Source organism: Boleophthalmus pectinirostris, unplaced genomic scaffold, assembly GCF_026225935.1.
Source record: "Boleophthalmus pectinirostris isolate CB_2022bp ecotype Guang Dong unplaced genomic scaffold, ASM2622593v1 HiC_scaffold_18, whole genome shotgun sequence".
NCBI lineage: Eukaryota > Metazoa > Chordata > Actinopteri > Gobiiformes > Gobiidae > Boleophthalmus > Boleophthalmus pectinirostris.
This window is the reverse complement of record NW_026571133.1, coordinates 440,705-584,883: the sequence shown is the minus strand read 5'-3', so window position 1 is coordinate 584,883 and position 144,179 is coordinate 440,705. Positions and strand designations below refer to the sequence as shown.

The following is a 144,179-nucleotide window of genomic DNA, read 5'->3' as shown; positions in this document are numbered from 1 at the left end:
GTCACAGCAGTTTAATTCATATGTTTAAAATGTAACTTTTTTTTGTCCAGAGATAAAGATGGCAACGCAAACCAGTGTGGAGATGTCTGAGCTTTCGATGCCACTTCAACGTCAAATCGACATCACCATCGAACAAATGCAGAACTGCAGACAGAAACTCCAGGTGGTTCTGTTCCTTCCACGATGGAAACATGTCATATTTATATTTCTTTGCCTGATAGTGATTTCTGAGTTGATCTTCACATTTTATGTGACCACTGCCGGGATACTCATCCTGATAGTGCTGATCCTGATCTCTGTTTGTGTTGTGGTCGCTCGGTGTAAACTACCCAGCCCTGCTAAAGCTGTAAAGGAGCTGGACAGACTGGCGATTAAGCTGAGGGACAGAGTGAACACCCTGAAGCAGACGCTGGAGGCTGAAAGAAATACTGAGTGGTTGTCCTCCTGGAAAAGCAGGTGGAAGAGTCTGGACGAGCTGGACGTGTTGACAAAGGATGTGATGGACCTGGTGACCCAGCTCCAATCAGAGACTCACTTAAAGCTGATCTCCCAACTGAAAGAGAAACTGAAGAAGTGTCAGGAGCTGGTGAAGAAAATCTAAGGCTCATGTGTTGGACTTGTTCAGACCTGGGCATTGTCCAGCTTCTGGCCCTTTGATTCTGACCGGCCTGTTGAAGCTCATTTGGAATTACAAAATAAACATATTTTATCATTTTACCCAGTGGTGTAAAGGGAATTTTTCGCTCTGCGCTGGTTCTTTCTTTTGAGGTCACCCGATGGTCCACACGGGCGCACCTCCAGGCCCGTCCAGACACTCAGTCCTGGTTTATACTTGTTTTTCTTTTTCTTTTTTTTTTGAGCAAGGTAAAACAAAATCAACAACACTAACAAACAAAACAAAACAAGGATATGTACATGTAAATATTTTGGGACCTGGGGTAGGATGAAGTTTAAAAAAAAACCTTATAATGTTCTACCCTAATTGTTTTACATAAATTGTTTTATGGTCCTACAAACCAACAATATATTATAATAAAAAAGGCACCAAGTTTATCGTTCATGATCGTACAAAATAAACACCAATGAGAATGTAAAATTTGGGGATTTTTGTGTTCGTTATGATCGTACAAACTAATAGTGATGAAAAGGGCACTAAAGTTTTTCGTTTATGAACATACAAAGTAAACAGTTTAATCCTGTTTTAGTCATTTAAGTTGTAGCTATTTTATATTTGTTATTTTTTTTTTATATCTCACGTCGGGGAAGTGGGTGGACGGTGTAAACCTGCGTACAGTACCACGCCCACTACACCCCTGATTTTACTTCATGCACTAAAGCTGCTTTGCTTTTATTTTAGAAGTGTTTTTATGACATTTTTTGTAAGGCAGCTTCACTTTTTAATTGCTTACTATACCAGCTCGTCAAAATAATGTTATAACCAGTGTTGGGAAGGTGACTTTTAAAATGTAATCCCCTACAGATTACAGATTACACACACCAGAATGTAGTTTGTAACGGAATCCATTAAATTACTTTAGGTGAGTAATGTAATCTGAATACTTTGGATTAATTGATTTTCTGTAGAGAAGCAAAGACGAGGAAATCTTCACATAACAGGTTTTATCTGCTAAAAAAAAAAAAAAAAGCCCAGACTTTATTAAAAATATTATTGATAGAAGATGAGGAGACACGGTCCACACGGCATGATTTAGTCCTGTTAAATCCTGTTTGAGACCTGGTTTAGATCTAGTTTAGATCTAGTTTAGATCTAGTTTAGACCTGGTTTAGTCCTGGTTTAGATCTAGTTTAGACCTGGTTTAGATCTAGTTTAGACCTGGTTTTAGTCCTGGTTTAATCCTGGTTTAGATCTAGTTTAGACCTGGTTTAGATCTAGTTTAGATCTAGTTTAGTCCTGGTTTAGTCCTGGTTTAGATCTAGTTTAGACCTGGTTTAGATCTAGTTTAGATCTAGTTTAGTCCTGGTTTAGTCCTGGTTTAGACCTGGTTTAGATCTAGTTTAGTCCTGGTTTAGTCCTGGTTTAGATCTAGTTTAGATCTAGTTTAGACCTGGTTTAGATCTAGTTTAGATCTAGTTTAGACCTGGTTTAGTCCTGGTTTAGATCTAGTTTAGACCTGGTTTAGCTCTTGTTTAGATCTAGTTTAGTCCTGGTTTAGTCCTGGTTTAGATCTAGTTTAGACCTGGTTTAGATCTAGTTTAGACCTGGTTTTAGTCCTGGTTTAATCCTGGTTTAGATCTAGTTTAGACCTGGTTTATTTTCCAGCAATGAGTGAAATTACCAAAAAAAAAAAAAAAAAACAAAACTCTAATCCATTTATTTCAACAAAGTAACTGTAATCTAATTACCACTCACTGAAACAGTAACTGTAACTGAGTACAGTTACTCATCATTTGTACTCTGATTACATAACTCTGGTACATGTAATCTGTTACTCCCCAACACTGTGTATATACTGCTTTTATAAAGAAACACAATTAATATTATGCAGAATTGTGTTAAATGTTTTTGCCTCTACAATATTTTCTGTTTCTCGTGTGGCCCCATGGAAAAAATAATTGCCCAATCCTGGAATAGTTGCAGATATTTCATGTAAACTTTTACTGTTTTAGGGGCAGGTGCTTCTTAAAGTGCCTATGATCTTTATATTTAAGATTTTGCTAAAAGTTTTCCCAAGTTTTGTGTTTCAAATTTCACTTTCTGGTTGAAAATCATGACATGATGTTAGAGACGGTTACCTAGCAACCACATTGTACACTAGACACAGCTTCTGTAATGTACACAGAGATTATTATACGGCAAATATCACCTGTATTTTGTTCAAATAAACTTATCAGAAAAAAAAAAAAATGTGTTTCTTGTGTAAACTGTGCTGAACTTTTGGATAAAATTCTCCCAGTGTGATGCATGAAAGTGGAAATGCCTTTAATTTATTTTATTTTTTTTTACTTTTCTTCACAAATTGTTTCTTGATTGGTGTAAAACTATAATTCATATTTTAAAGCTACTTTCAATTATTGATTCAAACAACTTAAATGAAAAGTCCTAATTATACACTATTTGTTTTGTTTTTTATTCTGTTTTCTTTTTTCTGTTTGTTTTCTTTTATAAATTGTCAACGTGTGTATGTAATTTAATTTAATTTAATTTAATTTAGTTTAATTTAATCATATTATATTATATTATATTATATCATGTACGTACACTTTCTCTGTTGACCACCAGAGGGCGCCACACTCTTATTAATGAGGAACCTAAAGGCTGCGTCCAAACGAAACCAGGACTAGAACCGGGCCAAACCTGTCTACATCTGGTGCATTTACACGGCCAGTAAAAGTTAGATAACCAGATAACTTGATAACTGAATCTGACCTTGGTTTGTGTTTACAGAACAAGAGAAATCTGATCAAAAACACCTGGTGACACGCGACAGTGAATCAGTGGAGTTTTTTTATTTGGAAGTATTTGGAAGTACAGTCAATTTTAAAATAACATTTGTTTTCTTTCCAAACCCTGCACAGGTCTGACCACCACATGGAACTGTTCACATGACATTTGAATAATCAGATTACTCCAGGAATCAGATAATGATCAGATCTTTGGTGCATGCGAACAAATAACAAATAAAAAAATCTAACCCCTCTATTACTGTTTTTCTCCGTTGGTTTGGCTCATTTTTTTAAACAGAAATGACATTCTTAAAGCTCATTTGGCCGAACAGTCTGATAGTTCTGCACAACATTACAGCTCACCAGCAAAAACTCAAATCTCTCCCAAAACTGTTCACACATGCTTCAAAACTAGATTCTTTCCCATATAAAGAGTCAGGACCATCAATCAGTGCCACTCACACTGCCAACGAAACTCTAACCATTTTATTCACTCACATAAAATCACTTCCACACATCAGAGTAAATACAAAGAAAATGTATACAGTATTCTGTACATGTACCGAATATAAACAAACAAAAAAATTATATCTAACCTGCAGTGCTGTAAATAAAGCAAATAAAGTTTCTACAGTAACATTTTCAGTGGTGGCAGTCGTCTCCCTCCCTCTGACGACTGGAAGAAACGGCACAAATGTCTCGACCATCCGCTCCCCCGTGATGTCGTCACACGCAGCGTCCACTCCATGGAGCAGGGACCTCTGATTCTGGAGCGCGATGTTCATACACTCTCCCCCTCCAAGTGAAGGAAAGAACAAAAACTCCTCAGCTGAATTGAGGAAAGGAGAGTATGATGGTAGTGGCTCCATGACCATCTTTAGATCAGTGGTGCTCAATACGTCGATCGCGATCTACCAGTCGATCGCCAAGGTCGTGTGGGTAGATCGCCGTGTCTCGTCTCGGACTCGATCGCGTTTGGACTCGGTCTTGTCTCTCACTCGAGGTCTGACACTCAACAAGTGTGATCATATTTCATTCCGGCCGCTGCTGTTGGTAATAAACTTGTAGCGGGTGCAGGAGCGTGTGGGGCGTCTCAGTGCAGCCTGTGCGCTCATTTGAAACCCGCGGAGACTCTACGGCGCATCACAAACACACACGCTCCCTATGCACGGCTCGTCTGCGACAGCGTGTGCCCTCGTGTACCAGCGTGCATCACAGGGCAGGTTCAACTTCCTAAACATCCTACCTGTCCATCTGCCTCACGTCAGCACGCCGCCCCTCGCCTTTTCACGCTCTCGCTCCTTCCTGCGTACAGCCAACACAAGCCCCTCCCACAGTGCGGCTGATTAGAAGAGCAAGACCAAACGTGAAGCAAAAACCAGTCTAAATTTGTGTTCCAGTGTTGGCACAAAGCAGGTCTACAGCATAGAGCGGATCTACAGAACAGACCTACTGCCACATTTGGCTGAAGTTTGTCTAACAAAAGTGACAAATGCATCTGTGTTTGTCACGATGTGCGTTTGGTTTGGTAAACGTGCAGAGGCTGGTAAATATCACTGCAAAACCAGAAAAGAATGAAACTCCAGTTTGGAACTTTAAAAAACAGGTTTAAAAATCTTCCTTCACTTTTTTCACAGTTTTGTGTAAAGTGCCAGAGGAAGTTCTCTTAAAGAAGAGGTTCTCAAACTGTGGGGGAGGGTCCAAAAAAGGGGCACAGAGTGTTTCAGTGCAGTTTGTTTGGCTTTGTATTAGGTCGATCTTTATGACTTGGTCATTTTGTAAGTAGCTCACATGATGAAAAAGTGTGAGCACCTCTGATCTAGATGGAAGTGAACCAGGCCCTGATGAACCACGGGGGAAATTCACACTGTCCCACACGATCATCAGTGTTGGGGAGTAACAGATTACATGTACTGGAGTTACGTAATCAGAGTACAAATTATGAGGAACTGTATTCAGTTACAGTTACTGTTTCAGTGAGTGGTAATTGGATTACAGTTACTTTGTTGAAATGAATGGATTACATGGCAGGATTTTCCTGTTTTCACATTTTGCGCTATATCCCCCCCATTAAAAAAAAAAAATTCTTGGTAACTCCACTCATTGCCGGAAACTAAACCAGGTCTAAACCAGATCTAAAACCAACTTTAAACTAGATCTAAACTAGATCTAAATTAGATCTAAACCAGGTCTAAACCAGATCTAAAACAGGACTAAAACCAGGACTAAAACAGGATTTAACAGGTTTAAATCCTGCTGTGTGGACGTGTCTCTTCATCTTCTATCAATAATTTTTTTAATACGGTTCAGTAAAGTCTGGACTTTTCATTGTCTTTTAGCAGATAAAACATCTTATGCTACGATATCCTGGTCTTTGTTTCTCTACAGCAAATCAAGTAATCCAAAGTATTCAGATTACGTTACTCACTTTAAGTAATTTAATGGATTACGTTACAAACTACATTTTGGGGTGTGTAATCTGTAATCTGTAGGGGAATATGTTTTAAAAGTCACCTTCCCAACACTGACGATCACATAGTGTGATAGGAAATTCTAATTTCACCTGACTGACAATTACTCTCATGAATTTATCAAATGTTCCAAAAAAATGCTTATATGATGTTCATGGTGTCATATTTTTGACTAATGTTGACAGTTGAACAGACAGTTGTGCAGATGATGACTCAGACGGTGAAATCAGTCTGACATGTTTTGGACAGAACAATCATCAGACTGAGAATCAACTCATCAGTTTAAATCAGCAAGATTTATTTATTTGTAAAATGTGATAAACTTGGGCTCATTGTGCAAACTGTAGATGTGTTGTACAGAACCATGTGCAAAGATTCACTGAGACACTTGCCATTTGATGAAATAAATGAGAAACGTCATTCTATTGTGAACGACTGCGAGGTGGTTTGGAGATTCGTCCATGTTGTTTTGAAAATGTCATTTCTGTTTCAAGAAATGAGCCAAACCAACGGAGAAAAACTGTCTCACAGGTGTTTGGAGAGGCCAGTGAGCAGAACATTACAGTATCTAACCTACTGGAGACAAACACACAGATAAGTCTCTACAAAGTCTGATTTAAACGTTAAAACTTAGATTTTTGCTGATTCATGTGGCTGTTAAAGTTCAAGTCTGAGTTCATTATTACCCAGAGGTTTCTTGTCTGATTTGAAGGTTTTAGAGAGAGACTGGAGCTGACACTGTCTCTTTGTTTCTGTGGACTTGTGTCTTGTCTGAGTTTAGCTGGAGACAGTTGTTGTTGTGTCCAAACACTGATCTGTTGGATGCAGAGGCAGAGTGAGTCCGTGTGTCATTCGTTCATTTGTTTTTCAAAATAAAATAAAAAATAAGAAAATGAAAAAAACAACTGTTTTCTTCATTATTTGTCTCCAAAACCAAAATGAAAAAACAGATAATGATTTGTTTTTTCAGTTTGTGATTTTGTGTTTCAATGAAAAATGGGGAAAATAAAAAAATAAAAAAAAGATAAAGGCCATTTCCGATTTCTGTGACTTAAACTGTGATGCCGGACTAAACCAGGACTAAACCAGGACTAAACCAGGACTAAACTGGTCTCAGTCCTGGTCTCAGTTCCGGTCTGATCCCAGTCTCAATTCCCATCTCAGTCCTGGTCTCAGTCCTGGTTTGGTCCTGGTTTAGTCCTGGTTTATTTCTGGTTTAGACCTGGTTTAGTCCAGGTTTAGTCCTGGTTTAGACCTGGTTTAGTCCTGGTTCAGTCCTGGTTTAGACCTGGTTTAGTCCTGGTTTAGTCCTGGTTCAGTCCTGGTTTAGACCTGGTTTAGTCCTGGTTTAGTCCTGGTTTAGTTCTGGCTTAGACCTGGTTTAGTCCTGGTTTAGTCCTGGTTTAGACCTGGTTTAGACCTGGTTTAGTCCTGGTTTAGACCTGGTTTAGACCTGGTTTAGACTTGGTTTAGACCTGGTTTAGACCTGGTTCAGTCCTGGTTCAGTCCTGGTTTACACCTGGTTTGCTTGTTTTTCATTTTTCATTTAAACACAAAATCAAAAACTGAAAAAAATAATCATTATCAGTTTTTTTTTTTCATTTTGGTTTTGGAGACAAATAATGAAGAAAATTATTGTTGTTTTTTTCGTTTTCTTATTTTTGATTTTATTTTGAAAAACGAATGAACCAATGACACACGGATTCTATCGAGTCCACAGGTCCATGGTCCCCTAATTTTTAAAATAAATTCTAAAATGTAAACTTCTTTTATTTTTTCCAGTTAAATTATTTTATTTTTTCCAGTACCTCTTGATTTTATTGCTGATTTTGTCTCGTAACTTGTGATTCATAAAAATGGCATTCGCACTCTACGTTCCCGTCAGCCCCTGAAAGCAGCACTGATGAGTTCACGGTCTCTTTCTCTGACTCCGCCTCCTTTTTTTTTTTTTTTTTTTTTTTTTTTCTCGCAGCGCAGTGAAAAGCGCAGGCATGTGGCACCTTTGCGTCAGAGCGGCTCGGTTCACGCACGGCACGGCTCGGCACGGGACTCAGCGCGTCTGGACTTTACCTGGAGTTTACGGGATTTCGCCGCGACTTGAAGGTAACTTTTGTTTGACTTTGCGGGATTTGACTCTTAAAACGAGGAGAGAAGAGAAGAGAGAAAAGAGACCGCGTGTTTCAAAACTCTGCCCAGACAGATGGATGGAGAGAGAGAAACAGAGAGAGAGAAATAGTTAAATAACGCTAGAGAGATAGATAGATAGATAGATAGATAGATAGATAGATAGATAGATAGATAGATAGATAGATAGATAGATAGATAGATAGATAGATAGAGATACAGAGAGAAAGTAGAGAGAAAGAGTTCAGACAGAGAGAGTTAAATAACTAGATAGATGGACAGAGAGAGTAGAGAGAGAGAGATATAACTCTAGAGAGAGACAGGGATGAATAGAGAGAGAGAGTTAAATAAAGCTCTGTTATGTGCTTTTACTCTGGCGGATGGATAGAGAGATAGAAAGAGAGACAGAGAGAGAGATAGTTCAATAACACTAGATAGATAGATGATAGACAGACAGCAGAGAGAGAGAAAGAGTTCAATAATACTATAGATATAGAGAGAGACAGAGAGAGAGTTAAATAACTCAATAGATAGAGAGATAACTCTAGAGAGAGACAGAGATGAATAGAGAGAGAGTTAAATAAAGCTCTGTTATGTGCTTTTGCCCTGGCGGATGGATAGAGAGAGAGACAGAAAGAGAGACAGAGAAAGAGATAGTTCAATAACACTAGATAGATAGATAGATAGATAGATAGATGGATAGACAGCAGAGAGAGAGAAAGAGTTCAATAATACTATAGATATAGAGAGAGACAGAGAGAGAGAGAGTTAAATAACTCAATAGATAGAGAGATAACTCTAGAGAGAGAGAGAGTTAAATAAAGCTCTGTTATGTGCTTTTGCTCTGACGGATGGATGGATAGAGAGATAGAAAAGACAGGAGAGAGACAGAGAGAGCGATAGTTCAATAACGCTAGATAGATAGATAGATAGATAGATAGATAGATAGATAACTCTAGAGAGAGAGACGGAGATGACTAGAAAGAGAGGTAAATAACACTAGATAGATAGATAATGCTAGAGAGAGACAGAGATGAATAGAGAGAGAGGTAAATAAAGCTCTGTTCTGTGCTTTTGCTCTGGCGGATGGATGGATAGAGAGATAGAAAGAGAGACAGAGAGAGAGATAGTTCAATACGCTAGATAGATAGATGGGGAGAGAGAGAAAAAGAGAGAGGGAGAGAAAGAATTCAATAACACTATAGATAGAGCGAGACAGAGAGAGTTAAATAACGATAGATAGATAGATAAATAGATAGATAGATAGATAGATAGATAGATAGATAGATAGAGAGAGAGAGAGACAGTAGAGAGAGAGAGTTCAATAACTGGATAGAGAGAGAGAGAATGCAAGAGAGAGACAGATAAATAGAGAGAGAGGTAAATAAAGCTCTGTTATGTGCTTTTGCTCTGGTGGATGGATGGATAGAGAGAGAGACAGAGAGAGAGAAAAAGAGAGAAGGAGAGAAAGAATTCAATAACACTATAGATAGAGAGAGAGAGAGAGAGAGAGAGAGAGAGATAATGCTCGAGATGGAGAGAGAGAGAAATAGAGTTAAATAAAGCTTTGTTATGTGCTTTTGCTCTGGCGGACGGATGGATAGAGAGACAGGAGAGAGAGTTAAATAACGATAGATAGAGAGATAGAGCGATAGAGAGAAAGTAGAGAGAAAGAGTTCAGACAGACAGAGAGAGAGAGAGAGTTACATAACTAGATAGATGGGCAGACAGAGAGTAGAGAGAGAGAGAGAGAGATAACTCTAGAGAGAGACAGATGAATAGAGAGAGAGTTAAATAAAGCTCTGTTATGTGCTTTTACTCTGATAGAGAGAGAGAGAGAGAGTTAAATAACACTAGAGAGATAAATAGAAAAATAGAGAAAGACAGAGAACGCCAGAGAGAGATGGATATAAATAGATAGATGGATAGATAGATAACGCCAGAGAGAAAGAGAGAGAGAGAGAGAGAGAGATAACAGTAGAGAGAGAGATATAAGATAGATGATAAAGAAAGATAGATAGAGAAAGGCAGAGAGAGAGATAAATAACACTAGATAGATAGATAACGCTAGAAAGAGACAGAGATAAATAGAGAGAGTTAAATAACATAGACAGATAGATAGAGAGAGAGATGGAGAAAGTAGAGAGATAGATAGATAGATAGATAACTCTAGAGAGAGAGTTAAATAAAGCTCTATTATGCGCTTTTGCTCTGATAGACAGATAGCACTGGAGAGAGAGAGAGAGAGAGACAGAGTTAAATAACACTAGAGAGATGGATAGAAAAATAGAGAAAGACAGAGAACGCCAGAGAGAGATGGATATAAATAGGTGGATTGATAACTTTAGAGAGAAAGAGAGAGAGAGAGAGAAAGATGATGGCTAGAGAGAGAGAGAGAGAGAGATAGATGATAAAAAATAGATAGACAGATAGATAGAGAAAGGCAGAGAGAGAGAGAATTAAATAACACTATAGAGAGACAGATAAACAGAGAGTTAAATAACACTAGATGGATAGATAGATAGATAGATAGATAGATAGATGGATAGAGAAAGAGTTCAATAATACTAGAGTAATAGAGAGAGACAAACAGAGAGAGAGAGTTAAATAACTTGATAGATAGAGAGAGAGAGAGAGAGAAAGTAGAGAGAGAGTTAAATAAAGCTCTGTTATGTGCTTTTGCTCTGGTGCATGGATGGATGGATAGAGAGATAGAGAGAGAGAGATAACGCTAGAGTGAGACAGAGAGATAAATATAAATAGGTAGAGAGATAGATAACGCTGGAGAGAAAGAGAGAGAAAGAGATGAAAGCGAGAGAGAGAGAGAGAGAGAAAACGCTAGAGCGAGAGAGAGAGATGGGTAGTTGACAGACGGATAGAGATAGATAGATAAATAGATAACGCCAGAGAGAAAGAGAGATGATGGTTAGAGAGAGAGAGAGAGAGAGATAACAGTGGAAAGAGAGAGAGTAGATGATTAAAAAATAGATAGAGTTAAATAACACTATAGATGGATAAATATATAACGCGAGAGAGAGACAGAGATAAACAGAGAGAGACTTAAATAACACTAGATAAATAGATTGATCAATAGATATATAAAGGCAGAGAGAGAGAGTTAAATAACGCTATAGAGCACAGGTGTCAAACATGCGGCCCGGGGGCCAGATGCGGCCCTCCAAGACCTTTAATGTGGCCCCCAGCTGATTTTCTACTAAAATATTTTTATTATATTTTCTATTAAAATATTGTTAAATTTTCTGTGGTGTTTATCATATCAGCGTCTCCAGCGTCTCTGTACGTGGCCCCTCCCACCAGAGCAGCACAAATGAAGACTTGTCTCTTTCCAAACGCTCTTAAAGGACGATCGTTTTGACTGTTGACCGTGACACCCTCATCAGCAAAATGTCCAACATGAGAAAAGTGGAGCCGAGTGCAGGATTTTACAACAAAAATTGACTTATTCCTATTTACATACAAGTTCATGTGAAAACATGTGTTGAAATTAAATTTTTCTTAAAGTTTCAGGTTGTTCATAATTTTATAATATTTTGTAAAAGAAAGAGTTCATCAATTAAAAAATATTTCTGTAATAGATTTGTGTTTCTCTGCACAAATATTTAAACTTATTGTTATTTTTGGGGTTTATATGACATGAGTTTTCTGATCTGGCCCCTTGGGATTAAAGTAGGTTGGATACGGCCCCCGGACCAAAATGAGTTTGACACTCCTGCTATAGAGAGACAGATAGATAACGCTAGAGAGAGAGAGAGAGAGAGAGAGAGAGATAGGTAGATGATAGAGAGACAAAGATAGCGAGAGATAGTTCACACATAGAGATAGATAGATAACGCCAGAGAAAAAGAGAGAAAGGGAGAGATGAAGCTAGAGGGAGGTAGATATAGAAAGATGATAAAGAGATAGATAGATATAGATAGCGAGAGAGTTAGTTGGATAAATAACATGAGAGAGAGAGTTATAGTTAGGGATGGGCATTCGATAAAATTTTCTTAATCGATCGTCGGAAGAATTAACGATCGATTATCGATTAATCATGAACGTTTTTATATTAAAATGATCATCATTATTATTACTATCTGCACTACTAATCTGCATAAATAAATTCAACTTTACGACATATAAACCGTAACGACTCTAGAGCCACATCAGCCCGTTTGACATTATAATGTGTTTAATTCAGTTTTGTTCAAACTCTCACAGAAACTAATCTTAAAACTGCATCGCTAATTTGCATAAACTAAGCGAAGATAAAACTACAGCTCTTGTGTCGCTGATGTGGTTCAACTTCTGTCGGATTAAAAGACATGACTCAGGTGAATACAGGTTAGTGTGACCAGATTTGTGTTTGTCAAAACCAGGACAGCGTACGGGGGGAGGGGGCGGGGCCTCGTCATCCACTTTGAGCGACTCTCACCTGGTAAAACTTTTTCCCACTGGACACAGAAACATATGTGCTGCTTTATACACTGTGCACATGGACTCACACTTGTCCCGACTGGAACAGAAAGTGTGGAATTTCTTGTACAAATCATCGTTAAATACACATTTGTGCTTCGGTTCGTTACAGACTGACCCACTGTTTGTGTCTCGCTCCTTCTGATGCAGAGACACATGTACACACCTGTTTGGTCACGATACACACAGCAACCTACATTCGGTTTGTCGATTAAAATGAATGTAATCGATGAAATTCTTAATGATCAATTATCGATTAATCGACTAATCATGCCCATCTCTAGTTATAGTATTTTAGTATTCACTGATTCAACTTTTTTCTTTCCTACATAATTCCATATCTATCTATAGCTTGCCTCTATAGATAGAGAGATAAATAAATAGATAGAAAAAAGAAAGAAAGAAAAAATAATGCTAGAGAGAAACTCAGATGATATAAAAATAAACAGACAGAGATAACTTTATTGTTTTTATTTATTTTTAAGTCTATCATTAATAATAATAGCTTTCCTTAGCCTTATTGTTGCTTTGCTTGGAATGTTCCACAGTATGACATTAAACAGCTCTACTTTATATGAATTCAATATTGTCATATTTTAGTTTTGGGATTCGTACATCGTAATTGTGTGGTTGTTGGACGTCTTAACAGAGGAAAATGGCTCGAGAAACGGGCTTCGGAAGTTTGCGAAAGTTTGGGAATCAGATGTGTGTGACTGCAAACCTCCGTTCAAACTGTTTCTCTTCACAACGGAATTGAAAAATAGTGAAAGGTGAAGGTGATGGGCAGAATTGATCCACAGGAAGAACCAAAAAGGAAAACTTTGACTGCCTAAGAACTCATCCCGAGTTTGGAGAGAACATTTTATACGTGGAGCGACAACAAAACAAAATCCTGATCCTTTGCTCAGTCTTGGTTATGAATTTAAAAAGTCAACTCCAAAGCGAAAGGCTCCAGCTGTTCACCAAGAAACACCTTCCACTGCAAAGAGACCAAGACGTGATGTTGCTGTAAAACCACAAGAACAAGAAAGTGCAGCTCAGTCTGTTTGTCTTCTGCTCCTCTCCATTAACAAACAGGATTTAGCTTTGTTGTCGCTCCACATACAAAATGTTCACTGCAAACTCGGGATGATTTCTTAGTCAGTCAAATGTTTCCTTTTTGGTTCTTCCTGTGGATCAATCCTGCCCATCACCTTCACCTTTCACTATTTTTCAGTTCCGTTGGGAAGAGAAACAGTTTGAACGGAGGTTTGCAGTCACACACATCTGATTCCTTTTTGCAGTTCTGAAGTTCGCAAACAAATTTCTCGAGCCGTTTTCCTCTGTTAGGATCCAACAACCACACAATTACGACGTCCGAATCCCAAAACTAAAACATGACAATATCAGAACCACAAACAAAAGCGATATGGTTCAAAAGACTTGAAAAAGAAGAAGAAAAACAGACAAAAAGACAACGCTCCTTCAAAAAAAGTTCACGACAAGTGCGATTACAGTTACATACACATTGATCAAATAAAAAAACGTTAAATTTAGATTATTTTGTCAGTCTTAATGATGTGTAATGTTGAGATGATTTGAAAACCTCCTCTTCGCTGTAGCTGGAGGCGTATTTGGTCTTTGTAGTTTTTTTCTTTTGGGCTGCGTCCAAGTCTTTAATCTGAGTGTGGGTGGAGATAGACCAGATGAGTGAGCTCTCCTCGCTTTATAATTTCACCACAATGACAAATAATTATGGACTTTTCCACTGACGGAGCTGCGCAGATGTTGAGCGGAGGCTGCACACAACACTGGGAACAGAAGTGTGACCGTTGTAAAAGTGTCTGAAAGGTCCAATCTTACGCAAAACTGACTCTGGTGAGCTTTTAAATCGTGTTATAATGTTGTTAAACTCGGATTAAACGGAGCTGGAGTTGTGTTTTGTTTCATTCACACATGTTTGACTAATCCTTTATTGTCGGTCCAAAGCTCTAAACGCTCTGTTCCGCCTTGTGATGTCATGAAGAGGTAGTTTTTATGGTTAAACTAACAGCTCTTTTAACTTAAAGGTTGTATGGAGGATTTTTTTTATTTGTTTCAAATTGTCAGTGAAAGTTTAAAATACCATTAGATAGATGCAGCAGCCTTGTAATTATGATGACCAAAAAAAAGAATGAAAATCCATCAACTGTGGACGTGTTGAGGCCAGATAAACATCAGCCACTAGAAAACAAGGCTACCTCATTTTCTATTGGCTGTTAGGTTGTTAATCAAACTCCCTACGTTTCTAGCGTCACTGACTCGCCGGCGCGCGGGGATTCAGAGGTTTACGTTCGCCTCTCACGCACTGATGACATTCACTCGACCAATACAGCGGTTCTTGGGGTCTTTTTCGAAGTGTAGCTTCCTCTCAGTTTGCACAAAGTTTGTTGTAACGGCGGACAAGAATTCACGACCAGTTCATCGAGAATGTAAGTCCGTTTTTGACGTCGCGGAAACAAGAGGAGAAGTGGAAAAGCAGCAAAGCACAACATTTGAAAAAGGACAAACAGTCGCTGCATTTCTCTTTCCTTGGAAAATCTTCTATACAACCTTTAAGTTCAGTAGAGGTTGGTAATAGACGCATCAAGAATCTTGGCCTTCCGGATTTTCCAAAAAAGTGAGCATCAAACCTCCGTGTTTGTTTTCCCAGTGGGATACGTTTAATGTCAAAGTCGATCTTTTCAAGTCTTTTGAACCATATCACTTTTGTTTCTGGTTCTGATATTGTCATATTTTAGTTTTGGGATTCGGACATCGTTAATTGTGTGGTTGTTGGATCCTAACAGCGGAAAACGGCTCGAGAAATTTGTTTGCGAACTCCATAAATGCAAAAGTTAATCAGATGTGTGTGACTGCAAACCTCCGAATTGAAAAATAGTGAAAGGTGAAGGCGATGGGCAGGATTGATCCACAGGAAGAACCAAAAAGGAAACATTTGGCTGCCTCAGAAATCATCCTGAGTTTGCAGAGAACATTTTGTATGTGGAGCGCCCATTTTATATTTATGTTCTAATGTAGTTTCCTCATCACAAACAGACCTGGAGTTGTGTTTTGTTTCTTTCACATATTTAACACATAAACCCTGCACGTTTAGGCTGAGTTCTTCTCCCAGACAGAAAACATCCGGTTCCACCTTGTGATTAAAGTGTGTATGGCAGGTTTTAATGATTCTCAAATTTCTACTTACCGTATTTTCCAGACTATAAGTTGCTCCGGAGTATAAGTCGCACCAGCCAAAAAATGCGCAACGAAGAAGAAAAAAACATATATAAGTTGCACTTTTGGGGGAATTGTAATTTATAAAATCAGAGACCAGAAACCGACATTTCCTGTTGAAAGTCAAGTTCTAGTAAAAACAATAGAAGAGAAAACAACAGACTGTTAACATCACATATGAACAGTTCTTCAGATAAACTATAACATAAACAACAGAACAGAACAAGTTTACCAAACTCTCCATCTCACTCCAAATCACTAAATCCATTCAATTCTTCATCCTCCGTGTCACTTCTGCGCGACCTCCGGAGATAATCCATAGATCCATGAGGTAAACAGAGCGCCTGTTTCCTCTTCTGTGTCGCTGTCGTCAGACTCAGCATCAGTTCCAGTTAGAATTATTCCGGCCTTTCTGAATCCCGACAGGATGGTTTCGGTGTCACTGAAGTCCAGGCTTTGTCCATCCATCCAGTGACTTCAGGAAAGTTTCATGGTGCATCCTCCCGGTTCCCGTGAAGCTGTGTTCTCCATCCTTGCCTTTCACAAGTCCCTCACAAGTTTCTCGCTCACTCCAAACTTTCTTTCTGCTGCTCGATTACAGTTTTCGGCTGAATATTTCAGGACTTTCAGCAGGACAGAGGCTCTTTCTGCAGGAGACATGCGCAGTAGAGCCAAGTGACAGTGGTACAGGAGGAACAGGAGCAGCAGACACTCACACACAAGACTAGAACCTCTCTGAAAATTTTAATATATAAGTCTCATCGGAGTAGAAGTCACAGGAAACACCCAAACCATGAAACAAAGTGTGACTTATAGTCTGAAAAATACGGTAATTTGCTGGGACAATACCTTTTGTACACATAAATTATAGTTTTACACCAATCAAGAAACAAATTGAGAAGAAAAGTTGAAAAATATGTTTAAAATTACCTGAAGTAGAAACATCACAGTCGGAGAATTTTATCCAAAAGTGTGGCACAGTTTACTATATCTATTATTTTCTGATCGTTAAAACGTCAAAATAACAAAATAAAAGTGTTTTCTTCTATTTTTATTTGTCAAAGAATAATTTCTGTTTTGGCCTATAGTGCACGGTTGCTAGGTAACAGTTTTAAACCTAAAAAATGTCCAAACTGGGGAAGAAAATGTCAAGTTTGTATTAAAATCTTAAATATATTGATCTTAAGTGTGTTTTAGTCAAATACACAGGAAGAGCTCCACTGTGTTTTCAAACTCTACACACATTCACTAGAATCTCACCGGAATAGGACCTTTTAAATTGTTTATCGCTATGGCAACGGTCCAGATTTGTCATCCTTCTGTGACGCGTGGCCTGGTGTGAAACGTGATGATTGACAGTGTGTTCCTCTTCTTCTCTCGTTTTCACAGATCCGTCTAAAGATGCCAAACTGGGGCGGAGGAAACAAGTGCGCCTCCTGCAGGGGGACGGTGTATCACGCCGAGGAGGTCCAGTGTGACGGGCTCAGCTTCCACAAGTGCTGCTTCCTCTGCAGTGAGTAGTAGTAGTAGTAGTAGTAGTAGTAGTAGTAGTAGTAGTAGTAGTAGTAGGTAGGATTGGGCGGTATCCAAATTTTGATACCGTGATACCGTCTCAGGAGGTATACTGTATTACCATATAACCAAACACGCGCAGCACTGACTCTGTGTTTGTCAATGGGAAAGACGATCAAACTTGACTGAGGCGTTTAGTCGCTTGTTTCAGGTCCACAGTGAAACTAACAGCTGAACACACTTGTATTTACCTTCTGTACAGACTCACCACAGCAAACACCAGGATTTCAAAAGTACATTTTAAAGCACTAATTAACAGTCGTTCTGGACCTGGGTCTTACACACGACACAGAACTGCTCCAGGAGCACGATGTACTGTTGGTAAACGCACAAATACAGCCAAAGATTCATGCTGTCTGTGTATTTTGACAGGGACATGCAGCTATGCACATAGGATGGATCCTATGTTCTGAAATCTACGCGCGCAGGACGTGCTGCTCCACACACGCGCCGCCCTCATTCACTTTCCATGCATTCTAAAAGTTACGTGTCCCAAAGTTGTAGTTTTTACGCTCGTGTGGGGCGAAATACACACATGCAGTGGAGCCCGGTCCATAATCTCGGAAAAGTTAAAACACGAACTGTTTCCAACGCAACACGCACAGAACAGACTCACTGTCAGCTGCAACATCCTCTGTCACAGAAAAAAACGTACATACAACATTCCACTGAGTCGTGTCCTTCAGTCCAAAAAAAGTTGAACCGCATCAGCAGCACAAGAAGCAGCTGTTTTTATCAGCGCTTACAGTTCATGCAAATTAGCCACGCGGTTTTAAGTTTCGTTCCTGTAAAACATAAAGACATGTGCGCCTGAAGCCAAAACGCTGCCAAATTGCAGAAGTACAAGTATTTATGGGGGAGGACCAACTCTCTTGCAGCCGGACTTGCGTCTTGTCTTTGTCTCCCTTAAGAGCCTCGCGTGAACGTCGTCTCGTCAAACATATAAACACTATTAGTTTTAAATTGTGTTTAAAGCATTAAATTGAAAATACAACCACATATTTTTTTGTGCTGAGCAAACAAATTTAGATATCAGTAAATTATAACATTATATTAGGATCCTTATGAGCTGCAGTTTTTTTTTTTAATGACCGTAATGAAACTAATACTGTTGCTACTTTTTAATACTGTGGGATACCGTAATACTGTATTACAGCCTAACCCTAGTAGTAGGTGATAATAGTAGTAGTACGCTGGATATACAGAAAAATTATAGTAGTAATACAGTGAATATAAACACAAACAGTAGTAGTAGTAGTAGTAGTAGTAGTAGTAGTCACAATGGAATCCAAAGTGTAATTTGAAATGATCCAATTAGTAGTGCAATTAGTAGTGCAATTATATAATAACTGTAATACTACATGTCCTGTGTTATTCTGCTGAAAGCTGCTCAGCCTGTACATCTGGACAAACACGTCTGAAATGTGATTCTTGTGTTAGTTTATCAGCTCAGATTTCAGGTGCACTGTGTAACTTTTTGGCTAAGGGGGGGTTGCTCGGCCTGGAATGTTCCACAGTGTGACTGTAAACAGCTCTTCTTTACTTTTACTCAATTACAGAGGATTTTAAAGCTCAAAAATACTTTAAAAACAGGAATTCTGAATGAGAGCGGGGTCGCCTCTCCGCAGATCTGACCTGTAACTTGGTCTGGTTTGGTTTCTGTGATGATAAAAATGTTAATTTTCATTCATTCATTCATTTTTGTTTGAGCCAGGTACAACAAAACTCAAAAACAATAACAAAAATAGTGATATGTACATGAACATATTTGGGACCTGGTGCTCAAAAGGAGTAGGATGAATAAAAAATCACGTGGTTCACACTTTTTTTTTTTTAATAACACCTTTAAATAACATACATACATATATATACGCATTATAGATATACAGTACATAGACTCAATATAAATGTTTATACACATATGTATAACACACATACACACATGCAGAATCATATTTTCGTTTATGGTCGTACAAACTAATAATAATAATGAAGAAGGCACAAAAGTTTATCGTTTATGATCGTACAAAATAAACAGTAATGAGAAAGAAAATGTAAGTTTTTTGTTTTCGTTTTTGATCGTACAAACTAAGCAGTAATGCGAAAGAAAATGTAAAAGTTTTTTGTTTTCGTTTATGGTCGTACAAAATAAGCAGTAATGAGAAAGAAAATTTAAAAGTTTTTTGTTTTCGTTTATGATCGTACAAAATAAACAGTAATGAGAAAGAAAATTTAAAAGTTTTTTGTTTTCGTTTATGATCGTACAAAATAAGCAGTAATGAGAAAGAAAATTTAAAAGTTTTTTGTTTTCATTTATGGTCGTACAAAATAAACAGTAATGAAAAAGAAAATTTAAAAGTTTTTTGTTTTCGTTTATGATCGTACAAAATAAACAGTAATGAGAAAGAAAATTTAAAAGTTTTTTGTTTTCGTTTATGATCGTACAAAATAAACAGTAATGAAAAAGAAAATTTAAAAGTTTTTTTGTTTTCGTTTATGATCGTACAAAATAAACAGTAATGAGAAAGAAAATTTAAAAGTTTTTTGTTTTCATTTATGGTCGTACAAAATAAACAGTAATGAGAAAGAAAATTTAAAAGTTTTTTGTTTTCGTTTATGATCGTACAAAATAAACAGTAATGAGAAAGAAAATTTAAAAGTTTTTTGTTTTCGTTTATAATCGTACAAAATAAACAGTAATGAGAAAGAAAATTTTAGTTTTTTGTTTTCGTTTATGATCGTACAAAATAAACAGTAATGAGAAAGAAAATTTAAGAGGTATTTGTTTTCGTTTATGATCGTACAAAATAAACAGTAATGAGAAAGAAAATTTAAAAGTTTTTTGTTTTCGTTTATGATCGTACAAAATAAACAGTAATGAGAAAGAAAATTTAAAAGTTTTTTGTTTTCGTTTATGATCGTACAAAATAAACAGTAATGAGAAAGAAAATTTAAAAGTTTTTTGTTTTCGTTTATAATCGTACAAAATAAACAGTAATGAGAAAGAAAATTTTAGTTTTTTGTTTTCGTTTATGATCGTACAAAATAAACAGTAATGAGAAAGAAAATTTAAGAGGTATTTGTTTTCGTTTATGATCGTACAAAATAAACAGTAATGAGAAAGAAAATTTAAAAGTTTTTTGTTTTCGTTTATGATCGTACAAAATAAACAGTAATGAGAAAGAAAATTTAAAAGTTTTTTGTTTTCATTTATGGTCGTACAAAATAAACAGTAATGAGAAAGAAAATTTAAGAGGTTTTTGTTTTTGTTTATGGTCCTACAAACTAATAATATTAATGAAGAAGGCACAAAAGTTTAATGCCACACTGTGAAACATTCCAGCCAAAGCCGTAACATCTCCACGGAGACTTCAAAATGTGCGCTGAATTTCGCATTTTAAGAATATTAAACCGTAAATTCCAAATCTAATGGCGATTTTTACGAATATTTTTCTCAACTCGTTCAACCCGAGAGCCCTCCCTTTCCCGCGTTATTCTCCGTCGAAGTGCCGTAATCCTTGGTCACACATGAACTCCTTCTCACACTCTTCTGTTATGTTTACGTTTGCTCCGGCCTGTGCGCTGAGCCTTGGACGCCCGGCTGCCAAATCCAGGACAAATAAAGTGAACTCAGGTTGACCCCTTCTCAAACGCTTCTCAAACAACGCGAGAAAATGAGAGAAATTAGGAAAAAAAAAGTGTGGTATGTTGGGTTTGCATTATTAGACCAGAATGAAATGCACACAATAATACAGGATTCCCTCTAAAAACTCAAACAAAAGTCACTGTTTCTAGAAGGTTCAGGCTCCGTCATCTGCTTTTTTTTTCTACAGATGTGTCATTTCTCTGCTTGGAATGTTCCACAGTGTGACTTTAAACAGCTCTACTTAACTTTTATTCAATTACAGGTAGTTTTAAAGCGCAAAAATACCTAGAAAAACTGAATTCTGGCTGTGCGCAGCGTCGCCTCTCCACAGATCTGACCTGTAACTTGGTCTGGTTTAGTCGCCGTAAAGACAGAAAGGTTTAACACCAGAAAAGTTACACAATGCACCTGTAAAGGGCCCATGTTAAGGGTGAAGTGTGGTTCTGCATTGACTCGACGCTCACTGTTTCCTTGTCATTTTTGATTTATGGATCATCGAGAAGTACCGTATTTTCTGGACTATTAGTCGCTCTGGATTATAACACAGTCATTAAATGGTCTATTTTTGAACTTTTTTCACACAAAAAACGCACCGGACTTTAAAGGAAACACAACAGTGTGATGGGTGAGTGGTTTTGTTTGTTTGTGGCGTTCACGGTGACTCTGGGCTTTGTTCAGTTGTGGCGTGTAGGGAGGTGCTGTCTGGGACCAACGGATTGTCGGCGTGTTCGCAGTGACTCAGTTGTTCAGTCGTGTCTAGAAGCGGCACATTGCGCTCGCTTTTTCGGTTCGTTCCTCCGTTCCGTTCCTCGTCGGCGTGGAGTGATGAGTGTGTCTGTGTGTTTGTGTGTTCTGCGGGTCGTGTGGCTTTGTAGTTTACTGAAGTCGTGCTGGGACACCTGAGTGGATTCGTGTATGGGGCGCTCTGGATTGTGGGGCGCAGTCGTTTTTTGATTGGGTTAGAGGCTTAAGAGCGCGCCCAAATAGCCCGGAAAATACAGTAATTCGCCGCCACATCTCTAAGAGGCTAGAATATATGTCCATTCATTTAAACGTGTGTCTATGTGTATGACGTGCAGACTTATAATCTCTGAAAAGTTTAACATGAGTCATCTCCAACACAGAACAGACTCACCATCAGCAGAACATCCATCTATCACAGAAAGAACACTTGTATTCCACTGAGTCGTGTTCTTTAGTTCGATTGAAGTTGAACCGCATCAGTGCACAAGGAGCGAGCTGTTTTTTTGAGCTCAGTTTATGCAAATAAGCCATGTGGTTTTAAGTTTCTTTTCTGTAGAGAATGAGAGCTCAGGTGATCTCTCATTCTGTTTGCCTGACGAAGGCCTAGTGCCGGAACATTGCACAGTTTGTCCTAATAAATCTCTTCTTACAAGTAAGACGGTGTGCAGGATTTTTCTCTATGTTCTTGGGCTGCTCCAACGCACCCGTCTCAAGTAACTGATGTGCGAAGTTCTAATTTTTTCAAGTTTCTTTTCTGTAAAACATTAATAAATGTACACAAAGCTGCTTTAAACACATTATTGCTCAATGTATATTGAAAGAAAGGAAAGCAGTGTGCAGGAAATTCGCTGCTATTTGGTCGTGACGTATGTAATGCTTCAAATCCCGTAGGAAGAAGGACAATAACGTCTTTCCCCTTGATAAAATTCACCAAACATTCTCTTTGTTTCGGCTTTAAATCCTCGATCTCGGGAATCGTTGCCAACACAGAATGTCTGTCTTCGTCTACATCCATTTGTTTACTGTTGTGCTGTTCCACAAAAGGGACACAGACAGACGCGACGAGTTTGACGTCACGGTTTCACAGCTCTTCTCTGATTGGTCGGTGCGCGATCTACAACTTTCGCGGTTCTTGCAAACCATCTAGTGTATTCCGATTCCTGACCTAGTCGCTGAAGAGAAATGAAATTGAGCGAACTTTACACAAGAAGTGGTTTAACAAAGACTTTTAGTATCACAGCCACGATTTAGACTTTATTTTTTACTGAAATGAATCGATTTGAAATATATCGTATTGAACCGAAAGTGCACTGTATCGAGGTATGTATCGTATCGGCAACTTCTTAACGATTTCACCAACATTGCTTTGTAAAAATCGCGCCGATCCAGGTCTGAACCAGTATTAAACAAGGATTAGACTAGTCCCAACTGGATCTGAACCAGGACTAATAAGGCTGGGACAAGACGAGATTTTGACATAATTTATAATTTAAAAAAAATTACATTATAACACGGATCAGAAAACGGCATGACCTGAGCGCTTTAAAAAAAACACTAAACCAGGACTAAACTAGTACTAAACCCGAAGACGTGGACGGTGCGCTGTGGGCCGGAGGAGACTGTTTTGAGGCCCAGATCTGGTCCACGGGCCACAAGTTGAATAAGCCTGACATGAACTCATTATATCGCTTTCCAAACATATCCGTCCGGTTTGCAAATGAGAGGCTTTGAGTTCGGCACTGATAGGAAAATTACGCTCCTCTCTCCTCAAACACGCCGCGTTTAGTAAAGATTAAATGATGCTGCGAGCGGCGTAATTTTAGGGCGGGTCTATTGATCTCATTTGTAAGTAATTAAACCCCTAAAGATTAGACGAGCCTCCAAAATCGCTCTTTATTTAGACAACAGAATGTGGTTTTCAACATTTAATCATAGTCATTTTTTTTATTCCCATGTGGTTTTATAGCTGTGTCCAAGTCTAAACCAGGTCTAAACCAGGTCTAAACCAGGTCTAAACCAGGTCTAAACCAGGTCTACACCAGGTCTAAACCAGGTCTAAACCAGGTCTAAACCAGGTCTAAACCAGGTCTAAACCAGGTCTAAACCAAGTCTAAACCAGGTCTAAACCAAGTCTAAACCAGGTCTAACCAGGTCTACACCAGGTCTAAACCAGGTCTAAACCAGGTCTACACCAGGTCTAAACCAGGTCTAAACCAGGTCTACACCAGGTCTAAACCAGGTCTAAACCAGGTCTAAACCAGGTCTAACCAGGTCTAAACCAAGTCTAAACCAGGTCTAAACCAGGTCTAAACCAGGTCTAAACCAGGTCTAAACCAAGTCTAAACCAGGTCTAAACCAAGTCTAAACCAGGTCTAAACCAGGTCTAAACCAGGTCTAAAACCAGGTCTAAACCAGGTCTACACCAGGTCTAAACCAAGTCTAAACCAGGTCTAAACCAAGTCTAAACCAGGTCTAAACCAGGTCTAAAACCAGGTCTAAACCAGTCTAAACCAGTCTAAACCAAGTCTAAACCAGGTCTAAACCAGGTCTAAACAAGGTCTAAACCAGGTCTAAACCAGGTCTAAACCAGGTCTACACCAGGTCTAAACCAAGTCTAAACCAGGTCTAAACCAAGTCTAAACCAGGTCTAAACCAGGTCTACTAGGTCTAAACCAGGTCTAAACCAGGTCTACACCAGGTCTAAACCAAGTCTACACCAGGTCTAAACCAGGTCTAAACCAAGTCTAAACCAGGTCTACACCAGGTCTAAACCAGGTCTAAACCAGGTCTACACCAGGTCTACACCAGGTCTAAACCAGGTCTAAACCAGGTCTACACCAGGTCTACACCAGGTCTAAACCAGGTCTACACCAGGTCTACACCAGGTCTAAACCAGGTCTACCAGGTCTACACCAGGTCTAAACCAGGTCTAAACCAGGTCTACACCAGGTCTAAACCAGGTCTACACCAGGTCTACACCAGGTCTAAACCAGGTCTACACCAGGTCTACACCAGGTCTAAACCAGGTCTACACCAGGTCTAAACCAGGTCTACACCAGGTCTACACCAGGTCTAAACCAGGTCTACACCAGGTCTAAACCAGGTCTACACCAGGTCTACAAACCAGGTCTACACCAGGTCTAAACCAGGTCTACACCAGGTCTACACCAGGTCTACACCAGGTCTAAACCAGGTCTACACCAGGTCTACACCAGGTCCATGGGTGTATCTTCTACTTGTTCTGACTCCGCTCAGGATCTTTCTAAAAACATTCAGGAAAGGTTCATTTCTGTCCTGTGAATGTGACTTTTTCAGTATCAATACCTGCAAAAAATGAGGATCTAGTTTTGATCCTGATGTTTGATCATTTTAACCCCACTGTCCTATATTTGCATTTTAAGGTTTTGGCAACTCAGATTGTGTTGGGTTTGTAGTTCCTTTAAAGCTCTCAAGAGTCAGTTTTAGTACTGGTTTAGTCCTGGTTTAATCTTGGTTTAGACCTGGTTTAATCTCGGTTTAGACCTGGTTTATTCTTGGTTTAGACCTGGTTCAGCCCTGGTTTAGTCCTGGTTTAGCCCTGGTTCAGTCCTGGTTCAGTCCTGGTTCAGTCCTGGTTCAGTCCTGGTTCAGTCCTGGTTTAGACCTGGTTTGTTTCTGGTTTAGACCTGTATTAGACCTGGTTTCGTCCTTGTTTGGTCCTGTTTTTGCTCTGGTTTAATCTTTATCTTTTGTTTTTCAAAGTGGTTTGCAGAAAAGTCCTTGACAGTGCCTCACCTTATCTTTTTATCACAAGAGTCAGTTTTAGTCCTGGTTCAGTCCTGGTTTTGACCTGGTTTAGTCCCGGTATGTTTCTGGTTTAGACCTGTTTTAGTGCTGGTTTAGACCTGGTTTAGACCTTGTTTCTACCTGGTTTTGACCAGGTTTAGACCAGGTTTAGTCCTTGTTTGGTCCTGTTTTTGCTCTATTTTAATCCTTATCTTTTTGTTTTTTTAAAGTGGTTTGCAGAAAAAAACCTTGACAGTGCCTCACCTTATCTTTTTGTTACAAAAGTCTGTTTTAGTCCTGGTTCAGTCCTGGTTCAGTCCTGGTTTAGTCCTGGTTTGTTCGTGATTTAGACCTGGTTTAGACCTGGTTTGTTTCTGGTTTAGACCTGTATTAGTCCTGGTTTAGACCTGGTTTAGTCCTGGTTTAGACCTGGTTTCGTCCTTGTTTGGTCCTGTTTTTACCCTTTAGTCTTTTTGTTTTTTAAATTGGTTTGCAGAAAGAAAAAAAAGAAAAAACTCGACAGTACCTCACCTTTTATTATTTGTCACAAGAGTCAGTTTTAGTCCTGGTTCAGTCCTGGTTCAGTCCTGGTTTAGTCCTGGTTTAGTCCTGGTTCAGTCCTGGTTTAGTCCTGTTTGAACTCTTTTTTAGTCCTTTTCTTCTTGTTTTTCACAGTGGTCTGCAGGAAAGGTCTGGACAGCACCACGTTGGCGATTCACGACCAGGAAATCTACTGCAAGTCCTGCTACGGCAAGAAGTACGGTCCGAAAGGCTACGGCTACGGTCAGGGCGCCGGGACGCTCAACATGGACCGAGGAGAGAGACTGGGCATCAGACAGCCTCAGTGAGTCCACACACGAGTCCAACCAATCTTTACCGTGGTTTTAAAGAGGGCGGGTTTATGTTAGATTGACTTTCTGGAGTTTTTTGTCGGTCAGGTTAAAACTTCTCAAAAACGTGTCTGAAGTGAGTTTAAATGTCGTCCATGCGTGTTTGAGTAATTTAGCGATCTCTCTCTGGTCCTTTTTGAACTCTCCTGACAGTTTAGACCTGGATTAGTCCTGGTTTAGTCATAGTTTAATCCTGGTTTAGTCCTGGTTTAGTTCTGGTTTAGTTCTGAATTAATCCTGGTTTAGTCCTGGTTTAGTTCTGGATTAATCCTGGTTTAGTCCTGGTTTAGTTCTGGATTAATCCTGGTTTAGTCCTGGTTTAGTTCTGGTTTAGTTCTGAATTAATCCTGGTTTAGCTCTGGTTTAGACCTGGTTTAGTCTTGGTGTATTCCTGGGTTTGCCTTTGTTTAGTCCTGGTTTAGTCCTGGTTTAGTTCTGGTTTAGTCCTCCACCAGAAAAGTTACACAATGCATCTTTAAAGCTCATAAGAGGCGGTTTTGTGCAATATAGAACCTTTAATCAAGACTTAACCAAGTTCAAACCAGGACTAAACCAGGACTAAACCAGGATTAAACCAGGACTAAACCAGGACTAAACCAGGACTAAACCAGGTCTAAACCAGGACTAAACCAGGACTGAACCAGGACTAAACCAGGACTAAACCAGGTCTAAACCAGGACTAAACCAGGTTCAAACCAGGTTCAAACCAGGTCTAAAGCAGGTCTATCCCAGGCTCTATTTTGATTCTGTGTGTTTGGGGCCGCCCGGATGGTCCCGGGGCCCGGGGCCCGGTCTGTGTATGTGAGGCTCTTGAATGAGTCTCTTTGTAGCCGGAGCTCGGGCCCCTGCAGTTACATAAGAGCCTCTTTCATAACAATCACCACCTGACAAACATCCAGCCTGCAGTGTGACGGAGCAACCAGGCCTCACTCACTCCACACCAGGCCCCTCTGAGACCTGGTTTAGTCCTGGTTTAGTCCTGGTTTAACCCTGGTTCAGTCCTGGTTCAGTCCTGGTTCAGTCCTGGTTTAACCCTGGTTTAGACCTGGTTTAACCCTGGTTCAGTCCTGGTTCAGTCCTGGTTTAGTCCTGGTTTAGACCTGGTTTAACCCTGGTTCAGTCCTGGTTCAGTCCTGGTTTAACCCTGGTTTAACCCTGGTTTATCCTTGGTTCAATCCTGATTTGGTCATAGTTCAGTCCTGGGTTAAGAATCGTTTAGTCCTGGTTTAACCCTGGATTGGTCATGGTTTAGTCATGGTTTGAACTTAGTTTAGTTCTGGTTGAGTCCTGGTTTAGACCTGGTTTAGCCCTGGATTAGCCCAGTTTTAGTCCAGTTTTAGTCCTGGTTTAGTCCTGGTTCAACCTTGGTTCAGCCCTGGTTTAGTCCTGGTCTAGACCTGGTTTAGTCCTCTTTAAGACCTGGTTTAGTCCTTAGTTCAGCCCTCGTTTAGACCTGGTTTAGTCCTGGTTTAGACCTGGTTTAGTCCTCTTTAAGACCTGGTTTAGTCCTTAGTTCAGCCCTCGTTTAGACCTGGTTTAGTCCTGGTCTAGACCTGGTTTAGTCCTGGTTTAGTCCTGGTCTAGACCTGGTTTAGTCCTCTTTAAGACCTGGTTTAGTCCTTAGTTCAGCCCTCGTTTAGACCTGGTTTAGTCCTGGTTTAGTCCTGGTTTAGTCCTGGTCTAGACCTGGTTTAGTCCTCTTTTAGACCCGGTTTAGTCCTTAGTTCAGCCCTGGTTTAGACCTGGTTTAGTCCTGGTTTAGACCTGGTTTAGTCCAGTTTTATTCCTGATTTAGCCCTGGTTTAACCCCAGTATAGACCTTGTTTAGCTCTGGTTTAGTCCTGGTTTAGACCTGGTTTAGTCCTGGTTTAGACCTGGTTTAGACCTAGTCTATGCCTGGTTTAATTCTGGTTCAGCCCCGGTTTAGCCCTGGTTTAGTCCAGTTTTAGCCCAGTTTTAGTCCTGGCTTAGACTTGGTTTAGTCCTGGCTTAGGCCTGGTTTAGTCCTGGTTTAATCCTGGTTTAGACCTGGTTTAGACCTGGTTTTGTCCTTGGTTTAGACCTGCTTTAGTCCTGGTTCAGCCTTGGTTCAGCCCTGGTTTAGTCCTGGTTTAGTCCTGGTTTAGTTCTGGTCTAGACCTGGTTTAGTCCTGGTCTAGACCTGGTTTAGTCCTCTTTTAGACCTGGCTTAGTTCTTAGTTCAGCCCTGGTTTAGACCTGGTTTAATCCTGATTTAGCCCTGGTTTAGCCCCAGTATAGTCCTTGTTTAGCACTGATTTAGCCCTGCTTTAGTCCTGCTTTAGTCCTGGTTCAGCCTTGGTTCAGCCCTGGTTTAGTCCTTGTTTAGCACTAGTTTAGTCCTGGTTTAGTCCAGTTTTAGCCCAGTTTTAGACCAGGTTTAGTTCTGTTTTTATGGCAGAATCTCTCTGAATAACCCACATTTACTTTAACATAATTCAACTGTAAAATAATTAGACAGTTTTTTTTTCTAACCTCTTCTAAACATATTTTCTCTGTAATTCTCGTTGTACAAATCTTCAAGAAACACGACCGTAAAACTCTGAGGCAACTTTCTCATGATCTCATTCCTGCCCACACAAGCTCTTTATCAAATTTACAGTTTCAACACAAAGATTAATTTCAAAACGGCCTTTTCACATCAGTGCATTTCACATTTTTATAGACTTTTTTTTTTTTTTTTCTGAGTACACGTCAGTCGACTAAATCTGTTCACCACTCGATTCCAAAAATGAATCTAACCACATTTTATTTTCAGTGGACAATTTATAGGAATTTATAGCTTTGGTAAAATGAGAAATAATTGGGAAACATAACTGCTGCTCAGAATTAAATTAGTTTTATTCCAAATTAAAACTCTCATGTAAACGTGGCAGTTTTGGTCTTAAAATGTTTGTATTTTTAAACTGCTCTACATGATTCTGCTTTTTTTTATTTCACGATTTTGTCCATAAGTCAAGATATAAAGATTAATATTCTTTCTCCGGATTGGCTCTTTGTCATGATACTTTTGGTAATAATAAATAAATAATAATAAACAGATACATAACATAACTATTTTACGTTGCTAATCACAAATATAATCTCAAAAAACAAATCTGTCAATCCGAAAAGGAGTCAGGTGAAGCAAACTCTCAGCGGGAATTCCAAATATAGAACTCGGCTCCGAATTAGCCGCTGTAACTGCGAGCCTCGATGAGCTTCATTTGACTCAGCTCCCTCAGTTCACTTTTTTATGTGTCTATTACTTAGGGCAGAAGTGTCAAACTCAAATTCACAGAGGCCAAAATTAAAAACTGGGACTAAGTCGTGGGCCAAACTATATATTTATTGAAAATTTTCTACATCTGCGTGTTTTTTCTTCTTTCGTGATATGTAATGTTAAACCTTTTCTTATTCAAATAAATGTTTATAATAGTTTTGCTTAAACATTGAATCCAGAACAAGCAAAATATAAAATAATAACAAAAATGTTAAATAAATAATGTCTCTATAGTCGATCTGTAGCCAGCGGGCAGCTCTAATACAGATTTAATATGATCTCAGGGGCCAAATATAATTATATCGTGGGCCAAATTTCGCCCCCAGGCCTGAGTTTGACATGTCTGACCTAGGGTGACCGCACGTCCCTGTTTACCGGGACAGTCCCAGTTTTGAGTCCTGTGTCCCCTGTCCGAGTGGATTTGTCCAAAACCACTGATTTGTCCCAGTTTTATACTCAAGTCATTTGTTTATAGAGAAAAGCTGCTTAAAAATGACCAAAAAGAGAGAAAAAGAAAATATGACTTTGCTGTCTCACATTAGTGCTGAGTTTGTGACAGTTTTCCTTATTTACGCACTTGTTTCACAGTTTTACCAACCACCACAAACCAGAGATGTCCTAGTTTTTTATTTTGAAACTCTGGTCACCCTCGTATTACTTAAAGACACATTATGAACTTTTCTGGTGGGGTTGCTCATCTCCATGGTTATTGCTTTGCCTGGAACGTGCCAAAGTTATACGCATGGATCTGTGGTTATAACCATGACAGAACGTGTACGAGGGAGGTAAAAAATAAATAAAATAAAAATCTACTTTGTTTGATACAAGGAATCCAATTCTGATATATTCTTTTTATTTTTGGTCCATTTTTATGTTAAATCTATTATCATAGTCATATTTAACTAATAAAAAACAGGGCTAAACCAGGAGGAAACCAAAACTAGACCAGGACTAAACCAAAACTAAACCAGGACTAAACCAAAACTAAACCAAAAATAAAACGGGACTTAACCAAAACTAAACTAGGACTAAACCAGAACTAAACAGGGATAAACCAGGACTAAACCAGGATAAACCAGGATAAACCAGGACTAAACTAGGACTAAACCAGGACTAAACCAGGATAAACCAGGACTAAACAAAGACTAAACCAGGAGTAAACCAGGGCTAAACCAAGGCTAAATGAAAACTAAACTAGGACTAAACCAGGACTAAACTAGGACTAAACCAGGACTAAACCGGGATTAAACCAGAACTAAACCAGAGCTAAACCAGGACTAAACTAGGACTAAACCAGGACTAAACCAAAACTAAACCAGGACTAAACTAGAACAAAACCAGGACTAAACCAGAGCTAAACTAGGACTAAACCAGGACTAAACTAGGACTAAACCAGGACTAAACCAGGACTAAACTAGGACTAAACCAGGACTAAACCAGGACTAAACCAGAGCTAAACTAGGACTAAACCAGGACTAAACCAGGACTAAACCAAGAATGTTAACAGAAAGGTTTAACACCACACTGTGACACATTCCAGACGCAGTAATAACGTCTCCACGGAGAAAAGCATTTGACGGACCCTTCACCAGAAAAGTGACACAGTTCAGCTTTAATTAAAACTCTGGAGATTAATTGTGTTGTTTTCCTGCAGGACTCAGACTCACAGACCGACCACGAACCCAAACCCGTCTAAATTCGCCCAGAAGTTCGGAGGATCAGAAAAATGCTCTCGATGTGGCGACTCTGTGTACGCAGCAGAGAGGATCATGGGAGCGGGGAAGGTGGGTACAACTCAAAACACAAAAATACAAACTTTTTATAAAAACTTAAATGAGCTTGAACAGAGACTTAACAATGACACATTTTACTAAAACACTGTTAACATCATTATTTTTACAGTTTTTTTTTTACACTTTACACTTTTTATCCCAGTCTGGCCATTTTTTTATTTTTTTTTTTTACATAGAACTATAATAAAATCTGAAGGTGAACCCAAAATGACGTCGTATTGTTTTCAACGCCCTGTGCTCATTGGCTCATGGGCCCAAATAAAATATTCTCCTCCCGCTCGTGTGACGGCGCGGAGCGTTCGGACTAGGCATGATTAGTCGATTAATCGATAATTGATCATTAAGAATTTCATCGATTACGTTCATTTTAATCGACAAACCGAATGTAGGTTGTTGTGTGTAACGTGACCAAACCAATAACTGTAACTGAATACAGTTACTGTAATTGGATTACAGTTACTTTGTAGAAATAAATGGATTACACGGTTTTCACATTTTGGGCTGAACCAGGACTAAAATCGGGACTAAAACCAGGACTAAAACCAGGACTAAACCAGGACTAAACCCAGGACTAAACCAGGACTAAACCAGGACTAAACCAGGTCTAAACCAGGTCTAAACCCAGGACTGAAACGAGGACTAAACCAGGACTAAACCAGGTCTAAACCAGGACTAAACCCAGGTCTAAACCAGGACTAAAATTAGGACTAAACCAGGTCTAAACCAGGACTAAAGCCAGGACTAAACCAGGACTAAAACCAGGACTAAACCCAGGACTAAAAACCAGGAACCCAGGGCTAAACCAGGACTAAACTAGGACTAAACCAGGACTAAACCAGGACTAAACCAGGACTAAACCAGGACTAAACCAGGTCTAAACCAGGTCTAAACCCAGGACTGAAACGAGGACTAAACCAGGACTAAACCAGGACTAAACCAGGACTAAACCAGGTCTAAACCCAGGACTAAACCCAGACTAAACCAGGTCTAAACCAGGTCTAAACCCAGGACTGAAACGAGGACTAAACCAGGACTAAACCAGGTCTAAACCAGGACTAAAACCAGGACTAAAATTAGGACTAAACCAGGTCTAAACCAGGACTAAAACCAGGACTAAACCAGGACTAAACCAGGACTAAACCAGGGCTAAAGACTAGGACTAAAACCAGGACTACAATTAGGACTAAACCAGGTCAAAAACCAGGTCTAAACCAGGACTAAACCAGGACTAAAACAGGACTAAAACAGGACTAAACCAGGGCTAAACCAGGACTAAAACCAGGACTAAAACCAGGGACTAAACCAGGGACTAAAACCAGGACTAAAAACCAGGACTAAACCAGGACTAAACCAGGTCTAAACCAGGACTAAACCAGGACTAAAACCAGGACTAAACCAGGACTAAACCAGGACTAAAGCCAGGACTAAAGACTAGGACTAAAACCAGGACTACAATTAGGACTAAACCAGGTCTAAACCAGGACTAAACCAGGTCTAAACCAGGTCTAAACCAGGACTAAACCAGGACTAAACCAGGACTAAAATTAGGACTAAACCAGGTCTAAACAGTACGACACTAACAGTAGGTGGACATAATTTAAAGCAGCAGTGTCTCATATAAAAAACATTTCTCTGTCAATAATATTAATATTGTTAAGGAAATACTGGGCTTTTTGTGTCTTTTAGCAGATAAAACATCTTCATCTTTTCTTCTCTACAGTAAAACAAAAGTCTGTTCATGGAGATTTGGGCTCAACAGACAATTTGAAGAGAACAAACATGAATTTTCAGGATGTAGTTTTAAAAAGCACGACAATATCAACTAATCCAAAGTATTCAGATTACATTACTCACTTTAAGTAATTTAATAGATTACGTTACAAGATACATTTTGACGTATGTAATCTGTAATCTGTAGGGGATTACATTTTAAAAGTCACCTTCCCAACACTGTCCATACATCATCGCTTCAAATAAAAACTAAACTATTAAACTACTAAAAAGGAACAAAATGCCACAGTTTTCGGTGTCGGCCAAAAGGCAGAAGGCAGACGGTGAATGTGTTTGGACCTTTGGCCGAGTCGGAGGCTTTTGTCTGAGATGAAAAGATGAAATTTGACCCAGGACAGATTTTTTCCTGCTGCGCTCTGCCCCTCTGCTTTTGTGAATCACCTGCTCACACACACACAGTATAAAGCACAGCGGCACAGAAGTCAACTCTTTTAAAATATTGTGAAAAAACATCTTGCTTAAAGGTTGTATGGAGGATTTTTTTTTTGTTTCAAATTGTCAATGAAAGTTTAAAATACCATTACAGAGACGCAGCAGCCTTGTAATTACGATGACCAAAAAAAAAAAGAATGAAAATTTATCAACTGTGGACGTGTTGAGGCCAGATAAACATCAGCCAATAGAAAACGAGGCTGCCTCTTTACCTATTGGCTGTCAGGTCATCAATCAAACTCCCTACGTTTCTAGTGTAATTGACTCGTCGGGATGCAGGGATCACGTGGTTTATGCAGCGGTTCTTAGAGGCTTTTTCAAACTGTCACTTCCTCACAAAGTTTGTTGCGATGGCGGACGAAAATCCACGACCAGTTCGCCGCAAAAGAAAGTCGGTTCTTGAGGTCGCTGAAAGAAGAAGAGAAGGGGAAAAGGAGCGAAGACAAACTGAGGTGATTCTTGGAGATTCCTTCCAGCGATGGCGCGACTGAAGCGGACGAAGGGTCTAAAAACTCGCATGCACAACATTTGTAAAAGAACTGTCGCTGTATTTCTCTTCCCTTAAAAAAATCCTCTATAGAACCTTTAATCCCATATGAAATGGTAAAGCATAAAAGTTCTGTTTTCTGTGATTTGACATAGAGTGAAGAACTTTGGTCATAGCAGCTGTTTTCCTCTAAACACAAAGGTCATCTTGGACTTAAAGGTTGTATAGAGGATTTTTTAAGGGAAGAGAAATACAGCCACAGTCCTTTTTCAAATGTTGTGCATGTGTGACACCACCTTCCTCAGTAGAAACATCTCCTCCCGCCTCCTGACTCTAGAAATCACGCTTGTTTACAGCCGTGCGTGTTCAGAATTACTGTTGAAGTGACCTGTAGAAAGTTTAGAAAGAATTTAGCGACTTTCAGCGACCTCAAAAACGACTTTCTTTTGCGACAAAACGTGGATTCTTTAACAAACTTTGTGCGAATTGCGTAAAAGCTACAGCCTCTAAGAACCGCTGAATAAACCATGTAATCCCAGCGCGCCGATGAGTCAGTTACACTAGAAACATAGGGAGTTCGATTGACAGCCTAACAGCCAATAGAAAATGAGGGAGCCTCGTTTTCTATTGGCTGATGTTTATCTGGCTTCACTACGTCCACAATTTTTTTTTTTTTTGGTCATTATAATTACAAAGCTGCTGTGTCTCTGTAATGGTATTTTAAACTTTCATTGACAGTTTGTTTAAATTTAGATTTTTCATGTACATTTCAGCTTTTTGATGACAATTTGTCAGGCAGATTTTTTTGTCTTTTGGTGTATGTTGAGGATGATATTTGACAGTAGAAATGCAGCGAGCTCCAGAATATTTTTTCTGCTAGTTTCCCCCATGTGTCAGGATACACCATGTAAAATTTTAGACTTATTTGACCATTTATGCAGCTGCAGCACCTTAATATTTCACCAGCAGCTTTTCCTAAATAAGGTGTTTTTTGGTAGACTGATTCATCAGACGGTTTCACTTTGTAGAAACCGTCTGACCTCGCAGCATTAGGATTCATTCACTCAACAGTAGGCGGGATACTTTTTTAATTTAACCAATCACTGCTATTTGGTCGTGACGTTTGTAATGCACTAAATCCCGTAGGAAGAAGGACAATAACGTCTTTCCCCTTGATAAAATTGACCAAACATTCTCTTTGTTCCGGCTTTAAATCCTCAATTTCGGGAATCGTTGCCAACACAGAATGTATGAGTCTTCGTTGATTGGCTGGTGCCCGAACTCGCACTTCCAGGGTTTTTGCGAACCAAAAATGGTACAGAAAAAAAGGTCAACAGTTTCATAAACTAGAGTACATATGTATCTGGTCAATACATTTTTATATCAGATGCATTAACTTGAATTTTTGGCCTTGATGTTTACTTCTGCTTGACCCGGGCCCTTTTTCTACCTTTTATTTTCTTACACTTTTTCTCACAAATTTCCACTTAAAGGTTGTATGGAGGATTTTTTGTTGTTGTTTGTTTCAAATTGTCAGTGAAAGTTTAAAATACCATTACAGAGACGCAGCAGCCTTGTAATTATGATGAGCAAAAAAAAAAATAAATGAATGAAAATCTATCAACTGTGGACATAGTGAAGCCAGATAAACATCAGTCAATAGATAATGAGACCACCTCTTTATCTATTGGCTGTTAGGTTGTCAATCAAACTCCCTACGTTTCTAGCGTAACTGACTCACCGGCGTGTGGGGATTACGTGGTTTATGCAGCGGTTCTTAGAGGCTTTTTCAAACTGTCGCTTCCTCACATTTCGCACAAAGTTTGTCGCGACGGCGGACGAGAATCCCCGACCAGTTCGTGGCAAAAGAAAGTCCTTTTTTGAGGTCGCTGAAAGAAGAAGAGAAGGGGAAAAGGAGCGAAGACAAACCGAGGTGATTCTTGGAGATTCCTTCCAGCGATGGCGCGACTGAAGCCGACGAAGGGTCTAAAAAAATGAAATAAAATATTTCTAGACAGGTCACTTCAACAGTAATTCTGTAAAAAAAGCATGATTTCTAGAGTAAAGAGGCGAGAGGAGGTGTTTCTACTGAAGGAGCTGTGGAGGAGGAAGGTGGTGTTACACATGCACAATATCTAAAAAAGGACTGTCGCTGTATTTCACTTTCATTAAAAAATCCTCTATACAACCTTTAAGTGACGTAAAACTAAATATTTACTACAGGTACTACCAAACAAAAAGTTACACAGTGCACCTTTTAACAAAATAAAAACTAAAACCTAACATTACGTGTTTGACCGGCCCATAAGCGGAGTGGAGCAGTGCGCAGGTCGGCGTTTACATCCGTCCGTTTGGTGATAGGAAAAGTGGAGGGTCAGATAACGAGGTGATGAAGCCGACGTCTGTTCCATGTGGAGCTCATTTGCCTTTGTTTCACTTTATGGTCTATAAAGTTTCAGCTTCCTGTTGCAAAACCGTGATGTAACGCAGCTGGAAATGTGTTTAGAAAATGTACATGTTTCATTAGATACAGGTTTTTTCCCGATGAAGGCCGAGCGCCAAAAAGTTGTTTATGTCCTAATATGTTTCACAATCTGCGAGTAAGACAGAAGTAAGACAGAAGTAAGACAGAAGTAAGACAGAAGTAAGACAGAAGTAAGACGGCGTGTGGGTTTTTCTCTGTGTTCTTTGGCTGCTCCCTCGTCTCCAACACACCCGTTTTAAGAAATGTATGTGCCAAGTTTTATATTAGATACAATAAAAAATAATGCCATGAATTTGTATCTCCATCTGACCTTCTTCTCTTCATCCTCTCCTCCTCTGACCTCCTCTGTTCCTCTAACGCTCTCCTGTTCCTCTGACCTTCTCTTCTGCTCCTCTGCTCCTCTAACCCTCTCCTCTTCATCCTCTGCTCCTCTGACGTTCTCCTCTGCTCCTCTGACATTCTCCTCCTCATCCTCTTCATCGTCTCCTCTGCTCCATCTGACCCTCTCCTCTTCATCCTTTGTTCCTCTAACCCTCTCCCCTTCCTCTGACCTTCTCCTCTGCTCCATCTGACCCTCTCCTCTTCATCCTCTGCTCCTCTCACCCTCACCTCCTCTGACCTTCATCCTCTGCTCCTCTGCTCCTCTCCCCTCTCCTCCTCTGACCCTCTCCTCTTCCTCCTCTGACCTCCTCTGTTCCTCTAACTCTCTCCCCTTCCTCTTGACCTTCTCTTCTGCTCCTCTGCTCCTCTAACCCTCTCCTCTTCATCCTCTCTCCTCTGACCTCCTCTGCTCCTCTGACATTCTCCTCCTCATCCTCTTCATCGTCTCCTCTGCTCCATCTAACCCTCTTCATCCTTTGTTCCTCTAACCCTCTCCCCTTCCTCTGACCTTCTCCTCTGCTCCATCTGACCCTCTCCTCTTCATCCTCTGCTCCTCTCACCCTCACCTCCTCTGACCTTCATCCTCTGCTCCTCTGCTCCTCTCACCCTCTCCTCCTCTGACCCTCTCCTCTCCTCCTCTGACCTCCTCTGTTCCTCTAACTCTCTCCTGTTCCTCTGACCTTCTCCTCTACTCCTTTGCTCCTCTAACGCTTTCCACTGCTCCATCTGACCCTCTCCTCTTCATCCTCTGCTCCTCTGACCTTCTCTTCTGCTCCTCTGACATTCTCCTCCTCATCCTCTTCATCGTCTCCTCGGCTCCTTTGGTCTCCTCTGCTCCATCTAACGCTCTCTTCATCCTCTGCTCCTCTGACCCTCTCCTCTCCTCCTCTGACCTCCTTTGTTCCTCTAACTCTCTCCTGTTCCTCTGACCTTCTCCTCTACTCTTTGCTCCTCTAACCTTTCCTCTGCTCCATCTGACCTCTCCTCTGTTCCTCTAACCTTCTCCTCTGCTCTTCTGACCTTCTCCTCTCCTCCTCTGACTCCTCTGTTCCTCTCTAACTCCTCCTGTTCCTCTGACCTTCTCCTCTGCTCTTCTGACCTTCTCCGCTGCTTCTCTGTTCCTCTAACCCTCTCCCCTTCCTCTTACATTCTCCTCTGCTCCTCTGACCCTCTCCTCCTCATCCTCTTCATCGTCTCCTCTGACCTCCTCTGCTCCATCTAACGCTCTCCTCTTCATCCTCTGCCCTTCATCCTCTGACCTCCTCTGTTCCTCTAACGCTCTCCTGTTCTCTGACCTTCTCCTCTACTCTGCTCCTCTGCTCCTCTCACCCTCTCCTCTTCATCCTCTGCTCCTCTGACCTTCTCCTCTTCATCCTCTGCTCCTCTGACCTTCTCCTCTTCATCCTCTTCTCCTCTCACCCTCTCCTCTGCTCTCTCAAACCTTTTCGAACCAGTTTTATTATTGCGATACCTCGAGCGTAAATGTGCATTTCTTTACTTTTTAAACTACATCGTTTTTGTCTTAAACCTAAATTCTAACTTAACCTAATTTTCTTTTTTCTCTCCAGCCCTGGCATAAAAACTGCTTCCGTTGCGCTAAATGTGGGAAGAGCCTGGAGTCCACCACGCAGACGGAGAAGGATGGAGAGATCTACTGCAAAGGTACAGTCCAGCTCAGGAGTGACCAGACACGGCGTCAAAACAGAGACGAGACGAGAGATGTAACAATAAATGAACGTGTTTCTTGTTGTTTTCCATTTAAAGGTTGTATGGAGGATTTTTTTTTGTTTCAAGTTGTCAATGATAGATTATAGATGCAGTAGCCTTGTAATTATGATGACCAAAAAAAAGAGAATAAAAATTCATCAACTCTGGACGTGGTGGGGCTAAACATTTGCCAATAGATAACGACACTGCCTCGTTATCTGTGAGCTGACAGGCTGTCAATCAAACTCCCTACGTTTCTAGTGTAACTGACTTGCCTGCGCCGCCGGTACGTGGTTTACGTACGACTGTCACGCAGTCCACAGACGCAAGACGCACAGACGCTGTTTACTCCACCAACGCAACAGTTCTTAGCGGCTTTTTTTTGACCTATATATCTTCCTCGCAGTTCAGCACAAAGTTTGTTGCAATGGCGACAAGAATCCAGGAGCAGTTCGCTGCAAAAGAAAGTCCTGTTTTTGAGGTCGCTGAAAGAAGAAGACAAGGGGAAAAGCAGCGAAGCCAAACTAAGGTGATTCTTGTAGATTCATTCCAGCGATGGCGCGACTGAAGCAGACGCAGGGTCTAAAGACTGACGCACTGGTCCACAAATTACTCCTGGACAGGAAACTTCTGCTTATTATGAAAACGTACTTTATTTCCAAGAGTTAGACAAACGTTTTTCAGGACACGAAAGCGATATCCTATGTCTGAAAACGTAATTTTCAAGGCAAAGAAAGAGTCCGCTTGCTGCTGCGTGTTGTAGCTAGTTCATTCGCACTGAATCTCCGCGCACTCTTCTCTGCTCCCCTTTCCTGCTCCTTCTCCCGCTGCCCGATCCGCTCTTCCCCTGCTCCTCACTTCTCCGGGCACGGAATCTCCGTGCACCCGCTCCCCTCTCCTCTCCTCTCTCTCCTCTCCTCTCCTCTCCCTGCTCCTCACTTCTTGTCCGCGCACGAAATGTCCGCGCACCCCCTCCCCCCGCTCCTCACTTCTCCGTCTTGCCTAACCAACACTGTAGTTAGTTGTTTACAAGTCATGTGCAGCACCGGCTGTAAACAAACCTGTTTCTGGCGTAAGGAGGAGGCGGGAGGAGGCGTTTCTACGTAGGAGCTGTAGGGGAGGGGGGGGTGGTTTCACACATGCGCAACATTTGAAAAAGGACAAACAGTCGCTGGATTTCTCGTTCCTTGGAAAATCCTCTATACAACCTTTAAACCTCAATTTGGAATTATTATCTCCATGTAAACTCACCAAATTTACCTCGTTTGTACAAAAATGGCAAAAAAAAAACGTGTAAATCGACTTTAAATTCGCATATTCGCTTTCACTCAAACACGTGGAGCGATGTGACCCACGTTTGACCCACATCCGAGCAGACAGAAGTTAACATCTGGAGGTCTGAAAGCTTCGCCGATGAGACACAGTTTGAAGCATCTGTGTTCAATAAAAGACAAACTCGGAGTGAGCTACGGCCCGGACGGCTCGCGGACGCTCCCACTCCACAACTCACAACAGATTACTCAGCATCCACCACAAATTACTCCAGAAAATCTCGGTTTTACAAAGAACCAAGACTGAACCTGGTCTAAAACAGGACTTCATTACTTATTTATATTTTATCACATTGTTATTATCAGTAACAGATGTAATAGTAGTACGATAATTATGATAATTATGATAATAGTTGTAGTAATTATTCTTAGACTTAAACTTTATTGATCCACAAGGGAAATTATTTGGACACAGTAGCTCACACGTCACAATAAATATAATAACAAAAAGTAAAAAAAAATATAAATGATAATAATAAATTCTATATAAGTAGCTAAAATATATAAATGTATATGAACAAGTCAAAATAAAAGAGAAATATAAGTAATAAAATAAAATAATGAAATATAATTATAAAGTGATGGCGACAGTAATGATATTGTTGTTATTGTGATATTGTTTCTGTTTTTGTGCATTTTATTAATAGTTTTTACATATTTTCATTTGATTGGATTTTATTTTAATATTTTTTCTTTCTTTTTTTAATAATATTTTTTATTTATTGTTTTCCAGAAAAGATGAACTGGAACTATGTTTTCTAAATTGTAAATCGTAAATCGTATATAAACCCTTAAAAATTATGCTCAGGAACGATTTTCTTATATGATTTTTCTCCAAAAACCAAAATGAAAAAACAGATAACAATTTTTTTTTTTTTTTTTAGTTTTCGATTTTGTGTTTCGATTTTCTGCAATGCCGGACTGAACCAGGACTGAACCAGGACTAAAACAGGACTAAGCCGGTCTCAGCTCCAGTCTCAGTCCTGGTTCAGTCCCGATCACCCGACACACATGCACCTCCGGGCCCGTCACGACACTCCTGGTTCAGTCCTGGTTTAGTCCTGGTTCAGTCCTGGTTTAGTCCTGGTTCAGTCCTGGTTAGTCCTGGTTTAGTCCTGGTTTAGTCCTGGTTCAGTCCTGGTTCAGTCTGGTTTAGTCCTGGTTCAGTCCTGGTTTCCGGTTCAGTCCTGGTTTAGTCCCGGTTTAGTCCTGGTTTAGTCCCGGTTTAATCCTGGTTCAGTCCTGGTTTAGTCCTGGTTCAGTCCCGTTTAGTCCTGGTTCAGTCCCGGTTTAGTCCTGGTTCAGTCCGGTTTAGTCCCGGTTCAGTCCTCCCGGTCAGTCCCGGTTTAATCCCGGTTCAGTCCGGTTTAGTCCCGGTTCAGTCCCGGTTTAATCCGGTTCAGTCCTTTAGTCCCCGGTTCAGTCCTGGTTTAATCCTGGTTCAGTCCTGGTTTAGTCCTGGTTCAGTCCTGGTTTAGTCCTGGTTCAGTCCTGGTTTAGTCCCTGGTTCAGTCCTGGTTTAGTCCTGGTTCAGTCCTGGTTTAATCCTGGTTCAGTCCTGGTTCAGTCCTGGTTTAGTCCTGGTTCAGTTCTGGTTTAGGACTGAGACCGAGACCAGGAACAAGACCGCTACTGAGACTGGGACCAGACCAGGACCAGACCAGGATCAGGACCGAGACCGGTATTGACACCGTGATTGAGACCGGGACTTAGACTGGTTTCAGTCCTGATTTAGTCCTGATTTAGTCCTGATTTAGTCCTGGCTTTGCAGTTTAAGTCACTGAAATGGGAAACAGTCATTATCAGTTTTTTTCCATTATTCCATTTTTCATTTAATCTCAAAATAGAAAACCGAAAAAACAAATCATTATCTGTTTTTCCATTTTAATTTTGGAGACAAATAATGAAGAAAATCGTTGTTGTTGTTTTTTTTTTCCATTTTCTTATTTTTGATTTTATTTTGAAAAACGAATGAGCGAACGACACACAGATTAATAAATTACAGGCAAAATAAAATAATCTGAGAAAGAAAACTATATATTTATGGATCTGTGGCAGCACCTTGACACTTTACCACCAAAAAAAAAAAAAAAAAAAAAAAAACAACAATGTACAATAAACTATAATTCTATTTTTTTTTTTTTTCCAAGTATTTTTTATTAATTTTCAGACAATAAAAATTCCATCTGAACAACTGACCACGTTAACACAGGTCAACATATAACCCAAAAAAAAATAAAATAAAAAAATAAAATAAATAAATAATAATAATAATAATAATAATAATAAAATGAATAAATAAAATACAATTAAGATAATGATGATAATAATAACAAATAACTAATTCCACACTCTCACACACTCATACACATTCACACATTTATAATTCTATTTTAGCGCTCTGTTAAAAGTGTCTCGCGTTCCATAGACAGAATATTTTGTTAATTTCTATGGCGACCGTGTCAATTTTTTGTGATTCTGAAACTAATGATGTTACCTCTGGTCTTTTCCACAGCCTGCTACGCCAAGAACTTCGGCCCCAAAGGATTCGGGTACGGCCAAGGCGCCGGGGCTCTGGTCCACGCTCAGTGATCCGCCTCCGCCTCCGTCACGCGCCGCAGAAATAAATCTATATATATTTTATTTACATTTCAATCAAACCTGTTTTGTTAAAAGTTCTATATTTCTGATTTAAAAAACGTACCTGGAGTTGTTTTGTAGTGGAAGAAGTGTTCGTTTTGTTGCTTAAAGGTGCACGGTGTAACTTTTCTGGCGGTTTTAGAGCTCGAAAATACGTAGAAAAACAGGCAAACTGAGAATTTTTCTGATGTGGTCGAGGTTTTAAAACGTGTATCGGGTTATTTGTCTTGTTTTCAGATTTATTTATAACTTGTCGATAAAATGATCTGGCTGCACGGACAGAGAATTTCACAAATTTTAAGTCATTTTCTGATAGATTTAAATGTTTAGATCTTAATTTTTTTGATTCAGGTTTAGAGCTGATTTAGTCCTGGTTTAGTCCTGATTTAGTCCTGGTTTAGTCCTGATTTAGTCCTGTTTTAGTCCTGGTTTAGATCTGGTTTAGTCCTGTTTTAGTCCTGGTTTGGAACTGATTTAGTCCTGGTTTAGAACTGATCTAGTCCTGTTTTAGTCCTGGTTTAGATCTGGTTTAGTCCTGGTTTAGTCCTGTTTTAGTCCTGGTTTAGATCTGGTTTAGTCCTGGTTTAGTCCTGGTTTAGTCCTGATTTAGTCCTGGTTTAGTCCTGATTTAGTCCTGGTTTGGAACTGATTTAGTCCTGGTTTAGAACTGATCTAGTCCTGTTTTAGTCCTGGTTTAGTCCTGGTTTAGTCCCGGTTTAGTCCTCGTTTAGTCCCGGTTTAGTCCTGGTTTAGTCCCGGTTTAATCCTGATTTAGACCTGATTTAGTCCTGGTTTAATCCTGATTTAGTCCTGGTTTAGTCCTGATTTAGTCCTGGTTTAGAACTGATCTAGTCCTGTTTTAGTCCTGGTTTAGTCCCGGTTTAGTCCTGATTTAGACCTGATTTAGTCCTGGTTTAGATCTCATTTAGTCCTGATTTAGTCCTGGTTTAGATCTCATTTAGTCCTGGTTTAGTCCTGGTTTAGTCCCGGTTTAGTCCTCGTTTAGTCCCGGTTTAGTCCTGGTTTAGTCCCGGTTTAATCCTGATTTAGACCTGATTTAGTCCTGGTTTAATCCTGATTTAGTCCTGGTTTTTAGATTTTAGTCCTGATTTAGACCTGATTTAGTCCTGGTTTAGATCTCATTTAGTCCTGGTTTAGTCCTGGTTTAGTCCCGGTTTAGTCCTTGTTTAGTCCCGGTTTAGTCCTGGTTTAGTCCCGGTTTAATCCTGATTTAGACCTGATTTAGTCCTGGTTTAATCCTGATTTAGTCCTGGTTTAGTCCTGGTTTAGATTTAAGCATTTCTATCTTAAATTGTGGCCAAGCTTTTGTTGCTGTGTATTCTGACTGTGAGCGGGCTCTCCTCTCCACAGACCTGACCTGTAACTTGCCTTAATTTTGTGTAATAATTTTAATTTTTTAGTTTGTGATGGACTTGTGTAAAACTGAAAACTGTGATCAGAATAAACGAGTCCAGACGTTTCACATTTGACTTTGTTTTTATTAAGAAAGACGTTCAAATGAGCCGTGCTCGTACGTGGACGTCTGAAGCCGAGTGCAGTGACCTGAGGCGGCGGACGACCTGGAAACGGATGATGTGTTTTATTTTGAAAGGTTTATATGATCTCGTGTTTCCGTGGAGTGGGCGGGGCCTTCTCTGGAGCGGAAAAGGACCGACGACGATCGGAAGAACGAGTCACCGCTCGAACCCGACGATGTGAAATTTACAGCCGTGTTCGAGCGAGTTGGCGAGAGGTTCTCACGGTCATGGAAATCCTGGAAAAGTCATGGAATTTGAGTGTCTTTTTCACAAAACTGCAGCTGATTTAGTCCTGGTTTAGTCCTGGTTTAGAACTGATTTAGTCCTGGTTTAGTCCTAGTTTAGTCCTGGTTTAGTCCTAGTTTAGAACTGATTTAGTCCTGGTTTAGTCCTGATTTAGTCCTGGTTTAGTCCTGATTTAGTCCTAGTTAAGTCCTGGTTCAGTCCTGGTTCAGTCCTGGTTTAGTCCTGGTTTAGTCCTGGTTCAGTCCTGGTTCAGTCCTGGTTTAGTCCTGGTTTAATGCTGATTTAGTCCTGGTTTAGTCCTGGTTTAGTCCTAGTTTAGTCCTGGTTTAGTCCTGGTTTAGTCCTAGTTTAGAACTGATTTAGTCCTGGTTTAGTCCTGATTTAGTCCTGGTTTAGTCCTGATTTAGTCCTAGTTTAGAACTGATTTAGTCCTGGTTTAGTCCTGATTTAGTCCTGATTTAGTCCTAGTTTAGTCCTGGTTCAGTCCTGGTTCAGTCCTGGTTTAGTCCTGGTTTAGTCCTAGTTTAGTCCTGGTTTAGTCCTAGTTTAGAACTGATTTAGTCCTGGTTTAGTCCTGATTTAGTCCTGGTTAAGTCCTGATTTAGTCCTAGTTTAGTCCTGGTTTAGTCCTAGTTTAGAACTGATTTAGTCCTGGTTTAGTCCTGGTTTAGTCCTGGTTCAGTCCTGGTTCAGTCCTGGTTTAGTCCTGGTTTAGTCCTAGTCCTAGTTTAGTCCTGGTTTAGTCCTAGTTTAGAAGTCCTGATTTAGTCCTGGTTAAGTCCTGATTTAGTCCTGGTTAAGTCCTGATTTAGTCCTAGTTTAGTCCTGGTTTAGTCCTAGTTTAGAACTGATTTAGTCCTGGTTTAGTCCTGGTTTAAAGCCGATTTAGTCCTGGTTTAGTCCTGGTTTAAAGCCGATTTAGTCCTGGTTTAGTCCTGGTTTAAAGAAAGGTTTAATGCCACACTGTGAAACATTCCAGACAAAGCAACGTCAAACGTCTCTACGAAGAAAAGCGTTTGACAGAAACTCCACCTGAAAAGTTACACAAGTTTCAGACTTTTAACTTTACGACGGAGAATCAGGGTCAGATAAAAAAAAATAAAAAATAAATGCTGGCGCTTCGAGAACAAAGTTGTAACATTTTAACATTAAAGTCGTAATATTATGAGAATAAAGTTATAATAAAATCAAAGTCAAAGTGAAAAATGAGCCAGAAGAACCTTGTTTTTCAATATAAAACCAAAAATAAGAAAATGAACAACAATTTTCTTCATTATTTGTGCCTCTGGACTAAACCAGGACTAAACCAGGACTAAACCAAGACTAAACCAGGACTGAACCAGGACTAAACCAGGACTAAACCAGGACTAAACCAGGACTAAACCAGGACTAAACCAGGACTGAACCAGGACTGAACCAGGACTAAACCAAGACTAAACCAAGACTAAACCAGAATTAAACCAAACCAGGACTGAACCAGGACTAAACCAGGACTAAAACCAGGACTGAACCAGGACTGAACCAGGACTAAACCAGGACTGAACCAGGACTAAACCAGGACTAAACCAGGACTAAACCAGGACTAAAACCAGGACTGAACCAGGACTGAACCAGGACTAAACCAGGACTGAACCAGGACTAAACCAGGACTGAACCAGGACTAAACCAGGACTAAACCAGGACTGAACCAGGACTGAACCAGGACTAAACCAGGACTAAACCAGGACTGAACCAGGACTAAACCAGGACTAAACCAGGACTAAACGAGGTCCGAGACCAGACCGGGACTGAGACCAGGACTTAGACAAGGACTGAGTCAGGGACCAAGACTGAGACCGGGATCAGACAATAACTGAGACCAGGATTGAGACCGGGAACAGGACCAGGACTGAGACTGGGACTGAAACCGGGACCAGACCAGGACTGAAAACGGTTTAGTCCTGGTTTAGTCCCGATTCAGTCCCGATTCAGTCCTGGTTCAGTCCTGGTTCAGTCCCGGTTCAGTCCTGGTTTAGTGTTGGTTCAGTCCTGGTTCAGTCCTGGTTCAGTCCTGGTTCAGTCCTGGTTTAGTCTTGGTTCAGTCCGTATGCGGCGCATTAGTCCAGCATCGCATTTTAAAGTCACAGAAACGCCATTTAGCATTTCCGTGACTTAAACCAGGACTAAACCAGGACTAAACCGTTTTCAGTCCTGGTCTGGCCCCGGCCTCAGTCCTGGTCTGGTCCCGGTCTCAATCCTGGTCTTTCTGGTTTGGTTCTGGACCTGATTCAGTCCTGATTCAGTTCTTGTTCAGTCGAATGAACGAATGATCCACGGATTCTTCTCCTTTACAAAATGCTCCAAATTCTCCATTCTCCACTCGTTCAGACTTTCCGAGCGGCCGATATTCTCATAATATTACGACTTTATTTTGACTACGACTTTATTCTCGTAGCGACAGCATCTTTTTATTTGACCCTTATACTCTGTCGTACAACATAATTTTTTGTAAGTCTATGGGAAAAAATAATGGAAAATTATTTGCTTCCAGAACCAGGAGTCACTGTTGAGCTCCGTATTTTAATAAACAAACCCCCGCGCCTCCTTAAAACTATCGCACGATCACGTTTCAGCTTTAGAAAAACAAAAACGACGTCCGCCTCGAGTCTTTACACTTTGTACATCCGGTGGTAGAACAAACCCGGCGACTCACGAGAAGAAAAAAGAAAGGAACATTTAAAGGGACACGGGATTATTTTTGACACTGTGCGTCTGTGAAATACACGGAATAAGCCACATTTTCCATCATTTTTTAAATCATTGTCAACACTGTCTGGGTTTGAAGGAGCAGACACAAAAAAAGCAGAAAAAATGGCAAATTTCTAACCACAAATTTGTGTTTTTTTGCTTGTTTTAGTTTTTTTTTGTTACAATTTCAAAGGCGTTTTTTACCCCAGATATACTGTATGAGCAGCTCTTAAAGGTGCATTGTGTAACTTTTTAATTCGGGGTCCGTCACCTGCTCGTTTCTACGGATACGTAATTTCTCTGCCCACAATGTTCCGCAGTGTGACATTAAACAGCTCTACTTTACGTTTATTAAATTATACGTGGTTTTATAGCTCAAAAATACCTCGAAAAACAGACATTCTGACTGTGAGCGGGGTCGCCTCTCCACAGATCTGACCTGTAGCTTGGTCTGGTTTGGTCTCCATGGAGATAGAAAGGTTTAATGCCAGACTGTGGAACATTCCACACAAAGCGATAACAGAAAAACATTTGACGGAGCCTCCAGCACAAAGGTTTTTTCTTAAGATTTTGCTAAATATTGTATAATTCTTTTCCCACTTTGGCTGTTTTTTGGGGTTAGAAATTTGACTTAAATCTCCCCTACGTACAAAGAAATTATTATTTAACACATAAAAGTAGAAGAAAACTTGTTTATTTTGTTGAAAGTATCAGGAAAATGTGGTTCTTGCGTGGAAATTGTGTTGAACTTTTGGATATAATTCTCCCAGTGTCATGTCAACAACGCTCAATTTCATTTCTCTCCAGCGACTAGATCAGGAATCAGAATCCACTCGACCAGGGGTGTCAAACTTTTTTCATCAAGGGCCACATTTCTACACACAGACGAAGCAGAGGGCCGTAGACTGGTGCTCAGTACAGTGAATAATTGAAATCTGTGCATGTTTAACACGTTAGAATGATCCATCAGACTTTATTCACTCTAAAATCCTCAAAACCACACATTAAATCTTCAATATTGGCTTCATCAAAGTAGATTTTCAAAAAACTTGCAGCAAAAAGTTCGTTTTTAATTGATGGAAGGTCATTTGGGCCAAATCCGCTGTGAGCTGTGAAGTCATGACGTCAAACTCGTCGCGTCTGTCTGTGTCCCTTTTGTGGAACAGCACAACAGTAAACAAAGCGTCGAGATGGATGTAGACGAAGACAGACATTCTGTGTTGGCAACGATTCCCGAGATCGAGGATTTAAAGCCGGAACAAAGAGAATGTTTGGTGAATTTTATCAAGAGGAAAAGACGTTATTGTCCTTCTTCCTACAGGATTCGGTGCATTACAAACGTCACGACCAAATAACAGCGACTGGTTAAATAAAAAAAGTTTAAAGCGCCTATGACAGGTTTTCTAAAACATTTTCATTTTACTAAAAACACATGTAAGATTGTGTTCAGACTGCAGCCTGAAGTGACCCAAATCCGATTTTTTGTCTCTATGTTCCTGTATCTGATCTTTTAATGTCAGTCTGAACGACACAGATCAGATTTTTTCAAATGTGACCCAGGACACTTGGATATGTGCTCCTGAAACTGATACATATCTGATCTTTTGACATGTGACTTCAGTCTGAACGGCCAAAGTGCATTCATCCACCTACACGTCATCAACAAGACACAAACGTCACTATTCTGCGCTGAAGTAGGCGAAAATTGTTAATGAACTCTGTGTGACTGAAGTGAAGCACATCACCACTCACCACTCTTGGCTCCGTCTCCACATCCACACGTTCCTTTCAACGGACGTCGCTGCCGCTGCCCCACAAAACACCACGACCAAAAACCTCGTCCTTCTCCTTCTCAATCTCCTCCTTAAAACAAGTAAGTTGTTCATGTTCTGGCTCCGGTACGAGAGGAACTTTAAAATCTCCAGGTGCTCGATGCTGCGTCCATGTTTGGACAACTTCAGTAAACACAGAGACGCTCGCTGCGGTTGACGTCGTCGTGTCTCCAGTGTCACATGTGGGACACTTTTGGGCCGTTTAATGTTCACACTGGAGTCACATACAAGTCACATTTAATTGGAAATGTGAACGACCTCGGAAAAACATCGGATTTCACAAAAAAATCTGAATTGAGCGTTAAGCCCTGCAGTCTGAACGTAGACTAAGACTTACTGATACAATGTTTTGCAAAATCTTTCCCCACTTTGGCCATTTTTTGGGTTAGAAATTTTACTGAAATCAGTGGTCTAAATTAATCAGGCGGGCGCCACCTAGTGCTTCTGCTCAGTTTCATTTCTCTCCAGCGACTAGGTCAGAAATCAGAATACACTAGACTGTTTTGCAAAAAGTTCGGGCATCAGCCAATCAGCGAAGAGCCATACATTCTGTGTTGGCAACAATTCCCGAGATCGAGGATTTAAAGCCGGAATAAAGAGAATGTTTGGTGAATTTTATCAAAGGAGAAGACGTTATTGTAGTTCTTCCTACGGGATTTGGCGCATTACATACGTCACAATCAAACAGCAATGATTGGTTAAATAAAAAAGTACCTGCCTACCATCAAGCAAACAAATCCTAATGCAGCGAGGTCAGACAGTTTCCACGATATGAAACTGTCTGATGAATCAGGCTAACTTTAAAGTGCCTGAAGCATTTTCATTTTACTAAAACACACGTAAGACTTACTTATACAATGTTTTGCAAAATCTTTTCCCATTTTGGGGTTAGAAATGTTATTTTAGTGCCTCCGCTCAATTTAATTTCTCTCCAGCGACTAGGTCAGAAATCAAAATACACTCGACGGTTCACAAGAACCCTGAAAGTGTGAGTTCAGCCACCAGCCAATCAGCGAAGAGTCATACATTCTGTGTTGGCAACGATTCCCGAGATCAAGGATTTAAAGCCGGAACAAAGAGAATGAATTTTATCAAAGGTAAAGACGTTATTGTTCTTTTTCCTACGGGATTTGGCGCATTACAAACATCACGAACAAACAGCAGTGATTGGTTAAATAAAAAAAGTACCCGCCTACAGTTGAGCGAACGAATCCTAATGCTGCGAGGTCAGATGGTTTCTACGAAGTGAAACCGTCTGAAGAATCAAACTAGTCAACAATATGACGATCTCTAAACTAGAACCCTCTACTTGTTGTAATTTTCAACACATTTTTCAACTTTTCTTCGCAAATTGCTTCTGGATTTGTACGACGGAGAATAAGGGTCAGATAAAAAATTTTAAAAAAAAACTTGCTGGCGCTACGAGAATAAAGTCATAACATTTCAACATTAAAGTCGTAATATTATGAGAATAAAATTATAATATTACAAGAATGACTTTAATTTTATTATGACTTCAAAGTGAAAAATGCAGCAGAAGAAGAACCTTGTTTTTCAATATAAAACCAAAAATAAGAAAACGAACAACAATTTTCTTCATTATTTGCACCTCCGGACTGAAACCAGGACTGACTAAACCAGGACTGAACCAGGACTGAACCAGGACTAAAACCAGGACTGAAACCAGGACTGAACCAGGACTAAACCAGGACTGAACCAGGACTGAACCAGGACTGAAACCAGGACTAAACCAGGACTAAACCAGGACTGAACCAGGACTGAACCAGGACTGAACCAGGACTAAACCAGGACTGAACCAGGACTGAACCAGGACTGAACCAGGACTGAACCAGGACTCAGGACTAAACCAGGACTGAACCAGGACTAAACCAGGACTAACCAGGACTAAACCAGGACTAAACCAGGACTGAACCAGGACTAAACCAGGACTGAACCAGGACTGAACCAGGACTAAACCAGGACTAAACCAGGACTAAACGAGGTCCGAGACCAGACCAGGATTGAGACCAGGACTTAGACAAGGACTGAGTCAGGGACCAAGACTGAGACCGGGACCAGACCAGGACTGAAAACGGTTCAATCCGGATTCAGTTCAGTCCTGAGTTCAGTCCTGGTTCAGTCCTGGTTCAGTCCGTATGCGGCGCATTAGTCCCGCATCGCATTTTAAAGTTACGCCAAACGCTATTTCCCATTTCCGTGACTTAAACCAGGACTAAACCAGAACTAAACCGTTTTCAGTCCTGGTCTGGCCCCGGCCTCAATCCTGGTCTTTCTGGTTTGGTTCTGGACCTGATTTAGTCCTGATTCAGTCAAATGAACGAATGATACACGGATTCTTCTCCTTTACAAAATGCTCCAAATTCTCCATTCTCCACTCAGTCAGACTTTCCGAGCGGCCGATATTCTCATAAAATTACGACTTTATTTTGACTACGACTTTATTCTCATAAAATTACGACTTTATTTTGACTACGACTTTATTCTCATAAAATTACGACTTTATTTTGACTACGACTTTATTCTCGTAAAATTATGACTTTTTCTGGCTTCGACTTTATTCTCATAATATTACAACTTTAATGTCGAAATGTTACGACTTTATTCTTGTAGCGCCAGCATCTTTTATTTTTGTTTATCTGACCCTTATACTCTGTCGTAGGATTTGTGTAAAACTTGTGTATAATTTACATTTGCAGATTGGATTTACACGCCAGATTAAATCCAAATTAGAAAATCATTACATTTAAACCTTCCGGGAATCAGGAAGGGCACGTTAGCATGATAGTTGTTGTTGTTTTTATATCACAGTGCCCATGTGACCTTTTTTTTCCCGCAAATCTCAAAGGAGGCAGTTTTTGGAGCACCGTAATTTCCTCCACAAAACCGCAAATCTCCACAAAAGCTGCTCGCCTTGTAGTTCGGATCTGCACAAACACGTCCCGAAATGTGACTTTTAGTTTTCGTTTGTCAGTTCGGATTTTGAGTCTTTTGTCGATTCTTCTGGACGCGTTGGAGATGTGAACTTTGAGCAGAATCCCGTCATTAAAACCTGACTCACAGATCTTATTTAATCTCGACTAAAACGGCTCTCGGTGAGTTAAAGAGAGAAAACTGTCACAACATGATTTAAGTCTTTTTTTTTTTTTTTATAATATGTCCCGTTTAATCTTTCAGCGGACAGATCCATGCAGAAATGTCAATCTAATCCCCGGAAAAGAAACTGCTGCTTCTGTCTGCTGCTTCAAACGAGGAAAAAAAATAAAAAAAATAAAAAAATAAAACTGTATTAAGGATTAAACGACTAATTTATCTGACAAAACTTTACAAAAACGAGTGGATCTGGAGCAGGTTTGTTCCGATACCGATACCGCACATTTTTTAGGTATCGTATCGGCGAGCAGTGTTGGGACTTTGAAAATGTAATCCCCTACAGATTACAGATTACATACACCAGAATGTAGTTTGTAACAGAATCCGTTAATTTACTTAAAGTGAGTAATGTAATCTGATTACTTTGGATTAGTTGATTTGCTGTAGAGAAACAAAGACGAGGAAACTTAACCGTATTAAAAATATTATTGATAGAAGTCGAGGAGACACGTCCACACAGCAGGATTTAGTCCTGTTAAATCCTGTTTCTGGTTAGTTTAGACCTGGTTTTAGTCCTGGTTTAGTCCTGTTAATCCTGTTTTAGACCTGGTTTAGATCTAGTTTAGAGTTTAGACCTTTTAGTCCTGGTTTAGTCCTGTTTAGATTTTAGTTTTATCCTGGTTTAGACCTGGTTTAGACCTGTTTAGACCTGTTTTAGACCTGGTTTAGTCTAGTTTAGACCTGGTTTAGTCTAGTTTAGACCTGGTTTTAGTCCTGGTTTAGATCTGTTTTAGACCTGGTTTAGACCTGGTTTAGACCTGGTTTTAGATCTAGTTTAGACCTGGTTTTAGTCCTGGTTTAGACCTGGTTTAGATCTAGTTTAGACCTGGTTTTTAGTTTCCTGGTTTAGTCCTGGTTTTAGTCCTGGTTTAGACCTGGTTTAGACCTGGTTTAGATCTAGTTTAGACCTGGTTTTAGTCCTGGTTTAGATTCTAGTTTAGACCTGGTTTTAGTCCTGGTTTAGTCCTGGTTTAGACCTGGTTTTAGACCTGGTTTAGACCTGTTTTAGTCCTGGTTTAGACCTGGTTTAGATCTAGTTTAGACCTGGTTTAGTCCTGGTTTAGACCTGGTTTAGATCTAGTTTACCCCAAAATGTAAAAACAGGAAAATCCCTCTGTGTAATCCATTTATTTCAACAAAGTAACTGTAATCCAATTACCACTCACTGAAACAGTAACTGTAACTGAATACAGTTACTCATCATTTGTACTCTGATTACTCTGGTACATGTAATCTGTTACTCCCAACACTGTCGGCGAGTCCTCAGACCAACTCTCTGATCCGTTACAGCTCTAAGTTTTCCTGAATTCCTAATGTCCAAAGCAAGAAAAATGATCTGACAAAGGCTTTTTTTAACGAAACATTTAAAAACAAAAAAATCTTTGGACAACGGTCATCTGTGTTTGCTTTTTTATTATTTTTTTCACTTTTATATTGATGTTTCTTTTTGACATTTGCACGTCTACGAGAACTTCAGTGTGTGTTTTCTGTTTCATTCAACACTCAGAGGAAGAACAGTGACGAGATTTTAAAAAACTCTAAACTGGGACACACCCGGGTTGGTATAAATAACCAGTGTTGAAGAGTAACAGATTACATGTACCAGAGTAATGTAATCAGAGTACAAATGATGAGTAACTGTATTCAGTTACAGTTACTGTTTCAGTGAGTGGTAATTGGATTACAGTTACTTTGTTGAAATAAATGGATTACACAGAGGGATTTTACTGTTTTCACATTTTGGGCTAAACTAAGTCTAAACCAGGACTAAACCAGGACTAAACCAGGACTAAACCAGGTAGGACTAAACCAGGACTAAACCAGGTCTAAACCAGGACTAAAACCAGGTCTAAACAGGACTAAACCAGGTCTAAACCAGGAGGTCTAAACCAGGACTAAACCAGGACTAAACCAGGTCTAAACCAGGACTAAACCAGGTCTAAACCAGGACTAAACCAGGACTAAACCAGGACTAAACCAGGTTTAAACCAGGATTAAACCAGGTCTAAACGAGGACTAAAACCAGGACTAAACCAGGTCTAAACTAAGTCTAAACCAGGACTAAACCAGGACTAAACCAGGACTAAACCAGGTCTAAACCAGGTCTAAACCAGGACTAAACCAGGACTAAACCAGGACTAAACCAGGACTAAACCAGGTCTAAACCAGGACTAAACAAGTCTAAACCAGGTCTAAACCAGGACTAAACCAGGTCTAAACCAGGTCTAAACCAGGACTAAACCAGGACTAAAACCAGGACTAAACCAGGTCTAAACCAGGTCTAAACTAAGTCTAAACCAGGTCTAAACCAGGTCTAAACCAGGGCCAATTTGAAGAGAACAAACATGAATTTTCAGGATGTGTTTGTTACGTTCATGTAGTTTTAAAAAGCACGACAATATCAAGTAATCCAAAGTATTCAGATTACATTACTCACTTTAAATAATTTAATGGATTCTGTTACAAACTACATTTTGGAGTATGTAATCTGTAATCTGTAGGGGATTACATTTGAAAAGTCACCTTCCCGACACTGTAAATAACAAGCACAAATTCTCACCACAAATTTAAGTTTTTTTGTTTTTTTAGTTACAATTTCAAAGGCGTTTTTTACCCCAGATATACTGTATGAGCAGCTCTTAAAGGTGCATTGTGTAACTTTTTAATTTGGGGTCCGTCACCTGCTCGTTTCTACGGATACGTCATTTCTCTTCTCGAAATGTTCCACAGTGTGACATTAAACATCTCTACTTGACATTTGTTGAATTACATGTGGTTTTATAGCTCAAAAAATACCTAGAAAAACAGACATTCTGACTGTGAGCGGGGTCGCCTCTCCACAGATCTGACCTGTAGCTTGGTCTGGTTTGGGCTCCATGAAGACAGAAAGGTTTAATGCCAGACTGTGGAACATTCCAGACAAAGCAATAACAGAAAAGCATTTGACGGAGTCTCCAGCACAAAAGTTTTTTCTTAAGACTTACTTATATTTAAGATTTTCCCACTTTGGATGTTTTTGGGGGTTAGAAATTTGACTTAAATCTCCCCTACGTACAAAGAAATTATTATTTAACAAATAAAAGTAGAAGAAAACTTGTTTATTTGTGTATGTAATGCGCCAGAACGCGCGGTGGTGTCCAAGTAATCGCCGACACAACAGCAAACAAAGCAGAGAGTGAACATGTCTGTCGACGATCATTGTCATTTCTGTGAGGTGAAACTGCGAATTAAAGGTGCAATAAAAAATGTGAAGTTTGCATTTGACAAAAAAAAGTCCAAAGGAGGAGAGCGTCTGCAGGTTGATATCACAGCTCGGGTTGGTTCAGCTCTTCACTGATTGGTCGGTGCGCCGTCTACAACATCCAGGGTTCTTGCAAAACGTCTAGTGCCGACAAATTTGGCCCTCGAGATCCTAACAAACATGTATCAGAGCTGCCGGTTTCACAAAGACCAGAGGTGTCAAACTTTTTTCATCAAGGGCCACACATCTAAACACAGATGAAGCAGAGGACTGTAGACTGGTGCTCAGTACAGAGAATAATTGCAATTTGTGCAGGATTAAAACATTACAATGATCCATCATTTATTCATGCTTTGATCCTCACACTAAATATTCAATATTCACGTTATCAAAGTCAATTTTCAAAAAACTTGCAGTAAAAAGTAAATTTTTAATTGATATAAGGTAATTTGGGCCAATTCGCCTGGAAGCCTGAGGGCCAAGACAAATTTGTCCGAGGGCCGCATTTGGCCCATGGGCCATAGTTTGGACATGCCTGAGATAGACTATAGAAACTATTTATTTAAAATGTTATTTTATATTTTGCTTGTTCTCAGTTCAGTGTTTAAGCAAAACTATTATTAAACATTTATTTGAATAAGAAAAGGTTTAATATTACAGATCTCAGAAGAAGAGGAAACATGCAGATGCTGTTGAAATTTTTCAATAAATATTTAGTTTGGCCCACGACTTAGTCCCAGTTTTTAATTTTGGCCTCTGTGAGTTTGAGTTCGACATGTCTGGTTTAGTTTATTCTGATTCCTGACTTAGTCGCTGGAGAGAAATGAAACTGAGCAAAGGGACTTTGTGGCTTCTGTTGCTGCATTTTTTTTGCTTTAAGTTCATTTGCAAACATGATTTTGTGTATTTTGGCAAAACAAATGTCCGTTTATGCTCCTCTTTACTGTTGACGAGGATCAGATTAGTCCTGGTTTAGATCAAACTGGTCAAAAACAGAGACACCTGGGACTTTTCTTCAATAAAACTGGGACAAATCAGTGGTTTTGTATAAATCTGTTGGGACAAGGACACAGGCTCAACACTGGGACGTGTGGTCGTCCTTCTAAAGCTACAGTGTTGGGGAGTAACAGATTACATGTACCGGAGTAATCAGAGTACAAATTATGAGTAACTGTATTCAGTTACAGTTACTGTTTCAGTGAGTGGTAATTGGATTACAGTTACTTTGTTGAAATAAATGGATTACACAGAGGGATTTTCCTGTTTTTCGATAATTCCACTCATTGCCGGAAACTAAACCAGGTCTAAACCAGGTCTAAACCAGGTCTAAACCAGGACTAAACCAGATCTAAACCAGGACTAAAACCAGGACTAAAAACAGGTCTAAACTATATCTAAACTAGACCTAAATTAGACCTAAACCAGGACAAAAACCAGGTCTAAACCAGGACTAAACCAGGATTTAACAGGACTAAAAAACATCTTATGTTATGATTTCCTCGTCTTTGCTTCTCTACAGCAATATGAAGTAATCCAAAGTATTGAGATTACATTACTCACCTTAAGTAATTTAACTGATTCCATTACAAACTACATTTTGGGGTATGTAATCTGTAATCTGTAGGGGATTACATTTTAAAAGTCACCTTCCCAACACTGATGACAGAGTCCAGCGCACCCAGAACCATGTCAAATCTGACTTTGTTTACTCTCTACACAAAGTCTGAGTCGTCTTTTTCCCGTCCTCACTGTTGGTTTTGTCCACTGCAGCAGAGAAAGTAGAAATACAGAAAGTGCTGAAATCCTTAAACATGACTCATAATTCTTGTAGATTTTCTCAAAAAAATCGGCTTTTAATAGTTATTATCTTTTGCTTTTGTGTTGATTTGCCTTCGTTTACTTATATCGGCGAAGAAACTAAGGCCAAGTATCAGTATCGGATCGGATCCCCTCCTCAAAACGGCATCGGAACAACACTAACCTGGAGCTGTATCCTGCATCTCCCCGATTTCAGAGGGCGTGACTGACGGGCGGATTGACCAATCAGAGAGAAGCACGCTCCGTTTAAAACCAAAACAAACACGGCTGCTCGGAAGTCGAAACAAAACTCGAAAAAACAAACTCTTACTGATCTCGGGTAAAAGTAGTTTTATATTTTGTTCTTGAATGATGTGAGAATTCCCAAGAGGAGACGATTTCCGCCTTTGAGAGAAACACAAACATACGAAACAAATGCAAAAATCCCGAGTGAGGACAGAGGTTTTCCCGCGCTCTACGGTCCGATTCCGGCTCCTTCTGGATTCGAACAGAACGCAGAAGCGCGAAAACGGTCAGGCAACAATTCCCCCGTATCCGATAGACCCACGTTTTCCAAAATATGGTTCTATCCCTTTAAAAAGATGAACACAGAGCCCACAAATATGAAGAACATTGAAATATATTACACACAGACTGAAGCAGCAGCCCTCAAAACTCACAAGGACCACAGAAAGTTACACGCGCGATTGGAAATGAACTCGAAGGCGCGATGTGTAACTTTTATCATTCGGGCTCCGTCGTCGTCTGGAATGTTCCGCAGTGTGACATTAAACCGCTCTACTTTATATTTATTCAGTCACAAGTGGTTTTATGTGGAGTAAGAAAGCGTTTCAGAAATATTCCTGCGCGTAGGAGAGAAATCGGTGCGTATTTGTCTGTAGTTGAGAGTTAAATGAATATTCGTAAACTCTCGGATGAGTCCAGTCGTACGTAAAATGTGTTATTGTGTTTTTTATCCGTCAGAATAAGAATTGGAAAGTTACGACGTCGAGAATTATAATCGCGAAATGAAAAATTTATGATTACGGTTTCTTCAGTACAAAAATTAATTCACAAACGTGACTCGACTGTCAAAAACACGTCTGGTTTAGTCCTGCTGGTTCAGTTTTGGTTTAGTCCTGGTTTAGTCCTGGTTTCAGTTTTGGTTTAGACCTGGTTTAGTCCTGGTTCAGTCCTGGTTCAGTTTTGGTTCAGTCCTGGTTCAGTTTTGGTTTAGACCTGGTTTAGACCTGCTTTAGACCTGCTTTAGACCTGCTTTAGTCCTGCTTTAGTCCTGGTTTCATCCTGGTTCAGTCCTGGTTCAGTTTTGGTTTAGACCTGGTTTAGTCCTGGTTCAGTTTTGGTTTAGTCCTGGTTCAGTTTTGGTTTAGACCTGGTTCAGTCCTGGTTCAGTCCTGGTTCAGTCCTGGTTCAGTCCTGGTTCAGTCCTGGTTCTGGTTTAGTCCTGGTTTAGTCCTGGTTCAGTTTTGGTTTAGTCCTGGTTTAGATCTGGTTTAGTCCTGGTTTAGTCCTGGTTTCAGTCCTGGTTCAGTCCCTGGTTCAGTTCCTTGGTTCCTAGACCTGGTTCAGACCTGGTTTAGACCTGGTTTAGACCTGGTTCAGACCTGGTTTAGACCTGGTTTAGACCTGGTTCAGTCCTGGTTCAGTTTTGGTTTAGTCCTGGTTCAGTCCTGGTTCAGTTTTGGTTTAGTCCTGGTTCAGTCCTGGTTGGTTTAAACCTGGTTCAGTTTTGATTTAATCGTGTTATAGTCCTGTTTTAGACCCGTTTTAGACCTGGTTCTGTCCTGGTTTAGTCCTAGTTCAGTCCTGGTTCAGTTTTGGTGTAGTCCTGGTTTAAACCTGTTTTAGTCCTGGTTCAGTCCTGGTTTCTTCTGCTCAATAAATAATTCCCGTGAAGTGATGACGTATTTTTGACAGTCGAGTCGCGTTTGAATTCATGTTCGTACTGAAGAAAGTTGATCGTAAATTTCATAAATCGTAAATTTTCATTTCGCGATTATAATTCTCGACGTCGTAACTTTCCCATTCTTATTCTGACAGATAAAATACACAAAAACACATTTTATGTACGACTGAACTCAATCGAGAGTCTACGAACATTTATTTTACGCTCAACTATAGACAAATATACATCGATTTCTCTCCTGCGCGTATGAATATTTCTGAACACTTTCTTACTCCATAGTTTTATATAGTAGCTCAAAAATACCTCGAAAAACGGACATTCTGACTGCGAGTCGGTCGGATTTGTAGAACTGTGAAACATTCCAGACGAAGCAGTAACATCTCGGCGGAGGAAAGCATCTGACGGACGCTCCGCCGCAAAAGTTACACAACGCAACTTTGAAAAAAAAACCAAACAAACAAACAAAAACAAAAAAACAAAACAAACACACAATGCAAAAACGTAAATGGCAAATACTCGGGAGAAAACATTCAGTATTTACAGTGGCTTTGCTGGGCTGCTACCAAAGGGTTTTGAGTTTCGAAAGCCCAGCTACCCCAAGCATCTCACATGCAGTGGCTCTATTAACAGCAGTGTGGACATCACTAAAACCTATTGTACAGTCATACACTCCGAGTAAAGTCCGGTACCGCGGGCCGGGACGCACGTACACGCACACACACACTTGGCTTTCAGTTTCAAAAAGCAAGGACGCACCGATCTCGTACGCTCTCTCGCTTTTGAATTTGACGACGATTATTTATGTTTTGATTGGCAGTGTTGGGAAGGTGACTTTTAAAATGGATTCCCCTACAGATTACAGATTACATCCCCCAACGTGTAGTTTGTAACGGAATCCATTAAATGACTTAAAGTGAGTAATGTAATCTGAATACTTTGGATTACTTGATTTGTTGTAGAGAAGCAAAGACAAAGAAACTTAACCGTATTAAAAATATTATTGATAGAAGAGGAGGAGACACGGTCCACGCTGCATGGTTTAGTCCTGTTAAATCCTGGTTTAGTCCTGGTTTAGTCCTGGTTTAGTCCTGGTTTAGTCCTGGTTTAGTCCTGGTTTAGTCCTGGTTTAGTCCTGGTTTTAGTCCTGGTTTAAATCTGGTTTTAGTCCTGGTTTAGATCTAGATTAGATCTAGTTTAGGCCTGGTTTAGTCTTGGTTTAGTCCTGCTTTAGTCCTGCTTTAGTCCTGTTTAGTCCTGGTTTAGTCCTGGTTTAGTCCTGGTTTAGTCCTGCTTTAGTTCTGGTTTTAGTTCTGGTTTTAGTCCTGGTTTTAGTCCTGGTTTAGATCTAGATTAGATCTAGTTTAGGCCTGGTTTAGTCCTGCTTTAGTCCTGGTTTAGATCTGGTTTTAGTCCTGGTTTAGATCTGGTTTTAGTCCTGGTTTAGTCCTGGTTTATTTATGGTTTAGTCCTGGTTTTAGTCCTGTTTTAGATCTAGTTTAGAAATGGTTTTATTCTTGGTTTAGATCTGGCTTTTAGTCCTGGTTTAGTCCTGGTTTTAGATCTGGTTTTATGGTTTAGTCTGGTTTAGTCCTGTTTAGATCTGGTTTTAGTCCTGGTTTAGTCCTGGTTTAGTCCTGGTTTATTTATGGTTTAGTCCTGGTTTAGATCTGGTTTAGATCTGGCTTTAGTCCTGGTTTAGACCTGGTTTAATTTCCAGCAATGAGTGGAATTTTCGAAAACAAAAAAAAAAACAGTAAATAAAAATAATGGGAAAACAGAAAAATCCCGCCGTGTAATCCACTTATTGCAACAAAGTAACTGTAATCCAATTACCACTCACTGAAACAGTAACTGTAACTGAATACAGTTACTCATAATTTGTACTCTGATTACATTACTCCAGTACATGTAATCTGTTACTCCCCAACACTGTTGATTGGTTTGTGTTGTGATTTTAACGTATTTCTTCTCCTGTAAAGCACTTTGAATGACGTTGTGTCGTACAAATAAACTCGCCTTGCCTCAGATATGTAATAGGAGTGTGCAAAAATATCAAAAAACACATTGTTACCCTTAAAAAAAATTTTAAAAAATGTAAAAGTGGGTAAGGTGCAAACTCGACGCTCGAAAAGTGTTGGCGTCCTTCAAGAACGTTTTATATATTCGGTCGGAGTGGGTTTGTACCTTATGCACTTTTACGTTTTTCAGTAAGGAAAACTTGCGCTCTACCGTTTTTGACTCTTGTGAGCTTTAACCCTCGTTATAATTTTGTTCTCTCATCAAAAACACACCTGGAGTTTTGTTTCGTTCGCACGTCTGATTATCTCCCTCTAGAACTCTCAAAATGCTCTGTTCTTCGGAATAAATTTTGAGTCAGATCGTTGAAACAATGCTTTTAAAACGTCAAGCAAAAAGATCTAACAAAAAAAGTAAAATAAAAGAAAATATTTTTTTCAATTTTTTTATAAAATTTTACATTTTTAAAGTTTTTGTTCCGTGTGTTTCTCAGTTTTGTTCGGTGCCTTTTTCGTTGGTTCTTATTCTGCTTCTGTTTGATTTTTTTGGTGCAGTTTTATTCCAGACGTGAAGGTGGGTGGGATTTCCAAAGTGCATTCCCATTGGCCAATTTATGTTTGGAAGCTCTGAAAGCTGTTGTGACGTTTCCTGTTGAGGTTTTAACGGTTTGGCGTTTGTCCTGAACTTCCACTGTACAGAATAATGTTGTTCCAGAAGAACATTAGAACATTAACATTAGAAAAGCTCTGAGCACCAAAACCTCAACAGGAAACGTCCACAACAGCTTCTGGAGCTCAGCTGTCCGTCAAACATAAATGAGCCAATGGGAACGCGCCCATGGAAATCCCACCCACCTCTAACATTTGTGTCAAACCAGCACCAAAAATGACCCTGTGTTTTATTATCTTCTGACTCCCACTTGGACTTAATCAAACGCTTGAGAGACTCGAACGCAGGGACAGAACCAAAGAAAATGGCATCAAACTAAACTAAGACGCGGAACAAAAGCAAAATGTTTCTAAAAAGCCGAAGACAGATATTTTACACTAAGGGTGTCAAACATACGGCCCGGGGGCCGGATCCAGCCCTGCAAGACCTTTAATCTAGCGCTCGGCTGATTTTGATTGATTTAATGATATTTTCTATTAAAATATTGATAATTTTCTGTGGTGTTTATCACAGCAGCGTCTCCAGCGTCTCTGTACGTGGCCCCTCCCACCAGAGCAGCACAAATGAAGACTTGTCTCTTTCCAAACGCTCTTAAAGGACGATCGTTTTGACTGTTGACCGTGACAACCTCATCAGAAAAATGTCAAAAATTAGAAAACGTGGACGTGAGTGCAGGATTTTACAAGAAAAATGTACTTATTCCTATTTACATACAAGTTCCTGTTAAAACATTGTGTTAAAAATTGCATTTTTCTTAAAGTTTCAGGTTGTTCATAATAATATTTTGTAAAAGAAAGAGTTCATCAATTAAAAAAAGATTTCTGCATTTCTCTGTACAAATATTTGAACTTATTGTTATTTTTGGGGTTTATATGACATGAGTTTTCTGATCCGGACACTTTGGGATCAAAGTCGGTTGGACACGGCCCCTGGACCAAAATGAGTTTGACACCCCTGTTTTACACGATTACACAAATAATTTGATTGATTACTTTTTTTGTTTGATTATTTTTACGTTTATACTTTTTTGCTTCATGTTTTAAAATCATTCTTTGTACTATTTGACTCAAAATTTATTCCACACTGTTCCACCTTGTGATGTCATGAAGCGGTAGTTTAAGTTAACAGCTACTTTTTACTTTAGGTTTAGTCGAGATTGTCAATTCTGGGGCTGAAATTATCCAAATGATTTCGATTTGATGAGGAAACAACATTAGAACGTAGATCAGAAACTCGTCTAATATGAGCGTCATGAATACTGGAACACTGAACACTTAAACAGTCACGTAGCGAGCGTTTACACAAACTTTTTGATTACGAGCTTGCGATTTCAGCGACTAACGTGACTCTAATGCCAAGTCTGCTCTTGTACATGAATCCAGGCCCCGGTTGAAAAGATATCTCCTAATTTTGACAATAAATTAGGCACAGCTCGACTAACAGCGACCAACAAACAAACCCAGGAAACAGAAGAGTCACTTAGATATTATTTCTAAATTGTCCTATGTACAAATCCACATTCAGTAAAGTCTCTCTCGTCCGTCGCGTCTGCAACTGGGTCCGAGCGGTCGGCCCCTCCACGTCGGCCGCTTCCCGTTTTTGTCCGTCGAAGCAGCTCGCCGGCCCTTCTTCGCTTAAGTAACAGGCAAGAAAAAAAAAAAAAAAAACGCCTTAAAAAAAAAACGAATTCAGTGCAAGAAGAATCAAAGAAATGTGGAATGAACCGCTCATGTAAACCTTTTTCAAATCTGATAATAAATACCAGTTTCTATCAGCGTTCTGGAGGACCAAGTTCCTTAAAAAATTGTCTAAAATGTTGTAAAAAAAAAAAGAAAAAAAGCATGTTCTATCTATTTTATACCTGTATAAATAGTTAAAATAAATACGTTATATATTGTCACATTGTTTGAATGATATTTTCAGTCAAATCTACGGATGAAAACGTTAATACTGCATAAAATGGATCACGTTTTACCATTAGAATGCAAAAAAATAAAAAATAAAAAAGCAAGACGGTGGGCTTGTCCTATAGCTGACACTGTATCTGATAAGTACATAAATTGGCATTAAGATTACCAGTCTAACTTCTAATTGTTCATCACGGTGCAAAAGAAAACCTTGAAACATTCCCTTATTTAAAAACATTTCCGCCGATAACAACTTCGCCATCATTTCCGTACACATTACGAGGGACGCCATAAATAATATTATATAAGGGTTTTTAAACGTCAATATATCCATTACTTTCTGTACAGTTTTCGTCGTAAAATTGTATCCGCTCGTCTCCGTTCTCCTCCAAAAAAACATGGCAGCGAGCACCGTCCAATCGTATCCGGAGATTCGAGACGAGGACCAATCGCGGTGGAGGTGATGTCGTTCGAACGGTGGGGGGCAGGGGGAGGAAAGGGGGCGGAGTTAATGTAGCGCCCCCCCCGTTCCTTGGAAAAGCATGCGATCCCCGGCTTCTTTATCCTCGCCGGGTGTGACGGACGCGGTGGTCCAAATCAAAAAGTCGGTTCTCTCGTCTGGAGCGGCGGCGTTTGTGAAGGAGGGGGGGGGAGCGACTGCGCCGGCGGAGAGTCTGCTCCCGTGGTTTTTGGAAAAGGCTGTTTGTTTACGGAGAGAGAGAGAGAGAGGAGGAGGGAGGGAGGGAAGGAGGGAGCGGCGGCTACACCAGCTGGTAGCCCGAGCCCGAGGTTTGGTCGTACTCTATTGTGTACTGAGACGTCCAGTCCACGGAGACCGGCCGCAGGAGACCGCAGCAGCGCAGCTCGAAGAAGTCGATCAGGTTTCTCATGCAGCCGTGACTGAGGAGAGAAGACAGAAGGAGGAAAATAAACAAACTGTGGAACTTTATTATTATTATTATTGTTATTATTTCTATTATTATTATTAGGGATGTGGACCCGGTCAAACAGAAATAAACATCAAGGCCAAAAATTCAAGTTAATGCATCTGATATAAAAATGTATTGAACAGATACATATGTACTCTAGTTTATCAAACTGTTGACCTTTTTTCTGTACCATTTTTGGTTCTAAAGTTCCATATGTTTTAAACAGACCATGTATGAAACATGGAACAAAAATTATTTCCCAAATTTCAAAGACCTGAAAATCATGTAAATAAATGGATGTATTTCATCATATCTTGTGTTATTCCATCTTTGAACTGTTGATGAAGGTACAGGATTTAAAAAAAAAATATATATATTATTTAAAATCATAAAAATTTGCCTGGAAGGACTGACATATTTTATAGAAATAGTTTCCTTTCATTTTGAAGTAATATTAAAGTATTCAGAAGAAAAAAGTTGACAAATGATGTAAAATCCTGCACCTTCTACTTGTTTGCACAATTTTCCCTCCGTTACTTTTCCCTCCGTTACCATGACCTTTCTTAATAAAAAATCTCATGAGTCAAAAAGTAAGAGGTTTTTCAACCTAATCTTGTCCCATATGGTAGAAAACTATATGAAGCAAATATTCAAACCAGTTTGTTAAGGATATGTAAGTGAGAACCAAGAGTTATCACTGTTTGGATTTATTGCCCAAAAAGTGTTGCATATTTCATTCCCTCCGTTACTGACATGAGTTTTTAAATTTTTTGTCAACAACTTGAAAGAATATCACAGGTTTAACTTGACCCTGTTGGAGTGTAACTCTTTCCTACATTCTGATACTTTACTTATTTCAATAGTTCCTCTAGTTTCTGAATAAGAGACATTTGAATGTCAAAAATCTGCCCTCGTTTCCCTCCGTTACCACTTGACCGAACCCATGTGCAAAAATATCTAAATATCGATATATCGTATCAGTTACTGCGATGATACAGCATCAATATTGTGGGCTGTATCAATATAGCGCAAAGAGTATTTTTTGTCATATTTTACTAAATTATTTTCTTACAGCTACATTTTTGTTGCTTGTTTAGAGGAAGGAAACTCCTTCATGAAACACATTTGACATTTTCACTGTTTTGAGGATTAAAACAGGCGTCTTTCATACGAACTTTGCACAAGAAGTGGTTTAAAAATGACGTTTAGTATCACAAAAACATATCATATTTAGGGCTGTAACGATATCCAAGTCTCACGATACGATATTATGACTGTATGAACCTTGCGGTACGATATTTATTGCGTTATCGTGGGAAAGCTCACGATTAGGGATGTAACAATATCCAAATCTCTCAGTACGATATTTTCACGATAAACATCTCACGAGACAACAAAAACTGTTAATAATCTCCAAAATATCGTCTCGAGAGATTTGGAAATTGTTACATCCCTAATCATGATCCTCCCCATCATATCGTGAGCTTTCCTACGATATCACAATAAATTCGTACAATATATATCGTATCGTAAGACTTGGATATCGTTACACTCCTAGTATTAACTGCAATATTTTGAAAACTCTGAATCATGACGTTATAATCCAAAAAACTAAGTGCTTCTTAACAATTATTTCTTGGTGGTGTCTGCACTGAAACGGGGCAAACATGGTCTGTGTAGTTTCGTGATTCAATAAATTCTGACTAAAACCTTCAGCACTTTTCATTTCTTTACTCACTTGAACGGACTTTCAATTGACGTGGCTGTGACTTTAAAGTGCTTGTATCTTCGAGCGTTCATTCTCTCGTTGGTCGTGATTCCCAGAGCTGCGATCTGAAATGGGAAAAGAAAGTTTGAATATAAAGGGTTATTTTATACGGGTTGAGTCCTAAACCGAGTCTTACCTGGTACAGCTGGCACATGATGAGAACGGCCACCCACATGAAGTGAAAGATGCTGTTGAGGAACATCCAGAACATCCAGGGGGAGCAGGAGGCGATCTGCGTCAGGTACAACCAGAAGCCGTCTTTGGAGTAAGTGGTGCCACAGTGGACCCTCCAGTCTGAGAGAAGGAGGGGGCACAGGGTTTAGGTTCAAGTGCACAGGACAGGGTTTCATGGTTCATTATCACTTGGTTTAGTGGAGAAGTGGTAAATACAGACTGGTCAATTTTTTTTTTTTAATGGACAATGCCGATACAGAGAGTTTCGAAGCTAAAGAACACAATGGTCGATAAGATCTGCCGATATTTTTGGGCTGATTTGATCACTTTCCACACATTCTACCCACAGCCCCTTTTAAACCACAAACAGACAAGAGCTTTCATCACGTTTTACACAGTTGTCTCTTTCTAGTAAGTGTTAAAATAAAGGTTTACATGTATTTTTAGGATGTGTCCACGAGATATTTTTTATTTGTTTCGTTTCGGGTGGGCGAAAACTGTGTTTGTTGAAAACGGGTTCTAAAATGGAGAAATCTGAGAACGGCAGCGTTGCCAAACCACAGCTTTTGGAAAACGATTCTTGTGTTTGTTGCAGAAGAGGAAGGACTTTGAGCACACGCTTCTCTGTAGTATCGTGTGTCCAGTGGCTGTGGCTGTATCCTCTTTACAGCGCCACATACAGGTGTGGCAGATGTATTACCTCGTTTTCACTCAGTGCTCCGTTGTCATGTGGATGTGAATATTTATTGTTCCAACATGTGTGGATGCAAATCTTTTTCAACCCGCAAAATAAAAAAATCCAGGATCGTTGTCATGTGGACATAGCAGCATAACTAATACACTATATTTCATCATTTTAGATCAGTTCAGTGGCACTTTGAGGAAAATAAGTTGAAAAGAAAAGTATAAAAATACAATAAAGAAAATATTTCATGCATTATTCATTCACTCCACACTCTGTGGCAGTAAGAATGTATTGTAGCTGCCCTGGGACAGACTGATTGAAGTAAGGCTGCAAATCTTCACCATCAGCCTCTCCGACCTCAACCAACACTCACACACACTCCACACTCATCTAGGCAATGTGGCTGAAGTGTCTTGCCTAAGGACACAACCACAGTTTTGCCCCTGGAATTCCCCGCGGTCTCCCATCCAGGTCCTAAACACAGACACGGCTTCACTCCAGAGACCAGACGAGCTCAGGCTTTGACCGGGAGCTTTGGCCGCACACTTAAAACGACGGTAAAATCTTAACTCGTGTGGAGCGGGTTTTGGACTCACAGGAGATGCAGCCGTAGATCATCCAGCAGATCATACAGAGCAGGAAAAACAGATACCCCATGAAGTAGCGATGGTTCCCGCTGCCTGTAGGGGGCGAGAGCGGGAAAATGTATTCAGCATTTACATTAAAGCAACACTGGGTAACTTTTCTGGACGATTGATCAATCAGTAACACTTCATTTAAGCAATAAATTACAATAATAACAGAAAGCAAAAACAAAGAGTCAGATCCAGTGTTGGTGCAGTTTGAGGAGAGTAACAACCCTCAGGACAAAGTGCCACGGAAATAGAAAGCGAAAACCGTACTCCGGAATATTCTGCGTGGAAATAAATACAGTATGTTTTATGTTTTATGCCACACTGTGTGATTTTATAGCCAAAGGAACAACATTTCCGTGGAATCAAACAGGAAACTGCCCTGTTCCAGGCCAAACAAAAGCCAGGTTTGTGGAGCTGCAAGCCTCGTTTTTCAGTACAATAAAAACATCCAAAAAAATGAAAAAAGCACAAAAAAAAAAGTAAAGTAGTATATTTTTTGTCCTTTGTACCTGGGGTCTAAGGTACCAGAAAAATGTAAAAATGACTATGGTACATTACATTTCACATTTGATTAAATTAAACAATTTTATGAAAAAAACCACCAGAATTTACTGACCGACACAGTTGCCGACCCAGGGACAGTGGTGGTCGAACTTTGCGATGCAGCGATTGCAAACTGCACAGTGTTTGGACCTGATGGGCTTCCGTATCTGAAGAAAGAAACACACAATCGATTAGTTAAGATAAATTAAAAACTGACTTGGCCGGAGACTATAACATGATAATCCTGAATCACAACGTAAAAGCTGGTTTCTAGTATCAAATGTAGACTGCCAATCAAAAGTCTGGACTCAACCAAGAAACCGAGAAAGTGCCTAAAATCAGAATGTAAAAAAATTCATGCTCATTAACAGGGAATTTAACTCACAACCACCTCCCATGAGTAAAGTTGAGTCCAGAGCGGCCACGTTTATTCCTCTCATTCAGCGTTTTCTTTTGTCTTACCACTTTCTACATTTTAGATAAAAATACATGGAATTATTCAGTCAAGAAAAAAAGTAAAATGACTCTCCTAAATATTTTTTAAAAGTACACTGCGCAACTTTTGTGGAGGAGGGTTCGTGATGGAAGATAATTTGAATCAGAATCTAATTTGTTCCATTAGATTCTGATTCTGATTCCATTAGATTTTAAATGGCATTAAATTTCTCCCTTTGAATTTTTTAAATTCTTAAAAAAAAAAAAAAATTTATTTTAAAAAAGAATTATTTTATTCTGAATGGTCAGTGATGAAATTTTAAGTGTATATTTTCAAAGAAAAAAAAATCACCTTTTAAATATTCAGCACAAATATTTTCAAGCCCTCAAATTTAACAGTCAAAATTCAGAGTGAAAAATTCGCAGAAAAAAAAAAAAAAAAGAAAAAAAATCGCAGCAAAGAGACTAATTTGGAGATTTGGTTATAATTTTGTTTTTTAATTTAGTAGAGTTATTTAGCCTTTTTTTCGTTACTGTATAATTCAGTAACTCTTACTTCATACAGTAAATTTCATGTCTTCCATATGTATATTAAATATAAAAAGCAGTAATGCACAATAACACATATAGAAAATGAGGGTGAGTACAAACTTTTGACTTTTAGCGTAAATTTTTACACATTTTTTTCTAGCATGTAATGACAAGTTGACATGAGAAGTTTGTGTCTTACCAAACAGGTGCTGCAAAATATACTCAGGTCCAGACTGCCTGTTTCTGCCAATTCTACAATGGTCTGAAACAGAGAAAAATACATCCATGGTTAAAAAAAAAGAAGAAGAAGAATGATAACACTTATATAGAGCTTTTCAGATGCATTTGAAACAAGGACAAACAGAAGAAATAAAAAGACCGCTTTGTTTTTCCCTGAGTCTAATGCTTCTTCTAATGTGTAAATATTCTGACTGATTTCGGTGTAATCCTCAGTCGTCCAGGTGTGATCCACAGCAAACTCATCTCTACATCTCCATCTCAAAGCCGATAAACGCTCCTCTGAGGACAGCGAGGTACAGATCTTAGCAAAAGAAAAGAATTGGTTGAGAGGAGAGTTAAAGAGGGTTTTGCCGTTTGGAAAGACGATCCATGTTTGAGCAGAAATGGAGGACTCGGACATTATCTTTCTCCGATTTACAACCCCATCCTTAGACCGAAAACAAAACAAAGAAAACAATAGTGATAACCTCAGATGAAGAAAAAGAGATAGAGCGCTTGAGGTGTGAAATCGCACATCAGGGGCCTGAGTGATTACGCTAATATGACTCAGGCTTCTGTTCGCTTAGTGCAGTTCAAGTGTTGGGGCAGTTTGAGGAGAGTAACGGCCCTCAGGACAAAATTCCTTGGAAATAGACGGTTAAAACCACACTCAGAATGTTCTCAGTGGAGATACAGTCTTACCCACGCCACAAAACACCCGAAACAAATCTACTGTTACACCAGACTGTCCATGTGAAGGTCTGTGTCGATAGAATCATTTTAGAAGTAAAACCAGCCTTGCATTTGAAGGATTTATGTCTGAGCAGCAGCAGTGCTTGACTGGACCCATTTATTCAATTACAGGTGGTTTTATAGCTCAAAAATACCTCAAAAAACAGATATTCTGACTGTGAGCGGGTCGTCTCTCCACAGATCTGACCTGTAACTTGGTCTGGTTTGTTCTCCATGAAGACAGAAAGGTTTAAAGCCACACTGTGGAACATTCTAAACAAAGCAATAACATCTCCACGGAGAAAATGGAGTATTTCACTGACCCTCCACCAGAAAAGTTACACAATTCACTTTTAACTTCAGCCTTTTCAGCCTTTTTTCTCGCCAAACCTATTTTTTTCTTGCCAAACACATTTCTGTAAACAAAGCGCAGCTGTATCTTTGAACCGAACAAAAGGTGGAAGAGGAAGGGGCCCCGCGGTGAGGACCCCTTTAGGGACCTCCAGGCCGAACAATACAGCGGGGTAAATATAGCTCTCCATGAGACCGAGCGAACAGACAGGACAGTGTGGCTCTCCATCCGACTGTGATAATGAAGCTGGATGTGGGACAAACATCCGACTGTGATAATGAAGCTGGATGTGGGACAAAGACAAAGATGCACCAAAACAGAAAACAGCAGAGGGTTTAAAGAGCCCGTGTTACTCTACTCCCTCTTCTAATGCTGTTTCCTCGTCACAAACAGACCTGGAGTTTTGTTTACACATGTTTAACACACAAACCCTGCAGATTTAGGCTGAGTTCTTCTCTCAAACTGAAGTCACTTTAAGCCTGTAACGATAATCAACAGGGATGTAACAATAACCAAAATATCGTGATATCGTATTGTCAGAGTTCTCACAATATTATCAAATTACAAGTCTCTTTGCTTAAATGAAGAGTTATGGTGCAGCAACAGCTAAAAAAAGACAGAGGGAACTACATAGACCATGATCCTTTGCTCCATTTCAGTGCAGACGACAAGAAGAAATAACAATTCTAACAGTTTTAAGTCTTAGTTCTTTGTCTTGTTTTGTTTTGGCAGCCTTCACAGAATATCGTAATAAATATCGTACCGTGAGATGTATATCGTGAGAATATTGTACTGAGAGATTTAGATATTGTTACATCCCCAATCGTGAGCCTCCCCTCCATATCAAGATATCACAATAAATATCGTACCATCAGGTTCATACCATGATGATATCGTCACGTGAGACTTGGCTATTGTTACACCCCTAATAATCAATACATCAATTAATTGTACGATAACTTTTAAAAAGCCCGATAACTTTTATGGCCGTGATAATTTGTATTTGCATGCTTGTTTGTTTCCCTCCTCGTCTCGCTCGCTCTCAACGAAAGAGACTGAATGTCAAAAGGCTTCTATCGCTCTGTACTGACGCCTCGTTTCCTTATCGTAATGACGCTTGAACGAACGTGTCAGCGTAGACGGTTTATCAGCACAGCGGATGAAGCTCCAACTCTAGCGCCACTGTCAGAACCAAAACAGTTCAGCGCTGTGTGACAAAACAAGTCAAGTTGCCAAATCAACACGAGTGAGTGAGAAATGTGTCAACGGCCACATGCATCAAATGCACTGAGCTCGCAAACGACAAGAGGAAATGGCTCATACGCCCATACCCAACCTAAACAACTACCCTAGCCCCCGGGAGAACCCGAAATCCACTGAAATCCCACAAGACACAGACACAACACCAGACAGGACAGCGGCTTTCATAGAGAAACAAGATCCTGTGTCGCAGGTTCATACGAACACTTCAAGACCAAAATGTCGAGGCCACAGCAGCAGCCACAGAGAGACGAGACACATTATTCCAACGTGAGTCAACGACTAAAATCACTTTTAAGGACAAGTTTGTTAGAGACTTAATAATTCATTTATTTATTGTTTTGATTGTGTTTGGTTCAACAATGGTTTATTCAAGGGGCATGTTTACCAAGTCCTTGCTGTGAACCCAGACACATTAGACTTGTTAACATAAGAATGGCCCATTTTATTCAGGCCTGTTGTTTTTTGTTGTCTTGAGTTCCTGTGTTAAATGTTATTTAGAAAGTAAAGTTTATTGATCTTTGAAAGGGTGTATTTGCATTTTTATTCCATTGTCATTACATTAGTTGTAATTATGCAGACGACACTCAGATCTACGTCTCTCTGGCAGCAGGAGACTATGGACCAGTGGACTCACTTGGTCATTGCATCCAACAGATCAGTGTGTGGAGGCAAAACAACTTTCTCCAGCTAAACTCTGACAAGACTGAAGTCATAGTGTTTGGTCCACAAAAACAAAGGGACAGTGTCAGCATCACCTCCAGTCTCTCTCTGTCTAAAACCTTCAAATCAGGCAAGAAATCTAGGGGTAATAATGAACTCAGACTTGAACTTTAACAGCCACATCAAGTCAATAACATCTGCAGCCTTTTACCATCTAAAAAACTGAGTAAAAATCAAAGGTTTACTGTCTAAATCAGACTTGGAGAAACGTATCCATGCGTAGGTTAGATACTGTAATGTTCTGCTCACTGGTCTCTCCAAACGAGCTGTGAGACGCTGCAGAACATCCAGAACATCCAGAACATCCAGAACACTGCAGCTCAGGTCCTGACTCGAACTAGGAAGTACGAGCACATAAGTCCTGGTCTCAGGTCTCTGCTCTGGCTCCTGTGGCTCAGAGACTTTAAAGCAGCTCTGTTTGTACAAGTGTCTCCATGGCCGAGCACCAAAGTCCATCTGTGACATGTTAGTGTCATATGAACATCTCACACTCTGAGGAGCTCAGGGACCAACTCCTGCTGGTGCCCAGAGTCACGACTAAACAAGGGGAGTCAGAGTTTCAGGTTCATGCAGCTAAAACCTGGAACAGTCTGAACATGTGAGACAGACTCTTCTGTGACGCTGTTTAAATCCAGACTCAAAACATTTCTGTTTAACTGTGCAAATAACTGAAAGGTTTTCATTCCGCACTCTTCTCTCCAATTTATGTCTCTCTTTTTTTATTTTAATCTTCATGATTATTTATGTTCTGATTTGTTTTTATTATGATTTTAATGTATTTCTTATTCTGTAAAGCACTTTGAATGACTTTGTGTACGAATTGTGCTGTACAAATAAACTTGCCTTGCCTTGCCTTAGTTGAAAATGGTCTCAAAATGTCAATATTACTGTTTATCGCAGTAATTTCTTGGTCAAATAATCGTCCAGCAAAATCTGTTATCGTTACAGGCCGAGTTCCACCTTGTGATGTCATGTGATCACACAGGAAGTGCTCCAATGATTTTTTTAAACTTCATACACCTTCACTGGAATCATTTGGATCTTTTCTTTCTCTCTTTTCTTTCTTTCTTTCTTTCTTTCTCATGGTATTATATATATAAAGCTCTTCACCCGTCAGCTTCATATTTTCTTTTAATCAGACGTGTAAGTGAGTTGTATTTACTCTGACAGTTGTGAAGACGGTTCACAGCTCAAGGCCCAAACATGTCGAGGTAAATTCACGTCAATTACACGTCTGATTAAGAGAAAATAAGAAGCCAACTATTATACTTAAAGATGAGATTACAAGAAATTGCTCTATCAGTGCTCGTAAAATCCTGCAAAACAATAAAAAGAAGTTAAAACCAACACATAAATAAAAGATAAAAAAGGTTAAAAGGTCCTACATTACACAACGGGGTCATTCCACGTCAAATCTCCGAATGCCCTGATCGACCATCTCACATTGGACTGAAAGAAATTCTACGAGCTTGACACACTTTCCAATAGGAAATGTCCCAAATTTTAGTTATAGTTTTTCATTAAAACATTTTGTCAACTCCCGCTGACCTGTTTTGAGCAGAGTTTTCCACGGAGTCACTTTCAGATTGCTGTTTCTAAAGAACTTCAAATTTTCAAGGTTTAAAATTTGGTAAATGTACTTTCAATCCAATCCAACTTTATTTGTATAGCACATTTTATAAACAAGACCGTTTCCAAAGTGCTTTACAAAGCAATGTAAAAAAATAAAATAAAATAAAAAATCAGCTGAATTATGGTCCAAGGATGAGGAAACAAATAGAAATAATTAATAAAATAATAATAATAAAATCAATGAACAAATATAATAAAATCAATACATAAAAGCTGTACTGAAAAATAAAATAGATAAAAACAATACATAAATAAATAAATAAAAGACACAGAGGACCACACAACTCACACGGTGTTAAAAACCAGAGAAAAATTGGGTCTTTCTAAAATCTGGACTTTTACACATGAGCTTTTGGTTTATCACAGATTTCTGGAGGCTTGAATTTGCTTGAAATTTCCTCTTCAAATCTGAGGGCGTCTTTGAAGGACTGTGGAAAGTGCAGTTTCAAAGACAGAGGTTTGATATTGAACATAAACCTTCCCACAAACACTGTGGACTTTGTATTTTAAAACTGACCCTCTGTGATGAACGAACTACAAGATATTAAGTGTTAAAAATTTTAAAAAAAAAAAAAAAAAAAAAATGTATTTGGTGCTATCTTTACCATGTTATACCAAAAAAATGGCATCGCCCACCAACATAAAATGGACTGTTTAAAAATACTAGATGTCTGTTTTTAACATATCCAACATTTGTCATGGTGTTCTGCCTTATTTTCGCAAAATGAGTTTTTGAAAATGTGGTGTTCGCATTAAAGGTTGTATGGAGGATTTTTTTGTTTTGTTTCAAATTGTCAATGAAAGTTTAAAATACCATGACAGAGGCGCAGCAGCTTTGTAATTATGATGACCAAAAAAAAAAAAAAGAATGAAAATCTATCAACTGTGGACGTAGTGAGGCCAGATAAACATCAGCCAATAGAAAACGAGGCTCCCTCATTTACTATTGGCTGTTAGATTTTCAATCAAACTCCCTACGTTTCTAGTGTAAGTGACTCGTCGGCGCGCGGGATTTCGTGGTTTATGCAGCGGTTCTTAGAGGGTTTTTCAAACTGCAGCTTCCTCGCAGTTTGCACAAAGTTTGTTGCGACGGCGGACGAGAATCGATGAGCAGTTCGCCGCAAAAGAAAGTCGGTTTTTGAGGTCGCTGAAAGAAGAAGAGAAGCGGAAAAGGAGCGAAGCCAAACTGAGGTGATACTTGGAGATTCCTTCCAGCGATGGCTTGAATGAAGCAGACGAAGGGTCTAAAAACTGACGGGTCGGTCGATAAATTATTTCTAGACAGGAAACTTCAACAGTAATTCTGAACACGCACTGGATGTAAAGCGTGATTTCTAGAGTAAAGAGGCGGGAGGAGGAGATGTTTCTACTGAGGAGCTGTGGAGGAGGAAGGTGGTGTCACGCATGAACAACATTTGAAAAAGGACGGTCGCTGTATTTCTCTTCCCTTAAAAAATCCTCTATACAACCTTTAATGTACATCATTCATGGACTATGAATGATGTACATCAGGTCTCCAACCTGAAGCGCGTGAGCTACCAGTATCTCTCCACCTCCATACAAGTAACTCGCCGAGGGATTTCTGAATTATATGTATTGTGCTGAATAACTTGAATTTAATTGATTAAATGCGTATTTCTTTTGTAAATGTATAATTTTGATGCCTAATTCTGTGCGCTGATAACTGGATAATGGGTTATGCTTTATAGAAATCTAACAGTACCTCATCTTCAGCGCACCATGGCTCTTATATTTACTACATTTCTGGCGACCTATAAAATTGTAGCTCTCTGGCATTTCGTTTTACAAAAAGTAGCTCACAGAAAGAAAAAGGTTGAGACCCCTGTTGTACATTAATGGATTATGATTTATATAAATTTGCCAAATTTTAACCCTTGAAAATTTCAAGGACCGACCTTAAATAGTTTTTAAGATGGAGCAATCTGAAAGTGGCTCCTCGGAAAACTCTCGTCAACTCCCCCCTGACCTGTTTTGAGTAAATATTCTTCAAGGTTGTATGAAGGATTTTTTTTTTGTTTCAAATTGTCAATGAGAGATTATAGAGGTGCAGTAGCCTTGTAATTATGATGACCAAAAAAAAAGAGAATAAAAAATTCATCAACTCTGGACGTGGTGGGGCTAAACATTTGCCAATAGATAACGACACTGCCTCGTTATCTGTGAGCTGACAGGCTGTCAATCAAATCTCCCTACGTTTCTAGTGTAACTGACTTGCCTTCGCGCCGCCGGTACGTGGTTTACGTACGACTGTCACACAGTCCACAGACGCAAGACGCACAGACGCTGTTTACTCCACCAACGCAACAGTTCTTAGCAGCTTTTTTTGACCTATATCTTCCTCACAGTTTGCACAAAGTTTGTTGCAATGGCGACAAGAATCCAGGAGCAGTTCGCCGCAAAAAGAAAGTCTGTTTTTGAGGTTCGCTGAAAGAAGAAGACAAGGGGAAAAGCAGCGAAGCCAAACTAAGGTGATTCTTGGAGATTCATTCCAGCGATGGCGCGACTGAAGCAGACGCAGGGTCTAAAACTGACTGAACCACTGGTCCACAAATTACTCCTGGACAGGAAACTTCTGCTTATTATGAAAACGTACTTTATTTCCAAGAGCTACTACACAAACGTTTTTCAGGACACGAAAGCGATATCCTATGTCTGAAAACGTAATTTTTCAAGGCAAAGAAAGAGTCCGCTTGCTGCTGCGTGTTGTAGTTAGTTCATTCGCACTGAATCTCCGCGCAACCTTTGCAACCTTCTCTGCTCCCCTTTCCTGCTCCTCTCCCCGCTGCCCGATCCGCTCTTCCCCCCTGCTCCTCACTTCTCCGTCTTGCCTAACCAACACTGTAGTTAGTTGTTTACAAGTCATGTGCAGTTCACCGGCTGTAAACAAACCTGTTTCTGGCGTAAGGAGGAGGAGGGAGGAGGTGTTTCTACGTAGGAGCTGTGGGGGAGGGGGGGGTGGTTTCACGCATGCGCGCAACATTTGAAAAAGGACAAACAGTCGCTGGATTTCTCGTTCCTTGGAAAATCCTCTATACAACCTTTAATGACAAAACTATATGGAGTTGGGAGCAAAAATTTTTGACTTTTCCTTTTTTTTCAAAAGTGTGTGAACCTCCTCGAATTTTTCAGTCAAATCTGAGATGGTCGAGCGGAGATTTGACATGGAATGACCCAATGTTACACAATGTCTACATCTATAAATCTCAAAGGATGGATTTTAAAAACAGAGTGGAGCACTTCCTGTTACCACACAAAAACATAACTCCGGGTCTGTTTGTGACGAGGAAGCAACATTATCGCACAGATCAGAAAACAGAGTAATAAAAGTATAAAATAAATGTATAAAGTAATAAAAGAGCTGGATTGGTCGAGGGGAGAAACTGAGTTTTAGAGCCGTTACCTTTTTCTTCTGCTCCTCTGAGGCCTTGATGATTCCAGGATCGGACTTCCAGGATTTTCCGAAGTTGTAAAAGAGAAACACAGTGGTGATGAGGAAGGGCACGTGGACTGTGGCGAAGGGGAGAAGTGCAGAGGAGTCAAGGAAAACCACAGAGATACAACAAAACATGGACTTAAAACTATTGCACAAAACACACAGGTCCTGAAAGTCCTGTATAAAACAAAGTGCAGAGTGTGACCTGTAAATATTTAAAGACTGTTTGAGGTGAGAACAAGCCACTCTGATTTAAAAAGAACCTACATGTTTTTAAAAAAAAGCAGATTCAGAACCAAGTTTATGGATTGAAGCATTGCTGTAAAAGTTCATTTATGACAAAGAAATCAAAGAATCAAATCCAATAATCGCATTTTAAACATACATAAAATCAATGCAATGTGTATTTATGAAAAAGGAAACTAAGTTGTTGTGCATAAAAATTTAAATTTCTGTTTGCAATTGATTATTATTTGTGATTGAAATTAAATGTACTGATTTTAAATATTTTAAAGTAACTAAAAGTGTTAATGTTTTGTATGGAAAAGGGAAAAGGGAAGAGGGGGCAGAGAACATCAAATGAATCATCTTCTTTCTGCTCCGTTTCATTAATTTCTTTCATGTTAAGACACCGTTAAAGTCTTTTTATACTTCATGAATGAAATAAATAACTAAATTAGTAGGGCTGGTCCTTAGGAAAAAAAAAGATAAAAAATATATTTTAAAAAAAGATTTATGAAAAGACAAGACGGACTAATCCGTGTATCATTTGTTCATTCGTTTTTCTAAATAAAACCAAAAATAAGAAAATGAAAGAACAACTATTTTCTTCATTATTTGTCTCCAAAACCAAAACGAAAAAACAGATAAAGATTTGTTTTTTCAGTTTTCAATTTTGGGTTTAATTGAACAATAGAAAAAACGGATAATGACCGTTTCCCGTTTCCGTGACTGTGATGCCGAACTTTTGCACCGCATACACGAATGAACCAGGACTAAACCAGGACTAAACCAGGACTAAACCAGGACTAAACCAGGACTAAACCACGTGTAAACCAGGACTGAACCAGGAATGAACCAGGACCGAACCAGGACTAAACCAGGACTAAACCAGGACTAAACCAGGACTAAACCAGGACTGAACCAGGACTAAACCAGGACTAAACCAGGACTGAACCAGGACTAAACCAGGACTAAACCAGGACTAAACCAGGACTAAACCACGTGTAAATCAGGACTGAACCAGGACTAAACCAGGACTGAACCAGGACTAAACCAGGACTAAACCACGTGTAAACCAGGACTAAACCAGGACTGAACCAGGACTAAACCAGGACTAAACCAGGACTGAACCACGTGTAAACCAGGACTAAACCAGGACTAAACCAGGACTGAACCAGGATTAAACCACGACTAAACCACATGTAAACCAGGACTAAACCACGTGTAAACCAGGACTGAACAAGGACTAAACCAGGACTGAACCAGGACTGAACCAGGACTAAAGCTCGTGTAATCCAGGACTAAACCAGGACTAAACCAGGACTGAACCAGGACTGAACCAGGACTGAACCAGGACTGAACCAGGACTGAACCAGGACTAAACCAGGACTAAACCAGGACTGAACCAGGACTAAACCAGGACTAAACCAGGACTCAACCAGGACTCAACCAGGACTCAACCAGGACTCAACCAGGACTCAACCAGGACTGAACCAGGACTAGGCTGTAGTCTCCCCTGCATCAAAAACATTTACATCAGCAGGTGCAGGACAAAAGTCCAGAGCATCATGGACGACTCCACAAATCCAGCACATGGAATTTTTACAGCGCCCATCATTTAAAAAAAAAAGAATGAGGTTTTCACTCTTTTCTTACACCCTGAAAACGCTCCAGTAGAGACACAAAGCACAGACAGTCACTTTAAGCCCAGACAAAGCACTTCAAGTTTCCAAAATACGACGTCATCTCTCGCGTCACCTGCTCTTTGATAAATCGTGTCTAACAGTCTGGCCTCGCTCGCCGTTCGGGATGAGTTCATGTGAATCTCGTTACGTTTTCAAACCGCAAATCTTCCTCCTAAAAAAAATCACAAACTCCAAAACCCGAGGTCACGCGTCGAAGGTTCCGGCTCGGTTGTAGCTTTTGTGTTGTTAAGAGGACGCGGCTCCCGTCTGTCGCTGAGTCATGATTTAATTGTGTACATGACTTTTTAAGGTGTGATAGTAGCGGCAGTAAATATTTATCACATTTTTACATCAGTTAAGTGGAAATCGATCTTGCAGAAAAACGCCGTCTTTAAATTTAAACGGAATCTTGAGTGTTTTCGCTGGTGCCAAAGTTTTAACCTTTTTGCGAATTCTTCAAATAAAACGAGAAAAAGAGGTTTTAAAACCGTTGGGACTCTTTGGAAATGAATAAAATGAAAGAAATGAAAATGAAGGAATGAAATGAAAGAAAAGTAGAAAAAAATACAGGAAGGAGCGCAAAGTTGTAAAGCAGAAAACTACAAAGACGTGCATAAAGATGGGATTTTATTTTTTAGTTTCGTTTAGTTTAGTTAGTGGGATGATAAACTGTAGTCCTGCAAACTAAATATGAGTGTAAAGTAAAATATACAAATGATTACCGTATTTTCTGCACTATAGGGCGCTCTGGATTATAAGGCGCAATGTCATTGAATGCTCTATTTTCAAACTTTTCACAGTAACTCTCAACTTTGTTCAATTGTAACGTGTAAAAAAAAAAAAAAATACTGTCTGAGATGCAAAATTGTTAGTGTATTCACAATAACTTATAACTTAAGTAAATTATACAAATGATTAATGCATGACTATCATACATCGTTTGTGCTGGATATTTTGTTTGGCATTAATAAAAACATTTTAAGCAGACGACATTTGCCGAAATTTCGCGCAGATTTTAGACAATTCCTTTCTGTTTTTCCGTGTTCGACAGCACTTAAGATATGCCTTTATTAGTCCCACAGTGGGGAAATTCCAGTGTTGCAACATGTAATTCAAGAACAGCAGGAAAAAGGTAACATACAATAAAACAGATAATAAATAATGGCTTAAAAATAACTGTACATAGATGTAGTTGAATAGCACATGTTCAGTGTTAACAGTGTTTGTTGTACAGTCTGACAGCAGCAGGAAGGAAAGGAAAGAAAGTGAACATCAACATCTTGCAGGATTTGTGGGCAGGAGCGGGAATGAAAGTTACAATTGTTTGCAGGTGCCCCCTAGTGCCTCCTCTGTTTCATTTCTCTCCAGCGACTAGGTCAGGAATCAGAAAACATTAGCACAGGGGTGTCCAAACTTCTTTCATCAAGGTCCACATATCTAAACACAGACGAAGCAGAGGGCCATAGACTGGTGCTCAGTACAGGGAATAATTGAAATATGTGCACGTGAGAATGAGCCATCAGTCTTTATTCAGGCTAAGATCCTTAAACCCACACACTAAATATTAAATATTAGCTTTAATCAAAGAAAATGTTCTAAAAATTTGCAGTAAAAAGATCACTTTTAATTGAGGCAAAGTAATTTGGGCCAAGTCACCTGGAAGCCTGAGAGCCAAGAAAAATTTGTCCGGGGGCCGCATTTGGCCCACGGGCCGTAGTTTGGACATGCCTGCTCCAGACGGTTTTTCAAGAACCTCGGAAGTTGTAGACATGCACCGGCCAATCAGAGAAGAGCTGTGAAGTCATGATGTCAAATACAAGCTCCTGTCTGTGTCCCTTTTGTGGAACTACACAACAGTAAACAAAGCGACGAGGTGGATGTAGACGAAGACAGACATTCTGTGTTGGCAACGATTCCCGAGATCGAGGATTTAAAGCTGGAACAAAGAGAATGTTTGGTGAATTTTATCAAGGGGAAAGACGTTATTGTCCTTCTTCCTACGGGATTTGGTGAATATTTTCCGCACTCATAAGCCTCCAACCCCATCAAAAAACACCCCACAATCCAGAGCGCCCTATACACGAATCCACTCAGGTGTCCCAGCACGACTTCAGTAAACTACAAAGCCACACCACCTGCAGAACACACAAACACGCACGGAGCAGACAGCGACCGCACAGTGAAAAACACCCAGTCACACTCATCACTCCACGCCGACGAGGAACGGAACGGAGGAACGAACCGAAAAAGCGAGTGCAATGTGCCACTTCTAGACACGACTGAACAACTGAGTCACTGCGAACACGCCGACAATCCGTTGGTCCCAGACACACCCTCCCTACACGCCACAACTGAACAAAGCCCAGAGTCACCGTGAACGAACAAAACAAAACCACTCACCCATCACACTGTTGGGTTTCCTTTAAAGTCCAGTGCAGTTTATTTGTGAAAAAAGTTCAAACATAGACCATTTAATGACAGTGCGTTTTATAATCCAGAGCGACTAATAGTGTGGAAAATACGGTACACTGGTCTCATGGTTTGGGAGCATCTCTGCTAAAAACAAGAACTCCCTGAATCCGTTGGTTAAATGGGCGAGTGAGGTGATTGTTCATCCTCAGAGCCGCTGGACTCTCTGGACTCGAGACACTTACAGACGACGTTCCAGAGGATTTTAAAGACGTGCAACATCCACTAAACTCAGAGTTTCAGCTGCTTCTCTCTGGTCAGACGCTTTTAGTCCCAAGATCTAGAACGAATCGTTTTAAGAGGAGCTTCGTTCCGGCTGCTGTCGTACTTATGAATAAATTGTAATCTATTTATCTAAGATTGTGTGTTTTTAACATATTTAATATTTATTGTGACTTTAGCCGAGCGTGATGGATGAATTTAACTAATTGTTTATGGAACAAACCATTCTGCACTGGAGCACTGTAAACACTTTATTTTGTAATTGTGTTTTTACACGTGTTTTGTGGATGAATTAAATCTCAAATCTGCAAAGCAAAATTACCTACGGGTACGAATAAAGAGACCAAACCTAACCTATTCGTCATGTCTAAATAGCAATGATTGGTTAAATTTAAAAAGTACCCGCTTATTGTTGAGCGAACGAACCCTAATGCTGCGAGTTCAGACGGTTTCTACAAAGTGAAACCGTCTGATGAATCAGTCTAGACGCAGGCGGAAGCTGGACTGAAAATTCTGTCCTGTTCAGACCTTTAGTGTAGACAGACTGATGATAAACTATTACTCAAACATGTGAATGAAACAAAACACAACTCCAGGTCTGTTTTTGAGGAGGACAAATGAAACAGAAAATATAAATCAAAGTTCTTGTTAAGGAAATCTGTGCATCATTCATTCATTCGTTTTTCAAAATAAAACCAAAAATAAGGAAATGAAAAAAACAACAGTTTTCTTCGTTATTTGTCTCCAAAACCAAAAATGAAAAAACAGATAATGATTTGTTTTTTCAGTTTTCGATTTTGTGTTTAAATGAAAAATGGAAAAAAACGGATAACGGTCGTTTCCCGTTTACGTGACTTCCGTGACTGCGATGCTGGACTTTTGCACTGCATACGGACTGAACCAGGACTGATCCAGGGCCGGGACCAGACCGCTGAGGCTCGGACCCTGTGGAAGCTCGGAGTCGTCAAAGCTCAGAGTCCACCTTGGTCCCGGTCTGGTCCCGGACCTGGATCAGTCCTGGTTCAGTCCGTATGCAGCGCAAAGGTTCGGCATCACAGTCACGGACGTCACGTAAACGGTCGTTATCCGTTTTTTTCCATTTTTCATTTAAACACAAAATCGAAAACTGAAAAAAAAACGAGTCGTTCTCCGTTTTATCATTTTGGTTTTGGAGACAAATAATGAAGAAAAGAGTTGTTTTTTCATTTTCTTATTTTTGGTTTTATATTGAAAAACGGATGAACGAATGATACACGAATTGGTGCAAATGGAAGGAACAAGAATTAAAAAGTGAAAAAATTGATAGTACATTAACAACAACATACGATCCCAAACAAGAAAAATGATCTGACGAAGGCTTTTTGCAGAAACGTTTGTTATTCAGGGGAAAAAAAAAAAAAAGCACTATGCATTTTTCCACTTTTAACAACTTTTAAATGTTTTCTAAAGCTCACGAGAGTCTGTTTAGTGTCGTTTAAACGTGCTGATGCTCCCGTTGTTTTGGTGAAAAGTCGAGCTGAACCTGTGTGTTCGCTTTAAGCCGAGTTTTCAAACCACAAATGTTTGGCCAAACTCCAAACATGAGCTCACGTTTTGAGGTTTCTGGCTCTAACTCTTGTGATGTTGAAATGACGACAGGGCTGCTCCTGTCAGACCATGAGTCACAGTTTAGTCTCACAAATCAGCAGCTTAAGTTTGGACCGAGCGTAAACACCAGCTGTGTCTCTGCCACAGGAGAGAGAGAGAAGAGAGGGAGGAGAGGGAGGAGAGGGAGGAGAGGAGAGAGAGAGAGAGAGGGAAGAGAGGGAGGAGAGAGAGAAGAGAGGGAGGAGAGAGAGAGAAGAGAGGGAAGAGAGAGGAGGAGAGAGAGAGAAGAGAGGGAGGAGAGGGAGGAGAGGAGGAGAGAGAGGAGAGAGAGGAGAGAGGGAGGAGAGAGATGAGAGAGAGGGAGAGAAAGAGATGGGGGAGGGGAGAGTGAGGGAGGGAGGGAGGGAGGGAAAGAGGGGGAGAAGGAGAGAGGGAGAGCATGAGAGAGAGAGAGAAGGAGAAAAGGAGAGAGAGAGGGAGGGAGAGAAAGAGAGAGAAAGGGAGAGAGGGAGAGAGAGTGAGAAAGAGAGAGGGAGGGGGAAGGGAGAGAGAAGAGAGAGAAAGGGAGAGAAAGAAAGGGAGAGGGGGGAGAGAGAGAGAGAAAGAAAGAGAGGGAGGAGAGAGGGAGGGGGAAAGAGAGGAGAGAGGGTGAGAGAAAGGGAGGGAGAGAGAGAAAAAGAGAGAAGGGGTGAGAGAGAGTGAGAGAGAGAAAGAGAGGGAGAGAGGAGTAAGAGAAAGAGAGGAGTGCGGGAGAGAGAAAGAGAGAAGAGGAGAGAGAGGGAGGGAGAGAGAGAAGGTGGGAGAGAGAGGAGAAGAGAGGGGAAGGGAGAGAGGAGGGAGGAAGGGAGAGAGAGGAAAGAGGGAGGGAGATATATATATATATATATAGAGAGAGAGAGAGAGAGAAGAGAGGGAGGAGAGAGAGGAGAGAGGGAGAGAAAGAGGTGGGGAGAGGGAGAGAGTGAGGGAAAGAGGGGGAGAAAGAGAGAGGGAGGAGCAGAGAGAGAGAGAAGGAGAAAGAAAGAGAGAGAGAAAGGGAGGGAGAGAAAAAGAGAGAAAGGGAGAGAGGGGAAGAGAGAGTGAGAAAGAGAGAGGAGAGAGAGGAGGGGGAAGGGAGAGAGGAGAGAGAGAAAGGGAGAGAAAGAAAGGGAGAGGGGGGAGAAAGAGAGAGAAAGAAAGAGAGGGAGGAGAGAGGGAGGGGGAAAGAGAGGGTGAGAGAAAGGGAGGGAGAGAGAGAAAGGGAGGGAGAGAGTGAAAAAGAGAAAGAGAGAAGGAGAGGAGAGAGGGAGTAAGAGAAAGAGGAGTGCGGGAGAGAGAAAGAGAGAAGAGGGAGGGAGGGAGAGAGGGAGAGAGAGAAAGAGGGAGGGATATATTTATTATATATATATATATATATATATATAGAGAGAGAGAGAGAGGGGGGGGAGGGGAGAGAGAGAGAGAGAGAGAGGAGAGAGGGGAGATAAATGCATGAGCTAGAGGAGAGGGAGAGATAGAAGAGGGAAAGAGGGAGAGCTCTAGAGAGAAACTGATATAGATGGGGGAGTGAGGGAGGGAAAGATAAATAACGTTAGATGGGGGAGAGATAGAGAGATGAGACAGATAGAGAGGGAGGGAGAGAGAGGGAGAGCTCTAGAGAGAAATAAATGGAGAAAAACAGAGATAGCGATAGAGGGAGAGAGAGAAAGATAAATAGTTAGGGGGAAAGAGAGAGAGAAATAGATGTAGACGAGGGAGAGAGATGGAAAGATACAGAGATGAAGATAGAGAGACAAGTAGAGGAAGAGATAGAGACAAAAAGATAGAGACAGACAGAAAAGGAGAGAAACAGAAAGAGGAACGGCCACGAGATTCAATTGAAAGCAAGAAAATATGTCATAACTTTTGCAAAGTACATTTACAATATGTCTTATTATTACTTAGAACAATATTTTCGAGTGTCCTGGAAACAATCAGAAGTGTTTGTTTTTTTGTCTTTCCACCTGAAATGTGATAAAACAAATCTTTAAATGACCCAAATTACTGTTCTAATGTTGTTTCCTCATCACAAAGAAACCTGGAGTTGTGTTTTTTTGTTTGTTTCATTCACACACATTTAACGCACATCTCTTCAAATCTCGACAGAAGTAAAGGTAAAAAAAAACAAAAAAGGTATGTGTTCACTTTAAAACTACCACTTCATGACATCACAAGGTGGACCAGAGCATTTAGAGCTTAGGAGATGTAGACAGATTGATAATAAAGAGTTACTCAAACGTGTGTGAATGAAACAAAACACAACGCCAGGTCTGTTTTTGACATTTATAACATTAAAACATGACTTAAAGCTCAATTTTGCGTCATCTAGAACTTTTAAATTAATTAATTAAAGTTGAAGTATTAGAAAAATGAAATGGCCTTTGAGGTATCCAATACGGAAGCCGAGAGGGGTCACAACAAACGCAAACGCCGCAACAAATACAAATGCCACAACACAACAAAAAGCCACAACAAACCAAAAAAAGCCACAACGGAAATGACCGCGGGACTCTATTTTAATGCAAACGCCGGAACAAATACAAACGCCACAACACATTAAAAAGCCACAACAAAACCAAAAAAAGCCACAACGGAAGTGACCGCGGGACTCTATTTTCCGACGGACCGATCAAGCGGCAAGTGAAGAAGAAGAACTACAACGTGAAAAGTAAATGAACGGAGAAGTTATAAAAAGGTAAGTAAAAGTAATTTATTGTTTTATCATTATTCGTTTCACGTTGTAGTTCTTCTTCTTCACTTGCCGCTTGATCGGTCCGTCGGAAAATAGAGTCCCGCGGTCACTTCCGTTGTGGTTTTTTTATGTGTTGTGGCTTTTTAATGTGTTGTGGCTTTTTGATGTGTTGCAGCATTTGCGTTTGTGTTGTGGCGTTTGTATTTGTTGTGGCGTTTGCATTAAAATAGAGTCCCGCGGTCATTTCCATTGTGGCTTTTTTTGTGTGTTATGGCTTTTTTAGTGTGTTGTCGCATTTGTATTTGTTGCGGCTTTTGCATTAAAATAGAGTCCCGCGGTCATTTCCGTCGTGGCTTTTTGATGTGTTGTGGCCTTTTAATGTGTTGCGGCTTTTTAATGTGTTGTGGCCTTTTAATGTGTTGCGGCTTTTTAATGTGTTGTGGCCTTTTAATGTGTTGCGGCATTTGCGTTTCTGTTGAGGCGTTTGCATTAAAATAGAGTCCCGTGGTCAATTCCGTTGTGGCTTTTTTTTTGGTTGTGTTGTGGCTTTTTAATGTATTGTGGCTTTTTGATGTGTTGTGGCTTTTTAATGTTCTGCGTCATTTGCGTTTGTGTTGTGGCGTTTGTATTTGTTGCGCCGTTTGCATTAAAATAGAGTCCCGCTGTCATTTTTTTGGTTTGTTGTGGCTTTTTTTGATGTGTTGTGGCTTTTCTAATGTGTTTGTGGCTTTTTTTGATGTGTTGTGGCTTTTGCGTTTGTGTTGTGGCTTTTGCGTTTGTGTTGTGGCTTTTCAACTTGTTGAGGCTTTTCAACTTGTTGAGACGTTTGCATTAAAATAAAGCTCCGCGGTCATTTCCGTTGTGGCTTTTTAATGTGTTGTGGCTTTTTAATGTTCTGCGTCATTTGCGTTTGTGTTGCGGCGTTTGCATAAAAATAGAGTCCCGCGGTCATTTCCGTTGTGGCTTTTTTTGGTGTGTTGTGGCTTTTTGTTGAGTTGTCGCATTTGTATTTGTTGCGGCGTTTGCGTTTGCTGTGACCCTCTCGGCTTCCGTAATCCACACATTTAAATACAGAAATGTGACTTTACACGCTTTTGCTTGTCAAAATTCGAAGCCAGCGTTTCACAGACTTTCAATTTGTTCGAAAAAATCCCACAAAAATAAGACAAACCGGGCAGTGCACAGGACGAGGTGAGACAGCACAAGTTTAGACTAGACCCATGACTACACTCACACAACTGGCAGTTAATGATTATGTAATGACGCGAAGCTGACAGAAGGTAAAATATTAGTAACAAAACTCTGTGACGCTTTAGTGGAGAATCTGAAGCAATAAAATGAGTCAAAAGGACAGACAGACAGACAAGACAAGTGTCACTTTCACATAAAAATGACGACACGGCGGCTAAGACGATATTACGTAAAATTACTCTTGTGAACTTTAAGTTATAATGTTGTTGCTGCATCGAAAACAGATGTGGAGTTGTGTTTTGTTTCATTTACATATGTTTTATTAGGGTCTGTTTAAAATGTAAAAACAAAATATTGACAAAATATTTGATCAGAAATGTCTTTCGTTTGGACGGTGACGGCGTTTTTGGGGCTTAAAAATGCAAAAATCTGAAACCACCCTCCAGAGTGGAAAAGTTGAATACGTTCCACCGTAGCGTTTCCAATCCGTGTGTCATTTTCAAGATAAAACCAAAAATAAGAAAACAAAAAAACAACTGTTTTCTTCATTATTTGTCTCCAAAACCAAAATGAACAAACAGATAATGATTCCTTTTTTCAGTTTTTGATTTTGTGTTTTAATGAAGGATGGAAAAAACGGATAACGGCCGATTTCTGTTTCCGTGACTTAAACTGTGATGCCGAACTGAACCAGGACTAAACCAGGACTAAACCAGGACTGAACCAGGACTAAACCAGGACAAAACCAGGACAAAACCAGGTTTAAACCAGGAGTAAACCAGGACTAAACCAGGACTGAACCAGGACTAAACCTGGTTTAAACCTGGTTTTGTCCTGTTTTAGACCTGGAGTAAACCAGGACTAAACCAGGAATAAACCAGGACTAAACCAGGTCTAAACCAGGTCTAAACCAGGACAAAACCAGGTTTAAACCAACCTTGAACTAGGACTAAACTAGGACTGAACCAGGACTAAACCAGGACTAAACCAGGACTGAACTAGGACTGAACTAGGACTAAAACAGGACTAAAACAGGACTAAACAAGGACTAAACCAGGACTAAACCAGGACTAAACCAGGTCTAAAACAGGACAAAACCAGGTTTAAACCAGGTTTAAACCAGGAGTAAACCAGGACTAAACCAGGACTAAACCAGGTCTAAACCAGGACAAAACCAGGTTTAAAACAGTACTAAAACAGGTCTAAACCAGGACTAAACTAGGACTAAACCAGGTTTAAACCAACCTTGAACTAGGACTAAACTAGGACTGAACCAGGACTAAACCAGGACTGAACTAGGACTAAACTAGGACTAAAACAGGACTAAAACAGGACTAAACCAGGAATAAACCAGGACTGAACCAAGACTAAACAGGTCTCAGTCCTGGTCTGGTCCCAGTTTCGGTCTCAGTCCCTGTATAATCCCGGTCTCAGTCCCGGTCTCAGTCCCGGTCTCAGTCCCGGTCCCTGTATAGTCTCAGTCCCGGTCTGGTCCCAATGTATAAATTACTTAAAAACAAAATTGTAAAGTTAAAAAAATACATTATTATTACAGTTGTCAGCCACGTTATTTACGCAAACGGTAATTTTCTTTGAGTCACGCAGCCTCATAATCTGCAAATGATAAAAACGGATCTGTGATAAATTCATTCAATCATTTTCATGCTAAAATAAGAGAACTTTTATGGGTAATTTGTTGTAACTGTGACATTATTAAGAGATCGCTGATTGTATTTCTGTATTTTTCTCTTGCAGTTTCACTCTGTATCCATAAGACGAGGATTAAATCTGAAAACTACAACAAAAGTCTCGTCTTGGAATCAGTTTTTTTCAATCTCGCTGTCAAACTCAGTGCAGCTCACATAAAGAGGAAACTCCCCTCTCACCTTCAGCAATTAACCACTTCCACAGAAAAACTTCCACAGAAACTCCATTCTCCAGGAGCCGCCATAAGACCAGCTCTGTTTATTCACTGCTTTAACATAAGTGTGGCATTTCCTGTCTCACCTGGGCACAAACTATCAACGTATTTTTGTCCTAAAGATCTTAAAATCCAAACCTACCTGCAGTTCTACCACCCTAACGAGCTTAAGTAATGATTAAAATACAAAAATGCAAAGGCTCACACGTGTTTCTAGTCATTTTGGTCAAACTTGTTGCAATGTTTTGAATGAAGGGAAAGTAGAATTATTATTTAGAATCATTAAAAACTAGAGCCAAGCACGTTAATGCGTTAATTAATGCATTATTGCCGGCAATTATATTTCTCCCCTTAACGCAGATTTTATTTTATTTATTTTTTTATTGTAAACGTCTGTTGCTCACTGGATTTTATTTTGAAAAAGTCCATCGTGATCGAGTCTAGAATGTTACTGCTGCGGCGCTCACAGAAAAAAAGAGAAAGAAAGTGAGATAAACAAATATGGAGAAGGGTGAGGAACTTCTAGACGGCCATTTTCATTTTAAAGTTTTTCCAGACAGCGCAGTCGACGGAGACAAAGTCATTTATAACACAGCAACACCCAACTGTCTTATCAGCGGAGTTTCACGAGTCTGAAACATCACCTAAATGCAACACGCTCTGTTGATATTGGTAAATCATTCAGTGGAACAAGTGGAGCGAGGCTTCGGCCGACCACGTGAGACGAAACGTGTCAGAGCCGTCGCTCCGCACACACGCACATAAACGCACAGTGAGTCGGACGCCAAGAGCTTTCGGGGCACCACCATGCAGTCGATCGCTCTTCGTCGCAACCACAAACCACACAAACCCCTCCTCCTTCCCCCGGTCTCACTTTTCATCCACAAGAAGCCGGTGCCACTGATTGCATTCTTAATAATAATAATCCTGTATGCCTCAGCAACTGGCTTTGTTCAGAAAAGTAAAGTTTGTGATGACTGTTTTTGACTGAGATTTTTATATCAAACAGGAAACATTAAAGTCCTGGCAGTGGCAATACATTTCAGTTTTGTATTTGGTTTGATTTTATTTTTTCAGTTGAGATTTACAGTGAACTCTTTATTTTACTGCTGCTGATCACATGTGTAGCCCAGGTGACAAATCCTGCAAAACGTCCGTCTCTCTCTATATGCATCTGTGCCCGTCTCGTCCATCTCCTGCTACTGAACTTAAATCTCGCGGTATTTTGATGTGTTCTCGCGGGATCTCCACGTCACAAGATCACGTGGGTCCGCTAAACCAATCGTCGTTATGCTGTAGATCAGGGGTGGGCAAACTTTCTGGCTCGTGGGCCACATAGGGTCCTAAAGTTTGACTGAAGGGCCGGACAGAAGACAGGACGTAACGTGTTAAGAGCTCAGATTCATTATGTTCTTATTCACATTTATCTAGGACTTCAGACGCGCTACAAGTTTCATCGCTGCTGTGAAAGATTCAGAACACATAAAACTGCTGAGACCTGTTCCACTGCACAACACGAGTGAATGTTCATCGTGAGTTCACCGTTTCCCAATACGACAGGTAACAGCTCAACAACAAAGCTTACGCCAAACAACCACAGATATACACCTGAGAGTGTGATAAAACCTGACTCCAAAATGATGTACACATTATTAAGTACAACTTTCAGCCCAAGAGTTTCCTTGATAGATTTTTACCAATTCAAAATGGAAGCAGTGCATCTTATATCTTAAGCACCAACTACTTCACTCATGGTCCAAATAACTCCTGTAAGAACACTTTCCCATAAAGCATTGCGGCCAACATAATATGCCGCAACTCAATGTATATATAGTGCGCCATCTACTGGGAAACGCTGGAAGTGCATGACAAATAAAACATCAACAAGGTTTATTATTGTAATTTATTCCAGTTCGGCGGGCCGGATTAAAAGGTTTAAAGGGCCGCACATGGCCCCCGGGCCGTAGTTTGCCCACCCCTGATCTAGATATATAGTGCGCAATCAAATTCTGCATCTATTATTGTTAGACTCTCAATATATTTTTTGCACCCAATAATGCATTGCTGCGCCTCTACTGAACTGTTTACTGAACTTGTTGTATAGAACTGAACGGCCGTTCTGTCTATGTTTTATGTTTGTATGTCAATTTACTATTTACCTATTCACTATAATATATGGTACCAAACCAAAAGCAAATCTCAGTCTCCTGTCACTCCCTCCTAGAGCCGAATACTAGTTTTCTGGTCACAAGTCCATATTAACATATTATACTAATCTATGACCCTATTACTACTGTGTCCACTTGTGTATACACCATATCCACTGACACAGCTGTTACAAATGCACTTTACATTTCAATTCATAAAGTAAAATTCTAGGAAATGACAAACTGCACAGGAATTGGTTCTTTTTTTTTTTGAGTAAGATTCTCCCAAGGAAGAAGAATAAACATGGACTCGTGCCCTGCTCCTGTAGAAAGAAATGTTCTGTTTGCACAACAAATGTCTTTCGTTTACATTTCCAAAAAAAATGTGCTACGCTACTTTTGAATTCATTCATTGGTTTTGTGTATAACGTGATTAATCATGATTAATCACAGGAACTCATGCGATTAAGATTTTTTACTTTTGCCCAGCCTAGGGGTGGGCGATATATCGATATTTTAAATATATCGAGATATCGTATATATCGATATAATGCTTATATTCAATTTTGATTTCGCCGCTTCACTTGTTTGTCTTCTCTCTCGTCGCCTCCGCGCGCCGCCGCCTCCCTGATTTTGTTGCTCGTGTCTCCTTCACTCCTCACTCCCTCCGTGAAAGCTGAAAGTTGGTGCCAGTGAAAAGCTTCAAGCACCACGAACCTTTTCCACCATTTACAGACAAAACCATCAGCAGCACATCCTCATATTCCACCGAGTCGTGTCCTTTGGCTCGAAAGAAGCTGAACGAGTTGAGCTGCATGAGAAGTGCTGTTTATGCAAATGAGCCATGCGCTTAAGTTTAGTTTCTGTGAAATGTAAACACACGTGCGCAAAACTGCATTAAACACATTATTATCTCAAACAGGCTGATGTGGCTCTAGAGTCGTTATGTTTTATATATTGTAAAGTTTAGCAATGTAAAGTTTATTTATGCAAAAGATTTTAATTAATAATCTGTTGCAGTGTCACTTGTACAACAGTGTTTGGAATCGTTGGGTTTGATCTGCAGTGGATTGTGGGATTAAACCTCAGAGCTCCTCACTGCTGGATAATAACATGGATCTGTTAAAATAAGGAACATCCTGAGCTTCTTCTGCTGAAGGAGCTCATGGTTCTGGTTTGGATAACAAAGTTAAAGCAAAGATGAGCTTGAGTTGAGTTGTTTTATTTATGAATGAAAAGAAGGAAATATGTATTATTTATTTTATTTTACAGTTAAATTATTATTTATGTAATTAGGGTTTTTGTAATCTTAAATGCTCCTGTATGAACTGTCGACCTCTTACACTTCAATTTAAAAAAAAAAAAGGACCTTGTAGAATTTGGCAGATTTGTTTGTGCAGTTTTCAGTTTTAGAGGGTTATTTTTTCTTGATCATATATCGAGATATATATCGTATATCGAGATATAGCAAAATATATCGAGATATATTTTTTGATCCATATCGCCCAGACCTATTAAAAACATTACTAAAGAGAGCATGATCCTTGGCTCCAGCAAAAACCCTGAGAGGTAAAACTGAACAGAAGCACAGAGTTGTTTTGTGCTTGTTTTGGTGTGGTTTACGGTTTACAACTTTTGTCTTCAGCAAATAAACAAGAAGAATAAAGCCGGGGTGTTTCCTCACACCACAACGCTACAATCTGCTCGTCTGTTATCGACCAATGAAGTTTCACCGTTTGATTTTCTAACTTTCTCTTGGTTAAATACATGAGACGAATCCTGTTTGCGATTTTGAGCCATACAAAAATACAGTGAATTATAGCTCAGGTACAGCACCTTTAAACGCCGCAGAGCTGATATTGGTCATTTAAAGGATATCATTCCAGAGCCAGTAGAACCAGGTGCAGTACATCCAGAACTTCGTGGCCAGATAAATCCCCAAGGGCAGAGCGCTGTGCATGGAGTGGTCAAAGAAGGCTCTGAGGAGAAAGAGAGAGAGAAGGAGGTTAGCTGGAATTTAAAGACTTGCACTGTTATTATAAAGACAAAATATTGACAAAGATCATGATTCACTCGCCAAGAAAAAACAGAGAAGATTATGGTTTTGGCTGAGCTTAAGAGCGACTCACACTAAGACTTTAAAACCTCGAGCCCAATCGCTGTGGTTTCTATGTTCCGCACTGACACCTGCACAACTGAACCGGGTCACGGCGAAGGACATCACCGCACGGCACTGTTTGTTTACATGTCGCGCAGCAGAGCCAACGCTTTAACGGAGAAAAGAAGTCCAGCGGCAGAAATATCTATGAAGTAGTGAGACAGATGCTGCGATACGCTCCTCTGTGAGTTTATGGAGATAATAACAGAACAGAGGAGTGAGGACATGAGGAAACGAGGCTGCAAAACGTCTGTCACCGTCCTCAGTCCTTATTGAAGGTAAGAGTGGATTCTCCGTGTGTTTTAAAGCGGAATTTATTCACAGTTTTCCTCGTATGAGTGACATCAGGACACACATGGGGCTTGTAGAGTAAAGTCATGTGTGTGCGTGAACATGAGCTCTGTGCTTTGGTCCTTCCTCCTCCTCTGGGCCAAAGTCCTAACAGGACTGTGTCTGGGCACGGTTCAATTTGCGTTACCTTAGGGTGCACTCACACTAGGACTTCGCCCCTAAAGTGCACTACATTTGTTGAGCTCAATCGAACCGTGCCCAGATTTATTTATATAGAGCTTTACATACTAATCAATGTGGGTGAAGTGTCTTGCCTAAGGACACAACAACAGTTTTTTTTTGTGACTGGCGCCCCCCTGTGGCACCTGATTTTCCCAGTGTCTCCCATCCAAGTTCTAACCAGGCCCGGCCCTGCTGACAGGATCAGGCTTTGACAAGAAGGTATAAGACAAGCAATAAATGCACTGATCAAGCTTAGCCAGGCTTGTGGATAGGGATGGGCATGATTAGTCGATTAATTGATAATTGATCATGAAGAATTTCATCGATTACGTTCATTTTAATCGACAATCTGAATGTAGGTTGCTCTGCACAGCGTGACCAAACAGATCCGTACACGTCGGTCAGCCTGCAACGTACCGAAGTGCAAATACGAACGATGTGCAACGATGATTTGTACAAGAAATTCCACGCTTTCCGTTCCGGTCGGGACAAGTGTGAGTCCATGTGCACAGTGTATAAAGCAGCACATATGTTTCTGTGTCCAGTGGGAAAAGTTTTGCCAGGTGAGAGTCGCTCAATGTCGATGACGAGTCCCCATCTCCCTCCCCCCGTACGGTGTCACACTAACCTGTATTCACCTGAATCATGTCTTTTAATCCAACAGAAATGGAACCACATCAGCGACACAAGAGCTGTAGTTTTATCTTCGCTTAGTTTATGTAAATTAGTGATGCGGTTTTAAGTTTCGTTTCTGTGAGAGTTGAACAAAACTGAATTAAACACATTATAATGTCAAACAGCTGATGTGGCTCTAGAGTCGTTATGTTTATATGTCGTAAAGTTGAATTTATTTATGCAGATTAGTGCAGATAGTAATAATAATGATGATCATTTTAATATAAAAACGTTAATGATTAATTGATAATCGATCGTCAATTCTTCCGACGATCGATTAAGAAAATTTCATCGAATGCCCATCCCTACTTGTGGATGAAACATTGCACTGAATCTTACAGCAAACTGTAAAGAGGGTTTGAATAGGGCCAAGGAGAGATCTCTAGATTACTCAAACATGCCCGGATGACAACGTAAAACCACTTTCACATACCTTCAAAACTAAAAAAGTCAAATGCTTTTCTCCACGGAGATGTTATTTCTTTGTCTGCAATGTTTCACAGTGTGGCATTAAACATTTCTATCTCCATGGAAACCAAACCAGACAAAGTTACAGGTCAGATCTGTGGAGAGGCGACGCCGCTCACAGTCAGAATGTTGTTTTTCTAGGTATTTTTGAGCTATAAAACCAACTGTAATTGAATCAATGTAAGGTAGAGCTGTTTAATGTCACACTGTGGAACATTCCAGACACATCAACGACGTCTCCGTAGAAACGAGCGGACGAAGTTACACAGTGCACCTTTAAAAACCCAAACGTAAATCACCGTAAAAAGGGCTCTTACTTGGAGAGGAACTGCACGGCGATCCAGACCCCGGCGTACATGATCCCTTTGATTAACCAGGAGTCGATATCGAGGTCTGCGATGAACCCGACCAACCAAATGACCACGAAGGGCGTCCCCAGCATCACCTTCTGCCTGATGTCCTGAAAAAAACACAAACGCGCTCTCAAATACGCGAAGAAATAATAGAAATGACAAAAAATATGAAGTAGGGAGGCCAAAAGTATCGAAAATCAAACACTAAAACTACGACTATACTACATTTTTCGCTGGTATCGATACTAAAAAGTGGTGCTCCTTCGCAGTGACCTCGTGCCGGGGGTGTTCTACGTGTGTCTCTATTGGCGGAATGTTCCAATTTCTATTTTTCAGTACAAGCAAGCTAATAAACATCCTTTAAAATGTTCACCTACAGGTTTTAAAAAGGAGCTAATGAAAAGAAGCTGTGTCGTCTACGGCTTCAGCTGCTCTACAGACGTTTGATTTTACCTTTAAAACCTGAAACCACTTCAGTAAAGCAAGAAAAATAAAAACAGAAATAGTCAATAAAGCCGATAAAAAATGTTACTGTGCTTTTCGATTTCTGTTTTATCAATAGCAAAATAGTAAATAAATAATTTGGTTTAGTCCTTGTTTAGTCCTTGGGTTAGTCCTTGGGTTAGTCCTTGGGTTGGTCCTTGGGTTGGTCCTTGGGTTGGTCCTTGGGTTGGTCCTTGGGTTGGTCCTTGGGTTGGTCCTTGGGTTGGTCCTTGGGTTAGTCCCTGCTTGAGTTCTTGGTTTAGTCCTGATTTGGAAATAGTTTAGTCCTTGGGTTAGTCCTTGGTTTAGTCCTTGGTTTAGAACTAGTTTAGTCCTTGGTTCGGGCCTCGGCTCGGGCCTCGGTTCGGGCCTCAGGTTAGTCCTTGGGTTGGTCCTCGGGTTAGTCCTCGGGTTAGTCCTTGGGTTAGTCCTTGGGTTAGTCCTTGGGTTAGTCCTGATTTGGAAATAGTTTAGTCCTTGGTTTATTCCTTGGTTTAGAACTAGTTTAGTCCTTGGTTCGGGCCTCGGCTCGGGCCTCGGCTTGGGCCTCGGTTCGGGCCTCTGGTTAGTCCTTGGTTTAGTCCTTGGTTTAGTCCTTGGTTTAGTCCTTGGGTTGGTCCTTGGGTTGGTCCTTGGGTTGGTCCTTGTTTTAGTCCCTGCTTGAGTTCTTGGTTTAGTCCTGATTTGGAAATAGTTTAGTCCTTGGTTTAGTCCTTGGTTTAGTCCTTGGTTTAGTCCTTGGTTTAGTCCTTGGTTTAGTCCTTGGTTTAGAACTAGTTTAGTCCTCGGTTCGGGCCTCGGTTCGGGCCTCGGTTCGGGCCTCGGTTCGGGCCTCGGTTCGGGCCTCGGTTCGGGCCTCGGTTCGGGCCTCTGGTTGGTCCTGGGGTTGGTCCTTGGGTTGGTCCTTGGGTTAGTCCTTGGGTTAGTCCCTGCTTGAGTTCTTGGTTTAGTCCTGATTTGGAAATAGTTTAGTCCTTGGTTTAGTCCTTGGTTTAGTCCTTGGTTTAGAACTAGTTTAGTCCTTGGTTCGGGCCTCGGCTCGGGCCTCGGTTCGGGCCTCGGTTCGGGCCTCGGTTCGGGCCTCGGTTCGGGCCTCTGGTTAGTCTTTGGGTTAGTCCTTGGGTTAGTCCTTGGTTTAGTCCCAGTTCAGCCCTGATTCAGTCCCAATTCCGCACTGGTTCATTCCTGGATCTGCCCTGGTTCAGTCCTCATTTAGTCCTGGTTCAGTCCCAGTTCAGGCCTGATTAAGTCCTGGTTTAGCCCTGGTTCAGTCCCGCTTTAGTTCCACTTCAGCCCTGATTTAGTCCTGATTCATTTCTGGATCTGCCCTGGTTTAGTCCTGGTTTAGTCCTGGTTTAGTCCTGGTTTAGTCCTGGTTTAGTCCTGGTTCAGCCCTGGTTCAGCCCTGGTTCAACCCTGGATCCACCTTGGTTCAGTCCTTGTTCAGTCCTGGTTCAGTCCTGGTTTAGTCCCGGTTCAGTCCTGGTTTAGTTCCACTTCAGCCCTGATTTAGTCCTGATTCAGTTCTGGATCTGCCCTGGTTTAGTCCTGGTTTAGTCCTGGTTTAGTCCTGGTTTAGTCCTGGTTTAGTCCTGGTTTAGTCCTGGTTCAGTCCTGGTTCAGTCCTGGTTCAGTCCTTGTTTAGTCCTGGTTCAGTCCTTGTTTAGACCTGGTTTAGTCCTGGTTCAGTCCTGGTTCAGTCCTGGTTTAGTCCTGGTTTAGTCCTGGTTTAGTCCTGGTTCAGTCCTGGTTCAGTCCTGGATCTGCCCTGCTTTAGTCCATGTTCTCTCACCACATTTTAAGTTAAATATATCAATCAGTAACGTGTGTTCACTTTGTATTTTTGTCCGTGTGGATTTTGAAGAACAAAAAAAGTGGTGATTTTCCTGCTGCTCTGTCATTACCTCACAGACGCCTGATTAGACTTGACACAGGTGCAGACAGAGACCGGCCTGCAGGCTCAGACTGGTCCAGACTGGGCCGTACCGTGTCACTCCTGANAAATATAATCATAATTTTTAAGCACATTCAAATCTTAATTCTTTGGTTTATGACAGAACAAAAGTCCCGTCAAGGCAAGTTGCATTTTCACAATTTTGTTCACGTCTACAAAATATCGCAATAAATATCGTACCGTGGGATGTATATCATGAAAATACTGTATTGAGAGATTTGAATATCGTTACATCCCTATGTATAAATGGACTTAGCCAACTTTCTAGCTGTCGGGCTCCAAATAGGAAGTGAGCATGGGGGCACTACCGACTCCATTGACTGTTTCCAATTGACTTTACATAGAAAATTTCATTATTTTGTACGTAAATAAATTCCTAGTCTTAATATGGAACTGGCTCCAGATTCAATGCTTTAACTGCCAGTCTCCTGAGATTCATTTGCCTGGAGCCTTTATACAGTCTATTGCAGAAAGACTATTGTGCTAACAGTATCACACCATGCATTCTTACTCCTCTCTTACACTTTCTACTCTGTATTTACTCATGGTATCCCCGGGTTTGACTACCCCAAAGTTAAGGCTTTTCTAAGACCTTTTTAAGACCACTTGAAAAATTAAGACCAACATCGCACCCATTATGCAGGTGAAAAACAACAGATCTGATTCTAATAATGGCCAATCAACTACCGGTATTATATCTAGAATCTAAGAGCCCCTGTGGATTAAACCTAGCCAGGCTGGCGCCACCTAGTGCCTCCACTCAATTTCATTTCTCTCCAGCGACTAGATCAGGATTCAAAATACAAAAGACGGTTCACAAAAATTCCGGAAGTAGGAGTTCGGGCACCAGCCAATCAGTGAAGAGTCATATATTCAGTGTTGTCAACGATTCCCGAGATCGAGGATCTAAAGTCGGAACAAAGAGAACGTTTGGTGAATTTCATCAAGGGGAAAGACGTTATTGCTCTTCTTCCTACGAGGTTTGGGAAAAGCTTAATATACCAGTTAGCCCCGTTAGCAGCGCATTACATACATCACCACAAAATAAAAGCGATTGGTTAAATGATAAAAAGTACTCGCCTACTGTCGAGCGAACGAAATCTAAGGCTGCAAGGTCAGACGGTTTGCACGAAATGAAACAAAGTAAAATGAAGTAAAATTGGCTGATAAATCAGGCTAGATTAAACCTACACTTCCTCATGATCCATCCAACATCTTCCTCCACTGTACTGACTGTTTACTCATTGCCGTCGGCGCCTGAAACCAAAGTATTGTTTGCGCATACTCCAAATTAGATGTTCATTCACGTTATGAGATTTCACATTGTTGTTGTTTTCTCCTCCCTTCCATTTAACATCGCACTGCAGCCCGGTTGAGTAAACAAAAAAATAGGCTAATGAAATTTAAGACCTTTATGAAAAAATAAGACTTGGGCAACATAATTTAAGGCCTTAATTTAGGAACATGAAATTTAAGACCTTTTTAAGACTCCGCGACTACCCTGTTACTCTCCTTTCTACACAGATATGACCTGTAACTTAGTGGCCTGCTTGTTTCCATGGAGACAGAGAAGATCAATGCCAAACCGTGACAGCGTTAAATTCGTGAAAAAGCCACACACCCGCAGCATTAACTCTACAACTTTTATCCAATAAGAGCTACAAGTAAGTCTGAGCGATAGACATACAACTGGGGATTTACAAATTGTCTTGAATCACTGCAAAAGTTAAACCAACGCAGGCTGCCTTGCTTTTCCCTTAATGACAAATTGACTGCAGCTATAACGATAATTGTACTCATTCAACAGTGGATTTAAAGCACACAAACAGTCCCAGACCAGGTGCTGTGTTTATATATTACATTGAGTGAACAGGCGCGCTTTCATCAGACACACAATGTATTGGCTGTGACACTAAACATGGCTAATTACTGCTAATGAGAGGCTTGGACTAATGTTGTCACCAGCTGGGCCTGTTTCCCGTCTCTACTTTACTACACTTTTTAATCAGGCTTTACGAGAACATCTCCCGCAAAAATTATTTATTTCTGCAAAGTTGATTGGCACCGGTTTGCGAGACGTGTCCTAAATGTGGCGTGCATTTCCTTCTTTTATTTTTCTACATTATTTATTGGAACAAGCGGTGCAGTGTTGACCTTTTCTAATTATTTGCATGGAAATCCATTAAAACTAATTTTAAAAACATGCTTGTAACGGTCCCCTGTGGTTAGAGTGCAATTATGTTTTTTCCATTTCAGGCGACACGAATGAAAACACAAAAATACTCTTATGTAATGTATGAATTGTTGTAGACATGTGCCTTTTCTGATACGCAGGAAAATACTATAAATGGTCACATTTTTATATAACGCGTTTCTACCACTGTCACTTTTCGGTTGCTATGGAAATCTCATTGTCCTGCTTCAAATGTTGCGCAATATGACATTAAACAGATCTGCCTTACATTTGTTCAATTGCAGGTGGTTTTATTGCTCAAAAATACAAAAAAAACAACCAAAACAGACATTTTGACTGTGAGCGGGGTCGCCTCTCCACAGATCTGACCAGGAACTTGGCCTGGTTTGGTCTCCACGACAATAGAAAGGTTTAATGCCATACTGCAGGGGTTTTCAAATTGGGTAAATTTGAGACAGCCGCCCCCCTGGTTAGTCCTAGTCCTGCTTTAGTCCTGGTTTAGTCCTGGTTTTAATCCTGATTTTAGTCCTGGTTTAGTCCTGGTTTTAGTCCTGACATTAGTCCTGGTTTAGTGCTGGTTTAGTCCTGGTTTAGTTCTGATTTTAATCCTGATTTTAATTCTGATTTTAGTGCTGGTTTAGACCTGGTTTTAGTTTTGGTTTAGTCATGGTGTAGTCTGGTTTTAGTCCTGGTTTAGTCCTGGTTTTAGTTTGGGCTTAGTCCTGGTTTTAGTCCTGACATTAGTCCTGGTTTAGTGCTGGTTTAGTCCTGGTTTAGTTCTGATTTTAGTGCTGGTTTAGTCCTGGTTTTAGTCCTGGTTTTAGTCCTGGTTTAGTCTGGTTTAGTCCTGGTTTTAGTCTGGCTTGGTTTTAGTCCCTTGGTTTAGTCCTGGTCGGTTCGGCCTCGGTTCGGGCCTCGGTTCGGGCCTCGGTAGTCTTTGGGTTAGTCCTTGGGTTAGTCCTTGGTTTAGTCCCAGTTCAGCCCTGATTCAGTCCCAATTCCGCACTGGTTCATTCCTGGATCTGCCCTGGTTCAGTCCTCATTTAGTCCTGGTTCAGTCCCAGTTCAGGCCTGATTAAGTCCTGGTTTAGCCCTGGTTCAGTCCCGCTTTAGTTCCACTTCAGCCCTGATTTAGTCCTGATTCATTTCTGGATCTGCCCTGGTTTAGTCCTGGTTTAGTCCTGGTTTAGTCCTGGTTTAGTCCTGGTTTAGTCCTGGTTCAGCCCTGGTTCAGCCCTGGTTCAACCCTGGATCCACCTTGGTTCAGTCCTTGTTCAGTCCTGGTTTAGTCCTGGTTTCCCTGGTTTAGTTCCACTTCAGCCCTGATTTAGTCCTGATTCAGTTCTGGATCTGCCCTGGTTTAGTCCTGGTTTAGTCCTGGTTTAGTCCTGGTTTAGTCCTGGTTCAGTCCTGGTTCAGTCCTGGTTCAGTCCTGGTTCAGTCCTTGTTTAGTCCTGGTTCAGTCCTTGTTTAGACCTGGTTTAGTCCTGGTTCAGTCCTGGTTCAGTCCTGGTTTAGTCCTGGTTTAGTCCTGGTTCAGTCCTGGTTCAGTCCTGGATCTGCCCTGCTTTAGTCCATGTTCTCTCACCACATTTTAAGTTAAATATATCAATCAGTAACGTGTGTTCACTTTGTATTTTTGTCCGTGTGGATTTTGAAGAACAAAAAGTGGTGATTTTCCTGCTGCTCTGTCATTACCTCACAGACGCCTGATTAGACTTGACACAGGTGCAGACAGAGACCGGCCTGCAGGCTCAGACTGGTCCAGACTGGGCCGTACCGTGTCACTCCTGAGTCGACGCAAACAGGACTCAAATGACCAGCGAGCATAATAAGTTTAGACCTGGTTTAGTCCTGGTTTAGTCCTGGTTTAGTCCTGGTTTAGTCCTGGTTTAGTCCTGGTTTAGTCCTAGTTTAGTCCTAGTTTAGTCCTAGTTTAGTCCTGATTTAGTCCTGGTCGAGCCCTGGACCAGTCCTGGTTTAGTCCTGGTCTAATCCTGGTCTAGTACTGGCCAGTCCTAATCCAGTCCTGGCTTAGTCTTGGTCTAGTCTTGGTCTAGTCTTGGTCTAATCTTGGTCTAGTCCTGGTCCAGTAGTCCTGGTCTAGTCTTGGTCTAGTCCTGGTCCAGTAGTCCTGGTCCAGCCCTGGTCCAGCCCTGGTCCAGCCCTGGTTTAGTCCTTCTTTAGTCCTGGTTTAGAACTGGTTTAGACCTAGTTTAGACTTGGTCCAGTCCTGGTCCAGCCCAGGCTCAGTCCTGGTTTAGTCTTGGTCCAATCCTGATTTAGTCCTTGTTCAGTCCTGGTCCAGTAATGATCCAGTAATGATCCAGTCCTGGTCCAGTCCTGGTCCAGTCCTGGTCCAGTCCTGGTCCAGTCCTAGTCCAGTCCTAGTCCAGTCCTGGTTTAGTCCTGGCCCATCCCTGGCTTAGTCCTAGTTCAGTCCTGGTCCAGTCCTAGTCCAGTCCTAGTCCAGTCCTGGTCCAGTCCTGGTCCAGTCCTGGTCCAGTCCTGGTCCAGTCATAGTCCAGTCCTAGTCCAGTCCTTGTTCAGCCCTGGTTTAGTCCTAGTTTAGTCCTAGTTTAGTCCTGGTCTAGCCCTGGTTTATTCTTGGTTTAGCCCTGGTCTATCCCCTGGACCAGTCCCGACTCGGTCCTGGTCCTGGTCCTGGTCCTGGTCCTGGTCCTGGTCCCGGTCCCGGTCTGTACCTTGTCGCTCTTGAGTCGTTTCAGATATGACGGGCTGTCGTAGCCTTTGGCCTGGCGAGCTTCCTGTAGGTGGTTTATCATCCACACGTTCTTCCTCTGCTTGGCCAAGTCCAACGGCGTCTCCCCCTGGAACAAACAGGAACTGCACTCAACACACAAACTCTTCAAATATATCAAACTATTAAAAATAAAGTTTGTCTAAGTCTAATGTCTAATACAGAAAGTGCTCCACCGTGTTTTTAAACCCCACACCTTCACTAGAATCATATGGATCATTTCAGACCTGGAATTGCCGATCTCTACTAAACCGAAAACTACTGCTTCATGACATCACAAGGTGGAACAGAGCGTTTTGAGCTTTGGTGATGTGGACAGACTCATAATATTGTTACTCAGACATGTGAATAAAACCAAACAGGTTTGTTTTTGATGAGGTAAAAACATTATAACATGAACTAAAACTCACAAGAGTCAATTTTGTGTAATATAGGACCTTTAAAGTCAGGGATGTATCCTGGTCTAGACCTGGTTTAGTCCTGGATTAGACCTGGTTTAGTCCTGGTTTAGTCCTGGTTTAGTCCTGGTTTAGTCCTGGTTTAGTCCTGGATTAGACCTGGTTTAGTCCTGGATTAGACCTGGTTTAGTCCTAGTTTAGACCTGGTTTAGACCTGGCTCAGTCCTGGCTCAGTCCTGATTTAGTCCTGGTTTAGTCCTGGATTAGACCTAGTTTAGTCCTGGATTAGACCTGCTTTAGTCCTGGCTCAGTCCTGGCTCAGTCCTGGTTTAGACCTGATTTAGTCCTGGATTAGACCTGGTTTAGTCCTGGATTAGACCTGGTTTAGTCCTGGCTCAGTCCTGGCTCAGTCCTGGTTTAGTCCTGGTTTAGTCCTAGTTTAGACCTGGTTTAGACCTGGTTTAGACCTGGCTCAGTCCTGGTTTAGTCCTGGTTTAGTCCTAGTTTAGACCTGGTTTAGACCTGGCTCAGTCCTAGCTCAGACCTGATTTAGTCCTGGTTTAGACCTGGTTTAGACCCGATTTAGACCCGGTTTAGACCCGATTTAGTCCTGATTTAGTCCTGGTTTAGTCCTGGTTTAGACCTAGTTTAGACCTAGTTTAGACCTGGTTTAGACCTGATTTAGACCCGATTTAGGCCTGGTTTAGTCCTGATTTAGTCCTGGTTTAGACCTGGTTTAGACCTTTTTTAGACCTTTTTTAGTTCTGGTTTAGACCTGGTTTAGACCCGATTTAGGCCTGGTTTAGGCCTGGTTCAGTACTTCGTTTTGTTATTTTGATACACTCACTTTTTAGTTCATGTTTATAAAATTACCATGTCAGTACATTTAAGTCTGTAATGAATCTGTAGAAAAACTCAGCAGACCTGAAGAAACTGGACTAAAGAAAAACCCTGCAGGTACCTTGATGTTCTGTGCGTCGACGTTGGCGTTGGCGTCCAGGAGGAGGCTGATCACTGTCGTGTTTCCCGCTAAAACCGCCCAGTGCAGAGCCGTGTTTTTGTGATACTTGTCTCCCAGATTCACAGACACGTTAAAGGTGAGCAGCAGCCGCGTCGGGTCCACACTGAAGGAAAGAGGAAAACAACCGATCCTTTTTATATGGACAGATTGAAAAAGCACAGATTAACACAGTCAGACGCAGGGATCACAGTGTTTATAGTCGAGGACACGGCCCGTTTAAATAAAGTCGAGTTTCTTTTGTATTTGCACAGACCTGTGTGTTCTGTACGCCGCCCACATCAGAGGAGTCATCCCGTTCTGGTCCATCATGTCCACGTCCTGCAGCAGAGAGAAGAGTCAGGTCAGGACACAGTACAACAGCTCCATCTACTGGTGCATGAGGAAACTACAAAAACAAACCCTCCCTGCCTCAAACACACCGTTATTTTAGTCAGAACATAAAGGCATGATAACATGAAAACTATCATAATGCAACTAAACTGGCAAAATACAAATGAATGCTCAGAGAAAATTACTTTAGATCAGAGGTGCTCACACTTTTTCAGCATGTGAGCTACTTACAAAATGACCAAGTCAAAATGATCTACCTAATACAAAAGCCAAACAAACTGCACTGAAACACTCTGTGCCCTTTTTTGGACCCTCACCCACAGTTTGAGAACCTCTTCTTTAAGAGAAACTTCCTCTGGCACTTTACACAAAAAACTGTGAAAAAAGTGAAGGAAGATTTTTTAAACCTGTTTTTTTAAAGTTCCAAACTGGAGTTTCATTCTTTTCTGGTTTTGCAGTGATATTTACCAGCCTCTGCACGTTTACCAAACCAAACGCACATCGTGACAAACACAGATGCATTTGTCACTTTTGTTAGACAAACTTCAGCCAAATGTGGCAGTAGGTCTGTTCTGTAGATCCGCTCTATGCTGTAGACCTGCTCTGTGCCAACGCTGGAACACAAATTTAGACTGGTTTTTGCTTCACGTTTGGTCTTGCTCTTCTAATCAGCCGCACTGTGGGAGGGGCTTGTGTTGGCTGTACGCAGGAAGGAGCGAGAGCGTGAAAAGGCGAGGGGCGGCGTGCTGACGTGAGGCAGGTGGACAGGTAGGATGTTTAGGAAGTTGAACCTGCCCTGTGATGCACGCTGGTACACGAGGGCACACGCTGTCGCAGACGAGCCGTGCATAGGGAGCGTGTGTGTTTGTGATGCGCCGTAGAGTCTCCGCGGGTTTCAAATGAGCGCACAGGCTGCACTGAGACGCCCCACACGCTCCTGCACCCGCTACAAGTTTATTACCAACAGCAGCGGCCGGAATGAAATATGATCACACTTGTTGAGTGTCAGACCTCGAGTGAGAGACAAGACCGAGTCCAAACGCGAGTCCGAGACGAGACACGACGATCTACCCACACGACCTTGGCGATCGACTGGTAGATCGCGATCGACATATTGAGCACCACTGTTTTAGATTAAGTACATTAATGACACAGCGTGAGTGAAGCTTGAAAAAAAAAAATACAACTCCAGGAACATTTTTGATGAGGGGAAACATTCCAACTATAAAAGGTCACTTGATTGAGTTTATGGAAATGTAGTGAAAGTAATTTATAAAACTGACACAATAACCCAATGTGCAGCACTCGGAAATGAGTTCTCAACACATTTATCAATCTGAAACAGCTCTCGCATGAACAATCAAAAATAGTCTGTATTTTTTGTCAAATACGAATGCAACAATTTACTACACTGAATTCGAAAAAAATATATATATTCATTTACAAATCCTTTTAGGAAAACCTTTTGGAACCTTCTACAGCTTTCATTGTCGTACAGATAAATAACTAAAAGTCCTCCACAAAGAGAAAGTGCTCATGATAAACACTGATCCCTACACTAAACCCGGCCTCACCTGTCCTTTGGCGATGAGGTAGGCCACGATGGAGGTGTGTCCAAACTGAGCAGCCAGGTGCACGCAGCTGCAGCCTTCTCCATCGATCAGAGACGGATCTGCGCCATATTTCATCAACTGCACCACCATAGACAGGTGGCCTTGTCTGAAGAGAGAAGGAGAGAGAGAAAGAGAAGGAGAGAGAGAGAGATTACTATATATTATACATTTATATCTACTGTGACATGCGAGCTCCTGTGTCCAAGTAATTTCCCTTGTGGCTCAATAAAGTTTGTTTAAATCTAAAGCCGTGTTCAGACCTCGTTCTGAAAAATCAAAAAATGAGCTGGACGCCTCTCGTTGGACCTTTGACGCCAAAAGTTCAGCTTTTTCAACTTCTGGCATCGGACGCTCTTGACGCGCATCCAGAGCGTCCAACGGCAGATGGCTCAAAATGCGTTATGTCGACGCCAGATTCACGCAGCGCTAGAGTTGGACGGGAATACAGTATCACAGTATCCCGCCGTATCAGAAAGTAGCAACAGTATCAGTTTCATTACCGTCATTTAAACCATCTGCAGCGCATAAGGACCTAATATAATATTATGATTTATTGATACTTAAATGTTGTACAGATGAATGTGTAGCTGTATTTCTAGTTTAATTCTATCATGATTTAAAACTAATAGTGTCCATAATGTTTCTTTTAACTGTGTGGGGAGATGACGTTTGATTAGTTTTGTTCTGCTGTCACGTGACGCTCATAAAGGGAGACCTCGGCAAGATGGTAAGACCGGCCAGAAGCGAGTTTTGAGAGTTTTTTGCAACATTTTGCCTTCAGACGCACATTTGTTTACATTTTACAGAAACAAAACTTAAAACCACATGGCTCATTTGCATAAACTATAAGCGCTGATAAAAACGGCTCCCTGTCGCTGATGCGGTTCAGCTTCTGTCGGACTAAAGGACACGACTCAGTGGAATATGAGTGTTCTTTCTGTGACAGAGGATGTGCTGCTGATGGTGAGTCTGTTCTGTTCTGTATCGCGTTGGAGATGGTTCATGTTAAACTTTTCAGAGATTATACATCTGTAGGTCACACACACAAACCGTACAGTGGTGCGACTTCGTAGTTTACCAAAGTCGTACTAAAACATTTTGGTAATACGGTAATACTGTACACCCCGGTAAAATTCTTAGAAGGTTTAACGGTATAAAAATTTGGATACCGCCCAAACCTACGCAGTGCTGACGCTTGAGGACGTGCTGCAAAAACGCAGGACGTCCACACAGACTCTGCGTGTGAACTAGAAGCCCTGACGCGCCGGTCTGAACGCAGCTTAAGCTTATCTAAGAAAAAAAGGAAAGTTTCGTTTTATTATCTATGACGCAACTAAACTGGCAAAATACGAATGAATGCTCAAGAGAAAATGACTTTAGATTAAGTGGATTAATGACACAGCGCAGAAAAAAACACAACTCCAGGTACATTTTGATGAGGGGAAACATTCTAATCAAAACGTCACTTGCTTGAGTTCATAGAGATGTAACCGTTTTGCCTGGAAAAGTTTCACAGTATGGCATTAAACTCATCCATCTCCATAGAAACAAACAGGTGACAGCTGCTAAAAGCTATACAAGTTTAAAAAGATTTCAGACACTGCAGCATAGAAAATTTACAAAGTGCACCTTAAAATACATCCAGAAGCGGTATCTTTAACTGGGAGTAACACAAGAGTCCCGTGTATTTCCAGACATGTTTGTAGAGGTCTTAAGTACACGATTAGCAGGTTTTGTACACAACAAGTCCTTATATTCTGTCGCAGGGATGTTAAATGTTACACGGGGGTGAGATGAAGAGAGGGGAAGAAGAAGGGGTGAGGCCTGTGTCAGTGTCATCAATAATTCAGAGGACAGAGCTGATCCTCGGAGCTCAGGGGGGGTTATGTGACCTGCTCCAGACCACCGGGCTACAGGATCCTCTGACCGGAGTCTGCCTCACAACCAGAGTCTGTACACAAACGCACACTGACCAATGTGACCAGTGCGCAACAGACAGAATCAAATTATAACACAAATATTACCATAAAAATATTTTAAGGTGCACTGTGTAGCTTTTCCAGTGTGGGGACTGCTGCCTAAATTAATAACATTTACATCGAGAGCTTATTCAGTTCTGGCCTGATTCATCGGCCGGTTTTACTTCGTGGAAACCGTCTGACCTCACAGCATTAGGATTCGTTTGTTCGATGGTAGCAGGGCTGTCGCAATAACCGCAAAAATGAATCACCGCGGTACTAAGAGGCCCAAGGTGACTAACGTGACCCAACCCAGAGTCCTGCACGGGTCCATTTTTAGAGACCCGCGCCCGCCCGGTCTCATTAACATTCTACCCATTACCGCCCGTACCCGTGATAACCCAGGACTAACCCAGGACTAACCCAGGACTAACCCAGGACTAACCCAGGACTAACACAGGACTAACCCAGACTAAGGTGCGCCCGCGTAGACCGTCTGGTGACCACAGGCGAAAGGACCGCCAAAGAGCTCCATGCCGCACCGAGTTAAGTGCGGCCATCACCCGATCGCGCTTTGTGGACACCTGCTCCGCGTGCTCGTGCTAGGGGCTCTTTCTCGCGGTACCTGAGCCGGTGCGGGACCCTGACCCGACCCGGCGCGGGACCCTGACCCGAGCTGCCACAGTGAGAGCTGGAGAGATGCAGCGACACTTGTTCCAAAGCCAAATGTTACTTCTCACACTACACACACTATATCCACACAACAACCAAGGTTCATGTGCATCTGCAACAAGCGCATCATCAGAGAGAGTTTTCAGAGCCGCTGGAAATGTTATAACTCCGGGGGATGCAATATCACCACATACCGCTCTGTTGAGCCGCTATACTGCGCCGCAGGAGAAATTCCCTAACTGTGACAGCCCTAGATGGTAGAGATGCGCGGATGGGCTATTTTTTCATCCGCAACCGCGACACAAAACTCATCATCCGTCCGCTGTCCATTTTGCACCGAAGGTTTTCAAAACCGCACCCGCCCGCCATCCGCCGATTGATTTTAGATTTTAGAACAATCATACAGCAAACAAACTAAGGAGCCTCGATAAAAATGCAAACTCTATAGCTCATTCATTCCAAAATTCGCTCAGCATGTATGTTCACATTCTTAATTGTCCGTAACAACCCCAAACTTACCTGGTTTTCTTGCGCAGCTAATTAATTGACAACGTTTTCCGACTAGACTATTTTTGAACCTTCTTGCCTTCGTGTTGGATGTTGTTACATTCTGAACATTCTGCCATTGCTCGATGTTATTTCAAAGTCATAGCCTCACTCCATCGGTGTTTCTTTAAGTTTTAAATCCCCCGAGTGGCAGCCTACACTATAATGTCTGCGTGTTTTAAAATATAACTGATATCGAAACAAAATACACAGATCATCTCATCCAGATGAACCTTTATTGAAATCAGGCAATGCCCTCTTTATATTCCAATTGAAATAGACAAGAAAAAATATGCATAACTAAATAAATATGTCCCTATAGCCACTTATGTGTTGGCAAACAGCTGAAATAAATTAGAAATAATAAAATAAACTGCATATAATATGTGCCTCGTAAACCTTAGGCATCAATAACCCGACACAACCTTAACCTTCAGAACATAAAAACGAGGTCAAATGGGCTAATTAAGGACATGACGTACACTTCATACTACAAGCATAGACAATGAGACTCGTCTTTTCAGATGTAGGTAACAATGCTAACAATAACTTCTTTTTTTTTTTTTTTTTGTAGTTAAACCACCACCCGCCCGAATTTAATTAAAATATAATTTTTCGTCACGTCATCCCGCCCGACCCGCGGATTTAACCATCTCTAGTAGATGGTAGGCGGGTACTTTTTTTATTTAACCAATCGCTGCCATTTGGTCGTGACGTATGTAATTAAAAACTTTCTGAAATCAGTGTTTGTACAGTAGTTGGGTTACCTGGTCGCCCAGTGCAGAGGTGTGGAGTTGAGGTCCCCGCCCAGTTGGTCCACTATGGCTCCTTTTGATATGTAGTACCTGAAAAACACAATATACATCAAAAACAGACATGAGGGCGATTCATGTGACGGGAGCCGAACGCTGTGGCTGACGTCACACTGCCTTAGTTCACTTCTTCATACGGTCTGTGGTCTGGTGTAACGTGCGGCAGTGACTCACTTGACGAGGTCTATCCTGTTGTTGATGGCCGCCCAGTGCAGTAGTGTGACGTTCTCTTTGTCGGGCTGTCGCACGTCAAACCCCGCCTCCACCAGGTCCCTGCAGCGCTCGAAGATCCCATATCTGCAACAACATACGGTCAACTATACAATACACCAACACACAAATACAACACCATACAACACAATACAAAACAAAAGAAAATACATAATACATATGGACTCTACAGCGCTCGAAGATCCCATATCTGCAACAACATACGGTCAACTATACAATACACCAAAACCACCTGTACACGTGGGCCCAGTCAAGCAGAAGTAAACATCAAGACCGAAAAATTCAAGTTAATGCATCTGATATAAAAATGTATTCAGCAGATACATATGTACTCTAGTTTATGAAATTGTTTACTTTTTTCTGTACCATTTTTGGTTCTAAAGTTCCATATGTTTTAAACAGACCATGTATGAAACATGGAACAAAAATTATTTCCCAAATTTCAAAGACCTGAAAATCATGTAAATAAATGGATGTATTTCATCATATCTTGTGTTATTCCATCTTTGAACTGTTGATGAAGGTACATGATTTTTCAAAAAAAAAAAATTATTTAAAATCATAAAAATTTGCTTGGAAGGACTGACATATTTTATAGAAATAGTTTCCTTTCATTTTGAAGTAATATTAAAGTATTCAGAAGAAAAAAGCAACAAATGATGTAAAATCCTGCACCTTCTACTTGTTTGCACAATTTTTCCTCCGTTACTTTTCCCTCCGTTACCATGACCTTTCTTAATAAAAAAATTTAATTACTCAAAAAGTAAGAGGTTTTTCAACCTAATCTTGTACCATATGGTAGAAAACTATATGAAGCAAATATTCAAACCAGTTTGTTAAGGATATGTAAGTGAGAACCAAGAGTTTTCACTGTTTGGATTTATTGCCCAAAAAGTGCTGCATATTTCATTCTCTCCGTTACCGACATGAGTTTTTTAATTTTTTGTCAACAACTTGAAAGAATATCACAGGTTTAACTTTACCCTGTTGGAGTGTAACTCTTTCCTACATTCTGATACTTTACTTATTTCAATAGTCCCTCTAGTTTCTGAATAAGAGACATTTGAATGTCAAAAATCTGCCCGTTTCCCTCCGTTACCACTTGACTGGACCCTACTACACCAGGAGTCAGCAACCCACAGATCCATGTGGCTCTTTCATCCTTCAGTTGTGGCTCCCTGTGACTTTGGAAAATAAATAATGAGTATTTAATTACAATATATATATTTTTAGTTTGTTCATTTTTAAATGTAATTGTAAATTTGTAGATAATGGTAATCGTGTATCATTAAAATACAATTTTTTCAATATTTTTGTCACTCAAAATATGCGTCAAAGCTGCTGAAGTGCAACACGCGGCACAGATCTGGCAGCCTGGACTCACCGGCCCCTACACCAGCAGCAGGATTTATTGAGCTTTTGGACCCCTGGTAGGAAAATGATGGATAAATCCAAGAAAAGAAAAGTTTCAGAAGAAGACTGAACGTTAACACAGAAGCAGATGCATTTTTGGTTCGCTGCAAGTGGATAATTTAAGATTGGATTTTTATTTCCTACGAGGACTCAAATCGAGTCTCAAAATGTTTTTGTTACATGCAGAAATAAAATTCCATGTTCTCAGTAGCATTTCATTGATTTCATAAATGCAACACACAATAGTCTTTTATACAGAGACACAGGTAAAAAAAGATCTGCAGTGTTTTAATCATTTTAGAGTCAAAGGGGTTTTGTGGCTCCGGGTGTTTTCCAAATGGCTCTTTCAGTATTTAAGGTTGCCAATCCCTGACCTATTCATACCATACCATATTTATAAAGCACTTTAAAAACTTTACAGTAAACCAAAGTGCTGTACACAAACACAGGACAGACAAACAATCGCAGTAAAAGAAACACATAAAATAAAGCTACTAAAAACATAGAAAAACAGTAAAACACTCAACAAGAAATATACATGTCACTTATTAAAAGCCGGTGAAAAAAGGTAAATTTTTAGGAGTGATTTAAAAACAGGTACAGACTCGGCCTCTAATCTCTAATTGCAAATGGTTCCACAACCAAGGGGCAGAAACAGAAAACGCACGGTCCCCACGAAGTTTACGTTTAGTTTTTGGGACGGTGAGCTGGAGCTGATCTGCAGACCTGAGAGTACGAGAGGGGACGTGAGGGTGGATCAAGTCAGTGAGGTAGGAGGGCGCTGGGCCGTGCAAACACTTAAAAGTAAATAAAATAATTTTAAAATCGACTCTAAAAGACACTGGGAGTCAATGGAGAGAAGCTAAAACAGGTGAGACGCTCTCGTGTTTCCAGGTTCCAGTTAAAAGTCGAGCCGCTGCGTTTTGGACCCGCTGCAACCGGGAAAGCGCATTTTGGCTCACACCAACATAAAGTGCATCACAATAATCCAATCCAGTTGTCACGAATGCATGTGTGACAGTTTCAAAATGTTGCATAGACAAAATAGGCTTAATTTTGGCCAGTTGTCTTAGCTGGAAAAAACTTGCTTTTACAACATCACTAATTTGCTGATTAAGTTTTAGATCTACATACACACACAATATACAATATACGTTACACACCAATACACCAGAGGACAGAAAATACACAACGCAGATCTGATTAAAGACAGTAACAGTAACTTTAAATCAGTTCCAGTTTTTCGGTTTCCTAATTTAAAGTGTACAAGGATTGCAAAGATGTTTTATTTAATCAGGTCACTATGTTATGTCGTGTGTTATGTTGTTTACTCACTGCGTTGCCTTGACGATGTCCCAGGTGCTGTAGTCGTCCACGTGGTTCTTGCGGCTCGTGGTCTCGCTGTAGCCGTGGTTGTAGTGAGGCTGGGGCTTGATCTCCTACAACACACACAGACAAAACACAAAACTATGTAAATATAACGACTTCGGTTTTAACTCGATATTAAAAAACAACAATGACAGTTTTGTGGCCACATGGAGAGAGACGCTTCTGTGGTGATTCAGTGTTTCTGTTTAACCCACAATTTACACCAAAGCAGTAACAACAGCACAGCACACGCCCAGGATGTATCGCTCTGGTGACTTTTAAAATGTTTGTAACGTAATCCATTAAATTACTTAAAGTGAGTAATGTAATCTGAATACTTTGGATTACTTGATATTGTCATGCTTTTTAAAACTACATGAATGTAGCGACCACATCCAGCAAGCTCCCGTTGGTCGTCTTCAAATTGTCTGTTGAGCCCAAGTCTCCATGATCAGGTAACTGTTTGCTGTAGAAAAGCAAAGACGAGGAAATCTGAACATAAGATAAATCTGCTTAAAGACAATTAAAAAGCCCAGACTTTACTTAACCGTATTAAAAATATTACTGATAGAGAAATTATTTTTATATGAGATCACTGCTGCTTTTAATTATGTCCACCTACTGTTAGTGTCCCGGTTTACTCCTGGTTTAGTCCTGGTTTTAGACCTGGTTTAGACCTGGTTTAGTCCTGGTTTAGTCCTGGTTTAGACCTGGTTTAGACCTGGTTTAGACCTGGTTTAGACCTGGTTTAGACCTGGTTTAGACCTGGTTTAGTCCTGGTTTTAGTCCTGGTTTTAGTCCTGGATTAAGTCCTGGTTTTAGTCCTGGTTTAGTCCTAGTTTACACCTGGTTTAGTCCTGGTTTTAGTCCTGGTTTTAGTCCTGGTTTTAGTCCTGGTTTAGACCGGGTTAAGTCCTGGATTTAGTCCTAGATTAAGTCCTGGTTTAGACCTGGTTTAGTCCTGGTTTTAGTCCTGGTTTAGTCCTGGATTTAGTCCTGACTTAGTCCTAGTTTAGACCTGGTTTAGTCCTGGTTTAGGGCAAAATGTGAAAACAGAAAAATACCGCCATGCAATGCATTTATTTCGACAAAGTAACTGTAATCCAATTACCAGTCACTGAAACAGTAACTGTAACTGAATACAGTTCAGTTACTCATAATTTGTACTCTGATTACATTACTCCGGTACATGTAATCTGTTACTCCCCAACACTGGTTATAACTACACCAAACCTCTGGGCAGCGCCTGGATTAGACTCAAACCTGTAGCATTTATTTCATTACAGTTGTAAGTTTTACTCAAAAATACCTTGAAAAACAAAGTGCATTAGTGAGCGGCTCGCCTCTCCACAGATCTGTTAAAGCCTCATTGGTCTCGGGTCATGGATATGAAACATCAGCTGTGTGTGCAAATGCAAACACATGAAAAGTGTCGGCGCGTCAGCTCATAAAACTCTGTTTATCTCACTTTACACGCAAACGTCAAACCGTAGTTTTCCAGACTGTTCACTGAAGCCGGAGTTTTCAGAAAGATTTGTTTTCAGAGGCAAATTTGTGGTTTGTGTGTTAAAGATGAGAACAAACGAAGGGAAATGTCACAGTTTTTTAAAAAAATACCCGTGTACGTGTAAATGGGGCCTTATAAACTAATAAATTACAATCTTTCACCTTCAGAATGGGTAAAGATCCTAACACTGAGATACTGAAGTGTGTTTTTAATCAAACAGAGTCATACCCACATCCACATGCGGCAAATTCAGGCGAGAGCACAAACGAAAAGAAGAAATGGCTCAAACCCCAACAGCCGACAAACACCCATACCCGAGCAACACAACAAGCCCCGCCCCCGGGAGAGCCCAACATCCACTGAAATCCCACAAGACACCGACACGACACCAGACAGGACAGAGGCTCCCTCAAGTGAAACAGGATGTGTTATTACGAACACCGCAGGTACCCGACCCGGTGCAGGACTAGACCACATTAGGCTATTCTTATGTTTTATGCTAAATTTTATTGAGGCATATTCTTTTTGTTTGTCTTGCAGTTCCTGTGTTAAATGTTCTTTAGAAAGTCAAGTTTATTGATCTTTGAAACGGCGTATTTGCATTTTTATTCCATGGTCATTATATTAGTTGAAAATTGTCTCAAAATGTCAGTATTATTGTTTATCACAATAAATTCTTGGTCAATTAATCGTCCAATAAAATTTGTTATCGTTACAGGCCGAGATGATGATGACATATGTACAAATGCACATTTGTAAAGGTGACTTGGGCTACGTTCAGACTGCAGGGCTTCACGCTCAATTCCGATTTTTTTGTGAAATCTGATGTTTTTGCGAGGTCATTAACATTTCCAATTAAATGTGACTTGTGTGTGACTCCAGTGTGAACATTAAACGGCCCAAAAGTGTCCCACATGTGACACTGGAGACACGACGACGTCAACCGCAGCGAGCGTCTCTGTGTTTACAGAAGTTGTCCAAACATGGACGCAGCATCGAGCACCTGGAGATTTTAAAGTTCCTCTCGTACCGGAGCCAGAACATGAACAACTTACTTGTTTTAAGGAGGAGATTGAGAAGGAGAAGGACGAGGTTTTTGGTCGTGGTGTTTTGTGGGGCAGCGGCAGCGACGTCCGTTGAAAGGAACGTGTGGATGTGGAGACGGAGCCAAGAGTGGTGAGTGGTGATGTGCTTCACTTCAGTGACACGGAGTTCATTAACAATTTTCTCTACTTCAGCGCAGAATAGTGACGTTTGTGTCTTGTTGATAACGTGTAGGTGGATGAATGCACTTTGGCCGTTCACACTGAAGTCACATGTCAAAAGATCAGATATGTATCAGTTTCAGGAGCACATATCCAAGTGTCCTGGGTCACATTTGAAAAAATCGGATCTGTGTCGTTCAGACTGACATTAAAAGATCAGATACAGGAACATAGGGGCCAAAAAATTGGATTTGGGTCACTTCAGGCTCCAGTCTGAACGCAGTCTTGGTCTGTTGGCGTATGTTGGGTATATGTGGCTCTTCTCTTGATTTTGCTCTTCTAATGTGGCTCTTATGAAAAAAATAGAGAGTATCACTGTGCTATACAAATAAGAAAAACATTGCCTGCAAAATTAGCCTTCTGTATAGCTACCACAACAGTTATAATATGATTCTCCATGTTTTCTGCTCTGGTACATTTGCAGTCGTTGTAGTCGTAGTTCATTTTCTAATCCAATTTCCCTTCAGGTCCATACAGCTGAGTAAAACTCCACCTCTCCTGGTTTAATATCATCTTTGTCCAGAGCGGTGTTGTGTTTACAGACTTCCGCTGCAAGAGAATCTAATCAACCAATCACATGGCTCCGTGCTATCACCATCATTCAATTAATCTCCATAGAAACGGGGACAATTAGCTCCCACAAAAAAAAAAAAAAAAAACACTATACGGTGCGGCCACATCCATAAACAAGAGAAGAGAGCGCGGAGGAAGCTGCATTTAAAGGTTCCACATTACGCAAAATTGACTCTTGTGAGCTTTAAAAAGTGCACTATCGCCTGTTCGTTTCTATGGAGATGTCACTGCTCTGCCTAGAATGTTCCACAGTGTGACATTAAACAGCTTTACTTCACATTTATTCAATTACAGGTGGTTTTATAGCTGAAAGTTTCCTAGAAAAACAGGCATTCTGACTGTGAGCGGGGTCGCCTCTCCACAGACCTGACCTGTAACATGGTCTGGTTCGGTCTCCACGGAGTTAGAAAGGTTTAATGCCATACTGTGGAACATTCCAGACAAAGAAATAACATCTGCATTTGAAAAACATTTGAAAAAAGTGTTGATTTAATTGTAACAAGACTGAACAATTTTGGTGTCGACTGTTCTTGAACTTTGCGTTGCAACACTGTAATTGTCCCACTGTGAGACAATGACATTTGTGTTTTTGTACTAACGGAGAGTAGATTGATGAGACACAAAAACAAAAATCAAATAAAAAGCTCCAATAAAAAAATGTGAAGTGACTGGGGATGTCAAAAGTGCAGAAAATCTGATTCTGAACTAAACACTCATTTGAGCAAAAACCAAGACTAAAACTGTCCCATTAACAGAATCTAAACTAGGACTAAACCAGGACTAAACCAGAAGTAAACTGGTGTTAATCAAGGTCTAAACCAGGTCTAAACCATGACTAGACCAGGACTAAAACAGTAGTAAACCAGGACTATACAAAGTCTAAACCAGGACTAAACCAGGTGTAAATCAGATCTCAATCAGGTCTAAACCAGGACTAAATCAGGACTAAACCAAGACTACATCAGGACTAAACAAGGACTAAACCAGGTCTAGACCAGGAGAAAACCAAGTTTAATCAAGGACTAAACCAGGACTAGACCAGGAGTAAACCAGGTCTAAATCAGATGTAACTGAGATCTAAACCCGGTCTAAATCAGGACTAAACCAGGTACTAGACCAGGATGAATCCAAGTCTAAACCAGGACTAAAACTGACTCTTGTGAGCTTTAAAGATACACTGCAAAACACAAAAGACAAGGTGAATTATGTAACAATTATAATTAAAGGTGCAGTATGTGACCTGCTCTACTGTTCATGAAAAATACTCCAAACACAACAAAAACACAACACAACAAAAACACAACACAACAAAAACACAACACAACAACACAACACAACAAAAACACAAGACAATCTGAGCTGACAGAGCCGGAAAATGCAAATCAAGGACACTGGGCTCATCAAAAGTCTTATTAGTAATATAAAAGAAAGTACTACGATTTAATGTGTTTAGTGTTTTTATCATCGCGGTATCAGAGTCTGTTCCTTAGTACTGAAATCGAGTTTGATATTTGAGCATCAGATCGAGCCGTGTCCGCCTCCCTCCTCCATTTCCTCCGAGCTTCTGCTGTTTGACATGTTAGACTCAGACCTTTATTCCCCCGAGGAGCACGACGGCGACCATCTGCTCATCTCAAACAGACTCGAGATGCCCCCAGATCAATGCCCCCCCCCCCCCCCGTCCCCGTCCCCGAGACCGACCTGGACCACGGCCTCGTGTTAAAACGGACCAGCGACACGATGGAGGGACAGATAATGACAGACGGAGGAGGAGACGGCGCGAGGCAGGAAGACAAACGTAAAGGACGACGTGAAGATTTTTTTGGTATTACGACAGATGAAAAGCTAAACTGGAAACCACACATCAGATACATACAGTCTAAGGCACAGGGGTCAAACATAAGGCCCGGGGGCCAGATCCGGCCCTCCAAGACTTTTATTGTGGCCCTTGGGTGATTTTCTACTAAAATGTTTTAATTATATTTTTTATTAAAATCTTGTTAATTTTCTCACAGCAGCGTCTCCAGCGTCTCTGTACGTGGCCCCTCCCACCAGAGCAGCACAAATGAAGACTTGTCTCTTTCCAAACGCTCTTAAAGGACGATCGTTTTGACTGTTGACCGTGACACCCTCATCAGAAAAATGTCCAACATGAGAAAAGTGGAGCCGAGTGCAGGATTTTCCAAGAAAAATTTACTTATTCCTATTTATACAAGTTAATGTTAGACAAGTTCATGTTAAAACATTGTGTTGAAAATGCATTTTTCTTAAAGTTTCAGGTTGTTCATAATATTATAATATTTTGTAAAAGAAACAGTTCTTCAATTAAAAAGTATTTTTGTAATAGATTTGTGTTTCTCTGCACAAATATTTGAACTTATTGTTATTTTTGGGGTTTATATGACATGAGTTTTCTGATCCGGCCCCTTTGGGATCAAAGAAGTTTGGATACGGCCCCTGGACCAAAATGAGTTTGACACCCCTGATCTAAAGTCTCAAAAAGTATTACAGTAATCAACAAAGGGAAACACATTCTTAATCAAAAGGCTCTTTACATATTGTATTGCTCTCTCATACTTCCATACCTGACATATTGTACTGAAACTACCAAACATTACTTCTTCCCCTTTTCAAACTGCAAAAACGTGCTGTGAGGACAGTGCATAAGGTTGGTTATATGGATCATACAAACAATTTGTTTTTCAAATCAAAATTATTAAAATTTTTTGATTTAGTGAAATTCTACACTGCTTTTCTTTTGTATAAAGCAAACGAAAATATGCTGCCGTTAAATCTCCAAAAACTGTTCAGTACACAAAAAGTACATTATGAATTAAGGGGAAGGGGTCAATTTAAAACAAAATCAGTGAGAAGCACTAGGAAAATATGTGTACAGTACAAAATGGGGGGAAAAAAAGTATTGGGGTTAAAATTACATATTATACAAAAAAATATATAATTTATTTTGCTGTATGTAAATAAATTGTTAAGTTCCGTGATCAATGTACAGAAGCAACCACACAAATTTTGAAACTGTCATGAACAGGGGTGGGTTCATATAAGTTTTTCTTCTTCCCACTCCTTTTCGAGAAATGTGCTTTTCTGTTGTTTACAATGTGTATGTCGTATACATGATTATTGTTTCTCTCTTGGCACAAACTCGAAATAAAAACAAAATCAATCAATCAAAAAGATTAAAGAGTCCACATGGAAATCAGCCGGAAAGTCCTCATGAACTGTACCATTTATGAAACTAAGTGAGTTAATCTATATGCATATAAAAAAAAATAATAAAAAAAAAACTTTTTTTTTCATTATATATATAAAATGTATTAATTACACGTGCAAGTTGCAATAAATCTCAACACATCTACCTGCAAAAATGATGTGGTCTCAAACACTCTGTAGTTTTCTAAGTTTCTTGCGTTGCGCTGCTTATAAATTATGTTCATGACAAGCAGGTAAGGAAATAATTAATATTTCTTTACAAATCAGTCAGTTATAGGACATGAGGAACGAGAAAAAAAAATTAAATACGATATCAAACTTATGTGAGCAAATGAGGATTATATTAAAGGTGTGCTGCTCTGGGAACTCAGTAAAAATGACATAAACAAGGCCTGACAGTTGGTCTCTTACATTCACATTTCATTTTATTATGATACAGAATGTTGATTTTCTAATTAAATACATCAGAGTGCGTGACGCGGCCGACTAAAGATCTGGGAGAACGTTCCCGCTGAGAAAATGGGACGCTCACGTTGGGAATATCAGTCGGGGTGAGCGTTCCACCCGATATTCACCGTGATGCTCCACTCTCGTCACTGAGAGTTGTGAAAAGTGCTTATCATCATGGTGAATAATTAGGATGGTCTGAATTAAGGTTGGGCATGATTAGTCGACTAATCGATAACTGATAATTAAGAATTTCGTCAATTACATTCATTTTTACTGGACAAACTGAATGTAGGTTACTGTGTGTAGTGTAGCTAATAAGGGACTAAAAGGTCTAATCAAGGACTAAAACCAGGTCTAATCAAGGACTAAACCAGGTCTAATCAAGGACTAAACCAGGTCTAATCAAGGACTAAACCAGGTCTAATCAAGGACTAAACCAGGTCTAATCAAGGATTAAACCAGGTCTAATCAAGGATAAAACCAGGTCTAATCAAGGACTAAACCAGGTCTAATCAAGGACTAAACCAGGTCTAATCAAGGACTAAACCAGGTCTAATCAAGGACTAAACCAGGTCTAAACCAGGTCTAAACCAGGTCTAATCAAGGTCTAAACCAGGTCTAATCAAGGACTAAACCAGGTCTAATCAAGGACTAAACCAGGTCTAATCAAGGACTAAACCAGGTCTAATCAAGGACTAAACCAGGTCTAAACCAAGTCTAAACCAGGTCTAAACCAGGTCTAATCAAGGACTAAACCAGGTCTAATCAAGTCAGGTCTAATCAAGGACTAAACCAGGTCTAATCAAGGACTAAACCAGGTCTAAACCATGTCTAAACCAGGTCTAATCAAGGACTAAACCAGGTCTAATCAAGGACTAAACCAGGTCTAAACCAGGTCTAATCAAGGACTAAACCAGGTCTAAACCAAGTCTAAACCAGGTCTAAACCAGGTCTAAACCAGGTCTAAACCAGGTCTAAACCAGGTCTAATCAAGGACTAAACCAGGTCTAATCAAGGACTAAAACCAGGTCTAATCAAGGACTAAACCAGGTCTAATCAAGGACTAAACCAGGTCTAATCAAGGACTAAACCAGGTCTAAACCAGGTCTAATCAAGGACTAAACCAGGTCTAAACCAGGTCTAATCAAGGACTAAACCAGGTCTAAAGCAGGTCTAATCAAGGACTAAACCAGGTCTAAACCAAGTCTAAACCAGGTCTAAACCAGGTCTAAACCAGGTCTAAACCAGGTCTAAACCAAGTCTAAACCAAGTCTAAACCAGGTCTAAACCAGGTCTAAACCAGGTCTAAACCAGGTCTAAACCAGGTCTAATCAAGGACTAAACCAGGTCTAATCAAGGACTAAACCAGGTCTAATCAAGGACTAAACCAGGTCTAAACCAGGTCTAAACCAGGTCTAATCAAGGACTAAACCAGGTCTAAAGCAGGTGTAATCAAGGACTAAACCAGGTCTAAACCAAGTCTAAACCAGGTCTAAACCAGGTCTAATCAAGGACTAAACCAGGTCTAAACCAAGTCTAAACCAAGTCTAAACCAGGTCTAAACCAGGTCTAAACCAGGTCTAAACCAGGTTTAAACCAGGTCTAATCAAGGACTAAACCAGGACTAAACTAGGTCTACATCAAGTCTAAACCAGGTCTAAACCAGATCTACATCAAGTCTAAACCAGGTCTAAACCAGATCTACATCAAGTCTAAACCAGGTCTAAACCAGATCTACATCAAGTCTAAACCAGGTCTACATCAGGTCTACATCAAGTCTAAACCAGGTCTACATCAGGTCTACATCAGGTCTAAACCAGGTCTAAAAGGAGTTGCGGCCTCACACTTGGGCTCTGGCTCCTTGGAGACACTGTGCCTCTCAGTGAGTGCGTTTACAGCACATCAGTGTCTCGGTTTTGTCATGGGGCATGTAAACGCAGTATCCCGCTTCCTGCCGCATAAAAAGCTGCACTAAACCTGCACACGTCTGATCGCTGAAAACATGAACCATCTCCAACACGACACACACACAGAACACACTCACCACCATCATCATCATCATCATCATCATCATCATCATCATCCCTGTGTCACAGAAAAAAACACTCATATTCCACTGAGTCGTGTCCTTTAGTCCGACAGAAGCTGAACCGCATCAGCGACACCAGGAAAGAGCCGTTTTTTCGGCGCTTATAGTTTATGCAAATGAGTCATGTGGTTTTAAGTTTAGTTTCTGTAAAACGTAAACAAATGTGGCAAAGCTGCATTAAACACATTATAATGTCAAACGGGCTGATGTGGCTCTGGAGTGTTTATGGATTATATGTGGTAAAGTTGATTTTATTTATGCAGACTAGTAACAGTAATAATAATTATGATTATTTTACTATAAAAACATTAATGATTAATCGAAAATCAATTAAGAAAATCAAATAAAATGTCCATCCCTAGTCTGAATGAAGAAGGTAAGTGAGGAAGAACTATGGATTGTTTTTTTTGTTTTTTTTCTCATAATACTAAAACTTAATTCCTAAACCAGGACCAAACCACATTTAAACTTGAGCTAAATCAGGACTAACACTGTTTTTGTGCCATGACTTTGTAAAAGGAAAATAAATTACAAAACGTCCCTTGGTTCTATTTAAAGAGCCAAAGTTGGAAGAGAAGCACCTTGAGTCTGTCGACGCAAATGTCCAGGAATAACCACGAACACAGCAGGAGCAGAAAAACACAACGCAACTCAAAACAGTGTGGAACATTACAAGTATTCAGTAAAGTATTAGACAAATACTCCCTACAACTGTACAACTCGCTCTTATGTAACAGATAATACTCCCTACAACTGTACAACTCGCTCTTATGTAACAGATAATACTCCCTACAACTGTACAACTCGCCCTTATGTAACAGATAATACTCCCTACAACTGTACAACTCGCCCTTATGTAACAGATAATACTCCCTACAACTGTACAATAATTCACCCTTATGTAACAGATAATACTCCCTACAGCTGTACAACAACTCACCTGAATGTAACAGATAATACTCCCTACAACTGTACAACTTGCCCATATGTAACAGATAATACTCCCTACAACTGGTACAACAATTCACCTTTAGGTAACAGATAATACTCCCTACAACTGGTACAACAATTCACCTTTAGGTAACAGATAATACTCCCTACAACTGTACAACCCATCCTTATGTAGCAGATAATACTCCCTTCAACTGTACATCTCACCCTTAAGTAAAAGATAATACTCCCTACAACTGTACAACTCGCCTGCATGTAACAGATAATACTCCCTACAACTGTACAACTCGCCTCTATGTAACAGATAATACTCCCTACAACTGTACAACATCTCACCCTTATGTAACAGATAATACTCCCTACAACTGTACAACAACTCTGCCTTATGTAACAGATAATACTCCCTACAACTGTACAACAACTCACCATTTTGTAAGATAATACTCCCTACAACTGTACAACAACTCACCTTTATGCAACAGATAATACTCCCTACAACTGTAAAACAACTCACCCTTAAGTAACAGATAATACTCCCTACAACTGTACAACTCACCCTCATGTATCAGATAATACTCCCTACAACTCTACAACAACTCTGCCTTATGTAACAGATAATACTCCCTACAACTGTACAACAACATATTACTGAATACACTGACAGACTGTGTTTATTTCAGACAGTCTGTTATTAGTGTTGTGAGCGAGCCCACTTCTCCACAGATCTGATCCAGAACTTGGCCTAGTGATTGTTTCCATGGAGACAGTTAAATGAAATGCCATAATAAAAAACATTCCAGAAAAAAAAACAAAAAAAAAACATAGCAATAAAAGCCGTACTGTAGAATATTCCAGGAAACAAATAACAAAAAATAACATCTACGTAGAGTCAAGCAGGTAGCGGACCCTCTACCGGAAAAGTTACACAGTGCACCTTTAACTGAGCTACTTAAACACCTGACTAATATTACTTTACCACTTTTCCAACAGATTCTTTTTCCCAAATGGCCTGGTTTCTAAACGAATCAGTCCCCGGCAGGAGTCAGAGGAGCCAGACGAGCCAGAGCAGAGAGAGTCAAACAAAAGGACAGATGGCCATTACGATAATAAGACACCACTTCCTCTTTCTTCACGTGCTCAAAATAAAGAGTAAAAAAAAAAAAAAAAAAAAAAAAAAAGCACTCACATGAGAATTTAAACGTGAACCATCTGGTAATTCAATTTAAAAAAAACAAAACAAAACAAATTACCCTTTCATAGGCTTTTCCTGGACAGACACAGTTTCCTTGATACCAGAGGTGGGACCAAGTCGTCGTTTTGCAAGTCTCAAGTAAAGTAAGTCTCAAGTTTATGACCACAAGTCCGAGTCAAGTCCAAAGTCAAACACAGGCAAGTCCAAGTCGAATCTCAAGTCACTGGCCCATAAGTCCAAGTCAAGTCCAAGTCGTCTAGTCTGATTCATCAGCTGGTTTCCACGAAGTGAAACCGTCTGACCTCGCGGCATTAGGTTTCGTTCGCTCAACAGTTGGCTGGTACTTTTTTATTTAACCAATCGCTGCTATTTGGTCATGACGTATGTAATGCGCCGCTAACGGGACTAACTGGTATATTAAGCTTTTCCCAAATCCCGTAGGAAGAAGGACAATAACGTCTTTCCCCTTGATGAAATTCACAAAACATTCTCTTTGTTCCAACTTTAAATCCTCGATCTCAAGAATCCTTGACAACACTAAATATACGTCACTTCGCTGATTGGCTGGTGCCCGAACCTTGCACTTCCGGGGTTTTCGCGAACTGTCTAGTGTATTCTGATTCCTGACCTAGTTGCTGGAGATTTCTGGGGGCTTGAATTTGCTCAAAAACTCAAAAATTCTCCTCTTCAAATCTGAGGGCGTCTTTGAAGGACTGTGGAAAGTGCAATTTCAAAGACAGAGGTTTGATGCTGAACATAAACATTCCCACAAACACTGTGGACTTTGTATTTTAAAACTGACCCTCTGTGATGAACGCTCTACAAGATATTAAGTGTTAAGAATGGAAAAAAATAAATTTAGTGGCATCTTTACCATGTTATACCAAATAAATTACAGCACCCACCTACATAAAATGAACGGTTTTAGAAAGACTAGATGTCTGTTTTTAACATATCCAAAATTTGTGATGGTGTTCTGCCTTATTTTTGCGAAATTAATTTTTGAAAATGTGATGTCAGCCTACATGAAAACACTCTGAATATTCTGTTACATGACGTGGCACCTGACATGAGCTGATCAAGTTCATGGCAGCAGCTAAGTAAATAATCAATATTTCTTCCCAAATCAACAGTGACAGAAGGGCCCGGTCAAGTAGAAGTAAAGAGCAAGACCAAGAATTCAAGTTAATGCATCTGATATAAAAATGTATTGAACAGATACATATGTACTCTAGTTTATCAAACTGTTGACCTTTTTTCTGTACCATTTTTGGTTCTAAAGTTCCATATGTTTTAAACAGACCATGTATGAAACATGGAACAAAAATTATTTCCCAAATTTCAAAGACCTGCAAATCATGTAAATAAATGGATGTATTTCATCATATCTTGTGTTATTCCATCTTTGAACTGTTGATGAAGGTACATGATTTTAAAAAAAAAAAATGTATTTAAAATGATAAAAATTTGCTTGGAAGGACTGACATATTTTATAGAAATAGTTTCCTTTCATTTTGAAGTAATATTAAAGTATTCGGAAGAAAAAAGCGACAAATTATGTAAAATCCTGCACCTTCTACTTGTTTGACAATTTTCCCTCCGTTACTTTTCCCTCCGTTACCATGACCTTTCTTAATAAAAAATCTCATGAGTCAAAAAGTAAGAGGTTTTTCAACCTAATCTTGTACCATATGGTAGAAAACTATATGAAGCAAATATTCAAACCAGTTTGTTAAGGATATGTAAGTGAGAACCAAGAGTTTTCACTGTTTGAATTTATTGCCCAAAAAGTGCTGCATATTTCATTCCCTCCGTTACTGACATGAGTTTTTAAATTTTTTGTCAACAACTTGAAAGAATATCACAGGTTTAACTTGACCCTGTTACCGCTTGACCAGACCCAGATGCTATAGTATTTCATAGTAAACTTCTGTGCGCAAATGCGGATTATATTGAAAAAATATGTGCTGCTTCAGGATATAGAATGCGGATTTTCTAACTTTTCTAAATTCTCTAACTCAAGAGGGGGACGGTGTTGCTGAGAGACTGGGATTCTTGAGCTGGTGTTCCTCCTAACTCGTCACACAAAAAGCTTTATATGGTGCTAATTTTATGATCTTAGTGTTGTAATTTGTCGTTTTATACCTTTTTATAAACTCAATCAGATACTAAACAGTTGTCTCTTCCAGGCTTTTAAAGGCTTTGGCTCAGTGTAACACGAGCTCTGCAGCACCAGATCATTTATTAGATCCATCGCCTCAACAGCAGACAAATCCATCAAATTGTAAGAAAAGTCCGACTTCTCCATATCATACGGTTCATAACCTATATTTGGACTTATTTTTTCACGTTAGCGGGTCTGTGCCGGCCCATTTAGACTTTTTTGTCCAAATATTTTTATGAGGAACATTAACAGAAAATATACAATAAAATATACAATTAAGTTGTATTTTTTCCCCTCCAACCGCACACGCAGAGTGTAATAAAACTGCATAAAATACAAGTATCAACAATATACATGTACAAAAAATAATAATAGGAATGTTTTTTTTTATAAAGAACATCCCCATCCCAACCCATCTTAGCTCGTCATTTAAACCACATTCCGTATTTTCAGCACTATTAGTCGCTCTGGATTTTAATGTAATTAAATGGTCTATTTTTTAACTTTTTTCACAAATAAACCGCACTGGACTTTAAAGGAAACCCAACAGTGTGATGGGTGAGTGGTTTTGTTTGTTTGTTCGTTCACGGTGACTCTGGGCTTTGTTCAGTTGTGGCGTGTAGGGAGGGTGCTGTCTGGGACCAACGGATTGTCGGCGTGTTCGCAGTGACTCAGTTGTTCAGTCGTGTCTAGAAGCGGCACATTGCGCTCGCTTTTTCGGTTCGTTCCTCCGTTCCGTTCCTCGTCGGCGTGGAGTGATGAGTGTGTCTGTGGGTGTGTTTCGCTGTGCGGTCGCTGTCTGCTCCGTGTGTGTTTGCGGCTTTGTAGTTTACTGAAGTCGTGCTGTGACACTCGGGTGGATTCGTGTATGGGGCGCTCTGGATTGTGGGCGCGCTGTCGTTTTTTGATCGGTTTGGAGGCTTAACTCTTTCCCCCGGACGCCTACTAGGAACAACCCATACATATGTTACTAGGGTGACCCATAGAGCATAATTGCATAAAAGAAAACAGACTTCCACGAGTGATTTCAGGGCAATTTTGGTTTATAATCGAGTATAAAGCCCGGATAGTTTGTTCGGATATCGCAGGACTCCACACAGACGCATCAGCAGCATTCTCACCTTCGTAAGATTCACTCTCTGAAAGTCCGTCGCTATCGCTGTTTTCCACTTTATAATCACCCTCATCATCACTTTGAAATCTATAAAAGTCACTTTCTCTAAACTTATCCATAAAATACGTCCGCTCCTCATTATTTCTAAAACTGTGCGCCGCAGCGCCGCGATCTTTCCATTGCACGTGTTTCGTGTTGTGTTTTTTCCGGAAGCTACCATCGTCACTACTTCGATTAACTTCAGGAAAAAAATCTGCGAAAACATATCCTTGAATCCTATTGGTCAGTCTAGTGTCGGTTGTAGTGGCCCCCACCTATCACAGTCTCTGTTTAAATGTGAAAAACCGAGCCGTTTCTAAAGGTCGTCAAATCACGTCTTTAGTGACACAGCGGAGGAGTCAAAAGTCGTCATTAAGGAATCAGGGGGGTCGTCAAATGTCGTCTTCATGGGGGAAAGAGTTAAGAGTGCGACTAATAGTGCTGAAAATACAGTACATAGCACCACCAATTAAATATTAAATATTCCGAATTACAGAAAGAAGAGGTTACAATCACAACTACAACAGATATGTACTGGTACGTTCATATTGGTAACACTTGCAAATTAGAAAAAAACATTTAGACTTTTAGCGTACTCGCTGTTACCCATCGTGCCGAGTTTTGAAGCAGACCAAAACACTTCCTGCCCCCTGAAATTCGCGTGTCATCAGGGTCACGTGAGTAAAACACGGAAATAGGTTAGTAAGTATTTTGAGGAAAAAAAAAAAAGCATCTACAATGTAAGGAGGGTTTGAATAGGGCCCAGGAGAGATCGCTAGATTACTCAAACATGCACGGATGACACTGTAAAACCACTTTCACAAACCTTCAAAACTAAAAAAGTCAAATGCTTTTCTCCAGGGACATGTTATTGCTTTGTCTGGAATGTTGCACAGTGTGGCATTAAACCTTTCTATCTTCATGGATCCAAACCAGACCAAGTTACAGGTCAGATCTGTGGAGAGGCGACGCCGCTCACAGCCAGAACGCCTGTTTTTCTAGGTATTTTTCAGCTATAAAACCACCTGTAATGGCATAAAGGTCGAGTAAAGCTGTTTAATGTCACACTGTGGAACATTCCAGACAGAGCAACGACGTAGCCATAGAAACAAGCAGGTGACGGACCTCTAACCAAAAAGTTGCACAGTGCAGCTTTAAGCAAACAGACTTGAGATTCGATATATTGTGATGTGCCAAGGTATTATTCTGAGACTTTTGATGATAACGAAATCACGATATTTCCATTATTGTTACATCGTTAGTAGAAATTCGCAGCAGTAATTCTAGTAAACAAATCAAACAATGCAGGATTTTAGATAACAGATAAAAGATTTAGATTAAAAACAATATTCAAGTGTAGTGTCTGAACGCCGTAAGAAAAAAGTATTTGCCTAAGCTCCACTTTCGCAAACCACGAGCCCACGCTCATCCACTCTGTTTTGCAAAAGCAGCAAAATCCAGGAAAACAGAAGTTCATTGGGCAAGACACTTCCCCGTTTGTTTCAACCACCAGGAAAACAATATGGACAGTGTCACAGGGCAAAAACACCGCAGGCCAGCATTTCCTCTTCGGATGTAAAGAGGATGTATTCTACTTTTATGGGCTATTAACTGTGAACTATATATTCAGGTCAAGATTTTTATTTGATTTTCACTTGTGCATTTACATTTATATAATTCTACCTTATTTGACAACAGTTTTTTTTTTTATGTATTATTACTATTTATATTTTTTACTCCTCGTTTATAGAATGAATCCATGTATCATTTGTTCATTCATTTTTCAAAATAAAACCAACAAGAGACGAGTTTCAGCTGACGTCATTGTTATTAAAAGCCCGCGTTGCATGCTGGGAAATATTTTGGTTGGAGGCAAGAAACACGGTAGCGTCAAACACAGTGTGGAACCTCGCGTATTTCTCCTCGATAATGGTAAATTCCTGCTGCATTATCGGATGCACAAATAGAACACGGAAGAAGGAAAATGTCTTTTTCCTATTCCGAGTGAAAAGAACCGCTAACGGTGAATTAAACGACTTTCAAACATCCGCAGAGCAAACGTAGAAGATCCTAACAAACCGTGGACTCCAACAAGTTCAACAACACATCGAGACTCTTGGAGGTTTTCATCTTTTCTGCTGTGAATGGCCCAGGAGTTTCCACCAAGTCATTGTGGATGTCGCCCAAGTGAATATTTGTCCAGGTAGTTGGTGATTCAGACCAGAAATTTGGTTTGGTTTCACCTTTTGTCGGGGTTGAAAAGGGTGATTTGTCGTCCGTCGATGCTTATGACCAATTTCTGGTCAAATGGTCTTGGGTCCTCTGCCGTTAGAGTGGATAAATAACCGGGATCAATACCCTTTACGTGCTTTCTCGCTCCGTCCATCATGTTGAATTAGTGTTTCTTGCCGCCGACTAGGGATGGGCATTCGATGAAATTTTCTTAATCAATCGTCGGAAAGAATTAACGATCGATTATCGATTAATCATTAACGTTTTTATATTAAAATGATCATCATTATTATTACTATCTGCACTAATCTGCATAAATAAATTCAACTTTACGACATATAAACCGTAACGACTCTAGAGCCACATCAGCCCGTTTGACATTATAATGTGTTTAATTCAGTTTTGCGTAAATCTCACAGATACAAAACTTAAAACCGCATCGCTAATTTGCATAAACTAAGCAAAGATAAAACTCCAGCTCTTGTGTCGCTGATGTGGTTCAACTTCTGTCAGATTAAAAGACATGACTCAGGTGAATACAGGTTAGTGTGACACCGTACGGGGGGAGGGAGGTGGGGACTCGTCATCGACATTGAGCGACTCTCACCTGGCAAAGCTTTTCCCACTGGACACAGAAACATATGTGCTGCTTTATACACTGTGCACATGGACTCACACTTGTCCCGACCGGAATGGAAAACGTGAAATTTCTTGTACAAGTCATTGTTGCACATCGTTCGCATTTGCACTTCAGTACGTTGCAGGCTGACCGACATGTATGGACCTGTTTGGTCACGCTACACACATCAACCTACATTCGGTTTGTCCATTAAAATGAACGTAATCGATGAAATTCTTAATGATCAATTATCGATTAATCAACTAATCATGCCCATCCCTACCGCTGACCAAAACAATTCCCAGCATGCAACGCGCGCTTTTGTCAACAATGAAACTCGCCTATAAGATACAGAAGCTGATTTTCTAAGTCAGTACATCACAGAGCGGGAGGTGGCGGCGAGAACGTCCCCCGCCCACGGGAACAGCAGGTACTGAGAGAACGGGACGGTCGTGGTGGGACTTTCAAGCCAAGGGAACACTCGAAGTCACTATTCACAGGTGCGTGTACTGACAACCATGTACCTCAATAGGCCTTTAAAAAATAAACTCACCCGTGATAACAGCACACATTTTCACAATTACAGCAGGTGGGAATTTGAGGAGTAATAAAAGAACCTCCATTATTACATTAAATTAGTAGGGATGTAACAATAACCAAAATATCGTGATATCGTATCGTCAAAGTTCTCACAATAATATCGTGGACCATCACAATATATCAAATTACAAGTCTCTTTGCTTAAACGAAGAGTTATGGTGCAGCAATAGGTTAAAAAAAAAAAAAAAAAACTACATAGACCATGATCCTTTGCTCCATTTCAGTGCAGACGACAAGAAGAAATAACAGTTCTGACACTTTTAAGTCTTAGTTCTTTGGATTAAGTCTTGTCAAGGCATTTTAAGAGGAAAAAGTAGAATATTAATAGTTTTGTTGACAGCCTCCACAAAATATCGCAATAAATATCGTACCATTAGACATATACTTGGCCAAAAAAAAAAAAGAAAGTTTTTGTTATTATTGTGGTGATTAAAAATTGGCCCTAACTGTACATGTTGGGCCTGTTACTGTAATCAAAGAAGGAACACGATCTCTGGACATCGGTAGAGATTTGCTACACTTGACTGTAGGGGTGTGCAAAAATATCGAAATATCGCTATATCGTATCATTCAATGTAATGATACAGTATCAGTATTGTGGGCTGCTGTATCGATATATATCGCCAAGAGTATTTTTTTGGTACATTTTACTTAATTTTTTGTTACAGCGCTACATATTTGTTGCTTGTTCTGAGGAAGGAAACTCGATTATGTGACAAATTTCAATTTTCACTGTTTTTCTTATTTAAAATGTTTGTGTTTCATATTAATTTTGCACAAGAAGTGTTTTAACAAAGACTTTTAGTATCACAGCCATGATTTAGCCTTTATTTTCATTTAACTATATCGAATCGCTTTTAAATATATCATATTGAATTGAAAGCTCACTCTATCGAGATATGTATCGTATTGTGGTCTATGTATCGAGGTATGTATCGTATCGGCAACTTGTTAATGATAACCAGCCCTACTTGACTGTTTGCACACAATGGCTGCCTTTAGATTTCCAGACAGTTCAGCTGTACTGTGAATCAGACAATAGTGCACACAAAAGTTGTCAGGAATCACTCTCAGTGGACTTTTGCATCAGAAAAACAAGTTTTGGAGCTGGGAATCCACGGCAACGTCATGTCACGGTTGTCTGATCTGGAGAGGAGTCGTGTTATCGGTGTGCTGGATGTGGGGATGAGTATCTGAGACGTGGCTGCAGCTCTCCATGTGCACGAGAGAACCACATCCCGTCTGAGGACTCGGTACACGGATAACAGGAAGTACAGCCGACCGTCCACGTAGCGGCAGACCACACGTCACAACACACGACACTAGTGGAAGAACGGAGAAGGACGCCACAGATCTGCATTCGACGCCTGGTACGGTCCATGAGAAGGAGGGTTCTGGCTTGTATTGCAGCTAGGGGCGGCCATACACTATTAGGCATTCGATGAAATTTTCTTATTCCATCGTCGGAAGAATTAACGATCGATTATCAATTAATCATTAACGTTTTTATATTAAACTGATCATCATCATTATTATTACTATCTGCACTAATCTGCATAAATAAATTCAACTTTACGACATATAAACTGTAACGACTCTAGAGCCACATCAGCCCGTTTGACATTATAATGTGTTTAATTCAGTTTTGTTCAACTCTCACAGAAACAAAACTTAAAACCACATTGCTAATTTGCATAAACTAAGTGAAGATAAAACTCCAGCTCGTGTCGCTGATGCGGTTCAACTTCTGTCGGATTAAAAGACATGACTCAGGTGAATACAGGTTAGTGTGACCAGATTTGCGTTTGTCAAAACCAGGACACGTACGGGGGGAGGGGGGCGGGGACTCGTCATCGACATTGAGCGACTCTCACCTGGAAAAACTTTTTCCCACTGGACACAGAAACATATGTGCTGCTTTATACACTGTGCACATGGACTCACACTTGTCCCGAACGCAACGGAAAGCGTGGAATTTCTTGTACAAATCATCGTTAAATACACATTTGCACTTCAGTACGTTAGAGACTGACCCACTGTTTGTGTCTCGCTCCTTCTGATGCAGAGACACATGTACACACCTGTTTGGTCACGATACACACAACAACCTACATTCAGTTTGTCGATTAAAATGAACGTAATCGATTAAATTTTTAATGATCAATTATCGATTAATCAACTAATCATGCCCATCCCTACACGCTATTGATAATTTTTCCACCTTTTTTCAACATTGTTATTACTATACAAATATAACTTGCATTTCTTTTATTTAAGTATATATCGTGAAAATATCATACAGAGAGATTTGGATATTGTTACATCCCTAATCGTGAGCCTCCCCAAAATATCGTGAGCTTTCCCACGATATCGCAATAAATATCGTACTGTGAGGTTCATGCTGTGACGATCTCGTATCGTGAGACTTGGACCCTTGAGACCATTGCACCATTTAAAATACTTTTATTACCTGGGGTTATAATAACGATGTAGTGACTCTTTTTAGGGTGACCAGATTTTCAAAATAAAAAACTGGGACATCCCTGGTTACAACTGTGAAACAAGTGCATAATTAAGGACAACTGTTCTGCACTTGGCACTAACGTGAGTTGGCAAAGTCACATTTACTTTGTGTTTGGTCACTTTTAAGCAGCTTTTTTGTATTTTACTACAACAAATAAGCCTCTTTTTACTGTTGGCAGGGAACAGATTGGTCCAAAATAGGGACATTTCTTGTAAAGCCCGACCGATATATCGGTTGGACGATATTATTGGCCGATATGGCACCTGGAAACATATTGGCCGATACGTTTGCTGATATGGGCCGATATTTCACGTGGGCTCATTATAAATCTTAGACTCTCTACATTATGTTCATTTAATTCAATTTACAGACAGATAAATGTCCTAATATGTGGCTCCACATCAGTATTTATCTGTGGAGTCATTTGTCTGTGTGATGCCGTACTGTCCCTGAACGCACCACAGAGTCACGACACTCACGTGCGCTTACACCCGCACACACAGTTCAGTATAAAATAAATAAACCAGGACTAATCTTGGGCTCAAGAAACGGAGAGAGATAGAGACCGAGTCCCGACACTCAGTCCTGGTTCAGTCCTGGTTCAGTCCTGGTTTAGGTCCTGCTTTAGACCTGGTTTAGGTCCTGCTTTAGACCTGGTTTAGTCCTGCTTTCGACCTGGTTTAGTCCTGCTTTCGACCTGGTTTAGTCCTGCTATAGACCTGGTTTAGTCCTGCTTTAGTCCTGCTTTAGACCTGGTTTAGTCCTGCTTTAGACCTGGTTTAGTCCTGCTTGCAGCAGAACAATCTGAAGAGCTGCTTGGGAGCTGAAAGAGCCAGCTGCTTTTAGTGAGCCGAGCCAAAAGAGCCGGTTCTCTAAAAAGAACTGGAATCCCCATCACTAGTGTCTGGAATGTGATGCAAAAATACCATCAGTCCGACCTACTGTCTGTAAATATGACACAAAGAGGCAGAATAACAATAAATGTTGCCTAAATAAACCCAATTTAAACTCCACTAGAGCCAAACCTAAGTTTTTTAAACAATTCAACATTTACAGTGATTTTTTACATCACTAAATATATCGGCAGCTCCAAATCCTGTTTTATCGGTATCATATCGGCCGCAACTAAATCCATATCGGTCGGGCCCTAATTTCTTGTATAAAACTGGGACAAATCTGCTGGGTCAGGGCTCAAAACATAGACTGTCCCGGGTAAACAACCACGTGATCAGGTCATTGCCGCAATTTGCAAAGAGACGCTTCAAAAAACTGACCTCACATTTACATTATAATGACATTACCAAGGTTGTTACGCACTTGGCACTAATGTGAGTCAGTATCGTCACATTTTCTTTGTGTTTTTGTCACTTTTAAGCAGCTTTTCCATATTTTACATCTACAAATAACAGTTTATGTCTCTCTTTACTGTTGGCAGGGATCAGATTGGTCCAAAATAGGGACATTTCTTGTATAAAACTGGGATGAATATGCTGGGTCAGGGGACAATGGGCTCAAAACTGGTCACATTATTGCTGCAATTTGTAAAGAAAAGCTTCAAAAAACTGACCTCACATTTATATTATAATGACATTACCAAGGTTGTTACGCACTTGACACTACTGTGAGTCAGTATAGTCAAATTTTCTTTGTGTTTTGGTCACTTTTAAGCAGACTTTCTGTATTTTACCACAACAAATAACAGTTTATGCTTCTTTTAACTATTGGTAGGGATCAGATTGATCCAAAATAGGGACATTTCTTGTATAAAACTGGAACAAATCACTGGTTTGGGATAAATCTGCTGGGTCAGGGGACACTGGGCTCAAAACTGGTCACGTTATTGCTCCAATTTGTGGAGAAATGCTTTAAAAACTGACCTCACATTTATATTATAATGTCACTACCAAGGCTGTTATGCACTTGGCACTACTGTGAGTCAGTACCGTCACATTTTCTTTGTGTTTTGGTCACTTTTAAGCAGCTTTTCTGTATTTTATCACAACAAATGTCTCTCTTTACTGTTGGCAGGGATCAGATTGGTCCAAAATAGGGACATTTCTTGTATAAAACTGGGACAAATCACTGGTTTTGGATGAATCTGCTGGGTCAGGGGACACTGGGCTCAAAACTGGTCACGTTATTGCACAAATTTGTGGAGAAACGCTTCAAAAAACTGACCTCTCATTTATATTTTTATGACATTATCAAGGGTGCAGTCGCTGGTGATGATTGCAATGCATTCTTAAGCTCGTTCAGTGGTTTATTTTCATTTTATTGCAAGGCGACCTTTGCTTTAGCCTTTCTGATCATGTTGATTCATTGATTCTCCCCGCACGAGCCACTACGTACTTTTACGCACGTAGCATTTAGTTTAGCGGCGACGTTTCCGAGCCACAAAACAAGCAAACAATAAATTCTAAACCCAAATCCATTCACGACATGCTGCGTTTTCCATTTGACACCAACAACAACAACATCACAGCAGCTCAACCCTGTAGCACTTTAGCCCGCGTGCTAATGTCGCATCCGTGTCGGGATTACCCACTTTTACGCACACCCACGCGTAACAGTGCGACTCAAAAAGCCTCTCTGCGCATTAAAGACGCGTGAAAGAGCGCGCTGGCTTGACTGTTACTAAAATATCGGCGTGGAGATTTGCAGGACACAACATCCAGCAGAAGGGAAGCTAGCGTTTGTTGCAGGTTTAGCATCGTTAGCTCCCAGCCAACCCCCCCCCACCGCCGCCGCCGCCGCTGGTTTTGCAGGGGGCATCCGGGAGACTGAGCCAAAACGCACCGAAATGACACGAACACGGTCGGGTATTTTAGGATCCCGCGGGTCCAGAGCGCGTAACCGAGCGGCAAAACGCGTAAAAGCGCACGGGTTTACCTCGGGATGGAGAATGGGGACGCAGCCAGCTTCTTTCTCGTATTCCTCCATAGCGTCGGCCATCTTGGTGTTGGAGTGCGCAAAGCATCGTGGGAAACGAGAAGCGGCGGCGGCGGGAGGGGGTGGGGTTGGGGGTGAGGGGGGGGGACACAACAAACAGAGGACCACAGAGGAGGAGGAGGAGGAGGAGAGGGATGGAGAGGATGAAGAGGAGGAGAGGCCAGCCACACCAGTCACTGCAGTAATAATCTGTATCGTAATCAGCAGCACACGCCCAGGATTACATCTCTTCCTATCTTTTTTTACTACTTATTTAGAATTTATTATGACTATTACTCAGTGTTAGGGAGTAACAGATACCATTTACCGGAGTTATGTAATCAGAGTACAAATTATGAGTAACTGTATTCAGTTACAGTTACTTTGTTGAAATAAATGGATTACACAGAGGTATTTTCCTGTTTTCACATTTTGGACTATATCCCTTTTTTTTTTTTTTTTTTTTTTTTTTTCAGTAATTCCACTCATTGCCGGACACTAAAACAGGTCTAAAACCAGGTCCAAACCAGGTCTAAACCAAGACTAAACCGGGACTAAACCAGGTCTAAATCAGGTCTAAACCAGGACTAAACTAAGACTAAAACCAGGTCTAAACCAGGACTAAAACCAGGTCTAAACCAGGACTAAAACCAGGACTAAACCAGGACTAAACCAGGAACTAAAACTAGGACAAAACATCTTATATTCAGATTTCCTGGTCTTTGCTACTTTACAGTAAACAGTTGCTACTTATTTTAGAATTTATTGTGACCATTACTCAGTGTTGTGGAGTAACAGATTACATGTACCAGAGTTATGTAATCAGAGTACAAATTATGAGTAACTATATTCAGTTACAGTTACTGTTTCAGTGAGTGGTAATTGGATTACAGTTACTTTGTTAAAATAAATGGATTACATATTGGTATTTTACTGTTTTCACATTTTCACATTTTGGGCTAAATCCCACGTCTCCTTCCGTAAGGAGCAGACACCACCGTTCTCCTGTGCGTCTCTAAACCAGGACTAAACCAGAACTAAACAAGACCAGGACTAAACTAGGACTGAACCAGGTCTAAACCAGGTCTAAATCAGGACTAAAACCAAGACTAAATCAGGACTAAACCAGGTCTAAACTAAGACTAAAACCAGGTCTAAACCAGGACTAAACCAGTCCAGGACTAAACCAGGACTAAACTAAGACTAAACCAGGACTAAACCAGGACTAAACTAGGACTAAACTAGGAACTAAAACCAGGACTAAACCAGGACTAAACTAGGACTAAACTAGGAACTAAAACCAGGACTAAACCAGGACTAAACATCTTATATTAAGATTTCCTGGTCTTTGCTACTTTACAGTAAACAGTTGTTTATTCATGGAGACTTGGACTCAACAGACAATTTGAAGAGAACAAACAAGAATTTTCAGGATGTGGTTTGTTACATTCATGTAGTTTTAAAAAACATGACAATATCAAGTAATCCAAAGTATTCAGATTACATTACTCACTTTAAGTAATTTAATGGATTACGTTACAAACTACATTTTGGTGTATGTAATCTGTAATCTGTAGGGGATTACATTTTAAAAGTCACCTTCCCCACACTGCCATTACTCTTTGTTATTATATTATATTGTGATGTGTGAGCTGCTGTGTCCAAATAATTCCCCTTGTGGATCAATAAAGTTTGTCAAAGTCTAAAAAATAAAGTGACAAAACAACAAAACAAATGTCACACTATATGCATTCTCTCACACTCTCAAGATTCAAATATTCAGCACTTTGTCCCATTTTTTTTTAGGAGAAAAGAGGAGAGAGGAGGGTGTAACAGGATTACATCTGATGAACTCACTGCGGTGTAAATAAAGTGACAAAACAACAAATCAAAAATCAAACACAACAGATTCCAGGCACCAGTGTTGGGAAGGTTACTTTTAAAATGTAATCCCCTACAGATTACAGATTACACACACCAAAATGTAGTTTGTAACATAATCCATTAAATTACTTAAAGTGAGTAACGTAATCTGATTACTTTGGGTTACTTGATATTGTCACGTTTTTTTAAACGACATGAATGTAACAACCACATCCTGAAAATTCTTGTTTGTTGTCTTCAAATTGTCTGAGCCCAAGTCTCCATGAATAAACAACTGTTTACTGTAGAGAAACAAAGACCACGACATCTTAATATAAGAGGTTTTGTCTGTTAAAAGACAGAAACAAGATCAGACTTTCCTTCACCAGATTAAAAAATATTGATAGAGAAATAATTTTTTACATGAGATCACCTTAAATTATGTCAACCTACTGTTAGGTGTCATGTTGTTTAGTCCTGGTTTAGTCCTGGTTTAGTCCTGATTTTTAGACCTGGTTTAGTCCTGGTTTACTCCTGATTTTTAGACCTGGTTTAGACCAGGTCTAGACCAGGTCTTTAGTTCTGGTTTAGTCGTGGTTTAGTCCTAGTTTAAACCTGGTTCAGTCCTGCTTTAGTAATGGTTTAGTCCTGGATTAGTTCTGGTTTAGTCCTGGATTAGTTCTGGTTTAGTCCTGGATTAGTTCTGGTTTAGTCCTGGTTTAGTCCTGGTTTAGTCCTGGATTAGTTCTGGTTTAGTCCTGGATTAGTTCTGGTTTAGTCCTGGATTAGTCCTGGTTTAGTCCTGGATTAGTCCTGGTTTAGTCCTGGTGTTAGTTCTGGTTTAGAGGCGCACAGGAGGAGGTTTACGCGAGAAAACACAGTCCACACGCGGCGCACGAGACGTCGGTGTCTGCGCAGTAACTACGGAAGGAGACGTGGTCCACGGGTTCTCAGGTTGATGACGATGATGAAGGTGTGTGTTTGTGTTTGTGTTTGTTTGTGTATGTTTGTGTTTGTGTATGTGTGTGTTTGTGTATAGGACAGTAGTGCAGATATTATGAGTCTATGCAGGTTGTTTTCACCAGGGCCAGTAGCTCCTGTTTCACATTTAAGTTGTAGGTGATTTTATATTTGTTTTTTTTATATATTTCTCACATCGGGAGAAGAATTTCCAAGACACAAATGCGTTTTTACCAATGCACTGCTGCTTCCACTGTGTGACTGACACCGCCAACTTTAACATGACGTTTACATCACTCTTATTGCGTGCGTTCTGTTTGGGCTTCAGGCAATGAGTGAAATTACCGAAATAAAAAAATAAATAAATGCGAGGTAGCTCAAAATGTGAAAACAGGAAAATACCGCCTTGTAATCCACTTATTTCAGCAAAGTAACTGTAATCCAATTACCACTCATTGAAACAGTAACTGTAACTGAATACAGTTACTCATAATTTGTACTCTGATTACATAACGGCGGTACATGTAATCTGTTACTCCGCAACACTGCCAGGCACTCCATACAATCTCCAAACAATCTTCATCAGGGTTTCTCTTAAGCCCTGATGAAGACCAGTTAAGGTCGAAACATGTTTGGCCATTCAAATAAAGGCCTTTTAACTATATTTTTCCTGCGATTTGTTAACTTTTTCTACTTTTTTGGAGTGCCTGGAATCTGTTGTGTTTGAGTTTTGATCCTGTTTCCAAGAGCGCCCTCTAGTTGCTCCTACTGATTGGAACACCTGCAGCAAACAGCCACATTTTTGTTCTTTCAACAAATCATAAATGTCAAACTATGCATTATTTTTGCATTAAAGGTTGTATAGAGGATTTTTTAAGGGAAGAGAAATACAGCGACGCTCCCTATTCAGATGTTGTTCATGCATGACACCACCTTCCTCCTCCACAGCTCCTCAGTAGAAACAACTCCTCCCGCCTCCTGACTCCAGAAATCACGCTTGTTTACAGCCAGTGCGCGTTCAGAATTACTGTTGAAGTGACCTGTCTAGAAGTAATTTAGCGACTGATGCGTCAGTTTTTAGACTCCTCGTCGGCTTCAGTCGCGCCATCGCTGGAAGGAATCTCCAAGAAGCACCTCAGTTTGGCTTCGCTCCTTTTCCCCTTCTCTTCTTCTTTCAGTGACCTCAAAACTGTCTTTTGCGGCGAACTGGTCGTGGATTCTCGTCCACCATCGCAACAAACTTTGTGCGAATTGTGAGGAAGCGACAGTTTGAAAAAGCCTCCAAGAACCGCTGCATAAACCACGTAATCCCCGCACGCCGATGAGTCAGTTACACTAGAAACGTAGGGAGTTTGACTGACAACCTAACAGCCAATAGATAAAGAGGTGGTCTCATTATCTATTGGCTGATGTTTCTCTGGCCTCACTACGTCCACAGTTGATAGATTTTCATTCTTTTTTTTTTTGGTCATCATAATTACAAGGCTGTTGCATGTCTGTAAGGGTATTTTAAACTTTCACTGACAATTTGAAACTAAAAAAAAAATCCTCCATACAACCTTTAATGCTGGAGAAGAACAGCCCGATTCATCAGACGGTGTCACTTCGTGGAAACCGTGTGACCTCGCAGCATTAGGATTCATTCGCTCGACGGTAGACGGGTACTTTTTTAATTTAACCAGTCCCTGCTATTTGGTCGTGACGTATGTAATGCACCAAATCCCGTAGGAAGAAGGACAATAACGTCTTTCCAGTTGATAAAATTCACCAAACATTCTCTTTGTTTCCGCTTTAAATCCTCGATCTCGGGAACACAGAATGTCTGTCTTCGTCTACATCCATCTCGACACTTTGTTTTACTGTTGTGCTGTTCCACAAAAGGGACACAGACAGACGCGACGAGTTTGACGTCATGGCTTCACAGCTCTTCTCTGATTGGCCGGTGCGCGGTCTACAACTCCCGGGGTTCTTGCAAAACCGTCTAGTGTATTCTGACTCCTGACCTGGAGAGAAATGAAATTGAGTGGAGACACTAGGTGGCGCCAACCTGGTTAGGAGAAGAGTAGTTGTTTGTACGACTCTCGAGATTCAGCACTTTTTTGTCATGGCTGTTGCTCCCCTCCCTCTGTTCCCCTGTGTGTGTGTGTGTGTGTGTGGGCGGAGTCTCCTGGACCTCTGATTCAAGAGCCAACCACTTGAGACCTGCTCACCTGCGAGACTCTGCCAGATTTGTTTTCAACCAACTCACGGTGAACCTCTTGGCTCCTCAATCTCGAGTTTTGTGCCATTTACCCTTTTGCCTCGACATTTTACTTACCTGCCCTCTCTGTTCTCCAGTGATCCTGCCCTGCTCCTGCCCTGTAGAGGTAAGATCTTAAGACCGAGCCCAAGCCCGACCCGACCGCCTAAAATGTCAATCATTACTTCAGGTCGGGCTTCTCTCTCGCTGACTTTTTTTCAAATAAATATATGTTTATAAAATGTATACTAAAACGATGTGTGGATACTAAACTAAGGAATACTTGTTATAAAATTAATAATTTGGATAAAACAGAGAAGTAATGTAATGTAATTGCTATTTAACTACTAAACAGGATCCGCACGTGAACGCCCCCTCTTAATTTAATAATCTTCCCCTCCGCAAGTCTGCATCTATTTTGACCTGGTGTCCCCAATATGGAGGAGCAAGAAGTTAAACTAAAGGCAGGAGAACTGAAAAGACAAACACGCACCGGTAAGAGTGAGGTGTGGAAAAGCTTCAAATTGATTGTTGAAAATGTTACAGAAACTTGCGTTGGCTTCGCTGAATGACGTCAATGTGGCGCTTTGCTTTCATACGAGAGCAAAAAGACTGGCACCTCGACGCTGAGCACTGCTCCTCCTCCCGAGTCCTCACAAATAAAATATGACATTTCGGGTTTGCTTCGGGCTCGGGCCTGCAAATCAAGTTAATTGGTCGGGCTCGGGCCAGGTCGGGTTTTAATACCCGCGGGCCGGGTCGGGTCGGGCTGGATTTTTTAGGCCCGATCTCACCTCTACTGCCCTGCTCCTGCCCTGCTCCTGCCCTGCCCCTGCTCACATTCTACCAATTGTAAAATAAATTCTCCTTTTTCATTTTTGTGAACCGGTCTGCAGTCCATTTTTTTGGGTCCCTCCATTGTTACGCCGCATAACATTTTTCCCTTCTCCTCCCTCGAACACTGTTTACACTATAAAAATATTTATTTCCACAGGATCACAGATGAGGAGAGAGAGAAGAGAAGAGTGTAAAACAGGATCACATCTGATGAACTCACTGCTGTGTAAAATAAAGTGACAAAATAACAAATCGCTAATGTCAAACTATGTACTTTATTTTTGTATCAATACTGGAGAAGAATAATGGTTTGTACGATCCTCGAGATTCAATTTTTTCCCATTTCTCTCTCGAACACAGTTTACAATAGCAGAAAAGAGAAGAGAGGAGTGTATAACAGGATTACTCACTGGTGTAAAGTGACACAGCAACAAATCATAAATGTCAAACTATATACTTTATTTTTGCATCAATACTGGAGAAGAATAGTGTACGACTCTCAAGATTCAGCTCCCATTTCCAATATAAACAAAGAATAAATAAATAAATAACAGGATCACAAGGGAGGAGAGAGAGAAGGAAAGACCTGCAAAACAGCAACAAAACAACAAATCAGCAGTGTTGGGAAGGTGACTTTAAAATGTATTCCCCTACAGATTACAGATTACACACACGTAACGTAATCCATTAAATTACTTAAAATGAGTAATGTAATCTGAATACTTTGGATTACTTAATTTGCTGTAGAGAAGAAAAGACGAGGAAATCATAACCTAAGATGTTTTATCTGCTAAAAGAAAATGAAAAGCCCAGACTTTATTTAACCAAATTAAAAATATTATTGATAGAAAACGAGGAGACACGTCTGCGCAGCAGGATTTAGTCCTGTTAAATCCTGTTTTAGTCCTGGTTTGGACCTGGGTTTAGACC

At 40.4% G+C, this 144,179-nt stretch overlaps 2 protein-coding genes across 2 annotated transcripts; one reads left to right on the top strand and one right to left on the bottom strand.

The window, feature by feature from the left end:
• Window positions 1–7,856: 7,856 nt before the first annotated feature.
• On the top strand, window positions 7,857–43,741 carry csrp2 (cysteine and glycine-rich protein 2). The gene is made up of 6 exons (XM_055154128.1): window positions 7,857–7,979; window positions 17,103–17,226; window positions 26,116–26,284; window positions 31,265–31,394; window positions 38,548–38,641; window positions 42,533–43,741. The coding sequence occupies exons 2-6, from the start codon at window positions 17,115–17,117 to the stop codon at window positions 42,607–42,609; spliced, it is 582 nt and encodes a 193-aa protein (XP_055010103.1). The 5' UTR covers window positions 7,857–7,979; window positions 17,103–17,114; the 3' UTR covers window positions 42,610–43,741.
• A 20,477-nt stretch (window positions 43,742–64,218) lies between these two features.
• Window positions 64,219–137,381, bottom strand: zdhhc17 (zinc finger DHHC-type palmitoyltransferase 17). Its single transcript, XM_055154110.1, has 17 exons — window positions 137,312–137,381; window positions 113,843–113,946; window positions 111,038–111,160; window positions 110,819–110,896; window positions 106,837–106,981; window positions 105,186–105,250; window positions 104,873–105,035; window positions 103,458–103,583; window positions 96,086–96,228; window positions 93,833–93,933; window positions 77,768–77,892; window positions 69,628–69,690; window positions 68,536–68,629; window positions 67,881–67,964; window positions 66,562–66,719; window positions 66,396–66,490; window positions 64,219–64,628 (listed from the first exon to the last, which is right to left on the bottom strand). Exons 1-17 carry the CDS (start codon window positions 137,372–137,374, stop codon window positions 64,490–64,492), a joined length of 1,869 nt encoding a protein of 622 aa, XP_055010085.1. The 5' UTR covers window positions 137,375–137,381; the 3' UTR covers window positions 64,219–64,489.
• Window positions 137,382–144,179: the final 6,798 nt, after the last annotated feature.

Coding starts and splice junctions, on each gene's coding strand:
- csrp2 (XM_055154128.1), top strand. CDS start 17,115: ATGCCAAACTGGGGCGGAGGAAACAAGTGCGCCTCCTGCAGGGGGACG. Junction 17,227..26,115: donor CAAGTGCTGCTTCCTCTGCA/GTGAGTAGTAGT, acceptor TGTTTTTCACAG/TGGTCTGCAGGAAAGGTCTG. Junction 31,395..38,547: donor GGATCATGGGAGCGGGGAAG/GTGGGTACAACT, acceptor TTTTCTCTCCAG/CCCTGGCATAAAAACTGCTT.
- zdhhc17 (XM_055154110.1), bottom strand. CDS start 137,374: ATGGCCGACGCTATGGAGGAATACGAGAAAGAAGCTGGCTGCGTCCCC. Junction 93,934..96,085: donor GCCGTGCAGTTCCTCTCCAA/GTAAGAGCCCTT, acceptor CTTTCTCCTCAG/AGCCTTCTTTGACCACTCCA. Junction 67,965..68,535: donor CTGGGTCGGCAACTGTGTCG/GTCAGTAAATTC, acceptor CGCCCCCTACAG/GCAGCGGGAACCATCGCTAC.